The sequence below is a fragment of the Hydra vulgaris genome, chromosome 15, assembly GCF_038396675.1.
Source record: "Hydra vulgaris chromosome 15, alternate assembly HydraT2T_AEP".
NCBI lineage: Eukaryota > Metazoa > Cnidaria > Hydrozoa > Anthoathecata > Hydridae > Hydra > Hydra vulgaris.
The window spans coordinates 19,754,771-19,898,949 of NC_088934.1; the positions used below are offsets into that span (position 1 = coordinate 19,754,771).

The window sequence follows — 144,179 nt, forward strand, 5'->3', positions numbered from 1 at the left end:
ATTTCATCACCCGCACTTTATGGCAAAGTTTGGGTAAACCACATCTTCAATAATCAGGTTTACAGTTCGAGTCAGCAAGCAAACATCAACTTCAATACTAGGGAAAGTTGAATTATCAGTTAAAGCTCCAATAACCTGTTACAAGATATGGTTCCACGTAACTTCTGTTCCTGGAATAAATCTTATTGGCCGATCGGGCATTCGGCTACTTGATCTTTCAGTTGATAAAAAGATTAGGAAATCATCCAAGAGTACTATTGCTAAGGTCTTTGAGCATCTCAAATCTGACACAGATCTCTAACAAAGGTGCAGAGTTCTATGTTGTGAGTTTCCAGAACATAGAACTCTGCACCCCAAGACCTGTACCTTTCGCTATTCAAGAAGATCTAGTTGACGCTTACGAAGCTGGTATCAAGCATTATGTTTGGAAAAGTACTCAATTCAACGACGAAGGTACACCTGTGGTTCCTATTTAAAAGAACGCGCTTCCGGGACAAACAAGACGAAATATTCGATTTTGTGGCGACTATTCAGTCTCCATTAATACTCAGCTAGAACCTCATCGCTACCCAATGCCGTTTCCAGAAGACCTGTTGCGCAAACTGCGTGGCGGTTACGGATACACAAAAATTGACCTGGCTGACGCTTATAATCAAATTCGTTTGGGTCCAATTTCTCAGAGACGACTGGCTCTCAGTACACATACTGGTGTTCTTCTTCAGCTACGTCTTCCATTTGGTATCACTTCAGCACCAGGGTACTTTCAAGAGACAATGGATAAATTAACAAGTGATCTACCTGGTGTTGCTGTCTATCTCGATGATATTCTCGTCAGTGGCAACAACGCAGCCGATCACATTTCCAACTTGCGTGGTCTTCTACAACGACTAAGTAAAAACGGACTACGCTGTCGTCTAGAAAAATGTATTTTCGCTAGTTCTTCGATCGAATATCTTGGCCATATGTTATTTTCAGAAGGTATTGCTAAAGGTAACAAAGTTGATGCTGTTTTGGCTATGCCAGTTCCTAAAGACGTTAACACACTGCGATCTTTTCTTGGTCAAGTACAGTTTTACGGCAAATTTCTTCCTCCAAATTTGTCTATGACATTAGACCCGCTCTATCGCCTAATTAAGAAAGATGTGCCGTGGCAGTGGACATCCGAACAACAGTCAGCTTTTGAAACTGTAAAACAGTTGTTATCATCTGATTCATTTCTGACTCACTTCGATCCTTCGAAACCGTTAGGAATGGCAACAGACGCTTCAGAAGTTGGTATTGGTGCCATATTGTTTCATCGATTGGCAGATGGCTCTGAACGTCCAAATGCAAATGTATCGAAGATTTTGACTGATTGTCAACGTCGCTACAGTCAAATTCACAAAGAAGCTTAGCAATAATTTTTGGTTTAAAAAAGTTTCATCAGTTTCTTTATGGTCGTCGTTTTACCATCGTCACTGATCATAAACCACTACTAGCTCTGTTTGATCCAACAAAGGCTACTCCAGCTATGGCAGCAAATAGACTGGCTCGATGTAATCTAACTTTCAGCCAATGCAATTACGAAATTGAGTTTCCTAAGACAGCTAAACACGGCAACGCTGACGCGCTCTGTCGATTCCCGGTTGACCATGATCGCAATTTTGATGGGGAGGTAAGTAGTGAAGAAAATTTAATGATTTGTGCGGTGAAAATCGTTAGCCGTAAAATCAATATGCATGATCCGAATATCCTGGTCCGCGAGTCGAGCAAAGATCCTGTCATCACTGCAGTTATTTGCAATGTTCGAGATGGTTGGGTCGAATCCGACAATAATGACGAGATACGGGAACTCCAAAAACTTTCCGAAGCTCTCTCAGTTTCAGGCAAATGCTTGTTCTATGGTCTACGTGTTGTCGTCCCCAAAACCCTTCAAGATCAAGTCTTGAAGATACTGCACCTAGGTCATTTCGGCATTCAACGAATGAAACAACTCGCACGATCTGCCGTATATTGGCCAGGGATTAATTCAGCTATCACTAATCTAGCACACCAATGTACTACCTGTACGGAAAATCAGAACCTTCCATCGAAACCGGCAGTCCATCCATGGATGCTACCAGAACGCCCTTGGAGTCGTTTACATCTGGATCATGCAATCAATTTCATGGGTACCAATTGGCTTATCATGATTAATGCTCTATCTAAATATCCATGTATTCATCCTACGTCTTCTATCAGTGCCAAATCTACCATTGATTTACTAGAAGAAGATTTTGCACACTTTGGTTATCCACATGCTCTGGTAACCGATAATTATTCCTCATTCACTTCTCAGGAATTTTGAGAATGGTGTTATAGTCGAGGTATCGTCCTGCTCAAAGGTGCTCCATATCACTCCGCAATAAATGGTGCTGCCGAACGACTAGTTCAAACTTTCAAAAAAGCCATGAAGAATCCAAACCAACCTCCTAGGAATGCTCTTCAAGAATTTCTCATGGTCTACCGCCGAAATCCTTCAGCAAATGGATCGTCCTCTTGTGAACTACTCAATGGCAGACAAATTCGGGCGCATATCGATTTGCTTTTGCCATCCCCTGTTCATTTACAACAATCAAAGCAATCTATGGACTCTTCCAAAGTTGTAAAGTTTTCAGTTGGAGACTTGGTTTATGCCAGATAGTTTAGCTCAAATAATGATTACAACTCAAGATGGATTACGACTGTTGTCACTGGAGTATGCGATCCTCAGTCTGTCATAGTGAAGACAGAGCCTGATGGTCTAATCTGGCATCGTCATATTGAACAACTCAGGCATCACCATGACTCCAAAAAAATAGAAGAATCAATAATAGTGCCGCCCGCTTTATTATCATGCGAACCTACTGATCCAGATAAAAAACAAATCAAAGCAAGACGATCTAGTAGATGCAAATCAAAGATTAATCAAAACGCTTGCTCTCCGTAAACCCAAGCTGGCGAGGAGATGTTATGGTCCATTCTAGAACTTTCTAGATACAGCAGAACATTCAAAAGTCTTCCATAGAACCCTCTAGATATATAATAACTTTCCAGAATATTCTGTATCTTTCTAGGAACTTTCTATTTTACTATAAATATTAAGTTTGTGATATTATTTGCATTGGTATTCTGGAATCGAAAATAAAAGCTTTACTAAAATCAAACTTTTCTTTGGATCTGTCAAGAAATATAACATGTATTATGCAACATTGTGTCAAAAACAAACTTATTACTCCAGCTCAGCATGGCTTTGTCAAACACAGGGGGTGCACAAAAAACCTATATTACTGATATTGTTACTGATGCCATCAATCAGGGTTTTACAGCAGACGTAATTTATACAGACTTTTCAAAAGCAAAAGACTCTATATAAACTGAAGGCATACGGCATTCACAGTCAACTACATAACTGGATAAAAAATTGGTGGACAAATAGAGAACAACGTCTCAAAATTGATAATACATTATTGCCATAGAGAAAAGTGTTTAGTGAAGTTCCTCAGAGTTCGGTTTTAGGACCGCTCCTTTTTGTGCTCTACATTAACGATTTACCGGACTTAATTTTGAGTCATATAAAAATGTATGCAGACGACAGCAAGATCATAGGTATTATCAAGTCTGAAAAAGATGCACTATGTCTTCAAAAATCTTGACACAGCTGTTAAATGGTCAAAAAAATGGCTTATGTCATTTAACATTGAAAAATGCAAAGTTACAATATTTAATACAATATTTACAAATATATCAATAAGAAAAATTACATGCAAAGAAATCGTTAAAAAAAATAAAAATAAAGAGTAAAGATAAAGAACGTGGATACTCAAAGAAGACCATATAGGTCTTGTCACCGAGAACCGCTGTTGAAGAACTTTGAACTTAATTTAGATTTTAGAAGAATAAATAATAAATACAAAATTTAAACTTTTCTTTAGTTATGATCTTTATGGCTTGAATTAAAATACCAATTCTTCTGAACCGCATGACTCAAGCGAAAACAATAATATCATAATATTCTTGATAAACAAATACGTCTCGCATCTTACTCGCATCTATACGATCACTGATTCTTGTTGCTCAAATGTATCTTACAATTACACTAATCTTAATTGTTAATTAATTAATAAATAAACGAAAATAATAAGAATATGATTGCACTAGATACATCCAAATGCACTTTAAGGTTGTCTAAAAGATTGTGTAGAAGAATTTACTAAATGTTGGTGCGTTTACGTTTACGTTTACGCTTCCACCGACAAAAATGCTAAACCACTGTCAAAGGATGGTTAAATTTCAAAAGTCTCATACATACAATATTTGCAGATACATCCATTCACATACATCAACTTTTTTTTTTTTTTCATAATTTTTATTTTTATTTATTTAAAGTTATGCACATGGGCAAAATATAAAATGAGCCAAACCATATATATATATATACTATGGAATCACAAAATGGTCATTGAAAACAACTCAAAACCACAGCAAAAGAATGCAATTTGGGGGTTATAGTATTTAATAATCTTAAAGTGAAGTTGCAAGATGAGCACGCAGCTGGAATTGGAAATAGTGTGTTAGGGAAGTTTAAAAAAGGATTCAGAAGTTGTGGTTTAATTCTTTGGCGTTTCCGATATACTACTTATATCCGACCATTATAAGATTTGCTGTCCCAGCGTGATCTCCTCAATTCTTTGGAGATATAAATACAATAAAAAAGTTTAACATCGAACCACAAAATGGAATAAGTCAATCAGTCACCTGAAGTACAAGATACGTTTTACAGGGCTTAATTTGAAAGCCGCCGCACGCGTATGGACCTTATACAATATTGCAAAATAATTAATGGAATTGATTCAATCAATTTTCTGGCGCCACAAACCACATCAGCGTATTAAAGATCTAAGTATAGTTTAAGAATAAGGAGCCATGCCTTTGAACTTGCCGTCGAAAAAAATTTGAAACATAATGAAAGACGCAATTTTTTCACTAATCAAATAGTTAAAAACTGAATTTCTTTATTAATTACCACAGTAAACACACCATCACTCATGTATATTAGTATATTTTCAATTGAAAAGACATCAAGCCGATGCCGTTTATTTATGGAACATTTGTTAATTTATTTGTTTATTGGTTATTAGGTGAATCGTTGTCGATGTGATGCTGATATAAAAGTTGCGGTTACGAAATCGGCCGACCGACATCCGCCTAATATCTTGGATGTTGTTATAAAAATATATGGAATAAAAAAATTATTAATAACAAACTTTGCTGAAAATTTGAGAGTTCAAGAAGGTAAGAACTGTAATCAATACTTTTTCTCTTACTACGTATTATATTCTAAAAATATATTTAAAAAAGATAAAAGTTTATAGATTACAGATATATATTTAGGATAACTAAAAACAGAAATTTAGAGAGTACAATAAATTTTAAATTGTAGGATAAAGTTGTTTCACTACATTTCATTAAAGCGTACATTTTTTTAATAAGTTTTAGCTCCTAATCAGATGTTTTTTGGATCTCCTTTTTCCCTCTTTTAACCTACCAAGTGCTTTTTGTTTTTTATTTGTTTTCAAAATAAATTCCAATGTTGCTAGAAATCGTATCAGCTATTGAAGCACTTTAAAACGAATTGATCAAAACGTTTGTTGCTACGCGTTACTTTATAATGTTTGTTTGTCGTAGTCGTTAACTACTAGATTTGTTTTAGTTTCAAGAAATGGCTTAATAAGAAAATAAAAATCTGCGGTTTTAAAAAAGTAAATTACATTTCTTCGCAAATGCAACGTAAGATTTAATTTTTAATATACTCCTTTTTTTTAAAAATGAAAATCTTATTTTAAGTGTTTTTTTCTACTAATATATAAGAATTCAACTGTAAAGTTGAATATCAAAAAATAAGTTTTGTTAATTTTATATGATTTAAATAAAAAAAATTTAAAATCTAAAAGGTTTTAGCCACCCAATAATTTAACATCCCGGTGTCATTAGAAATCGTTTTACAAATATTACGACAAAACAAAATCCTGCTCGAGATATCATCTTACGTCAGGTGGATAGTGACTTAAAAGGGCTTACTGGTTTGGATAACTTTTTCTTTAGTTTGCAGAAATCTTTGTACATAAAACTACAACAAGATTGTTTTAAATTTGAAAAACTGTTACAAAAATTAAAAAAAAAGAGTTTTTGACTCAAAATAAAAAATTGAAATTGACCTCTTCGCTTAAAGAAAGATGTTGTTGCGAAACGATATGACATCTTTACCTGTAAAGATGTCAAACCGTTGCATAGGTATGGAATTAGTCTATTAAAAAATAGAAGTTTTAAACAAATTTTTGGTGTTTCATTTACAAAAGTTTCATCTTCTAAAAAATAAAATTTATTTAGTTTGTGCAACCAAGTACTTTCAAGAAGAGCTCCTGTGGGTTTATGTTGAGACCTCTACCCAGTTGGCACAGTACGTTTTTAAAACGTTCTTTGGACGTTTTTATTAGGTTTAAACCTTATAAAAACGTCTAAAAAACGTTTTAAAAACGTTTTAAAAACGTACCGTGCCCACTGGGTAGTCATATTCAACCCTTTTTTTTCTTTAAATAACTACAAACTTAACAACAAAGATTATAGGGGCTTAGAAAACAATTAGTTTAGGATGCCAAAAACACAATCAATTTAGATTACCTAAGTAAATGTTTATTACAGTGTTTATTTACTTTATTTGTTTATCATCATCATTATTATTATTTTTACTATTATTACACTTATTATTGTTACTATATTTGTTTATTAGCTAAATGAATTAAATAAGCATCTTGTTTTATAACAAATTATAAAGAAATAAAGATCTTCTAATTTTTCAGGGAATCCTTGCTAGCTTGGGGTAGTCCAGGGGTTGTTCCTTAAGGTTATTGGAGCTTTAAATATATCTAATATGCACTAAAAATACATCTGTGACTAGTCTTAGATATATTTGTTAGACGTCTTAAGTTCAAATATTTAGTACATGTTTATTATGTAGTTATATATGACGAACTGTTTTACAAAATCTTCAATAATATAAACCATTAATTATATTTTTAAAAATGCGCATACGCATATGCGCATCTTGCGCAAGATGACTGTAGCTCAAGAAAAAATGATTAAAAAATAATTTTAAAATAAAATAACTAAAAAATGATTTTAAAATACAACATAAAACTCTTTTTTTTTCTTTTTTTTTCCTAACAAAAGAGTTTTTTTTATATTGGTTTTAATTCCTGTGTTTTTAAATTTCCTGTACTTTCCATTCCTCGCCTTTCACCCACTTGCTTTATGTTTTTCGTGAATTTCTATTTTTATTTTAAATGAAAAAAATATACTTTTAATGCATCTAACACAATCCAAAAAATATTTTATTATTATTATTATTAACGATTATGTTAAGTAGAAAAATTAGAATTAAAACTGTTGTTGTTTTAAGTATAATAACCAATCATAATTTGTCATAACTGCTTAGACGCTTTACGGACGTTTTAAATATAAACCCTAAAATACAAACACATGAAAAAAGTGAGAGACATATTTTAGGATTTGCAAAAAAATAGTTGTATTAAAAATATACTATTACAATAATAATATCCACTCATATAACATCTATGCGTACTAATACTTAGGTTTTATAATAGATTGATCTTTTTATTTTATTTTTAGTTGTAAAAAAATGTTGAGAAATTAGATGCTTTCAAGATTTGAGATTAAAAAACAGGTAGAGTCAACAAATAAAAATGGGTTCTGTTTGTTCTTCACGAAGAACACCTATAGTAGTGACAGAAATGAAACCAGAACATAATCAGAATGAAAACCAGACACAATCGGAATCCAATGGTCAATTAAAAAAATATACACAAAAACAAGAGCCTCAAAAAAACGTTTCTTTTAAAAAACCCTCAATTGATGAAGCCATAGAAAGCAGCAACTCAATAAAAAGCAGCAACAAAAACCTACTTCAAGATAACGAAGTTCAGGAAAACGAGGAAAAAAAACCTGAACATGTAAAACAACAAGAATCAAAAAAACAATCATTGGCAATTTTTACAAATAATAACGTTGCAGAAAAAGAAGATAGCAAACTTGTTAAAGAACAAATTGAAACGTTTAGTTTAGATACAGTAAATAAAAATGACATAAAAATAAATCAAAGTGCTATTTTACTTAATGACTCTGTAAAAAATCAGTTTCGTATATATTCAAAAAGTTCTGAACTAAAATCGGACAAATTAATTGTACTTCATTTTAACGATGTTTATAACATAGAACCACGCGATATGGAACCTGTTGGCGGTGCAGCACGTTTTGTAACTAAAGTGAAAAGTTTCCAAAACGAACCATTGATTTTATTCAGCGGAGACTGCTTGAACCCATCACTAAGTATTTTTATTGCTATTTATTTTAATTTTACTATTAAAATTTTGTTGCTGTCCGGTTTTGAGAAATTCTGATCTTGAGTATTTCTGGTCTTGACTAAATTGGTGAAAGTAGTAAAATTTTGCAAAAATCAAATAATTTTTTTTATAGAACTATTTGCTTAGAAACTTTTAGACTACAACTAACAAGCTCTTGGTGGTAGTCTAAGTACCAAAGCCATTAACAATGGTTGTTATTACTTGTTATTGTTGCTGATTTTGTTTTTGCTTTTAATGTTACTGTTTGTTGTTATTGTTGTTGTCGTTGCTTTTACTGTTGTTTTTGCCGTAGTTTTGTTGTTGTTGTTGTCTTAACTTTGTTGTTGTTGTTGTTTTTGCAGTTATATTGTTGTAGTTGTTGTTGTTGTTAAGGTTGCTGTTGTTGTTGTCGTTGTTTTTGTTATTGTTGTTTATTTTTTTTTGTTAGCATTACTATTAAGAGCGTAAACTTGTTTTAAAATAAAAGAAGGGGCTTTGATGAGATTTACGGATTTAAAAGTTATCTTAACAATTAATGTAAAAAAAAAAAAAAAAAAAAAATTGTTGATGACTGGTTGTTCAAGACTAAATATCTTGGAATATAACATTAAATCAGTAAAAAAAATAGTTTCCAAAACTAACACAAAGTAAGTAAAATGTATAGCATAGTCTATATAAAACAAATTCAAAAGATCTTTTTATTATAAACATGTTTTAACATACAATAAGTACTAATTCAATGACCGCAGTGAGTTGTACCTAAGTGACCACAATTATAGTCTATACCTAGGGTTTAAGTATAAAATGCACACAAAATCGTCATAACAATGTCTAAACACATTTCAAGCACTATAACTAAAGTTTGCTTTTGGTAATGCACAATACCTCGGTGCCGGTTGCAGATTTTTAGCGTAAAAACCAAACTTAAAATATGATTAAATATCTTTTTATGCCTCACCTTTAAATTATTCAAATCTGATTTATTGCAAAAATAAGATAACTAACTTATTGAGAATATTGTCATATTACAAGTACTAGAATTTTTTTTACTTTTTTTTTCCACAAGATTTGTAAATAAAAAGAGGAAAATGAATCTTCGGCTTGTTTAGTGAGCAGCGTAACTAAAGGCAAACAAATGATTCCTGTAATGAATGCAATCGGTGTAAACGCAGCCTTATACGGAAATCATGATTTTGGTAATTTTTTTTTCTCTTATTGTAAAAATAAATAAACTATTTTAAATATAAATTTAGAAACATTTTATGATATTATTTACTCATAGACAATATTTATAAATTTCTTATTTACAGTATTAATTTATAATTTATAATATTAATCAATTTAATTTTAGATTTTGGAGTAGATCAATTAATTAACTTTAAAAGAAAAACAAACTTTCCTTGGCTTATTAGTAATGTTAAGGATAAAATCACAAAAACACTTTTAGCTGATGGTTTACGAACTGTTGTTGCTGAGTGGCATGGACACAAAGTTAGTATGCTTGTTAATATGTATAAATTGATTTTTAGTTAGCGTAAAATAAGAAGAAGGCTACCTGTATTGTGGCTCCCGTCCATTTCTTCCCCCGCAAAAATTTAGTATTTTAAATTGATATTATATTTTTCTGACTGCATTTAAACTTTTTTGTTTTGGGGTGTCATGCATACCATATATATGTTAGAAATTTTAAATATCTTTATAAAAAGACAACCTTTTTATAAAGATAATTAAACGTGAAAAAAATGTTTTATGCAGGGCTGGAACAACCGCAGGCACATTTATGACCACAGAAATAATAACCACAACGCAAAGTCTTATTAACCGCAACACAAAAGATGTGGTTGAGAGTATCTCAGTTTTTAAACTTCAAACTCACTAGTTTATTGATTGCTGAAAGACATTCAAAACTCTTAGAAAAAAGCAAACTTTTATGTTTTTTTAAAAATGTTAATTCACCTCCCAAGGCCAAGAAGGCCACTACAGTTGAGGAGGCTACTTTAATTGCGGTTACAGGACTCTCTCAACTATATAACTCCGAAACACAAACCTTGACGAACAAGACCGCTGAGAAACAAGTTGAGCGCGGTACTATCAGGGACGTGGTGGGAATCGAAATCGGAACTTCTCGCTTATGAAGCGAACGTTCTACTACTACAGCACACCTGACCTGGTTTAATATGTTTAAGCCTTGTCGGGTAAAGACCAAGTTAACATTATACTTCATTTTTTCTATCAATTTAAATTCATAATAACTATTTTTAGTAATTTCCTTAACAATGTTAATGGCTTTTCTTTCAATATATTGTCTTTGTTTATTATTTGTAATTTTTGCTGTTCTTTTTCATATTGCTTTTACGTTATCATCATTAGTAAAAAAAAGCTGTTGTTTTTTTTACAATTCCTTTCATCATTAGTTATTGTTTTTTTACTCTCGTTATCATTTGTTAACTAGTAGATTTTTTTTTTTTTTTAAGATAACTAATAGCAACTTAATTTAAATTGTCATTTAAATGCCGAAGGAGAAACTTTCTTCAGAAGCGCGGAAAAATACCTTTGTGTCAATTGACGCGTATTTCGTAACATTGTAATAAGGATGTGAAATCTTGTATTTCATCTCAAAAATTAGGCTCTCATGACTTCTGGAGAATCTTTAACAGTATCAATAATAAGTGCAAATCTGTTATTCCACCTCTCTTGTATGGTTTAGATTTTGTCACCTGACCTATAGACAAAGCTGAATTGTTGCTAAGAACTTTTCTCCAATATCGTCTCTTGATTGCACTAGTTGCGTTCTACCTGATATAGCTGACAAACAGGTTGATCTATTACTTAACATTTGTATCACTACAGGTTCTGTATCTAAAGTGATTTCCTGCTTGGACACTTCTATAGCTTGTGGTTTGGACAATGTACCTGTAAAGTCTTACAGAAGTGTTCTCCGGAGCTGTTATCTATACTTTCAAAACTATTTAACAAGTGCTTATCCAGCATGCTGTTATCCCTATTTTAAAAATTCTGGAGAATTATCTGACTTGTCTAACTGTCCCATTAGTCTTCTTCCTATCATAAGCAAGGTTTTTGAATCTTTAATTAACAAACATTTAATCTCTCATCTTGAATCTAATAACTTACTTTCTGATCATCAATATATATTTTGATCCTCATCGTTCTACAGCTGATTTGCTAACTTTAATAACCGATAGGTTTTGTCGTGCATTAGATAGAGATGGAGAGGTTAAGGCTATTACACTTGACATTTCTAAAGCTTTTGATAAAGTTTTGCATGCTGGTCTTCTCCATAAGCTTTTTTCTTATGGTGTATCAGGTAACATCTTTAAGATTATTGAATTTATCCTTTCCAATCGTAGTATAAAATTTGTCCTTGATGGACAGCACTCTTCTTCATATCCTGTAAATTCAGGGGTTCCTCAAAGTTTTATTCTTGGCCCTATACACTTTTTAATTTACATTAACGAACTTTCAGATATTCTCACATCTAAGGTAGCATTTTTCGCTGTTGATACTACCATTTATTCTTGTCCTGATAAGAAGCTAACACTCTTCGATTGGTTGGAGGGGACATTTGAGCTTGAAAAGGATCTCATATGGAAACCATATATCAGATCTATTGCAAAATTAGCACCTGCTAAGGTTGCTTCTTTTTATTTTGTTTGACACTTTCTTTCTCCGGATTCTATTCTTTATATCTATAAATCTCAAATATTTCCTTGTATGGAATACTGTTGCCATTTCAGAGGCAGATGATGCCCAATGATGATTCCAATGATGCCCTTTCTGCCCTTTCTCTTTTAGACAAGGCACAAAAATGCATTGTAAACATAGTCGGACCTGCTCTTGTAGCCAACCTCTAACCATTATTACAATAGACCTGACCCTACATTATTAAAATAACCTGACCTAGTTAAGGAACTTTGTAAAAGTTTAAATCAATTTGATGGAACTTAGATTTATAAAACTTTGTTTTGTGAAAAAAAAATGGCAACTTTGGATACTTAACTACATATTAATCTTGACTTTTTCTTGTTAATAAAAACCCATACAATTAGGCTAATCTAATTTTTTCATATATATAATTTTTATTTAAAACATTGAGTTCTTCAGTTCGAGTGAATGTCACCAAAGGGTTGTTAAAAAATATATACCAAAGGGTGTTTAGGTAATTTCTAGTGAATTGAACTATTTAAACATGCCAAAATTAATGATCAGTTTTTAATATTCTATAATGGCGAACTAAAAAATTATAAAAATGATATTGCATTGTGTAGTCAATATATACTTTCAGTAATCTAGACCTTAAAGAAGCTTTCCTTTACAACCTGAAAATATATGTAAGCATAGTCTTTTCTGAACAAATATTTTCTGTGATAATATCAATTTATCATGATTTTTTGAATATGTTTCAGAAAACATCTTGATGTTTAAATAAAATATTTTTATATTTCATAATTTCACCAACTTCGTAAAAATAAATGATAAACTATAGTGTAATGAGTGTGACAAACTTTGTTACATGTGTGGCAATATGCAAACTTTATTTAATAATTTATTAAATTTAAAACAATTTTTTTTTAATTTATATTATATTAAGAACACATATACAAATAAAGATTGAATGGATTAGTACTTTTTTTTAGTTTTTTTAACCACTTAACGAATTTGCTCGACATATGTCGAGCAAACTTTTTTAGCCAAAAAAAATTTGCTCGAGATATGTCGAGCATTACTAAAAATTGGTATACTTTGAGAGCTATATGTCGAGCAAAGCTTCTGATTGGTTATTATGATATCTGATGCGCTTCCTGTACGATAAACTTTATGATAAAGTTTTTTACGATAAAGTTTATGTAATGTTATATAATTAGAGTTTTTAATAAAATCATAAATTTATAAATTTATTGAAATCAACTTTATATTTTATTGTTTAGAAATAGAGGAAATTAAGTTTGCAACTAGGTTCACTTCAATTTTTCAAGAATTTTGCAAGAATTTTATGCAATATTGCAATGCTCGACATATGTCGAGCAAGTTTTCAAAGGTCAATTAGGAAGGTCATAAATTATTAAAATATAATAAAATTTATTAATTATTATTATTTTCCTTTTTTGCATGGTTAAAACAGTAAAATCAATTAAAAAAAAAAATAGATTTGTTTTTGACACACTTTTGAAAATTAATAGGTTCGTTAAGTGGTTAAAGTTGAAACTTTGTAAGCTGTATTTTACCAGGATACATGGTTTCGTTGTTCTGCAAAAGGCACCAATCGTTAATAGCTTTCTCTGGAGATAAGAGTGTTACTTAGGAAGCTTGTATATCATTAATATATTTTATTTCAAAATCAAATGATATCGAGTCACTTGTTTTGAAAAATGGCAAGCAATTATTGGAAGCATTGACATAGTGAGTTTTTCATATTCCCACTGTTTTTTTTTACTTCTAATCAAGGTTTTTTGTTGTCTATTTTACTACTGAGTTCATCATTGCTAATTTAGAGAATAGTATGTTGCTGTCATTAATAGTTTCAGAACATTGAAAAAATCCATAGAATTTTGTATGCACACTTTCTCATTCTTGCTTATACATTTCATTCAGAAAAAAGATTTGGCATTTCATCATAAACTTATTTTTAAGTTCTAAAGATATATCATTGGTGAAAAGAGTTTCAGTATCATTATTACACTTTTCAGACGTATGTGTGTAATATATCAGTAAGCAGTAAACAATATCTTTGGCTTTGTTTTTCTTACTTTGTTCTTGTATTGTCGAGAGTTGCCAACCCAACTAGATAAATTAAGTCACTGTAACCTGCAGAAATTATCTAACTATCATATAGCGATAGCTGATATTTAATGGTTTAAGTAATAAGCAAAAATTCTCATGTAGTTTGAACTTACACTAGTCTGCAGGTGTTTCTTCTAAAAAAAGTATATTTTTAGGCCTAGCTTACAATATTTAGAGATAGACATCAACCCTCCATAGGTTGATTAAAAAATAGTGTAAACCTCTCTCAAAAACATTGTCAAAAAGTATTTTTTCAGCTTCTTTTTCTTTTCATTTTTCTAAACTCTTTTTTCATTTTTTAGACAAGGCATTAAAAAGACAAAGTCTGTTCAGTAATAAAAATCAATTACTAATTCAGTATTAAAAATCAATTACTTAATATCACTTGATGATGTATAATTGCACATAATATTAGTGCAATTATTAGAACTCAAAGCTATTGATTTTAACTGATCTTTATTTATTTGTATAATTTTTTTTTTTCTAATCGGTTTTTTTATTTATATGAACCCTTTTCTGTGCTGTCAATTTTTAACTTTGATTTTTTAATAAAATTTTAAATCCTCAAATAAATTTTTATCTAGTTTAAGAAATTATAATTAGTTTTTTGAAAAAAGTAATTTCCACTACATTTTGGCAGGTGATGATTAATTTTTAGAATCATTTTTCCCAAACTTTTAGAACAATTTTAGGCAAAACATTTTTTATGACATAAGTATAAACATACAAAGGTTTGAAATTTAAAACTTTAATGAAAGTTACTCAATTAATAATGATAGTAATTACCCCATTATATATATCTACAATATCTTTTAAAATTAACAGATTGGTATTATTGGGTTAGTTGAAGAAGAATGGTTAGTAACTTTATCTACAGTAGACCCTGAGGATGTAGAGTTCATTGACTTTATTGATTGTGCAAAATCTTTAGTCAGGGAGCTAAAAGAAGAAGAAGTAATATTTAACTTATACATATTTTCCAAATTTTTTATATTTATATTTTATTGCACCTTTAACCTAGTTACTAAACTATATACTTATAATTCATTGATTTTGTTTATGTATTATAGAAATTTAATAAGAGCTTTTTATAGAATTGTACATTTATAATTGCATTAACTCACATGCGAGTGCCAAATGACATTAAGCTTTTGGAAAGCGATGTTGGTATTAACTTAGTATTAGGAGGTCATGATCATCATTATGAAACAAAAGAGGTAACGGAAACTTTTAGAAAATTGTTGTAATATTATAATTTAATACTTTTTTGTAATTTATCTTTATCATTAAAACATATCTAACACTATATATCTAACGAGTCTTTAATTAAAATATGTAAAATGTTAAAAAATGGTACACCCACTTTTATTAAATTCAGATATTATCTATTTCATTCCAAAATACTCTTTATGCATATTGTGTTTTATACAAAAGTAACATATTTCTTAGAAAATGATATCAAAACAAGAAACTAACAGAAAAAGAATTTATGAATATATTTTTATTTAGTGCATCAATCTTCTCATCAAGCAACATTGAAAAAATGTTGCACTCGTAAAATATATGAAAACTGAAAAGTTAACGAATTAATACCTGTCTTAAAAAATAAGTAAAAATTTTATAACGAACACATTTTTTAAAATTTGATACTTAAACTAATAAAGGAATTAATATTCTATATAAAAATATTTTTATTTAATTTGTAGCTAAATAACTTAGGGAGTAAAAGCAATTTACAAATTTCACATATTTTTATTAAAGAAAGTATGACCTCTTTTTATTGAACACTCATTATAAAGTTGATTAAAAGTTTATTGTTTTATTCAATTTTATTTTTTAGCATAATGGAAAGGTATTTGTAAAAAGTGGTACAGACTTCCGTGAGTTTACTGAAATTGTTGTAGATTTTTCGCATGGCATTCAAATATCAACTAAAAGACACGAAATAACTTCAGACATTTCTGAAAATGAAGAAGTAAAGGCAGAATGCTTAAAGTTCATGTGTAAAAACTTTTTGTTTCTGTTTACTCCAAAAATATGATATTATTTATAAATTTTGCTTACTTTAATTTATTGAAATACAATTATTGACTAATATTTATAAGATATATATAAATAAAAATGGGAAATATTTATTAAAATTGTGAGTTGTAATTAAATTTAATTTCATAAAAGACACCAAAACTAAAAATAAAACAAGAAATTTTTTTATTTTTAAAAACTAAAAACTCTTCTTTACAGCTGTGCTTGGTCAAAAAATGGAACACGAGCTTGGAGTTGTAAATGTAGAACTTGATGGAAGATTTTCAACAGTTAGAACAAAAGAATCAAATTTAGGTAAAACTGTTTTTTGAAAAAAATTGAAAATTTTTGAAGTATTATATTAAATAATTAACAATAGTATTAGAAAATGTTTGTTTATGCAATTCTTGAAACTACTTAACTTGTTCGACTCAATTACTGCTCTATAAGGATTGCTGCAAGTTTGAACAATTTGGTTTGTATTGAAATTGCTTTTTTAAAGGCCTTTCAAGGATTGTGAGGTCGCTTGCATCCATTGAGAACATTAAGTTGGGAAACAAAAGTCTAATTATTGTTTTGAAACTATATTGCTGCTGCATAATGTTTGCAACTTATGCAGAGCTGAGATTTTTTTGAAAAGGACCCAGAACATTTTCTTGTGCTCAAATGATATTTTGTTAAGTCCTGCATGAATTTTATACAGCTGGGTCATGTTGCCATAAAAACTGTAACTTTTTGTCTAGTAGGGTTTACTGTTTCTAGTCTTTATTTATGTGCAGTATGGTGCCTAAGTTCCAGGTCAGTTCAAATTCCAGTATCATCTTTTTTGCACAATATAGCACTTGTTCAAGAAAAAAATCTTTTTTACATAACACTAGAATTCTAAGTGTAGATTATACAACCTTCAAAATTAGGGTTGCCATTTCGCAATGTCGACCTAACTGCCAACCTAAAATTGTTTGAGGTCAGAAAAAAATTGGTAGACCTTTTCTATGCTTTATGGTAGACCTTTTCTATGTTTTATGGTAGACCTTTTTTATGTTTTATAGTAGACCTTTTCTATGTTTTATGGTAGACCTTTATATCAAATTTTGCCGACCTCTAAAAGATTAAGGTTGGCAAATTATTGCCAACCTCATTTTTCCTAATTCCGAGGGTTGGTCATACAGTCTAACATACACATAGAATAATACTTCTTTTTCGGCTTCTATCTGAGTATTCTTAATATTGTTTTTGATACCCATATTTCTGCTGCGTTTTTTTTTTCTTTTTCTCTTTTTTGTAAGTTGTAGTGCAGAGCACTACAACTTACAAAAAAGTCCATGATGTTGATATCATGGACTTTTTTGTAAGTTGTAGGTTTTTGTGGTTTTCAGACTTTAATCACTGCAATTTTTTCACTAAAAAATTCAAAAAATTAACCAAAAAAGTTACCGCAATCCTTGGATTCAGTACATAGTACCAACTTCAAAATTACATATTGTCTCTTAGAAATTAGCTAGAAAAATTTTTTTTTTTTAAATTTGCTAGAAAAATTTTTTTTTTAAATTTATATACAAATTTATCTGGCTTTTTAAATAAATAATTTTTATAGACATTTTCAAAAATATACTTTTGTCCATTTTCACTTTTGGGTGAGTTGTGCTCCGGTTACTCACAACTTAAACAGTGGTTGCTTACAACATCGTTTGAAGTGAATTAGTTTATATATATATATATATACAAATATATATATATATATATATATATATATATATATATATATATATATATATATATATATATATATATATATGTATATATATATATATATATATATATATATATATATATATATATATATATATATATATATATATATATATATATATATATATATATATATATATTCCTGTCAAATCAGGTTATCTTGCTACTGGCAACATGTAACCCAGTACAACCTGTTTCATGTTCTGCTGCCTTATAGGATACACTTTTTTTAGGCAAAAACTAGGTGATGCCAACTCTGACTTAACACAGAGTCTTACTATCATCGTACCTCTTACCATTACCTTAATACTGACTGGAACTCTTTTCGTAATTTTCTTTGTGATCACCCTTGGGTAAAATTTTTTTGTCTTCTTGCTGACAAATGTGCTTCTTATATAATTTCTTGGATTCAGTCTGGCATGGAATCTTTTATTCCCTCTCAACCATTCCAAGTCAAACCTCACTCTTGTCAAATGCCAAAGCCCTCTATTGTCAGATCATGAAATCTTGTACTTGGTCTAAAAAATTAGGCTCCGGCAACTTCTTGAGAATCTTTAACAGTGCCTATAATAAGGACAGATATGTTATCCTCCTCTTTTGCATGGTTCAGATTTTTTTTTTTTTTTTCTTTTTAAACATCTTTGCTTCCAACAAGGCTGTAAGCAACCACTAAATGGAGTTGGAAGTTACTGGAAGAGAAAAGATAAAGATTGTAGAACAAGATAACGGTTGACGGACAACTTAAAGGATTGCAAATTATATGAATCAGGAAAACAAGATGAAGGAAGCGAATTCCAAAGAACTGATGTTCGAGGAAAATAACTAGATGAATAAGAGTTTTTGGAGCACTTAGGAACAGTCACAGAAAAAGGATGAGACTTAATTGAATGGCGAGTAACACGAGAATGAATTTTAAATGGTACAAGAGACGTTAGCTCTTTAGAGCAGTGCCCATTCTAGAATTTGTAGAAAAGAGAAAGAGAAGCAACATTACGACGATGTGATAATGGTTGGAGGTTGGCTGCAAGAGCAGATCCAACTATGTTTACAATGCATTTTTGCACCTTGTCTAAAATAGAAAGGGCATAATTAGAAGATCCACCCCAGATATGGCAACAGTATTCTATACAAGGCCAGATTTTAGATTTATAGAGATAGAGAATAGAATCTGAAGTAAGAATGTGTTGAGCTCGATAAAGAGATGCAACCTTAGCAGATGCTAATTTTGCAACTCACCTAAATGCAAAGCTAAGTTGTTTACTAAGAACTTTACATAAATCTCATCTCTTGATTTTACTAATCACACCCTAAATACCATCCCATTAGTCTTCTTGCTATGATAAGCAATTTTTTGAGTCTTTAACTAACTAACACTTAATCTCTTATCTTGATTCTAGTAACTTACTTTCTGATCATCAATATGGATTTTGATCTTCTCATTTAACTGCTGATTTGTTAATGGTAAAAATTGATAGGTTTTATTGTGCATTAGATAGATGTAGAGAGGTTAAGGCTACCGCTCTCGACATTTCTAAAGTTTTTGATAAAGCTTGGCATGCTGGTTTTTCCATAAGCTCTCTTCTTACGATGTATCAGATAACATCTTTAAGACTATTGAATTGTTCCTTACCAATCATAGTATAAAGTTGCCCTCAATGGACAGCACTCTTCTTCATATCCTGTAACTTCAGGGGTTCCTCAAGGTTCAATGTTTGGGCCTATACTTTTTTTAATTTACATTAACGATCTCCCCAAAATTCTTACATCAAAATGACATTGTTCATTGATGATACTACCATTTATTCTTTTTTTGATATGAAACCAACACTCTCTGATTGCTTGGAGGGGGCATTTGAGCTTGAAAAAGGATATCATTTCTGCTACAGTATGGGGCATTCAGTGGCTGGTAAATTTTAACTCAGATAAAACTCAATTTCTTTCAGCTGATCGTTATCGCAGTAATTTAAAATTTCCTATAAAGCGTGTATACCAAATAAATGTGAAAGTAGAAAAACTAAAAAAATTACTCTTCTATTTTTATTTCGAATCAAGTAATAACTTAAATACAATAGTATAAGAATCAAGTAATAACTTAAATACAATAGTATAAGAATCAAGTAATAACTTAAATACAATAGTATAAGAATCAAGTAATAACTTAAATACAATAGTATAAGAATCAAGTAATAACTTAAATACAATAGTATAAGAATCAAGTAATAACTTAAATACAATAGTATAAGAATCAAGTAATAACTTAAATACAATAGTATAAGAATCAAGTAATAACTTAAATACAATAGTATAAGAATCAAGTAATAACTTAAATACAATAGTATAAGAATCAAGTAATAACTTAAATACAATAGTATAAGAATCAAGTAATAACTTAAATACAATAGTATAAGAATCAAGTAATAACTTAAATACAATAGTATAAGAATCAAGTAATAACTTAAATACAATAGTATAAGAATCAAGTAATAACTTAAATACAATAGTATAAGAATCAAGTAATAACTTAAATACAATAGTATAAGAAGATCAAACATAAAAAAAAAGTTCAAACTATTCCTGCAGGAATCTAATAAAATTTCGAGCTTTGCATTTTTTTGAAACCACAACACGTTTTACCACAACAACAGGTTTGTTAGCCTTAAACTGCTTATTAAATTAACTCAAAATTTGCAATTATGTTTTTAAATAAGTTTCTGTTAGAATTAAGATTCTTCTCTATTTTTTGGATAATAACAAAAATTAAATGTTTTTGACACTATAGTAAATTATTGTCAATATTAGTATTATTATGGTTTTTTTTTATTTATGTTACATTTGGAAATGATTTTTTTTTTCCTTTTTGACTGTAACACTTTTTTTAACATAAGGGAACTTTATCTGTGATATTATGCGTGCTGCAACACAAGCAGATATTGCTCTTCTAAATAGTGGTAGTCTTCGATCTGATGCCCTTCATCCTGCTGGTCCTTTTAAAATGAAGGTATAGTGTTTTTTAAATGTGACCAATAATAATATAAATTAATTTAATATATATATATATATATACTTATTTATTTGGTTTAATCATTCAGTAAAAAAGTTAAACATATAATTATACAGGATCTATTTGGTATATTACCGATGGTAGACAGCTTGGTGGTCATTAAAATTTCAGGTATCTGCTTAACAGTATCAACAATAGCAACTAATGCAGTTTGGTAGTTTTAAATGTTGAATTTTTTTTTAGGCGAAGTTTTATTAAAAGTTTTAGAGAACAGTGTTTCACAGTATCCAAAATATGAAGGACGTTTTCTGCAAGTATGTTAAAATTTGATCTAGCAATTTTTTTCATGTGGGTTTAATATTTTAAAGCTTATTATTTTGCTTTATAATTTAAATTAAGGCCTAAAAATTATTTGTATTTATTATTAAATTTAAAAAAGTCAGGAAAAATTTATGTTTCTGTTTTGATGTTGATTCAAGTTTCTTTTTTATCTTTTCACAGAAGTTTTAGTAACACTGATTTTTAATTGAATAATGTGTTGTTGAACCATAATTTACTATTTTATGTTTTGTGTCCTTTTTTATTATTAATTTAACAACTTCAGTTTATTTCATTTTTTGCAGTGATTGTGATTCAATCATATGTACATTTTTAATTTAATCTTTCTGTTCCTTCTAGTTTTGGTTTTAAAAAGAACTTTGTTCTTTTTTTTTAAGAGCAGATACAAAAACAAAACTTCCTAGTCTATAAAGTTGTATTTTTGTGGTTTATCAGAACAATTAATTTTAACTAGTTTCTTTAATATTTTTAAGTTGCCTGGGGCTTCAGTATACATATCGACAATCTTATAGCCTTCTGTTGCAAAGGAATGCTGCTACATTGGCTGAGGGTTTGGGATGGGGCAGCAATCTTTTTATTCATTATTCTTTGTTTTATATATATATATATATATATATATATATATATATATATATATATATATATATATATATATATATATATATATATATATATATATATATATATATATATATATATATATATATATATATATATATATATGAATAGTAAAGTATGACAAAACACATTTTTAGGTTTCAGGAATTTCCTTTGTGTTTAATCCAGATATGCCTGCTGGTGAAAGAATCTGCAAAGATACTGTAAAAGTTCATGATACTATTCCATTACAATTGAATCAGGTTGCAATATATTTAGTAGTTTAAATTCTAAGTTGTTTATTTAACAAAGTTATTCAATAAACAATATAATAAATTGTTAATCTCAAATTTTTAAATTTAATTTAATTTTAAATCTTAGTGTTATTAAAAAAATAAACAATAAAGTTTAAATTTAGCTGTAAATCTTAGTGTTAATAAAAAAATAAATGATAAAGTTTAAATTTAATTGTAAATCTTAGTGTTAATAGTTATTAGCCTATGATTTTGAGTCTCTAATAGTCACATGCTTAACCTGGGCACATACTTATATATCAGTTCACTTGTTTGTTGTGAAATCAGGTTTGAATCCTCTATTTTTTGTGCTTTTACTTATAATCTCTTCACTCAATTACCTTTATTCTTTATCACATTTAATTCACTCCTTTCTCTTTATTCTTTATCATTTTCTTTCTTCCCAAGACTGCACTCTTTTCAATTTTGTTTCTGATCAAATTGAACAAGTTTTTTTTTCTTTTTCCATCAGCCAACATTGTTGTTATTCACACTGAATGGTTTTAGTACTACTGAATGGCTTTAGTCACACTGAATTGGTTCTAGTACCACTGGCCTTGCTGACTCTAAAGCTTAAAATTTTAGTTTTTCTTAATCTCTTACTTAGTTAACATTGTGAATTGTTTTCCAGACAATACTGAATTTGTAACTCTGCTTTTTTTGTCTTGCCTTTGACCCTAGCTGGTTCTCAGTTTTTCCTTGTCTTCTTTAGGTGGTTTAGAAATTTTTATTCCTTCTTTTTGGTTTCAAACCTCGTTCTACCCTTTGATTTTTCAAACCCCGTGATTTTCTCCTTGTGCAGCTGCTATTTCTAATCTGCTGGAAAATAACATCTGTGGTTTTAATGTCTGGGATGCTGGTCTTCTCCATGAACTTACTTCATATAGTGCAGGCCTTGTTTTAAATAAAAAGTGCTTAACGCATTAGCTTAATGCGATATTTAACGTCATAAAATTATCTTAATTTTTTTTATAGATGTTAAGTGTTTTAACTACTGCAAACTAGTTCAATTTAACAATTAACTCAAGTAACTAAAACAATATATAAATGTTGTAAATATAAATATATTATGAAAAGTTTGTTATGTTTTCAATTGTTATTTTAATATTAATTTTAGTTAAATATTATTTAGTAAATTATATATATATTTTTCATTATTTCTGAAATAAGTAGTTGTTATTAATTTTATGGAATAAAAAAAATAATGATTTTTAATTTCTAAAATTTTTGCGAGTAAACAAAGAATATTAACATATTGATAAACAAAAACCCTTGTTAATTACTTGAAAAGCGATTTTGTTTTGACTAGCAAAGAATAATTTTGGTTTTTAAGTATATTTTTTAAATTCATGTTGCTAAGCGTTTTTACTTGCATTATATAAAAATATAAAAAAGTTTAATGTCTGTTTTGAGCATATTTTTGATACATAGTTAGAATGTGTTCGCCAGGAATTTAATGAATAAATGTTTTTAACAATTGAAAGAATTGTTTTTAATAATTAAATTCTTAATTTTTTTTTTTTTTTTTTTGAATTTTATTAAACAAAAAAAAATGAAATGAAATATAGAAGTCTGAATTATGCAAACTCTTTTGTTAATCATTCTCAAAACAAAAATTTTAAAAAATACTTATACACAATATTTTATTCGTGTAAACTAAAAAAAATACTCAACTAAAACTATATAAGTATATTTAATAATTGAATTGTATCTGTTTATAATAAACATTTGTTAATAATTGTTTTTGTTTAAAAGTCAAAAGTATTTTCATTCTACGTATTTTCATACTTCATTCTATTTCATTCTACATATAATTACAATTTTCATATATTCTATTTCATTCTACATATAATTACAATTTTCATTCTTCATTCTATTTCATTCTACATATAATTACAAAACTCTTTTCGTTTGCAAGCAATTTAATTTAGAGTAATAAAATAAAAAGAAGAATAAATATGAGATAATTTATTTATTGAACGATGTTTAATTTTATTAATATTCCAACTTAAATATAATATACTAACATGTTAAAATATTTTATAATGACTTGTGCCATTTATAAACCATAGGGCAGCTGCCCCTACACTATTGGTTTTGGATAAAATTTTATTTTGATGAAGATCACACAAATTACGTATGATCTTGATAACATAAATCTTCTCTTTTTCTGTGATTAATTTGAAAAGCATCAGCAAAGTCCCAGGGTTTAAAAGTTTTCAACGTAACTCTTCAAAATTCTCCTTCAAAATACAATCCATATTTGAACTTTAAACAATTTGGAGAGAATAGAAATACACTAGGTTTTTATATAGTAGTTTTATATAGAAAAATACATTATATATCATTAGTAAAGAATAAAGACTGTCATTAAACTAAATTGTGCTTTAGTAATAATTTAACTTTATATTATAACTTGATTTATGAAAGAAAAAGTTATTGAATCGCACGCAGAAAAAATTTAGCAAATTGTCTTCATTCAAAAATTGCGAGTAACATGTAATTTTTTTTTCTTCTGTCCTGGCCTCCCTCCCCCCGTATATTTTAACATTAAAGGTATTTATATACCTTTAACTAATAAGAAAAGCAAAGAATAATGAAGAAGTAATTTTTAGTAGTAGTAATTTTTAGAAAATGAAGAAGTAATTTTTAGTACAATAAAAATAAATTGTTCATATATTGGCACATTTATTTTAATATCTCGAAAAAATGTCTTAATATTTTTGTTATCAGAGATTACAGAGTATAAATGTTTTTTGTAATATAGATTTTTATAGAGTTTTTTACTGATTTTTAATAAAAACATCTGCAAACAATTTGTAGTTGAGGATTGACAAACTTTTTTAATGTTGCTAAATATTTAGATGAAAAGGTTAGCATAAAATTGCGTTGAATATAATCATTATACAAAGATAAGAAATATTATCGCAATAAAAAGTTACAACAATTATTTTTAACTTAACTTCTTTCAAACTTTTGTAACAATTATTTTTACATATTGTCATTCAAAAGTTAATGTGAATTTTTCAAAAATTAATTACTTCTTTTATCTTACTGCTAATTTAAAAGTTAAAAAATGATAAAAAGTAGCTTAACCAAAATCGCTTAAGGCGTATGTAAAAATTAATTAAGGCGTACGTAAACCGCGTGACACTTTAAAACAAGGCCTGTAGTGTATCTCGTAATGTTTTTAAAATTGTTGAATCATTCATTTCTAATTGCAGGATTAAAGTTGTCCTTGATGTACAATTCTTTCTTTTCATTTCAGCAACTTATGGGGTACCACATGGTTCCATCCTTGGCCCTGTGTTGTTTCATTCTTACTCTTAATTTCATTTTTCACCTTAAAAAAAATCTCTTATTCATTGAATACTGTTGCTAATTTAGGACTGGTACTTTTGATGAGTTCTTTTTTTTTAGACAAGGTCCGAAAAAGCATTTTAAATGTTGTTGGACTAGCTGTTAAGCTTGGACCTCTGTCTCATTGTTATAAGTTTACATCAACCATGGTTAGTGCTCAGCCGAGCTATAATCACTTTTTCTCATCAACCAGAACTCAATCGTATATGAATCATTCAACAAAGTTTTATCTTTTTATTGTCATCATTGATTCATTTTCTAATAGATTTATTTAATTTTTTCTGCAAACATTGGTGCTTTGAAGTTTTCTCCCATCTTTATGTATTCATAAAATTTACAGTTTTTTAGATTTTGTGTATATTTTCAAATCATTCTTTTAGTAAGTTCTAAATTAATTATAGCTTGTAAGCTTATTTAACAGTGAGATTTTGAATTTTAAAAATTTTTTTAAAATATATATTGCTTTTTTTATATATTTTAGGATTACACTGTTGTAACAAAAACTTACATTGCTAGCGGAAAAGATGGTTATGACATGTTAGCCAACTGTCAAGTTATTGTAAGTAAAAACAATATAATGCTCAATAGGCATTTTGGTACTGTGATATTTAATCTACCCTAAAACTATTAATATTTCTTGGATTTTAGTTTTACTTGAGGTTTTACTTGATTGATAGGTTGTTTTATTTTATTATTATTATTTGTGTACATGTTTAACTTCCCAATGCTGTATTTTACTTAAAAACAAAGTCAACATTATCTAATTTATTTTTATAACACAACATCTTTATAAGAAAAACACCTTATTTCATAGAACTTTCTTAATGGATAATATTTTATCATAATAAGATTAGTTAAACAAAAATTTAATGCACAAATGTTTCATTATTCAAGAGCGCTTTATTATACACAGGTTCAAAATCAATTGCATTGGTTTATAATTATGCTATATTGATGTTTATAATTATACTAATTATGCTATATTGGTGTCTAAATTAGTAAATTGCTTTTTCTCTTAAAAATTTTTATTCTCATAAATGTAAATTCAAATTGCAAGTTTTAGTATCAGGTTTCATTTTTGGATAAGGTAGAGATTCCACAGTTGTAAACCAATGCTCTTCACTCTTAGTTTGCTGTAAATGAAATATAGTGTTGCCATTTATTAAATACAGCGTTTCTAAGAAATTTATTCCATCAAAAATCTTACAGGTATTAAAAGTTATGTATTATATTGTTCATGAGACTATTAGTATAAATAATACTTAAATGTAAATAATAGTATTGTAATAGAAATGTCTCTAAGCGTCATATATTGACCTTAGAGATTACTTAAGCTAATGAGGCAATTAGCCTGTTTTGTAAATAGATAATTAAAAAAGTTTAAAAGTACCTATAATATTTCTCTGGGGAAATATTATATGGTATATATAGTCATGTAAAATTTATAATAAAGTAGCGTTTTAGTATAATACCGATTAGCATTAAATCTAAATATATAATGCTAAAAATTTCACATAATATTATTGAGCTTTAATATTTTCTCATGAACATTTGGTAGCGTAGGGTAGTTTCAGGCAATTGAATACAACAATGAACAATAGTGAAAGTGAGTTGGATGGCATTCATCATAATCAGATGAATCAGCTTAAACAAGCTAAAGCAAATACAAAAGCGAGGTTTACAAGAACAAGAAGAACGCTGATGGAATAACTTAATTCCGACTTTCCAAGCAGAAATGATGTTTGCGAATGTTGGTAGAAGGTCGACAAAGCACAATTGGCTGCAGTTAAAGCAATGGATGAGCTTTCAATTTAGTACCGGAAAAAGAATGAATTTTAAATAGTGACAAAAGTCACAAAAGAAATTGAAGCAATTGAGTCTGCCTACATGGAAGCAGACAAAACGATGCATGAATATCTTTACTTGTGAAAAGGTGACATATCAAACATTGTCACAATAGGAGATGGCAGTAAATATAAATGAAAACTTGAACTGATCTGTCAAAAAATGAAATTAAAAAATTTGAAGCATGTATTGATAAAGCTCCAGCTACACCTGAATACAAACTGTTCCAACTACGCCAGTATCTATCAGGAGAAGCTTCCAATGTTGTTGAAAGTTTGGGGTGTTCTAAAGCTGCATACAAAGCTGTAAAAGATTGGCTCAAAAGGAAATATGGTGCAAAACAATGACAAACAGCCTTGTATTTGGAGAGAGTGGAAAATTTTATCCCAGTAAAACTTAACAACCTAAGTGATCTTGAAAAATGTCATACTTTCAACAATTTGCTGATATGTTGGACATCGATTTTTGACATGAGAGAGGGGGGATGTCAAGAAGAGTTACTTTTTAAAATAAATTTGATTACTTAAAAAAAGGAAATAAAAGCATTGTTTTTTCCTATTTTAAATTTATTTAAGGAGGGGGGGGGGGATAATCATATGTTGACGCAATTTTATAGAGGTGGTTTCTGAAATTTTGACAGAGACATAATTTATGAACATAATAAATAAATTATAATAATAAATAAAATAAATTAATTATAATAATAAATAGTTACAAAAATCATTATACTTATGTATTGTTTTTATTTTATATTTTTTAGCATTTTTTAAATTACAAAAGGTTTTGCTTTTAACAATTTTTTTTAATGTTCAAATCACTTTATTTTGTTGGTTAAAATAATATTTATGGTCTCAATCTGTTGGTTCTAATATCTTTAGTCTTTTTCTGTTGGCTATAATATTTGTAGTCTTGTTTTGTTGTTTATAATATATGTAGTCTTGTTTTGTTGTTTATAATATATGTAGTTTTGTTTTGTTGTTTATAATAATACAGTAACTTTAGTATAAATATTTCATTCTTAGTCAATTTGTTTTGTTTTATTGTCACAAAACATAAATTTTGTTGTCATCCTAATTTTGTGCAAAAACTTTATTTGAAGGTAGATGAGGAAAATGGTCCTGTCTTAACAACCATTGTGGAAAATCATTTTGATTCTATCAGAGTGTTAAAAGGTGGGAAAAAAAGTATGTCAGGACATCGACAAAGTATTGTAGTGTAAGTATATTTTTTATGTTTACCACAAAATCTAATTGTTTCACCTCTTTTGAACCAATAAATGTATATGTACACATAAAAGAGCATACTTAGGTTGGCACTCTGATATCTTACTGAAATAGGTAACTGCTGGGGGCTTAAGTACATACATCAACTGATATGAAGAGAATATGCTGGGAGTTGCTTCTAAATCTACTGAGGGTTTAGATTGAGGCTGTGATAAGTTTTTTTTATTGATCTTTGTTTTTTTGTCCGAACTGGTTGTCAGAAAGTTTTGTTGACAAAAAGTAAAAATTAAAATGCAAGACTGGAATTTTTTTTTTGTTACTTGATAGACTGCCTGCCCCAACCAAACCCTCCGTCGATGTAGCAGCATTCCCTTGCGAGTCAGGCTATAAGGTAGTCGATGTAGCAACACTCCGTTGCGAGTCAGGCTATTTGTCAGTCGATGTAGCAGCACTCCGTTGCGAGTCAGGCTATTTGTCAGTCGATGTAGCAGCACTTTGTTGCAAGTCAGGCTATAAGATAGTCGATGTAGCAACACTCCGTGCATGATTTACAGTAAAAAAAAATAAAAATAAAAACATTGTTTATATTATTAAAAACACTCAGAATGTTTTTAAAAACATTCTGGTCAATTAAATTTGCGTTTTTGCTATTTTTTTAAAAAACAATGAATTTGTAATTAAATTAATGGTTTTAACTTTCTGACAACACGCAAATGTTGGACGAAAGTCAAAAGTAATTAAAAGTGACGTATGTGTTGGCGTAAGAATCATTTTTTTCCTTCCGTACTTCCCAAATCTATAGAAAATGCAAATCTATAGAACTATATATATATATATATATATATATATATATATATATACTCTTGCTTGGTCGTCTTTAATTTTTATGATAAAATGTAAACTTTATGTTTAAAAAAAAAAAAATAATTTAGAAGATTGAAAAAAGTTTAAAAAGTTAAAAAAAAAACTTTTTAAATGATAGATTGCCTGCCTAAACCAAAACCCTCAGTCAATGTAGTCGCACTCCTCGCATGTTCTACCTATTTGTCAGTCGATGTAGCAGCACTCCTCACATCTTTACCTATTTGTCACTTGATGTGGCAGCACTCCTCACATGATTACCTATTTGTCAGTCAAACTAGCAGGGCTTTACCTATTTGTCAGTTGATATAAATAGTAAAAAAATCAAAATCAAAGTATTCTGAATATTTTAAAAATTATTCCAGTCTATTATTTTTCATTTTTGCAGTTTTTTAAAAAGCGATAAAATTTCGTTAGTGTTCTCAATACAGTTTAATGGTTTTTAATGGTTTAATTATTTTTTTGCATAAAGTGTACTTGATTTTGTCTTTTTTAAACGCAAATAATAATAAAATTGTTAAGAGCTATTTTTTACCACAAATGGTAAATTTAGATTCGAAAATCTAAAATTATATATATATATATATATATATACAGGGCTTGTGATGAAGAAAATCGTTAAGCATGTTATACCGCGCTCGTAAACAGACATAAATAAATAAAGACATAAATAAATAAAGGAACAGCTTTATTATCCCATCACACACTTAGTACGTTTTGGTTGTATATTACAATGTGTTACCATCTACCTTTAAAAAAATTTGTTTGTAAAATTGTTTTGTAATCTCATACTTAGAAAATGTTTAGCTTCAATAAGTCTTTAAATTTTTAACAAAAAAGAGGCAACAGATTTATTATTATTCATGATTGTTTCTGTTTATCAGGCACTTCGATCTTTGATCTAAATATATGGGATGTAGCACATATTAAACTAAATATTTCTAGTTTCCCATATAATTAAATCTTAACTAGGCTTTAACATTTCAATTTCTCTAAGTAAACATGTCTTAAATGAACAAACAGCTAAGAAGTTTGGCTTTGAAACTCTGCAAATTTCAGAAATTTTTCTTGTATCATGTTTACATATAATATTGAATTGTTATGGTTTTTTGTGAGATCGTCTAGTGTTTTTGCCAGAAACTTTTGATTTGCAATGGCCATGTTTCTGTCACATTCTTTAGAGGAGTCATGCCTATACAGAATGTGACAGAGTTCTAATTGGTAATGAAACAGTAATGCTGTCAAGTTTTTCAGTTTCATAAACTAGATAATTCAATCAATCTAAAACTTTTTATTTTATATTTTGTATAGCACATAAGTTGCAAATCAATTTAATATCCTTTACATTTAAGATAATTGATAATTTAAAATCATGCAGCCTAAATTATGCAGCATAGAATATACATCATCAGACCATCTGTCTCAAACAGTTTCATCATAGCAATAAAAATATAATTTTTAAGTTGAAAGTATATTAGTGTTTAGAAAATAAAACAGCTGTTGCCTGGAATAGTATACATATTGGTTTCAAACGTTTAGGCTTTTTTTTTTGGGAAATCCAAACAAATTACTTTACAATTAAAAGCGTGATGAGTTGGAAGACATGAAGCTCTTTCCTTCTAATAAAGCATTTAAGCTTTTCTCTGATGGAGCTGGAGCAATACATCCAAAACATTCTTTTTTTGCTATATTTTGTTAGCAGTATCAAAATCAGAAATCATTGAGTCTTTTTTTTACTTTGTTAGGATACAAAAGGTACACCTTATGAGTTAAAACAAAAGTTGAAATAATTCAAGAGAAAACTTTTGTCATTATAAAAAAAACTTATTTTATATATATAATTTTTTTTTTTTAATGTTTTTCTGTGAATGTAACATTGTTTACTTCATCAGATGTATTTTTCTTAAGGATAAAAGTTAGTTTCGTGATTTGCGCTTTTATTATCATTGGTTAATTTATAAATTACTTGGACAACTGTGTTTTTTACCATGACTTGCAGCGGAGTGCTGCTACATTAACTGAGGGTTTGGCATGAGGCAGGAATCTTTTTATTCATTATTCTTCATTTTTTTCTTCTTTTTCTGAAAAAGCCATATCAATTTAGATAACCAAAAAAAGTGAGCAAAAAAAAAGGTATACTTATGTAAGCAAATATGATGCTTACATAAATATACTATAGTAGATAGTACCTTTAATAATAATATCTTTTTGTTGCAAGGTAATGTCTTATATTTAATATTTTTGTTTTTGGTTGGTTAATGCATAAGAATGATTCACTCATCCATATAGATATGTATTCAAGACAATTTGGTATACCTATGTACATTTTGGTATATATTTGGTATATAATATATATATATATATATATATATATATATATATATATATATATATATATATATATATATGTATATATATATATATGTATATATATATATATATATATATATATATATATATATATATATATATATATATATATATATATATATATATATATATATATATATATATATATATATATATATATATATATATATATATATATATATATATATACAGAGGCTGCCTTTGAACTTTGGAGGTCCTGAGCAAGACCAAAATGTGAGGCCCCCCTGAAATGAAAAATTTTTTTTTTGATTATTTTTATTAAATTATTATTTAATAATTATTACTTGATTTTACGAGCTCTAATATTAGCAAATGTTTCAACTAATGCACTAATATATATGTTCTTTAACTCGTCAATTTCAATTGATATCTCAGCTAAGCCTGTAAGTCTGCACTGTAACATATTTGACCTTAAGTAGGTTTTAATTAATTTAAGTTTTGAGAAACTTCTTTCTGCGGAAGCAACAGTGAGTGACAATGTCAATAAAATTCGCAATAACTAAATTTGGAAAAGATAGTTCGTAGTGATTTTCTAAAATAAACTTGATCAGTGCCTTAGGGAGCATTTTTCCTGGAACCATACTGGATATTGCTTTGATTTCATAAAATAATTGATTTGAAATCACATCTGAATGTCCATCTTCAGTTAAGGCAACCTCTAAATCCTTGCTATGTTTCTTAAGTGCTTCAGTATTTTGGGTGGCTTCTGGAATTTTATATAAGAATCCAAAAAGCTCAGAAAGTTCTTTCAGTTGATTAAATCGACTTGTTAAAGATGATAGCACTTGATCTACCAGTACATTGAAACCTTCCACCACATACTGTGTTTCTGGATTTAAAATTGGTTCATCTGCAGATTCATAGGAAAAAAGAGTTTTTTTTGGGGGGGACGAACTGTGTTTTCAGCTTCAAACTGAGGACTTTCTCAAACTTGAGGAATTCTAATTCTTCTGCAATTTCCATAGCAAAAAGTTTGGCATCCTTAATTCCTTTATCACGAAAGTCATTAAAATACTTGAGTAGTTGTTCGATTTCGGTTTGTGCTGTTGATAGATCATAGTCTGGAGACTGCATTTTTTTGCTGACCAAATTTACTTGAAATAATATGTCATACCATACGCTCAAGCTTACCATGAATGTAAATTTGGACATTTGCTTGGCAAGATTATTTGCCTGAAATTTGGTAGATGTATCATACTCTGAACTGTTAGCAATTTCAACTAGAGCATTATAAACTTTGGAATATTCATATTTTAATGTCTTTAAGCATTCCAATCAAGACTCCCATCAAGTATCAGACAGTGGATTCAAAGTCAAAGTTTGATTTCATTAAAATGGCCCATCTGATATTAGAACCTGAGAAAAAGTTATAAACTTCTTGTACCAAACCAAAAAATGACACTGCTTTTGAAGAAGATTTTGCAGCATCACATACCATCAAATTCAAACTGTGGGCACTACATGGCACAAAAAACGCTCTAGGGTTAATGCCTCTTCTTTTTTGCACTCCAGAATGAATCCCTTTCATGTTTGCTTCATTATCATATGATTGACCTCGACAATTTAATATATCTAGACCTGCTTCTGTCAAATGTTTCAGGAAAGTTTCTGTTAAAACTTCACCGGTTGTCCTATTTACATCAACAAATCCAATAAAATGCTCTTCAACTGCAAATAACTTGCAGTTGTAAAATTTAAAATTATAGATTTCTTTATCTCTGAACCCAAAAGTTGAATAATTTGGTTTTGAATGTTTTTGCCAAGATAGTGATCACTTACTTCATGTGATTTAATTTTTCTTAGATGCTCTTGAAGTATTGGATCAAATTCTGAAATCATTTCAGTCAAGCCCAAAAAATTTCTATTGCCTTTAGAAAATAATTTATCAGTGTGTCCTTGGAATGCTAAATTGTGAGAGGCAAGATATTTTATAACTGAAATTATTCTCTTCAAAATGTTTTGTCGATACTCCACTTATAATTTGATTTTTTTTAAGTTGCATTCATTGACAGTCTCATTTTTCTTCATTCTTGCAGCCAAATCCATCCACTTTATAAAGCATTTATTGTGGTTTACGGACTTCTCATGGTCCTTGAGATCTTATGTTATATGTTTCCAATCAGAATATCCATTTTCAGTTAATTTTGTGCTCTTTTTTCCGATAGAAAATATTTTGCAAGGAAAACAAAATATGCTGTTTGAATGCTTGGAATAAACTAACCATTTTCTTTCATAGGTTTCCCTATTTGGAAAATGCCCTTTATAATACATCACAGAGAATTTTCGTCCATGGTCATCTTTTGGAAAATCTTCCTCCTTCAATTTTATAGGACCTTGTTGAACCAGAGTTTCTCTAAATGAATTCATTAAGATTTTGGGCCAAAGAGCAGGATCCTCAATTCTGAAATGCAACAATTAAGGAAATTAGAATTGGATCTTTCATAAGAAAAGAAAGATTTATACAGTAGAGTCTCGATTATCCAACTAATACGGGACCAAGGGGTGTCGGATAAGAGAAAAAATTGTTGGATAACAAGGATATGGAGAATGAAAAAAAAAAATTATATGTATTAGTAGGTTACAGTTCTTAATGTGATTGTGCATATTTATATTATTTAAGTAATGCAAAACAAGGCAAAAATATACAAAATATCAATAGAAACTATGAAAAGGAAAGGGAAATTAACAAATAAAAAAATGGGAAAAAAAAATTTTTTTTGGATAACCGAGTGCCGGATAACAGGGACTGTACTGTTTTCATACAAAAATAATTTCCTACTTACTGTGATGTTGATGGAAACGTAATATTTTCTTCAACAAGATTATTTTCTGGAACATAGAGGGGCTGTTGATCATCTTCGGTTTGAGGGCCATAAATCCCATTATCTTCTTCAAGCTGTATTGGACCTGGATCGTCTTCTCCATGATGATGAGATAATGTATCTGGATCTTCTTCAAGTTGTATTGGACCTGGATCATCTTCTCAATGATGATAAGGTAGGGTATCTGGATCATCTTCAAGCGCAGGAAGATTGTTAAGATCATCTTAAGGTTGTGGATCTTCAAGATGAGGGATATCATCATGATGAGGACGATGTGCAACTTTAGAAGTAGCGATCTTTTGAGTATTTGGATCATTCAGTGGCTTAAGGTGACTCAAAATTGAATTCTTCTGAGTGGAGAGGTGTTTTTCTTCCTCGAGTTTTCTTCTTCTATTATTATGACCAGATTCAAACTTTCTCCCATTCATAATTACTGTCTGATGAGTTTTGATGTAGCAAGCAATTTCCTTCTACGCCAACAAGGATGGAGAAACAAAACAGAACTGACTGAATGAAAGTAAAAAAGCCAAAGTACTTTGGAAAAACAAGTATATCCATAGTTGTAGTATATTTATTCCGGTTGGTATGCTTTTCTCATTCAAATTGTTCAAATGTTCAAAGTTCGCAAATCCAAAGAAAAAGATTTGACAGACATGTAAAAATATTAATATTTTTATTAAAAAATATATATTTAAATTTTAAAATTATGAGGCCCTAAAAATCCTGAGGCCCCGGCAAAATCTAGAATGGACCCCCCCCCCCCGCCTCCAAAGGCAGCCTCTGTATATATATATATATATACACATATATATATTTTGGTATATGTATATACTTATATGCAGATTGAGCTTGCCTAAATCCTAAGTTGATGTATGCTATGAATCATTAGCAAATACTTATTTCAGAGTGATGTCATTAGTGGTGTTTTATTCAAATTTGAGAGAATAAAACAACTTTAAATGAAATTCTAAATCATAAATCAGAAAATGTGTATTGTGAATGAATCCATAAATCTGAGAAAGTGATAATTAAATTTATTATTTTTCTTCTATTTTGTGAATGAATGAATGAAAATTTTCTAAGTTTGTTTAAGCAATAGTTTTTTTTATCAGGAAGCATGATGAAAACCAATCTTTTATGGAAGAACAGAGAAGCAGATTGTGTCCTAAGGTTGGCTTTTTTTTTTTACTACATCTGCTTTATTTAGTATATAAAATAATACGATATGGACACAAGATCTGTTACCTTGTATTAAATATTAGCAAAACAGTTTTCATAATAATTATATATATAGGTAGAAGGACGTATTCGATTAGTTGGTGAACCAGAAAAAGTAAGGATTTTACTTTATCTTTTTATTATTTTCCCTATTATTTATCTTTTTTTTTTTTGCTTGAAAATATATACTTTGCAATGCAACTTGAACTTTACTTGTTGAAAAGAAGTTATAGTAATCTCACAATTTTTTAATAATTAAATTGAGGTTTCTCCTGAGTACGTGCGTCGTAAATCAAAACTTTGCTGCCAGTACCAAAACAACAATATGCCGTCATTAGTAGTTGAAACGATTGAAGAAACTCCAGAAGAAGAAAGTAGCAAATTGTTCACTGTGAGTGAGAAAACTCTTGGGGATGACTCTGATATTGAGGATATTATGCAAGGGGATCAAATGAGAGTAAGTTATGACATATATATTATTGTGTTACTTGAAAAATCTGCTTTACTTTATAGAAAACACTTTATATTATTCATTTACCATTTTAGGAGGACATTGATGATAAAATCAGACTTGATTTATGGGAAGCAGTTGGTATTGATGACTTACAAAAAGTTAGTTTTTTTCTTCTTCACTTGTTTATTTCATACTCAATACTTATATCATGGCTACTATATCGGGTTATAGCTTTTATGTCATGTTTATACTCAAGTTTTGTGTCATGTTTACAAGAAGGATCCTTTGTGTTATGGTTACATTGTGGTTAGGTAGTAAAAAAAAAATTCTCAGACAGTTAAGCTATTTTTTAAACTATGTTTGTTATGTTAATTATGTTTTCTAGGTTGAAGAAATAGTTGGAAAGAGAACTTTAGATTTTAAATTTTGGACAATGGAGAAGACTCTCCTTCATCATGCAGCACAACACAACTCTGTTAAGGTTTTTAGTTGTTGAATCTTATCATTTCATTTATTATAAAGTACAAATTTTTTAGTGTATTTTTTTTTTACTAAATGTATTTTATTTTCAGTGTCTAGCTTACCTTATAAAAAACTCTAACCTCACAGTTCATGTTCGAGACCAAATATTAAAGGTATTGTTTGAATTTAAACTATTAATTTGCAGCATTTTGCAAAAAATATATTTTTGGTTGTTGGTTAATCACTTAATTTTAAAATTCATTTTAATTGATGTTTAATTGCATTAAATATTTAGAATACAGCTCTATTTTACGCTGCAGAATATGGATGCAAAGAAGCAGCATTGATATTACTTGATAATGGCTCTAAGATCAATGCTAGGAATACTTTATGGGAGACTCCACTGCATTTGGCTTGTGAACACGGTCATGTATGTATATTTGATTTAGACTTAGTCGCATTAGCATCTCCTTTTTTTGTTGTAGGTATTAACTGTGCATACCTAGTTTGCTAATCTGATATATATAATATAAATACATCATTATTGTATTTAACATTTCCTTTTGACAAATTTTTAAAATGTTTCTTTTGATCAACTACCACTTTGTGCGGTCACTTACGGCATACACACCGTAAGGGGTGCTATTTGTAACGCGCAAAATAGGCAATGTGGTTTTTAGGGTCAACATCTTAAAAATTTTGCAGCACATAAAAACTTTGCTTTTAGAGGTTATCTATTAGTTACGTCAACAAAATAGGAGAGAGGTAAAATTTGCCAAAAAATCGTTGACATAATGAACAGCCTCTTATGTGACTTAATAATGTTGCTCATGGAATAAAGTGATTAATAGCCAACTGATATAAATCCGAATTTTTATCATTTTCTATGTTTTAGGGAGAAGTCATTATACTACTTTTGGCACGAGGAGCGGATCGATCACTAAAAAATAAAGGTATTTTTCAGAAAAATTATTATTTTTATATATTTTTATTAAATTAGTACTAACTACTGTTTACAATTTTAGACGGAGAAAAGCCGAAGATATGAAAAAAAGAACAAAAGCTTACTTATTATATTATTTTTAAATAATATTAAATAATTTAATTTAAAAAAAAATTATATATAAATATATATATATATATATATATATATATATATATATATATATATATATATATATATATATATATATATATATATATATATATATATATATATATATATATATAATTACATTTTAATATATATTTGGGAACTTGAACTTTGTAATAAAGTTAGTAGTTTTTTCATAAGAATAATTCAAGACTATTTGTCGCGTAATGTGTGGCATTTTAAATTCTTTACGCGTTAAATATATTGCGAGACGCATTTATTAAGCACTTGTTAATCGATATCTTGCAAGTCGACAATTACAAAATACAATAATACCACGCAAGATTTAATTAAAACAGCAATACCAGATAAGAAATTAAATTACAGAAGCAATACCACAAAATAAATTAAATTGCAGTTCTTTGCGAGTGATTAATTTACAGCGACGATGCTACAGAATTAAATAACTTAGAGTAGGAATGCTTTCGTGTGACAAATAAATTAGTATCATCAGCAAATATAATTGTTATTGACAATATACAAATTAAGCAAGTAACAGTAACCAACTTTCTAGGTGTTTGTATAGATGAAAATCTTACATAGAAAAATCACATAAAAAACTTATCAAGTAAAATTTTAAAAATTATAGGAATATTGTACAAAGCAAGAAATGTTTTAAATAAATACTTTAGTGCAATTATATCACCCATTCACATAAACTATGCAAACATTGCTTGGGGTAGTACAAATAAAAACACATTTAAACCTCTTTATTGTCAGCAGAAGCAATATACTCATGCCAAGCCTCTATTTTTTGAAATTAAAGTTTTTAATATTTATGAGCTTAATATTTTTAATCTTCTTTATTTTATATTTAAATGCAAAAGCAATTCATCCCCGATTTCTTTCCATAATTTGTATAACGAAATAACTTTATTCTGTAATGTATTGCCCATCTTGAGCAATGACCATTTGCAATCTTTCAGGCAACATCATAATTCCACGTTCATAAAACTTCTGGTTATTATCAGCAAAAAACTGAACCAGGTACGATTTAAAACTGAACCAGGTACGATTTGACATCATCATCATTATTGAAATTTTTACCATTCAAGGAGTTTTGCAAAAATCGAAATAAAAAGTAATCAGATGGTACAAGGTCAGTACTATATGGTGGATGTGGCAAAACATCCCAACCAAACTCTAATTATTTTTGCCGAGTGACCAAAGATGTGTGTAGCCTTGCTTCATCATGATGGAATACAACACCTTTTTGATTTGTCAATTTGGGCCGCTTTTCTTTAACTGCATTGTTCAATTTTGTTAGTTGTTCAATGTAGACATCTGAATTGATCGTTCGGTTGGGTGGTAAATGTTCAAAGTAGACAATTCCTTTGTAATCCCATCAAACTGGTAACATAACTTTCTTTTGATGAATATCAGCTTATTATGTTGTTTGAGCTGGCTCGGTCTACAATCTTTTCCGATTGACATTGTTGTAAGCAACCCATTTTTCATCGCCAGTTATCAATCGTTTTAAAAATGGATCATTTTCACTACGTTTTTTTAACAAATCGCAGATGTTAATGCGTTATGTAAAATGATTTTCTTTCAGTTCATGAGGAACCCATATATCAAGTTTTCGTACATAGCAAAGTTGTTTTAAGCAAATTTTAATGCATGTATGTGGCACATGAAGCTTCTTTGCAATCTCACGTGTTGTACTGTGATGATCCGAATCGATTATTGCTTTGATTTGGTCGTCATCAACTTCAACTGGACCACAATGTTTTTCATTTTTTGATTGAAAAATCACCAGAACGAAATTTGGCAAACCAATCTTGACACTGCCGTTCTTTTAAAGCTTCGTGACTATTAACAGCACATAACTTTTTGTGAACTTGCGATGCGTTTTTTCTTTTCCGGAAATAAAAAAGTAAAATATGACGAAAATGTTCGTTTTGATTTTCCATTTTTCAACAGACGCCAAACAAAAACTACACAACCGATCAAAAAAAATTTTTTACTGATTGACAGTTGTACCAATTATCAAATAACAAAATGTGTTTTACATTTCGATTACGTCAGCAAAGCTAAAAATTCAACTTAAGCCATCTATGAGTGAAATCCGCAATTACTTAGTCACCAATCCCATAGTTTTAAAAAATTTTACTGAGGATTTTATTCATCGAAATAACTACTTTTCTTTTAAACGAAAGCTCAAAGAACTCATTTTTACGATCGAAGATTTATCAATACACTTTTGATATTTTTTATTGATCTTATAATTATATTGAGTTTATAAAAATTATATATATATCATTAAGAACTGTAATATGTAACAATGTATCTTGTATTTGTTACGGAATATTTTAAGTTTCTTACTCCGTTAACTTATTTTTTATCTTTTAAATATCTTATAAATTTAAAGACAAACATTTCTTAGCGGTACTCGACGACAAGACCGTTGGTCTTCTACGAGTCTCCGCGTTCTTTTAATATTTAATAACGTTCGTTATATATATATTTTTTATTATTATATATTTGTACTTTAAATATTGTAATGAAATGCTTATTTAAAATGTAATAAAAAGAACCGATATATATATAAACATATATATATATATATATATATATATATATATATATATATATATATATATATATATATATATATACACATATATATACATATATATATATATATATATATATATATATATATATATATATATATATATATATATATATATATATATATATATATACACAATGTAACAAAAAAAAAAAAAATTTCTGTTTATCAAAGTTTTTTGATGTTTCTTAATTAATTTGAGTATGCTGAGTCTGAATATGACATTGGATTTTTTATTGCATCAATCGTTTGGTCGTAAAAAAAAAAAAAAAATCAATTAAACATATAATTAATATAAATCGTTTTGCATTAGATTCTACTTTAGTCAATATAAAACATTTACTAATTCAAAAGTGTTATGTTATGTTACAAAACTTCATGTTACATCATGTTTCTTACATATATTACATAATGTTACATTATATTGTATTGTAACAGTCTCTCACAATCTCAAAAAACACTAAAAGTGAACAGTAGAACGAGGTTTTCTTTTATGAAGTTTCTCGTCATCGCGTATCAAACACCAGATGTAGTCACCCATCATAGCTGCATCCCACCTGCCCTGGTATCTTTTCTCCATTGCAAGAATATCCTGATGGAAACGTTCCCCGTGCTCTTCACTCACATCACCCAAATTTGGTCTGAAAAATTCCAAGTGTGAATGCAGGTAATGCAGCTTTATTGACATTCTGCATTTCATATCTGCGTACCGTACAATTAAGTTTTCCACTATCTCTTTGTAGTTATCACTCTTATTGTTGCCTAAAAAGCTATGAACAACATGTCTAAATGCAGTCCATGCTTCTTTTTCAACAGCAGACATTTTGTCCTCAAGCTCCTTACATGCCAACATAACTTTAATCTGTGGACCAACGAATATACCTGCTGAAATTTTTGCATCTGACACCTTTGGAAACATCTGCCGAATATGCTGGAATGCTGCACTATCTGGGTTTAATGCTTTGACAAATTGTTTGATAAGACCAAGTTTAATGTGAAGGGGTGGTAGTAAGATCTTTTCAACAGGTATCAGAGATTGATTAATAACATTGTGCAAACCAGGCTGTAAATGTTCTCTCACTGGCCACTCACGTCTTGTGAAGTGCTGGTTTGCAGCCCTGCTATCCCATAAACAAAGAAAACACGAGTACTTTGTGTATCCTCCTTGCAGACCGAGAAGAAATGCTAGCATCTTAAAGTCTCCACATACATCCCACTTGTAACTGTCGTAGTTGATTTTCTCAAGCAACAACTTCACGTTCTTATAGTCTTCCTTTAGATGAACGGAATGAGCTACTGGAATCGAAGGAAATCGGTTTCCGTTATGGAGCAAAACTGCCTTTAGACTTCTTGTTGAGCTGTCAATGAATAATCTCCACTCTTCAGGATTGTGAACAATGCCAATGTCATTGAAAAGACCACGAACGTCATGACAATAGCACAGTGATTCTGATACTACATAAAAGTATGCGAATGTTTCATGTCTTTTTCGGTATTTCGAGGTTCTGCAGCTTGGATCTAATAAATTCCATTCTTTCAAACGTGATGTCAGAAGTTCTGCATTTGATTTAGTGAGACCTAAATCTCGTACTAAGTCATCAAGTTCTTGTTGGATAGGGAAATGAGGTGAATCATTCGGTTCCCTGAAATCACAGTCATCATTGAGTTCATCCGGTGAGTCTACTTCAGAATGATATGCAGCTGCTTCTTCGGATTGAGGTGGAGTAGGAACAGGCAATTCATCACTGTGTGGAACTGGTCCAATAGAAGATGGTGTACTTGGATAAACTAGAGTCAGCCTATCTTTCGGTTTTTTATACTTTGAAATGTCAACAATGCAGAAAAAGCAGTCATCATGATGGTTCGTCGGTTCTCTCCATATTCTCGGAATCGCAAAGGGCATTGACTTTCGGATTCCACGCAGCCATCCTTCCAGAGTTGATCTGCAGCTACCACAACTGTAGTGTGGTGCCCACGATTTGTCCTGATCTCCCATAGCCATGCCAAAATAAGCATGATATGCAGTAAAGAATTTTGTACCACTGACAATCTTATGTTTAGCTTGTGTTGGACTAATATAGTAACCACAAACATAACAGAATGAGTCAGGACAAAGCTTGCAGGATCTACTAGACATATTCACCACTTCATGTAACAGTTGTAATTAGTTAAACTGAAAATAAACACACGAATATAGTTAAAATCAGCATATATATATAATGTTTTAATTGCATTACACATATACGAAAACTCCGAAATATACTTTATGCTTTTTCTCAGGAAATCTTGATGATAGAGAAAAACCAATGGTACCACTGAAATCAGCATACAAAAATTATGTAAGAAACATTAAAAAATTAACATAAACAAAAATGTTGTTACATGGTGTATATATATATATATACACATATCTATAGTACGTTGATATTATTGAAAGTTGCATAATATTTATAGTAAATATTTTTAATATTTATATTAAAAATTAATAATATATATAATATAATAATATATAAGTAATATTTTTGATGAAAAAAGAGCTAGTTTGTTGTCCAACACTGGATAGCAACTCTTTTTGCACCACAATATTCCTAAACTTCTTTAAATCCTTACATAATTGACTACTGCAAATAAAATTACATTGTGTTTGTTAAGGTAGTACCCTAAGAAACAAAAGTCAATTAAAAACAAAAAATTAAATAAACTTGGATTATTTTTTGCTTTGTTTACATTTTTGTCGTTGTTTACAAAAACAAACAAACAAGGCTTCTGAAAGAAGATCATAATGATCTTACCATCAGAACCTTTTACAAATTTTTTACATCAATACATATAATTTTTTACATCAATTGAAAATATAAATCAAACCACTGTTACAAATATTTAAAAAAGTTGGATCTTATCGTCAGATCTTATAAAAGCGCGAATATATAAATACCATATATAAATATATATATACAAAGTAAATACAGTAAGATATCTCTTTATAATAGGAAAGAGAAAATACAACAGTCTTTTAAAAACACAAATACATGGTAAAAATTTAAAAAGTTTATTAACAGATAAATTTATTTAAATATATTATAAATATATAGAATAAAATTTTTAAGTTTACTTTTAAATATCGGAAAAATATTGGGTATATCAAAGGTAAAAATAATTTTATTTCAAAGATACAGTGCTCGAAATGTTATGCAAAATTTGTTAAATTTATTTCTGCAAATTGGTTCATATACAAAATTTTTAAGTAAATATTGAATGAGTTTAGAAAAAAAAAGTCTTTAAAAATAGGTAAAGTTAAATATTTTTTCCACATGTAAATAAAGCATAAAATGTTATAAACATTGAGCTCGTAAGTATTAAGTATTTTCATCTCCATAAATAATGGTTTGGAATGAGTTAAACGATCCGCAAAATTAATCAATCGGAATTCATGCTTTTGACGAACTTACTTTTTTCCCCCAAACTATGTTGGCGTAATTTATATTGGTGTAAATAAATGAGTAATAAAGTTAAGGCTTTCTTGTTTAAACGATTACTTTATAAATAATATTGTAAAAGAGCTGAAATTTTGACATTTTGTTCTTTATAGTAATTAAATTCATTTGTGAGAAGATTTTTGTTTAACGCATTTTAGCTTTTGAAATTTTTCATATTAATCTGTTTGACTCGCCTAATTTGTTACAGTTTGTTAGCTTTTTATGCACTATTTCTAAAATATTATTTTATTTTCATTTATTTTCCCTCAAATGAATTCTGGTATTATGTTTATAATATATTACAAATTTCATGTTAAAATGGCTGGTAAATTTTGAGTAATCATTTCACAAAAATTTGTTTATTTGTAGTTTTTAATTGGTTGATCTAGGCCAAAAAAACTTAAAATAAGAAAATATGTATTTTTAAATTTTAATGACATATTTATGTTTAAAAATTTTTTTACTATATATTTATGATTAAAAAAGTTTTACTATAATTCCAATGAATTTTTTAATCATTTCTTGGGGTACCACCTTCAGAATTTTGTGTTTTTTACCTAGGTTTACCTATAGTTCTTCATTGCCCTGTAGGACAACGATTTTTGTACACAGTTAGTGTCACATGTCTTAAAAAAAATAGAAAAATAAATTACGGCATTCCGGCCTAAAATATTGTAATTCCGGCCGGAACCGGAATGACCTAAAAGTCACAAATTAGAGATGTACAAGAACGGAATTCCATCCCTACAGAACGGAAGTAAATCCCTAATTGAAAATAATGTAAAACAGATTATAAATAATACAATATTTTTAACATTAATTTATCTATTTTAATTATAATACAAATAAATTATTTTGAATACTATAACAGTTATAATATATTATAAAATATATTATATAATATATTATAAAAGATTATAAATGTTTAAACTATTATAAAAATTTTAGAAATAACTTGAATTAATTTTTTTGGAGCATTAAACCCGGTTTTGTTGTGGGGCGTCACACATGTCTAAATTTTTATGTAGAACGTCACGAATTCCAAACTGTTTTGTCATTTAGAAATATAATCATCGTAGTTTTGAAATAAAAAAACTGTTTTGTCATTTAGAAATAAACCATCGTAGTTTTGAAATAAAAAAAATTTTAACTTTAAGTTTAAACTCTGAAAATATTTTATTTACAAAAAAATTTTCAAAATAATTTATTACATACATAAAAATAATTAAAAAAATTCTGTTATAGATACAATATTTTACTTGAAACTGTGTCATTTAATGTCAAAAATAAAAAAATAAATTAATATAGTAACAATGGCGTAACTTGGAATCTCGTTGCCACGAACTGGTTAACAATGTTTTCTTTAATACTTTTTAATGACTACTCTAAATGCTACTTTAGGTTAGTTTTTTTTTGCAAGAGTGATGTGATATGAGCTCGATAGGCACGCTGAGAGCCCGAGCAACGCCGATGTAAACAGTAGACTTTTGATGTAAGAATTCGTGTATAAAAAAATTAAAATTGTTTTGTTTCAGGTAACATAAAAATACTGAGACGATTGTTAAAACAAATTCTACGTTACTGTGCTAGAATGATTCGAAGCTTGTTTTTTCTTTACAATTCGAGCACACCTTGGGCAAGTGTTCTTTGAGTAGCATAACCTAAATTAATAATTACACGTAAAAAAGATATATTAAAAAATTAGTTATTTAAATATGAAAACTACCGAAAGTATATATATGTATATATATATATTTTTTTACAAGGAGTATAATTGCAGCAAAAAATGTTAACTTTTTTTTATTGAAAAACCTTATTAAGCAATAAGTTTCTTAAAATAGAGTAAAAGCGAGTCAAACTCACTATTTTTTCGATCATTGATCGAAAAATTTAAATAAAACCTGAACGGATAAGATTATTAAAAAAAATAAAAACACCAAAAGAAAGAGAACACTGGTGGCCAAAGAGACCTCCAGGTTTTATGTTGTGTCATTCAAATGAAACTTTTTTTATTCAAACTATTTGTGCTATAAAAATAGAAGAGAGTGTTGAAAAAATCGAAAAAAAAGGGTCACAAATGGGTAAAAGGGCAAAATTGAGGGGTCTATGCCTATTTAAACATTTTAGATGTCCATTACAAAAAATATGTATAAATTAAATTTCAAATAATTTAAACAAAACTTAAAATAATAAAAACATATAATAATATTTACAATATTGTCGTATATATGGTATAAAATCCGACAAGTTAAAACTAAATTAAACTTTACTTCCATTAAAAATAACTACAGAGTCACTCTCGATGGTAAGTAAACTCTTCTACATGTTTAAATCTGTTTCATGTAGGTTTAAATTTAGAATAAGGTCTGGTCTTTACTTTGTAGAAAATTAAATTTTAATACCGATTACGTTTTTTTCTTTCGTTTTATAGGCAAAAATGAAACAAAAAAAATATGGTAAAGTAGTAATATTAAATTTTTTCTAGTAAAACCGATCATTCATATATATACTTTAAACTCTTTTATTAAGTAGGGGAGAACTTGCCCCTTGATCTGTAAGCACCTTTGATCCTATAGTGTTATCTCCATATTTGCATAACTTATTAAAGAGGGTTGATAGCCAGCGTATTATAAATACTGTATCTTCAAAAGTAATTGTGTTTTGGTTAGAGAATAGACCACTATTAAATTTATTTCTAAAAAGTTAATCTTGACAAGGAAACATCTTTAATATTTTTTGCTTCCAACAGGGGTGGAGATACTGCAGCACTTAGCTTACAAATAATCATTTTTGCGAAGAACATCAAGAAAAGCCACTATTCTTGTTTATCCTTCTTAAAAAAAAAAATCAAAGATGTGCAATAGATAGTAAGTGCGAATGTATTTTGGCTAAGGCAAAAGAGCCATGGATTAAAGCTGGATTTTCTATACTAAACAATCAAAGCCTAGTGAAAAGTCTTTCAAATCTGGACAATTTATATTCAAAACTTAAGAAGCATTCGATTTCGCTGCAGATTTGGCACAGCAAGAATTTAAAGTTTACCTGAACAAAACATTTTTAGCTGGCATTCAAAAAAAGATCTGATTCAGACAAGCTTGAGGATTTGGAGTTTCTGGAGGACCAAGAAGGGGAAAGAAGATTTATGCTTGGAACAAAAGATAAAAAGTGCAGAAAAAAAGTATGCACTTCTTTAAAACCAAAAAAAAAAAAAAAGTTTACAAGGCTTTCTATGCAACTTACTTTCAATTTGCAAGCCACTTAAAAAGATTTAAAATGAAAACAGTTAAACAACAATAACAATGTTCACTCCCTTATTCAATTTTTCATATAACTATATTAAATTATTAATTATTAAATTCTTTTGACATTTTTAGGCAACAGTGAGTAGCAGAATAAGAAAACAGTGTGTGAAACAACAATATAAAGAAAATGTTGAGATTGATACAGATACTAGTGAGGACTCCTCGCGTGATTCTGATTTTAATCCTGGAAAAAGGTTTGAAAAAAAACCTTTTTAACAAAAAGTCACTGCTGAAATTCTCATTGATGTTTTCGCTGGTAATGTTGCTCTTGCGGCTACAATAAGTGATATTTCTCCAAGTGTTTTGCATAAAGTTACAATTCTAACTCAATCAGGAGCTGATCTGACAGATTTCAAATGTAGCCCATCTACAGCAGCTAAGAAAATGAAATATGCCAATCATAATATACGAACAATATCAAAAGAAGATGTTCAACAAGCAATGAATGAATCCCCATACCCATGCATAGTGCATTTTGATAGCAAAACATTAATTAAAACTAAACAAAGAAAAAACAATTAAAACTGATAGACTGGCTGTACTTGTAAATATTGAAGGTGAGACACACCTACTTGGAGTACCTCCTTTAGCATTATCCTCTGGTGAAGATCAGTGCAATGGTGTAATAGACCTTCTTAAGGATTACAAGCCAAAGTAGGAGGAATATATTTTGATACTACTGCAAGTAACACTGGGTTAAAGAAAAGTTCTTTATTAAGAATATCCAACAATATAGGCAAATATCTTTTACTTATAGCATGCAGACATCATGTATGTGAATTAAGAAAGGTTCGTTTTTGTAATTCAGTTTCAGATGAACATTCCACAGAACCAAATAAACCCATGTTTAAAAAATTAAAAACTGTTTTTGAATGTCCTCATTTTAATTAGAATCAAACAGAACTAATAAAGTTTGATTGGAAAGCAGTAAGGTAAGGGGGGAGGGGGACCTTTCTTGAGAAAGATGCACAAGAGTTTTTGAACTTTTGTCAAAAATACATTACAAAGTGAAAATAAAATAAAGATTTTATCAGAGAAGATAGAAAGAAGCTTGCAGAACTTGTTGTGAGTTACCTTTCACCATCTTCAGTAACACTAAGAAAGCCTGGAACAGTTCATCATGCTAGGTTCCTATCCAAAGCACTTTACTACCTAAAGGTACAGCTTCTATCCAGCCAAATTGAGTTCGTAAATCAGAACAATAAGTTCAAGACAGAAACCAGGCTAATAAGCGAATTTACAGTTTGCTTTTATGCCAAATGGTATTTACAGGCTAATGATGCTATTAATGAGCTAATAATGAGCTCCCTTTCTTGATATAAAAGCAATACACCAAATGCAACAGTACTGAAAACTTTGTGCCAAAACAGATGCTGTCAATGCAGTTTAAACTCTCTATACAAATATAGTAGGTATTTAGATTCAACAATGATTCCTCTTGCTCTGTTGGATGATGATTTGTCATTTGAGGAGAAAGCAAACCTTGCAAAGGTAATTCTAACTTCTAAAGTGCAGATTTCAACTTGGTACAATACTAAAAACAAATCAAAAATAGATATGAGATAAAACAAAAATGGGAAACAAAATTATTGAAAATCCTTCTCTCTTGCTCTGTTGGTTGATGAATCTTATGTTTGATAGAATTGGATTAGAGGAACAAAGGATAAAAGATTGGCTTTCGCTTCCCCTGAGTATTAGTCTACTCAATCTGTTTTTAAAAACTTTCAGAATTATGCCAAATCTTTAATTATAGTAAATGATCATTCAGAAAGATCTGTTGGAATGATTCAGTAACTTATTCACTGATACAACAAGGAGGAAAATAAACAAAATACATTGCTAACTGTTGAAAAAGTTTGGTGTGCTTTCAAAACACCTGGAAGACATTCAAACAAACTTTCTAAAAGAAAATTTATTGAAAGCTTATCTTCTCTTGATAAAAGGAAGAAAAGTGATGAAAATGAATATGAACACAACTGAAATTATTTGCTCTTGAAATTTAATACATTAACATGAAACTATCATCAATATTGTAATTTTTTCAATTCAAAAGACAAAAATAAAAATAATAAAAAAAAAAAATATGATAGCATGTATTTTTATTCAAATATATAGGTAAAACAACCTGGAAAAAAAAAAATTTCAAATTTTGCAAAAGACAAAAGAAAAAAACGATAACATGTATTTTTACTCAAATATATAGGTAAATATAAACAAACCAGAAAATTTTTGTTTCTAAAAAAAGTGCTTAGGGGGGGGGGGGTAAGGATAGAGTGATCCTGTTGAGCTCAAACTTTTCACAAGTTGTTTTTTTAACATTTGCCCCAAATCTGGAGTGTATGGTATTTTAGATTTGAAAATTTCCACAATTTGACTACCCCTAATATATACATATATATATATATATATATATATATATATATATATATATATATATATATATATATATATATATATATATATATATATATATATATAGAGCTGGCAAAAAGTCTTGCAACAAGGCACAATTTTACACAAATCAATGTTTGCAATGTGTACACAAATGCAAAATGTCTTACAACATCATAAATACTTTTCATAATTACTTCCAAAAACAATAATACTTCCAAAAAGATTATATTTTCACCAAAAACAAGTTCAATTATTTTTATTACATTGTATAATCATTTTAAACAGAGGTACTATTAATATTTGGTAGGATATCCTTCGTTTTTTAACACAGCACTAATTCGTTTGGGCATGGATTTGGCAAGATTTTCACATAGTCCTGATGTAATTTCTGTACACCATACATGACGAATAGCATTTTTTAAACCATCTAATAAACTGCAGTTCTTAGCAGATACACGCTTCTTGATTAATATCCAAAGATTTTCAATTGGGTTGAGAATTTCCAGGCCAATCAAGCAACTGTATGTTTTTTGATCCAAGCCACTGCTTCACAGACTTCGCAGTGTGGCATGGTGCTGAATCATGTTGAAAAATTGTGCACTGATGAATAATCATGAAATTGATTAGAGATTCATCCAAAACGTTGAGGTACTTTTTGCATTCATAGTTTCTCCTTTGGGTAAAAAGTATAAATCTCCGAAGCCATGAGCAGAAAAACAACCCCACACCATTACAGAAGGTGAATGCTTCACAGTTTTGCATGTGTATTTAGGATTGGTAGGATTAGAACTAGTAGGTTGACGAACAAAATGCTTAACATCAGAGAACTGACGAAACATGGACTCATCACTGAACATCACCTGTGTCCACTGCTCTTCTGTCCAATCTTGATGCTTCTTGCAGAACTCAATGCGCTTTTTTCTCATCTTTTCAGTTACTAATGGCTTCTTAAATGGCCTTCGTGCAGGTAAGTTTAATTCCGCAGAAAGTCTGTGACGGATTGTGTGCTTTGAGACATTAGAAAGTGTTGGTATGCTGTTCTGTAGGTCACCAGAGGTTATTGAAGGATTCATCTTGACCATTGTTACCATCCTGAGGTCAGTACGCTGTGAAGTGACTCAAGGACGTCCAGACCTCTTTTTAAGAGACAGGGGGATAACCTGCTTTTAAACACGCCAAATTGTAGTGCGTTCAACCATGTAAATTGTTGCAATGTCTGCATGAGACATACCGCTTTTAGCAAGGCGTTGAATGCATGCTTTTTCTTCTTTACTAAGCTGCCGAATCTTAGCCATGATTTTCACTGAATTAACTGTTTAAGCTACAAAATTGTCTTTATAAATATATTTATACCTAAAGATAAAAATATAAGATAAAGATAAAAATATAAAATACACTGAGCCTACTGGCGTGGAAACATTGATTTGTGTAAAATTGTGCTTTGTTGCAAAACTTTTTGCCAGCACTGTATATATATATATATATATATATATATATATATATATATATATATATATATATATATATATATATATATATATATATATATATATATATATATATATATATATATCTGTGTGTGTTAATAAAGATCCTTATAAATGAAGATCTTTTCATAATTCATCCAAAAATTAATAATATAGTAAAATTATATAAAGATGTTTCATTTTTTTACAGTTATTCATGGAGTATCATAAAAAAAGAAAAACCGATAGACCTAAGGGTAAAGTTAATGAAAATGAAATGCGAGCAGCTGTCAATGCAGTTCTTAGTGGTGGTACAGTTTATCATGTATCTAAAGAGAGGGGAATAAATTTAATGACACTTAAGAGATGTGTAAGGAAATGTCAATTAAATCCAAATACAGTCTGCAAACCTAACTTCATTGCCATGCAAAACTTTACCAACTAAGAAAAAATATCTTTATCAGACTATCTTTTAAGGGCTTTAAAACTTCACTATGGATTGCCAACCAAAACAATACGAAAACTTGCCTATGAACTTGCAATGACTCTTTCTGAGCGCATTCCTAAGTCATGGAAATATTTACAAACTGCTGGGAAACAGTGACAATGGTTTTATGTTACGTAGAAATGAGTTATCTTTAAGAAATCCAGAAGCTACTAGTATGGCACAAGCAACTGCTTTCAACAATATTGGTGAAAAATTCTTTAACTGTATAACGATTGGCTGAAACAAACATCTTTTAGATTGCATTTTAAAAGATGTTCGTTTCAGCAACAAAAACATATATAATGTTGATGAGACAGGTCTCACAACTGTTCAAAAACCAGTTAAAGTAATTGCTGAAAAAGGAGATAAACAAGTTGGAAGGATAACTTCAACAGAAAGAGGGGCATTGGTAACAGTTTGTTGTGCAATTAATGCAATAGGAAACTCAATCCCTCCGTTTTTTATTTTTGCAAGAGTTTATTTCAAAGGAAGTATGATAAATGGTGGTCTACCTGGATGTGTTGGGGTTGCAAATCCATTTGGTTGGATGAATATTGCAATGTTTTTAGAGTGGATGAAACATTTTATTCAAAGTTTGAAATGTTCACAAGCTAATCCAGTGCTTTTACTTCTTGACAATCATGAGAGCCATGTTTCAATTGTGTGTTTAGATTTAGCTAAAAAAATAGCATAACTATGCTGTCCTTTCCACCACATTGTAGTCACAAGCTGCAGCCATTAGATCGGTCAGTTTTTACGCCACTGAAACGCTATTACAATGCAACCTGTGATGACTGGGTTCTATCTAATCCAAGACCGATGAGCATATATGATATAGCTGCAATTGTAAGGAAAGCTTATGCATAAGCTTTTACTCTATTTAACATTTTTGCAGGATTTGTTGTGGCAGGAATCGAACCCTTTAATCCTAACATATTTTCTGATAATGAGTTTTTGGCTTCATATGAACCTATTACTGCTAACTCATTTTCGGGTGTTATTGATCCAGTTTCGGCTGTTGTTCATGCCCCAGCTTTTAATTAATCATTGACATCAAGTCTGTCATCAGGTTCAGCTTGTAGCATATTGCCTATTTAGCCTATATCTGACCCTGGAAGTCAACTATCTAGTGTTTCTATTAATATCTCTCATCAAGCGATTCTAGAAAAAATTTAGCCATTTCTGAAAGGTGGATCAAGAAAGTCTGTTAAATGACATAAGCATTAGCGCACCCAAATACTCACAGACACTACTGTTCAAAATGAACTAAATAAGCTTCAAGAAATGAAAAAAAAATCTCAGTCAAAAAAGAAAAAACATGAAATGCAAAATAAGATCTTCATGACAAGAAAAAGAAAACTTGATCTTAAAAGTAATGGAAAAAAAAATTTAAACAACAGTAAGAGTGAAAATACATTAGTATCGCAACACTTTAAAGAGATGTCTTGTGGTTCTACTTTAGGAAATAGTAAAGAAGTAATAATAATAGTAAATTTCATACTTAAATAACTGGGGAAACATCGAACCTCAGTAAAAAATAACATTTTTTTCATTGATTTTTTCTTCTAATAATAAAGATAAATTTGTAGTAAAATTAATAACTTTATTATTTTTTTATTATGGAGTTGTGATGACTTAAAAATAATTCTTATACATTCATGGTATAAATTTGAACTCGGATCAAGTATACATGCATAGGATCAAGGGTGCATAGAGGTAGAATCAAGGGAGCATACTGGTGTACACCCTTGATCCCAATTGAGCATTTTTAGTTTTTATAATTTAAAATCTGCTTAAGATATTCTGGTAAAAAAATGATTATTAAATTATAAGGTATAAAGTTTGCTATCATGTACTGTAACTTTAGATATCAAAATGAAAACATATATTCAGAAAATTGGCCTGACATATTTTAAGGATCATGGGTGCATACTCTCCCCTACCCATGTGAATTTTTAAATTAGATACCTATGTGAATTAAATGAACATCTAGTGTGTTAGTTCCGGTTTCTTTCTATATAAAGCTGTTAATCAAAAATGACTCAATAATATTCATTAATCATTTCAGGGTTAATACAGGTTCTCAATGAAAGATTTCCCTGACTCAACTCAAAAATAGAAGTAGTTTTCCCAACTTTTTTTCTTGAAAAACATCATTCCCCCCCCCTCCCCTAACTTTTTTCAAAAAAACTATCATTTTTTCTCTGATTCGTTAACTTGATATAGAAATAATGATAAATTTCCAGAAGAAAATAAACTCACATTGAGATGCATTGACACTTGCATATAGAAAATAATACTCAAATTGGCATGCATTGACACTCGCATATATAATAAAAGAGCATATATGACTGATCATACATGTTCTTTAATTACATGATTTGTTTTTTAATTGACTGACCATACATGTTCTTTAATTACATTTAACAACTACTAGAGTTTTCTTAAAGTTTTACATACAAAAGTACTTAATAATCTTTTTTAAAATCTTTTTTCTATAGTGATTCTATAATAATTCCCACCACCTCTCTGGTAGTACCGCGCTCAACTTGTTTTTCCGCGCAGCAGCCTTGTTTGTCAAGGTTCGTGTTTCGGAGTTATAGAGTTGAGAGAAGGTTAAAACCACCTTTAAGAAGCCTCCTCCTCTGTAGTGGCCTCCTCCGCCTTAAGGAAGTGAATTAAAAAAATAAAAATAAAAAATAATGAAAAAATAAGTCAAATAAATAAAAAATAAAAAAACAACTTCATCTTGAAAATCAATTATTTTATAAAGAAAAAGAATAGTCATAGTAAAGCAATATAAAAAAATTAACATTAATTTCTTCTTTTCCTCTTCAAAAATTTGAACTGCTTTTTCTAAATTTTTAATTTCAAGACATTTTTCTTCACTCTTCTTTTTCAAATCGTTTCCTTTGATAACTAACCCTAAATCTTTTTTTCACATATATATTTCTTCAAATACTAACCCCAAATCTTTTTTTTGCATACATATTTCTTTGATTACTAACCCAAATCATTTTTTTCTTCTGCTTCTTATATGATATTAATATACACAATATCAAGAATCTAGTGAAAATATTTTATTTATTTTTAAATCACTGATTTCTCTGGTTAAAATGATTGCGTTGATTTTTCTTAGCATTCTTTTTCTCTTAATCAAGGTCTAGCTGATATCTTTGGCATGCACCTTTCACAAACTTTATAAACTTATTTATTAGCTTTTTTGTTGAAGGTATCAGGTTGTTTTTTTACATATGGACTACTTTCATCTTTAAATTATTGATCTTTTTCTTAAATTAACTTTGGCTACAATCTAACATTAACATTAGGTCCTCTCTCTACCCTTGCTTGATCATGACTTGTAAATAAAACCAATGTTAGAACAGATTTTAACTCTTTAGTATAAGGATAGTGGATATATGAAAAAAGAAATCATCTAGTATGGTGCTCTCACAACTTAAAGATTTTACTATTTTGGGATCTTGAGGTAACACTACCAACAGATCTGAATATTGAGGCAAAACTTTCTCTGCTAAAGTCACATTAATATTCTTTAATGAGTCAAAAGTTGTTTCATCTTGCTTCGTAACTTGATCGGCCATATACAGAATTTGAATCTATTGATTGGATTGGTTGTATATAGGAACTTGGATCAATCACATTTGCAATTCTTACCATGTGATGATGTATGTGTGATGTGATGTTTTCCTTTGCTTAAAACAGAAATCGAACTTAATTATTAACTCTTAACTATTAAGTACCATTTAGCTCATCCAAAGCCTCTTTTATTTGGAATGAATATATATATATATATATATATATATATATATATATATCTATATATATATATATATATGTATGTATGTATGTATGTATGTATGTATGTATGTATGTATGTATGTATGTATGTATGTATGTATGTATGTATGTATGTATGTATGTATTACCATATTTGCAGCTTCCTTCTAAAACTTTTTTACATCTGCAGTTCATTCTTCAATTGAAAATCTAAAATATCTTTTATCTTTAGATAAAAACCTTTTTCAGTAAGATCAAGCTCTAATAAATCAACAACAAAATTGGATTTAAGGAGAATATCAGTTTTAACAAACAACTGCATTAGGAATCTATGGAATATTTTCAGGTCCTTGCCCAGAAAACACAACATTAGATCATCTGTTTGATATTTTCTAAGATACGGATGTTTGATATTTTCTAAGATATAACCAAATAGCAATTTGATGTTTTTTAAAAGATGATGTTCTGCCAGAAATTAATTATGTTTATTATTTTGGCCATATTTCTTTGATGCCAATATTTACAAGTTTCCTCAAACCAGCTACTTCTCTTTCCAATTTCATTTTCCTAAGAACCTTCCACTTCACATTAGGACCATCCATTGATAGTTGTACTTGTTTACATTATTTTTAATGATGCTCTTTCTCATCTAGACAAGATCTAAAAACGCTTTGTAAATGTAGTTAAACTTGTTCTATGTGCTAAGCTTAAGCCTCTTTCTCATCGTTGTAAAGTTAATTCTCTTACTCTTTTCTACAAATTCTATCATGATCACTGCTCAAAGTAGCCATCATAACTAGTTCCATCAACTAAAACTCATTCTTGTTTGACTCAAAGTTTCATTTGTTTATTGTATCTGTCACTAAGTGCTCTAAAACTTTTTTTTCCCCGCACTTCAACCCTTTGAAACTCTATTCCATTTTCATGTTTTCCTGACTCATACAACCTACAACTTTTCAAGTCTTCTGTCAACTGTTTCCTTGCTCTATAACTCTTTTTTTTTTTTTTAAATAACTCCCAGCTTAATAGTGATTGCTTGCAGCTTTGTTGGGAGTGAGCCAAAATTAAATTAAAAAAAAAAATCCTAACCACATAAACCATAATTTACTCTCTTAAGTCTGTTACAGAGTCAAAGAAACAGAATCCCAATATCATACTTTAACTTTGTTACTAAGATTGTACCAAAATCTCACTATTAAATCCGTCTCAGATTCTTGAATGACTTTGTTCAAGCTTTCATAATAATAAACAGCCAGCCATTCTGATTAAAATATTCATTTTTTTAGAACAAATATACTTTGGTGAGAACATTTTTGACATTTTTTTTTACAAAAGCAACAATATTTTTGATACTGTCTAAATATTTGTACAAGCTTTTCAGCCATTTCACTTTTTATCTAATTTATTTCTAACTTTTGACCAGAAAAAACGAAACAAAGAAAATATTCTTTCTATTGATCCTGAGCTAGCAGAGCATTTTTAAAGTTTAGAAATAAATCACAAAATCCTTTAATTTAAGCAAAATCAACCCAGGTACAAAATCAGGATAATGATTATAAAGCCATTCTTCTGCTTCAACTTCATTTTCAGGATTCTTCATTGTCAGGATTTTACCAATGAAAAATTATTTTTATTACCATTTAATTCTATTTTTAATCATTATTTTTCTTTTACGCCTATGAAGCCTTAATTTGTAATAAAAAAAATTAAACTTTAATTAAAAAAATTAAATACTTGATCTAAAACAACGCAACATTTTTTGAGTTGGGTTTGAAGACTGTTTGCTTCTCTAAATATTGCTTGATACACAATATCAATTCCATGATATTGAGTTGATATCAATATATAACTATATATCAATATCAGCTATATATCCATATCAATAATATAAAACTAGCAGATGTCAGCGAACTTGTTCCAATTTGAGAGGATGATCCAGCTACCAGAGCAGATGTTCTAATACTTAATTTTTTGGAAATACACTATCACAATTTTTATTCAAATTTTTTGACAGATTGAGATTACTTTCTGTATGCTTGTGTAAAAACTCAAATTTATTTTGGCTATGTTTTAAATATGGCTCTACTAATTTTCTTTCTTGTTGCTGTGTACTGTCTTCAACTTTATTTTTTTTTTTTAATTATATAATTATAATAATATAAATATAGATAAAATTTATAGAATAAAAATAATCATATCATTTTTTTGATCACTGATCATAACATTAAAATAAAATAAAATGAATATTTGAATAGAAAAAACAACATGAAGATTAGGAATTTGATTCCTTTATTTGAATATGTTGAAATAATTGTTATGTTAATTTCTGGCCCATTTTTTAAATAGAAGTTTTGAAGAGAGTCAAAAATATTTTTTTTTAGCTTGCTAACTTTGACCAAAAATCAAGTGAAAATAATTTTAAAACTATATATTGTTGATTCTAATAGCGTAAATATTTTTTAATTAAAGATAGAATATGAAATAAAATATTAGAAAATTTTTTATCCATAACCAGTGTATGTGTAAATTAATATGAGAAATGAGACACTGACATAAATGCAAACTTGATGCAAAAACTTGCTTTGTTTGCCAAACAAATTTAAAAGCACTGGCAAAAGTGTGTATCTGCAAAAGTACAAACTACTAACTTTTATAAAAAGGTACATAAATAAACATAGTAACTCACAGCCAAACTTTTCATATGCCTAACAATAGGTTTTAATTCAGAAAAATGTTAAGCATAATTCAAAGATAAATTAAAATTTTAGCACATCTATTTTGCGGCGCTTTTTTAAAAAAATCGTACAAATTTAGGCTGTTAAATAATTTATTTTATGTCAATTGAATAATTCATCTGGAAATAGTAAATAAATATTTTATTAATTTTATTTGATGTAAAACATTAAATATAATTAAAAGATATATAATACACTAGCAACTTATTGTCTATAACACCCTAGCAACATATAATTTACATTATAGTATTTATAACAAATATTTATAAAAAAAGTCACAGGTAAATAAAATATTTATTATAAATATTTATAAAAAAGAAAAATTGATTTTAAGCTCAATTAAAACAAAGAATTTGTTTACAAAACATTTTTCAGTCATAAATTTTTTTGGAATACTTCTATGTACTTCAGGGTATTTTTAAGCATATGAATCCTGGGATAAAATGATTTTTTATAATTCCCAAATTGAGCTTTTAATACCAGGTTTATTTTATGTTAGATTTATTGTTTGATTTATCTAATCTTACCATGAAAACTTGCTTACATTTTTAAAGCTTGAAGCTCTTAATTTCTTATCTTATAACTTTGTTTAGTCATTTTTAAAGCTTGAAACTCTTGATTTGCCTGTAACAGACAGGGCTGTCCCAGGGGTAAAGCCATTTTTTTTTTAAAGATTTTAGTTAGCAAATTTTTTTTGCCCCCCATCCCCAAAATTAGTTCTTTAAGATCTTTTCGGGACAGCCCTAATTAGGGGTCATCCACAAATTACATTTTTTAAAACTGTTTTTGAAATTAATTGTTAATTTTTAATAATTAATTTCAAAAAAAGAGTCTACAGACTCTATAAAGACTATATAGAATTCTCTTTTCTTGGAAGTATCATAGTTTAACTAAATTTTAATAATAAAATAAGATCTGTGATTGAATTATGAGGAGATGATATAATTGTATCATTAAATAATAATACAATTATATCATTTAAATATATTAGAAAACCTATTTTTAATTTTTAGGGTAATAAATTCCATTTGATATTTTAATAATAGCTTAAAAGGATTATTTTATTTTAGAACAAACATTTGTTAATCATTGCTAACCATAACATACAAAAACATCTATTTAAAAAAAAAAAAACATTAAAAAAAACCCTTTAAAAAAGAGGAAATTACCGATGAAATGTTCCTTTACAAGAACACACTGTAACATGGTTGTCAAAAGGATAAATGATTTCATTAACGCGACAGTATTCACAAATGAAGCCTTTACCTTGACAAAGCTAAAAAAACAATTTAAAAAAAATAATACTATTGATTGCCTGAAAGTTTTGAAAGAATAAAATAAAATTAACTGAAAGAATGAAAAAAGTATTTTGTTTGTTTTTAACATATAATAAATAAAGACACTGAAAGAATGACAGAAAATTATTTTGTTTTTAACATCTTACCATAAAATGGGGCAAATCCAATTAAACTTAGTTTAAAAACTTATACTATGTTACTAACTTGAACTGCATGTACAACTTATTTTATTGTAAGATATGTTAATGGTATAGTTGCAAATTGCTTTGCAAGCAAGAAATGTGGAGCTAAACTTATGAATTGATGAACATGGTTTATATCAATTTAATTTATCATATAAAGCATGTTTGAACATCTTTTAAAATCTTTCAAGTTTGCAACTTTTTTACAACTTACTGAAAATGCTTGTACAATGTTGCTTCCTTCTAACTAACCATACTAACAGTTCATATTAAAATAAAACTTTGAAAGAATTTACTTTGTAGTTTGTTCACTATAGTAACTAAAAAGAACACACACTTGATATTTTTGGGGAGAACTTGGATCTGACAAAGTGCAAAAAAACCAACAAATACATAAAATTTCAAATTTTTCTTTTTTAATTAATAAATCTAATGTCTTAGTGAATGTCTTTATTTCTGCTTTCTTCTGTTCTTCTATTCCAGCAAACTTGTGGTTCTCTAGCACTTGCGTGCATATGTACACATAAACATATAAATTTTTCCAGCATCAAAATCAAAAGATGCATCTGAATAAGTGAAATCATTTATTGCTTACGTTGCTATATTATGTTACTTACGTTGCTCTATTATGTTGCTTATGTTGTTCTAGTATATTGCTTATGTTGCTCTAGTATGTTGCTAATGTTGCTCTATTATGTAGCTTAGATTGCTCTAGTCATTTCTAACATTTTTAAAATAATCTTTTATCTCAAAGACTCTTTCAATAAAAAAAAAGCTCTTTTAACAAAACAAAGACTCTTTTAATAAAAAAAAAGCTTTACTTATATTACACTTAAGAAAAGTTAATTTTACACAAATTGGAATAATTATTGTACATCAAATGGCACAAAAAAAAGGTTGTAATCTATCTCATGATGAGAAAATGCACATTGTTTTCAAGTTTAAAGAGGGCATTAGTATGAGAAAAATTTCAGTTGATTTCAAAGTAGCCGGAAACACTGTGAGTAATGTTTTGAAAAAGTGGAAGGAGACACACGTGTCTCAGAGAGTTAACCAAGGCCATCCAAAAAAACAACAGTAAGAGATGGGAGGGCTCTAGTGAGAAAATCACTTGGCAACAGTAGGTTAATTTCTTCTCAACTTGCACAACTAGCATGTGACAATGTTACATGTAGCACTAGGAAAGTACGACACATCTTGTTAAAAAATGGACTTACAAAATGTATTGCCGCTAAAAAACCACTTTTGTCATCAAAAATCATTGAACTAGATTTGCATGGGCAAAGGGTTTTAGAAAGTAGTCAGCTGATAGTTGCCAGTCTGTTTTATTTAGTGGTGAGAGTTCTTTTGAGCATTTCTCCTCAAAGTATTGCATTAATATTCACAAAAGAGTTGGTGAAAAATATTCAGATTCATGCTACTGTAAATCATGGTGGAGGTTCAATTATGGTTTGGGTATGCACCATCTCCTGATATATCCCCATTGAGACATGTTGGAATGACATCAATAAAAAGTTGAGAAATGCAAGACAATCTAACAAGAGAGCTCTTCTTAAAATTGTGCAGAAAACCTGGGAAGGAATGGGAAATGACTATTTGAGGAAACTTATTGACACTATGCCACAACGTGTAAATGATCTATATAAAGTTGGTGATGGATACACAAAATGGTAGAATAGAGTGTCATTGTATTATTATTTGTTTTAAATACAAACTTACTTTATACATAGAATATATTTATCTTTTAATTTAATTTAATTTTATTTTCAATTTTGGCAGTGGCTCATTTAATTTTGGCCAGCACTATATGTGAGTCACTTTTTAGTTCCAACCATCTGTAAATCTCTATTCTTTCTAATTTGGGGGCTTCCATTAAATATTTACACGGGTATGGCAGTCTTCTCCATTTGACAAGCGCTTTCAAGCTCTTGCTCTTTTGCGCTCGCCCACACGCCCACCATTACTACGGCTGGCGCTTTTTAAAAAATTTCGCCAAAAAATTTCAAGTGTGTTTTTAAATTGCAAGAAATCTTTTTTCTTAATCAAATTCTAATTAAAGAGGTACAAAAAACAAATATTTTTTAAAATTGCGCATGCCAGACAAATAAATACTGTCCAGCCAGCGTTTTTTCATGTGCTCGCTGTGTATTTCAAACGGAGAAGACTGGTATGGGGAAATGGAGGTTACCCAAAAATGTGCGAATGCATACAAGGGGAAGAGGGTGTTAAAGACAAAGTGTAGATATGCAATTTGACTCTCATGCAATTTGATTTTCCTCTTTAAAAAATCAATATTATGTTATGTAATAGAGAAATGTCAAATTAACTAAAAGATTTTTGTCTTTATTGTTTTGAAATATTTATGAGTAGGAGAATGCGAGGGGTTGATTTTGTAATAAATAATGCATATATACCCAGTAAAAGAAAGGGGGGGGGGGAGGGGTTGGGTTGAAAGCATCAGGTGCGTACTATGGAGAAGGGATCCTAAATTAGTAGTTTTACTGGGTACATACTTTATGGATGGCCCCTTAGCTGTTTAAATTTTTTTGTTAAATGAATGCTTTTTTTTACTCTGTTTCTTCGCAACAAAAATTATGCATAAAAATGTTGAAAAAAAGTTTATCAATAAAAGCAATAACTCTTTTCTTAGTCCTGCTAGGTGAAAGTTTTTTCTGCTTTATTTTTGTTTGAGTTACTTTAATCAGCAATATTTTTCGACAGCTTTAATTTAGAATTAAAAAGGAATTTTAACATATAAATACAATACAATACTATAATGTGCAATACAATACTATAACTATGACAAAAAATGACAAAAAAGAACTTACAGGACAATCAAATTTGATATGTTTTGCAAGAGTAGCACACTTCTTAGTAAGCTCTTCTAGCAAAATATTGTTTTCCACATCGATTAAATCTTGAATTGAATATGTCAGGGGGTTGTCCATGAAATGTTGACGATTTTGAAACTAATTTAAAAAGTTATATTAAGTCATAAAAGTTTTGAATTCTGAAAAAAAATTTTAATAATGATAAATATTTGAAAACATTTTTATCACATATAATTTGTAAAAGCATCTTGCGATACTTGCAATACTTTTTTAATTTTTGGAAATTGTTAATAAAAAACTTTTGGACCATTGAAAATAACAGAACTCAATGGCTAAAAATTGCCTAGAATTGATAAAACCTCCATTTGAGTTTTCAAAAAAACTTGCAGGTCAAAGTTGACAAGCTTATTTTAATTGAAAAAAAAAAATCTAATTTTTAAATCCAATAGTAATATTAATAGAAAAGACAAAAGAAAAAAAAAATGATGAAGAACAAGAGAAGAAATTAATAATAAAAGAATTCTATTTAAAAAGAATTAAAAACAAAGATAAAAGATTACTAATAAAAGAGTTTCTGAAACTTTTTTTTTTTTTTAAATTTTCTTAGTTGCAATTTAGGCTTGGGTAAGCTATGCATGAAAGAAATTTATTACTGTTTTGAAAATTTGCATTATTTTATACTCTTTTTTGAATTTAAAAAAGATAAGATAAAAGATTACTAATAAAAGAGTTTCTGAAACTTTTTTTTTTAAAAACTTACTTAGTTGCAATTTAGGCTTGGGTAAGCTATTATGAAAGACATTTACTACAGTTTTGAAAATTTTGCATTATTTTTATACTCTTTTTTGAATTTAAAGTTAAAAAATAAAAAATATGAAAGATCATTTGTTCATTCTAAATATAAAAAAATCTCAAAAAGCATTGATGTTTGAGAAAAAGTTTTTTGAGCATTAATGAACAGCAACAGTAAAAACTTCAGAGGAACTTTATACCGTTTAAACTATCAGCAAGGTCATTAATATATATGAGGAATAATAAAATACTATGGTGGAACTTTGTGAAACCTGGAAGTTACTGGTAATGAAGGAGAGTGTTATCCATTAAAGACAAATTTAAAATTAAAAATAGGAAGGAATGACTCAAAATTTTAAAAACTTTTACGCCTATGATGCAAAGCTATGGAGAAATATAGCATGCCAGACTTTATCAAAAATTTTTGATATGTCAAGAGGTATAGCCCTTGCCTGACCGCTTTCACCTAACACACAACCTTGAAAAATATATATATATATATATATATATATATGCACACATACATATATATATATATATTTTTTTCAATAATAAAAGCTTTATATTTGTACAGACATGGTGCAATGGTTATAGTTATGGCTCAGAACCCAGGGGTTCAAGATTAGACATTTATGGTTAAAAAAAAGGCTCTTAACAACTCTTTGTCTTTAAAAATGAAACTAATTCCTCTTTTAAAAAACAACAAAAACACAACTTAATAGACTGGAATGTTTTTTTTTATGAAAATGAAAACATTTTTAACGTTTTTATTTTTTTACTGTTTACATATATTGAGTGACAATTAGGTAGAACATGCAAGTAGTGCTGCTACATTGACTGACAAATAGGTAGAACTTGTGAGGAGTGTTGCTACATTGACTGAAAAATAGATAGAACATGCAAGGAATGCTGCTATATTGACTGAAAAATAAGTAGAACATGCAAGGAGTGCTGCTACATTGATGAATGTTTAGTTTGAGCAGGCAATTTGTAAATTAAATTTTTATTATTTGAAAACTTTTTTCTAAATAATTTTTTTTTAAAAAAACATAAAGTTTATGTTTTATGATAAAAATTAAAGACAACCAAGAGCGTATATATATATATATATATATATATATATATATATATATATATATATATATATATATATATATATATATATATATATATATATATATATATATATATATATATATATATATATATATATATATATATATATATCTGTTTGTGTGTGTGAGTGTGTGTGTGTGTGTGTGTGTGTGTGTACACAAATATATTAAATTTTTAATATATAGTATATATAGTAAAAGTTTAGTATATAGTATTTATTAATGAAAGCCACTGAAATTAAATACTATTTTACTTCTTTGTTTAAAAAAATATTTAATATTAATAAAAATAAAGTTAATTTCACTGACTTCTGATGCTTGAAACATTCAAAAGTAAAAAACTTAAATATGTTTTACCAACATTTTAAAATAAAAACATTTTTTTTGTGAAAAAGCATTTTGTTGTGAGATAAAAACATTTGCTTTCGGCAAATACTAAAGTTTATATAAATATGTAAAGATATTGTATGCCAGCATCTAAATAAATAGCAAACATATGTTTATATATATTTTATATATGCATAAACGCACCTCTTACCTAACCTCCTGGATCCAAGCAGGTATGGAAGCTTTTATTCCTTCTTGTTGGTTTTAAATCAAGCACTATTCTTTTCCACGTTTTTCACCTTCTTGTGCAGTTGCTATATTAAACCATAATTGTTTTTTTCATCTTTTTTAAAGGAACATCTCTTTTGAAAACAAATGTCTTTTTATTATTGCAAGAAGTTAATGTAAAAAGGTCGTGCCTGATGCTAAGCTCTGTTATTCTAAGTTTACAAATTCTTGTCTTTTATCTAAGATGTTAGGTTCCAGAGACTTTCGGAAAATCTTCAACAATGTCATTAACTAAAGTCTAACATTTCATCTCTAATTCATGGGTCTGACTTTAATACTTCTCCCTAAAATAATGTAGAGTTATTTGTAAAGAACTTTTCCTATGATTTGACTATTGAATCTAACAACCATATTCTTCCTGCTTTTCTTTTTAAAAAGATTAACCCATTGCTAGGCATCCAAGTCACTTCTGCTTTCGATGTCAATTGAGAAGTCAATTCTCAATTAAACTCTTCTACAGCTTGTGGTTCAAACAACATTTCCATCAGTCTAACAAAAAATTTCTCCAGAACTTTAATTCTCGCTAGACTACTATCAAGTGCTAAATTAGAGGTTCCAGTTTTTACCTCCACTCATCTTTATTTACAGTAGTTCCAGACCTCAACTCATCTTTATTTACAGTAACTTTAAGGATTCCTGGAAATGAAAATGGTTACAATTGTTCTTTGCTCCTGTATTGTTTCTTATCTACAATAATGATCTTTCTGATAATCTTACTTCTAAAGTTTTTCTATCTGCTGACAACTCAACTTTATACTCTAGACAAAAATTTTATACTCTTGACAAAAAGTATTCACTTTTTAAATGCTTAGAACAAGCATCTGATCTTTATTCTGATCACTTTTCTATAACAGCTCAGGGCATGCAGTAACTCGTAAATTAACTAAAAAAAAAACTCAGTTATTTACAGCAAACATCGATCACAATATTGCTGACATTCCTATATTGACAAATAACAACCCTCTCACACTTTTTTTTCTACAGATATCATGTCTGCTGCTCAAACAAGCCAATGTTCAATCAACCAAAATTCATTCTCGTTTGGATTGTTTTCAGCAAAGTCGCATTTTTTACTGCATCTGTCTCTTCACGCTGTAAAAATTTCTATCTAGTTTTTTTTTGTCCTTACTCATACAAACTATAACTTTTTAAGTCTTCAGTTAACTGTTTCCATGTTTTTTACGCTATCCTTTATTTTCTAGTGACTCATAATTTAATATTAGTTGCTTGCAACCTTGTTGGAAGTGAATTAGTTTTAATATACATACATACATATATATATATATATATATATATATATATATATATATATATATATATATATATAAATATATATATATATATATATAAATATATATATATATGTATGTATTAGGGTGCATCAAACGCCCCATACTTTTAAAAATTGATCTGTCCCTATTCTTAAAACTTTCTATTGGTTCTCACAAGATACTCTGTTAAATTTTTTCAAAATTGAATCAGATTTAGGGGGGCCACCTTAAGTCTTAAACTTGCAACGAGATCCTAAACAGAAGAAAAAAAAGTTTTTTAAATGTATATCATGTTGGGTCTCAAAAAAAGCGAAACTTTATAAAAATTTCAAAAATAATTATCGTTATTTGTTGAAAATTTCTTGAAAAAAAATTTCAATAAAAACCATGAAAAAATGGTTTTTTTTAATTTTTTGTTAAAAAATAATAATTTTTATGCAATAAAACTTAAAATAATAATTATTGTGTAAAATTTTTATAAAATTTTGCTTCTTTTGAGACTTAACATTATATACATTTGAAAAACTTTTTTTTCTTCTGCTTAGGGTCTCATTGCAAGTTTCAGACTTGAGGTGGTCCCCCTAAATCTCATTCAATTTTGAAAAAATTTAACAGAGTGTTTTGTGAGAACCAATAGAAAGTTTTAAGAATAGGAACAGGTCAACTTTTAAAAGTATGGGGTGTTTGATGCACCCTAATATAAATAAATAAATATATATATATATATATATATATATATATATATATATATATATATATATATATATATGTATATATATATATATATATATATATATATATATATATATATATATGGTATGCAAACCACTTTAAATCTTTTAATGCAATTAGATATAAGAATGGTACAGAATTATCAAAAGAAGTATGGAAATTGAAAGAAAAAAACTTTACACCTTTTGTCAGATGGAAGATTGTTAAACAATGCAAACCATACATCCCAGCATTAAGAGTTTGCAGCCTCTGTTTGAACAAGAAGTTTCAAATTTTGATGTATAAAGGAGATAATCTACTTAATACAAAGAATGAAATAATCTCAAAGTGTAGGCACAAAAATAAGTTCCTTATTTCCTCATTTGATACCAAAGATTAATCCTGGTTGGTTATGTCACATACTTTCAAAACCTTTAAAATTTTGTTTCCATGGAGTCATTAGAACTCACGCCACCATAATTTTAATTGTAATTTTAACGTTTAATTTTTAATTTTGTAATATATGGCTGATGATTGCTGTTAGACATGAAAGTTAAAGTTCCATAACAAAAGTTTTTTCTTTTTCGTTTTTAATTATAAACCGCTCTGTTTTGAAATTTATATATAATCAAAATAAATTTCCTAAATTTTAAGCACTTTTCAACAAACAAGAGTTTTGTATTATTTTAATACAACACTACATCAAACGATATATATATATATATATATATATATATATATATATATATATATATATATATATATATATATATATATATATATATATATATATATATACACACACACATTAGAGTGCCCCATAAAAAAATTTTTTTGCACCATGTTTTTCCCATTCCCTTATATCTACTGGGTTCATATGTATGACTAAAGGTTTTTTCTGAGGTCTATTTCAACAATATGTAAAATCTGTATTTCTTCATTTTTGATGCAAACAAAACAATTTTATTTTTTTAATGCCCCTTACCCTAGAGGGTTTGGAAAGCCAATATTTTTAGACTATATAAGAATCAGTCCACCTGGCCTATTTGGTATAGAAGGTTCATTGAAGCCTGATTCACATCATGATTTGTTTTAACTAGATTTTGTCTATTATTTTGATTGTAACCACTTATAGTAATAATTAGAAATTGTTTTTTAATGGTAAACTAGTTTTTTCACTTATAATTGTGTAATAGTTATGTATTTCTTCAATATACAATATACAATGTATATCTTCAATATACAATATACAATGTATATCTTCAATATACAATATACAATGTATTTCTTCAATATACAATATACAATGTATATCTTCAATATACAATATACAATGTATATCTTCAATATACAATATACAATGTATTTCTTCAATATACAATATACAATGTATATCTTCAATATACAATATACAATGTATATCTTCAATATACAATATACAATGTATATCTTCAATATACAATATACAATGTATATCTTCAATATACAATATACAATGTATTTCTTCAATATACAATATACAATGTATATCTTCAATATACAATATACAATGTATATCTTCAATATACAATATACAATGTATATCTTCAATATACAATATACAATGTATATCTTCAATATACAATATACAATGTATATCTTCAATATACAATATACAATGTATTTCTTCAATATACAATATACAATGTATATCTTCAATATACAATATACAATGTATTTCTTCAATATACAATATACAATGTATATCTTCAATATACAATATACAATGTATATCTTCAATATACAATATACAATGTATATCTTCAATATACAATATACAATGTATATCTTCAATATACAATATACAATGTATATCTTCAATATACAATATACAATGTATATCTTCAATATACAATATACAATGTATATCTTCAATATACAATATACAATGTATATCTTCAATATACAATATACAATGTATATCTTCAATATATTTGTTTGAAAATTGTATAAAAAAATGTAGTTTTTTATGGGCACACTAGAATTAACTTTTTTTAATTTTTAATGTTAGCATTTAAATTTTTAGCATTAGCATTTTAGCATTGTTTTAGCATTAACTTATAATAAAAGTATTAACTGAATGGGTTGTAAAAAAAACAAAGAAAAAAACAAAGGAAAAGAAGGTTGAGAAGAGAAAGTACAGCGTGTCAATGAATACAAGGAGGCTGCTATTTTTCCTAAAGTACACAATCAATAAGCTTTCAATAAACCAGCCAGAAACCATCGGAAATATTCAATTATATTAATAAAATACATCCAATTTTTAAAATCTCTCAGTTAGAACAAATAATTATTATTTTTTATATAAATATACTATAAAACATTGTTAAAATTTAAAAAAGATCTATTTTATGTAATACCTACTTAATTTAATATCCCCCCCCTAACTGTTAAAATAAGACACAATGAGGCAAAAATTTATGCAAGAAAAAAAAACCCATAATGATAAATACTTGCCTAATTTTATTTTAGATCAATAAGATCTCAATCTACATTGATATCTAAATTGATAGTATTGAATTTTTAGTATTGAATTTAGTATTTTAGTATTGAATTAAATTGATAGTGAATCTAAATTGATAGTAGCCTGCCCTCAGAAGCATGAGAACAAGGATCTGATCTGCAAAGATAGTTTTTGCAAGAATTTTGAACAAAGATGTGTTGCCTCTGCTGTAATAGATGCTTGGAAGAAAGCAGGGTTTAAGATTTTAACATTAGTGGATCTAGTGTCAGGGATAAAATACTGAAGCTCCATAATAACTACATAAATCTGCATCATCTCAAATCATTGAACTGGAACTCAAGCAATGGCAACTTCTCTAAGATACAAAATGAGTTTTTAGAAGGAAGTAATACACTCTTTGATATTTCGCTAGCGAATTTTGAAAAAAAAGTAAATCAGGATCATTTTCGTTCTAAGAGTGCCAAAAAAGAGGATATTCAGTTGTATCTAGATCAAAAAGAAGAGCAAAATGTGTATGTTACAGAAGAACTGGATGAATTACAAATTGTATTATAAACTTAAAATATTTGACTCAAGAGGATACAGGAACCAAGAGGTAAAAGTAGGATCACAATGAATGCAGTAAAACCCAATGAACTTGAGGTTTATTATTGTTTATCTGGAAATGATTTTGAATCAGAACTTAGTTTAGATTCTTCAGATAATGACGATTCTACTAAATCTAAGATAATTATAAGTATAAGTGCTGAAGATCTGGTTGTTTGTATTGCTGCAGTTTCTGACTAATACAGAGTAGGTATACGCCCACAAACTTTATTAGTAGTTGATATTTGCTATGAAGCAGGTGTAAATCTAGAAGATATTAATCGATCAAGAAGTACAGTCTATAGAAAGAGATTCAAGAAGGTTGAGATATTAGGAGATAATCTCAGGCAAGAAATTATAACTACTCTGAAGAGAAAAATGCTATGTGCTCATTTTGATGGAAAGAGGATAAAGCAGATCGAAGAATATCTAAAAATAACTGTTTCTGTAGAAGGAAGAGCGTTCAGTTTTACATACCCTGAAACATGACATACTGCTAGGTGTTGTTCAAACACCAAGATCCAAAGATGATCAGGCTGAAACAATTTTGAATCTACTAGAACCTTTTGACATTGATGATAGTTAGGTTTGATTGGAGTCAGCTGGGTCAGCCCTTTATAAAATTGCTAAGAAAGCTCTGGATTTTAGAAAAGAGGTCCTTGCCTTAAAAACTTTTGTGAAGAGTGATTACCGGAAACTATAAGAGCTTTTTGTTTTCTATTTGGGAGGTGAAGTACCTGGATTTTGTTTTCATCAACCTGGAGTCTGCCATGAAGCTAGGTACAATATATTGAAAAAATAAAAATGTAAATATATTAAATAACATATAAATAAAAAAAATATAACAAATAAATATCGATGTTGACAAAATTTTAGTCTTTAGGTTTATGGTCGATGCTTTATACATTCTGACTCTGAGAACAACAGATAAAATCAACATGACTATGAGCGAAGTGGAAAAAAAAAAGATAGAGACAGCAACCTTCTTCACATCTGTCTGGTATGCACCTTGGTTTCTAAAGCCGTACTTGGTTGCAAATTCACACTCAAATGATCTTTTCACTCTCAAGAACCATTTTTGTATCAAGGATAAATATCCCAATCTTGGTTTGGCATTGGTTGCTAGTATGCAAAGACATAACTGATACTTGACTGAGCAGATGAAGTTGCTATCTCTGGCTGATGAAGATGTGAATGGTGGAGTAGTGTTGTGGAAGAAGGAAAATGCCTGAAGTCATTAGATTTATTCAAAAATTTTGTTAAAAATTTGATTTGTGTCAATGATTGTGCAGAGAGAAATAAACACCTTATTCAGGACTTTGTAGGTGGATACAAATCTGACAATATGCAACAAAATTTAATGCTAATGGCTAGGGACAATAGAAAGAAGTTTCAAAAAGATCTTTCCAAGTCCTAGTTCAAAAATATATAATTTATTTTTCCTGAAATACATATTTCTGGACACACTTTTGATTTTTTATTAGGAAAATGTGTAAATTTTGGTTTTTAACAAAAAATGGAATTTTACATATTGCTGAAACTATGGTTTGAAAACTTTTTTTTTATATAACTGCAGGGGAAACTAGAGAGAGGTAAAAAATTTAATTTCTACGTGCGTGCACATAGAAATTTTAAAAAAGTGTAAATTTGGGACACCCTAATATATACATATGGTTTTTTAATTATTCACCACCCCAAGGCTGTGCGGCCACTATAGTCAAGGAGGCTACTTTTTTTTTGTGTGATTACAACCATCTTTAAACTTTATAACTCTAAAACACGAACCTCAATGAACAAGGCCACTGTGCGGAGAAACAATTTGAGTGTGGTACTACCAGCGACGTGGTGGCAATCAAACTCGGAACTTCTCGCTTATGAGGCTTATTTATATATACGTATTATTCATAAATATCTAATAAATAGTAAATATATGCATTAAATTTAAATATATAAAGTATTATAAATATTTTCCTAGTCCCGGCTATCAACCCCTGCTAAACCTTATAATTAAGCCGCGGACAGGTTTGTAAATTTCATTTTTAGTTGGGGCCGAGACCCCGGTCACTTATTACCCGTGGCATCTAAAGTATAGTAGATAGGGGAGGCTATTAACCACATTCTGTAGTAGATATGCATTACTTACTTAAAAAACATTTTCATGGAAAAAACTTGACATTTATTTATTTAATGATAATGCATGTCTGTGCAAACCACAAAAAACACTCACATTGAGAAGTAGACTTAAATTAATACCAATACGACATGTTGCAATATATTCTTTCATTAAGAGAACTTTGTGACGCAAAGTCTAAATGAAATTATAAAGACTAATAAAATGTTCCTAAAATATGTCTAAAAAAGAATCAATCCTAACATTATTCAATACCTTACTTACATGAACGTCTTGAAGTTCCTCAATAAAATCAATTAATGAGGGGTTCACATTTTCTATTTTTATAATAGCTTTTCTCAACATACTGAGTAATATAAACTTTGACTTTCGAGAAACCTATTAGAACAAGTAGTTCACAATTAAAATACAAAAATGTAAGCTTTACAAAACCAGGTATGAAAATACATTAAAAAGATTAACAATTAAATGAAAAAATGCATATATTAAAAAATGTTATCAGCCCCTTTTAAATTTCATATAAATTATCAAAATCTTTAAAGTAAAACCTAAATAATTAACTTTTTTTTATTTTTATTTCAAATTAATTTCAAATTACTAATTATCTACTCTTTTTGACATTTGACCAATTTAAACAACAGTGTCAAACATGAACATGGTTTAAACATGTGAACATGGTTTAAACATGTGAACACGGTTTAAACAACAGTGTCAAATGTGAACATGGTTTAAATATTATTTTTAAAGCTATTTTTATGAGGAAAAATAATTTTTTTAAATAAAAGTTACAAATTTAATTTGTCATAAGTTGTGGCACCAACCATCAAACTAACGATTTAAAGTTAATTAAGCTGTTCAAATTCAAATAAGTAATTTTATGTTTATCACAAAAGTTTTAACTCCAAATAAGTGATATTAACTTATATAGGCTGTAAGTTTAAACAAGTGATTTTTTATTGGTTAAAAGTGAAACTAAGTAATGGTTTGAAGTTAATAACACATACTTCATTGTGAAAATTAGTTGAACGAAAGATTTTAAGTTCAACAAATAAGAAAACTTTGGAATATTTTTTCATCAGTAAAGAACCTTTATACAGTTTTGTTAAGAAGTATTTTTAATTGACACATGTTGTTAACAACATGTTGAGAAGTATTTTCAATTGCCGGGTGTTTTTAACAACATTTGTTAACAACATCTGGCAACAAATGTTGTTAACAACATTTGACAACAAATGTTGTTAACAACATTAACCTGACAATCACATGTGCTATTTTATATACATTTAACCTATGCTATATATATGCTATTTTATATTAGTTTAACTTGACAATCATATATGCTATTTTAAGTTATTAACCTTGGCTAGAAAAATTCAGAAAAAATGAAATACTTGTTTAGGTGTGAAATCCCAGTTATGCAAAATTCGAGCTGGTATGGGCAAAAGATCATTCCAATGACATCTATGACAATAATGTAAACCAGTATAATCGCAGATTCGAGATAAGAATAAACCATCTTCTAAAGTAAAATTTTTTTTGAATAAATACAATACAAACAAAAAATACAATAATTATAAGCAAACACATAAGCATAAAAACTTTTGAATATTTAGCTATTAGATATAAATAGAGTTAATCAATACAACTGCATAAAAACATTAAGCAATTTGGTTATAAGACAGATATAATTAACCATTACATTAACGTCAAAGCAACTGTAAAAACTTCAGGTATAGAGAAAAAACTTTTAAAGATTTGGTTTCAAGAAATGAGGGGGGAGGGGAAGGGTACAGTTAATCAGTAAATATAGTAATATGGTTGTAAGCTATAGACATAATTAGTCAGCACATAAACATTAGAGTTTCAAGTGATTTGGTTATAAGAATTAATAATTAAGTATAAAAGCATAAGAACTTTTAGTGATTTTGTTTTGCATCTCTTCACTAGATTATTTTTTCATTCTTTATCACTCTCCTTCTTCCTAATACTATATTCATATCTGTACTATTTCTGATCAAACTGACCAAACCTATTTTTTTCATTTTTCATCCAGTATTATTGTTATTGATGGCTTTTATTTACAACATATGGCCAGGCTCTGGTACTCCTGACCCTGCTGGTACCACTGACCCTGCTGGCATTAAAGCTTAAAATTTTTGTCATTCTCAGAAAACAAATTTGAGCTTTAAAAGATATGAAATCGTCTTGTGAGTTTCAAATCAAGTCTCACTCTACTCTATGATTCTTTTGCAGCTGGTATTTCTAACTGTAATTCATCTTTTTGACAAAAATAACTCTCTGAAAAACAAATGTCTTTTTGTCATTGCAAGTAATTGATGCAAAATGATATTACCTGATAATAAGGATCATTTTTCAAAATTAACAAATCTCGTATTTCTTCTTAGAAATAAGATTTCAAGACATTTTGAAAATTCTTTAATAGTGTCTTATATATTATTAACCTTTTTTTGTTTATTTGTTCAAGAAACTCTACTGAAGATATATTACATTCAACATTTGAATGTGATTGGAGTTCATAAACTTCCACATACGAATCACCATCTGAACCGGTATATTTTGATTCACTTGAACAAGATAACTCATCTTCTGCCTAAAACATTCATTGTCACTTTTTATCAATAAAAGAAAGGGCTTCTTCAGCAGTAAACATGTTTTTTGAAAGCTTATAGTTGGAAATTGATTGTTGTTTTATTTGCGCCATTTTTTAGTTGAATTTTTACTTTGAATGGAAAATGAGTGCATTGTGAGAAAAAAATAAATTCACACAAAATACAAACTATGAAGTTGAACTTCTTCTTCTTACTGAAAAAACTGAAAAAATAAATTAAGTTTTGCCTTTGATACAAATCTTTAAAATGAAGTTTGTTTAACAACAGTTGTATCTGTCATTAACATAAAAGTATTCTGGAAAAATACTTCTGGATATTGCTTTGACGCTAATAATTGCTCTATAAGTCTTCTTACTATATATTCTTACTAGCGAGCTCTTTAAATCTTTTGTTAACAAACTTCAAATTCAAACTTACTCCCCAACAATTAATACGGATTTCTATCATTTGCAATTCTACTGCTGACTTGTTAACCAATAGAACGGTTTTAACATGCATTAGATGGAAGTGGTTAAGCAAGGGCTATTGCTCTGCAACAAGATTGTCAACAACAATATGTCCAACGTGATCCTAATTCCTCAAAATATGATCCAAGATACACCATCAAGACAGTCAAACATTCTCCAGGTGTCATGGTTTGGGCTTGCTTTGCATACAAGGGTGCAGGAAGTATAGAGTTCATTGAAACGAACAAAAAAATGAACAGTGCCCGATATATTGACATCTTGTCACAAAACGCAAAATATTCTTTGAAAAAGCTTCACTGTTCAATATTTTAACAAGATAATGCCACTTGTCACACCTCTAAAATATCAAAGGCTTAGTTTGTAGACAACAAAATTGAAGTTCTTCCTTGGCCTGGAAATAGTCCGGATCTTAATCCGATTGAAAATTTGTGGAAATACATCAAAGATAATCTTGATAGAACCAAATATACATCTACAGAATCCTTAAAGGATGAAATCAGACGAGTTTGGTGTCTGGAAGCTAATAAAGATCAGTGTTCAAAGTTGGTTGAAAGTATGCCTAGAAGACTTCATCTGGTGATTAAAAACAAAGGATATCCATGTTAATACTGATATAAATATTTACATTGCTTTGTTTAAATGTATTTATTAAAAAGTTTAAATGTTTAAAATGTATTTATTTTTATTTGAATTCAATACATTTGTGTGTGTTTGTTTATTGATCGCTTAATGTGTATGCAATTGAATGCTGTGTAAATTCCTTTAGGTTTTTTATTAAAGCATGTCATATATATATAATTTGTCATCAAAGTTCAATATTAGTTTCATACATTGAAAAAATAATGAAATTACGCAAAATTGTCAAGTGGTTCTAAACTTTTTTCGGTACCTGTATATATATATATATATATATATATATATATATATATATATATATATATATATATATATATATATATATATATATATATATATATATATGCATATGTAAATATATAAATATGCATATGTATGTATATATATATATATATATGCATATGTATATGTAAATATATATATATATATGCATATGTATATGTATGTATGTATATATATATATATATATATATATATATATATATATATATATATATATGCATATGTATATGTAAATATATATATATATGCATATGTATATGTATGTATATATATATATATATATATATATATATATATATATATATATATATATATATATATATATATATATATATATATATATATATTATATATGAGTGTGTGAGTGTATATACATTACTTAAATTTAATTTTCTTGAGTTAAAACTTACAGTTAGTAACATTACAAAAGAACTTTCTCTAGTTAATTATGTTATTAGCAATAATAACTTTTGTAATGCTCATAATAAAATATTTAATAAATCACTTTAATTAAATACAAATATTTGAGTATTTATAATTTTAACTCTTTTTTAACTCTTTTAAACCTTTAAATACATTGATGTATTTTATAATACTTTTAAGGATTACATTCAATGTCAGTCATATATATAGTATACTTGCTGAGCAGGCTTTGTCAAATTAAACCTAAAATTTGTCTGAGTGGTAAAACTCCTGATTATAATTATAATTTGCTTACTTTAGATCAGTTATTAAATTATGTCCCAGAAAATGACAACAAAGATGTTCAAGACTGTATTAGAATTGAAACAACTGCATGGACAGGAATAGTTGCAACTCTTTATTTATTTAATTTTCAACATTGGAAAAAAACACATATACAGTAGCGCCTAAAAGTAATTGGACAAATTTTTTGTTATACTTTCTCATTAAGTTATTAAGAATGTCAAATTATACTACAATTATGAAAAACAAAAAAACAAAAAATCATATTCGGAAGTAATTACTCAAAGTTTTAATAAATGAAAATTTTTAAAATTCCAACAACTTTTAAACAAATTTTTATTTTAAAACTTTGAAGAATTTTATGAAAAAGTTCAATAATCAATAATTCACAGGGCAATAAATATTTGATCAAGAAAAAGTTGATTGCGCAAGCAGCTAATAACAACAAAACTGACAATTTTCAATGGAAATAAACATTCCACGATCAATAGATGATCCATGATTCCATGATCAATAGCTAGCTACACATTGAAAGTTTTTCAACAACAGAATCATTTCAAAATAACTGCGAAGTCAGAACGACTGAAATCAACAATTTTTCACCAAGATAATATTGTAATGAGATCGTCAAAGATTTGCATAAGAGTGCCAAAGAAATTTATAGAGAATTTACCCAGTCACTTCAAATTTCCTTTTCTTATGCATCACATCCTATTCTTATGCAACAGTAAAACCCCACTTAAAACAAAACAATTTTTTTTTGTTGTTTTTGCCCCATCAAAAAACTGTTTGTTTCTGCAAAAATCATAGAATACAGCTGAAATTTACTATTGCACATTTATTTGGACAGCACAGCAATGGTCAAAAATACTGGAGTAGGTTCAATCTATCAAGTTCAAGGCATTATGGATAAAAACATGTATAAAGGAATAATCAAGGACGAAATACTGTCACATGCAAAGGGCAAAATGTCGCATTGTTGGACATTCCAATATGACAACAACCCAAAGCAGACCTTTTGCTTAAAAATAGTTTGAGTCATGGAATGGCCATCACATTTTCAAATTTAAACTTAATTGAACAACTTTGGGAGCATATTGAGAGAAAAATTAGCAATTACAAGCCAACTAATCAACAGGATTGATTAAATGCATTTGGGAGGAAGTACTAAATAATATTTCAATTAATTTAATTGATTCAAAAGCATACAGATGCAATTGTGGCAAAAGGTTTTTAACCAAGTAATAAAATTATGCCCAGATTATATACATTATGTAACATGTATCATTATTTCACAGAAATCATCATAAAAAATGATGAGAAATGTTGAGAAAATTTTATTTTTACGTATGTAGCTTGTCCTATTACTTTTGAGCCAATAATTTTCGTTCTTTTAATAAAAATTATTCACAAATGATAATTTTTTTTTTTGTTATATAAATTGACATATAAAAAATTTCATTAAAAAAATTTAACTGAATGAGAAAATATAACAAAAAAGTTATTTGTCCAATTACTTTTGAACGCTTATTTACATAGATACTGTTCATAAATACTAAGGAATGAGAAATAAGATTGGTCACAATATAAATGTAAAACACTGACACCAACAAAATTATTTATAAAATATCTTTCATACATTTTTATCTATTTTTGATTTAGTCAAGTTTTCAACTCAGTCTTATACAATTTGATCATAAACCTGTATGAAAATGTGACATTAAATTTGAAAAAAAAAGGGATATATTTATCATTTATCAACAACAACAAAAAAGACAAAATTACTTAAAGCTATTCGGTGCAAACAATCAGCACATCGATATCTTTGAGATGAAAGTCCTTTTTCAGGACATATTTCCATTTGGTACGTTGTTTCAGAAAGCTAAAAATAAAAACACTCCTATCATTTGCAGTACCCTCTAAAAAAAAAAGAATATAGTAAAAACAATGTAAAAACAGCAAACCTTTAAGTTACTTATACATGGCTTGTCTATATTTCGTAAACATGTTTTATGACTGTGAAATCCACAATCTGAAGACAAAATGGAGGTAAATATAAAATTAAACTTGTTACCAGTTTGTAAAAGAAAGTCCCCATAAAAAAATTATTATTTGAATTTATTGGGTTGGCCAAAAAGAAACGATTGATTTTTTTTAAAATTCTATTAACCTCTGGAAGCTTCAAGAAGTTTCCAAAATGTGAGTATATATAGAACAAGCAACAAACAAATTAAAATTTCTGCATTTTAACTTTTGTAAATCATGAAACATGAGCAACATTTAAGACCATGTACACTGTTTTATAAGTTTTACTTAAGCTACTCAGCAGGCAAAGCCACCTAAAAAATATGCAATCGGATAGGTCAAGGTAGGGACTGAATAAGGTAAAATCAAGGACTGAATAAGTGTAAATTTCATAACAGTAAATATGTATAAGTGTAAGACTGAATGAACAAACTGGTGTAGAGAACTTGCATAAGTGCGAATTGACATATGTGCAAAGCTGTTGCAAAAACTGGCATAAGTGCGAGTTTGCATAAGTGCAGCAAAAGAATTTACAAACATTGGCGTAAGTGCAAAGCAGTTGCAAAAACTGGCATAAGTGTGAAAGCAGTTGCAAAAATTGCCATAAATGCAAATTGGCATAAGTTAAAAAGTATAAAAAAAATTAGCAAAAATTAGCATATGTATGAACTATCATAAGTGTAAATTGCCATAAGTGCGCTGAAAGAATTTGCAAAGATTGGCATAAGCACAAATCCTAAGCCAATGTTTTCAAATTCTTATGGTGTACTTATGTCAATTTCTACAAATTTTTTAGGCACACATATGCCAATATATGCTTCCCACTTATGCCAGTTAGCACTTATGCCAATAATTGTAAATTTTTTTGGCGCACTTATGCTAGTTTTTGAAAATGTTTTGCACTTATTCCAGTTCACACTTATGCCAATGTGTGCTAACTCTCTTAAAGGCACTTTTGCTAATTCGCACTTATGTCAATTTTTGCAATTGCATTGTAATTATCCCAGCTTGCACTTATGCCAGTTCGCACTTATTCAACTTCTCTGTTAAGGTTTGTTGTCTAAGGGGACAGCAAATGGTTAGTTAAAATACTTTCTTAGTGGTGACTTAAAAAAACACAATCAACCCAGATTCAACAGACCAATAGAGTTGGACATCAAGCATTAAAAGCAGTTACTTAAAAGCAATCTGCTATTAACTACGCACTGCTTAGCAAACAAACTTGGATGTATTCATGGTACTATAGAATATCACTTGCGCTAAATGGGAATTACCTGAAGGCTCGGTTGCTAGGATACCACAAAAGCTGAATTCTAGTCAGCTAGGTTAGCAAGCAAACACCTGCATGAACCTCTAATCTTTGCACTACATGTAAAACTGGCACAACCACTGGCTGACCAAATCACACCAAGAAGCACCAGTGATTCAAATCACACCAGTGACCAAATCACACCAAGAAGCACCAGTGAGTCCAAAAATTGCCAAAACCAGCCCTCAGAATTAGGAAAAACGAGGTTGGCAATAAGATGCCAACCTAAAACTGTTAGAGATTGGCATTAGGTTGACAAAAAAATTTGACACAAAGAGGATAACATAAAAAATAGAAATGAGGTCAGCAATTTTTTGCCAACCTCAAACACTTTAAGGTTGGCAGTTAAGTAGGCATAGCCAAATGCCAACCTTTATTTCGAGGGCTGCAAAACTAAATTTAAAAAAAAACTAACTGAAAGTCAATCTGTTCGGTGAGACATGGCTGGTAACATATACTGGTAACTTCATTTACAAGAAACATTGAAGCAACCTACTGTGCTTAATTCAACAAGCTTTAAATAGAATTCATAAAAAAATGCCTAGGTACAACAAAGTTCATTTTTTCCATAACAATGGCAAAAATTATCTGAGTTGGCTTGGAAATGTTGCCTCATGCTCCATTCACCTAAATTAGCATCAACGGATTATTATTTGTTCTGATCACTAAACATCAACTTGCACAATCAAAAATTTAAAAAGAAGACACACTGGCAGCACCTCAATCACTTCTTTGATTCAAAATTAAAAGAGTTCACTCTTTGCCTAAGTATTGGCAAAAGGTCTAGACAACGATGGTGCATATATTGTTGGAGAATTAAAAAAAAAAATTTTTTTTTTTTTTTTGAAAAACATTACTTTTTAGCCAAACCAATAGCTCTTTACAAGAAATTAATGTCTAAAGACTAATACCATGTTTATCTAAATCCACAGTAGTAATTGTATTATACATATAGATATTTTTATGTATGTTCGGTATGTCTATCCACTTATTATTAGTTATATTATTCTGGTCAGAAAATTAAACTGATCCTATATTAGGGTAGCTACATTTTTAGCAGTTGTAAAAGCAACTTACATAGAAAATATAAAACCCCTAACCTAATTGTGTGTAAGAGTAGGAGAAGCTTGTAAACCTTAGTTGGTAATTATTATTACTCTTGTGTTTAATACTCTTGTTTCTTCTTCTTATTACTAATTATTAATTATTTGTTATAATTCTTTGTTATTAATTATTACTGCTATTGTAACTAGTAACTAATGTTTTGTGTATGGTGGTGTTATTAGGGTGTGGTGGTTTTCCCTTCTTTTTTTTGTTTGAAATTGCAAAATGAGTAATTTTTTATTTGTGGGAAACAGTATTTAAAGCTTGGAAAAAATAATAAGTTTGAGAAAAAAAATTTATCTTGGTAATTTTGTCTTTAAAAAATTAATTGCTCCCTTATATAAACAAAAAATTTTTTTTCAAAAATAGTATTAATAGAGGAGTATCAAAAGAAGCGTAACTAAATATTTATTTTAAAATGATATTTATTTTTTAAAAAATTAAGAATTTAAATTTTTTTAAAGGAAAACTATCAAGGGTATTTTTTTATGAAGATGCATTCCCTGAAAACAAAAAACTCAAAAATCCTAACCTTTTAAAAGCAAATATTATTTTTAAAATCCTTTTTTAATTACGCTTCTTTTAATACTCAGGTTAATCTAATTAAAAATATATATACAAAAATATAAAGTTTTGATAAGATTAGTGGGCAATTAACTTTTCCAAGGCAAAATTACCAACTTTAAAATTTTGTTTTCCTAAGTTATTTTAAATAATATTTCTCGTAAAGTTTTTATGAGAAATAGTATTTAATTTTTATGAGAATAGTATTTTCTTTTTTCCATATTTTGTAAGTTTTATAAAACATGAAAAAAGTCTGAGAACGAAACATGAAAAAAGTTTGAGACAGGTTCTTCCTAATATTTTCGGTTTTGAGTGTAGAAAATGTATTATGAAGAACTTAGACTTAAATAAGAGTAAACACAGAGAAGCAGACTAAGAAAAACTTGGACTTGAAATAAGCAGAAATAAGATTGAAATAAACAGTGGTAAAAATTAAAATGTATTAAAAAGTTTTCATAATTCAAAGATACAATTAGTGAGATAAAACTATCGAATTCAAAGAAGCGCATCATAAAACTTTAAAAGAAAGTTTATATAACATAGTAAAGTATAAATATATATAAACTTTCTTTATATATATATATATATATATATACATATATATATATATATATATATATATATATATATATATATACATACATATATATATATATATATATATATATATATATATATATATATATATATATATATATATATATATATATATATATATTTATATAAACAATAAAACATATTAATTTTTTCTTATACTAAAGTAAAAGAAAAAATTAATATATATGCTTTATTGTTTATATATATATATTTTATAGCCAAAATTTTATAAACTTAAACAAGCATTAATTTGACTGCAGGATAAATAATATGGTTGGTTTTAAAAGTGAAAGTGAAAGTGAAAACTTTTATTTTTGCTTTTAAATATGTTATTTATCAAGATATATTTTAACAACAAAAATATATCCTCTACCATTACAAATGTATGCTGTCTGCAACAGTAACCAAATAATGGAAGCACAAACATCGCACTCAACTTTTAAGGATAAATGAGGTTGTTTTTGTAACTGGTGACCAAGTATCTTTTTTGTGTGTGGTAAAACCTCAATGCTTGCTTGCTCCTAAAAAAAGTTGCTTTCTAAAAAAAAAACAATCAGAGCAAAAAATTAAAATTTATACAACTAATCATACCTTTCTTATACATACCTCTAGCTCTTGCTTCTTTAATCTGAGTTGTATTAACTGAGTCACTAGTACCTTTCTTTTTTCAGAATGCTCAGGAGTACTTTTTATAAACATTTTGCATTCAGTGATTGCATTTTGAAGTTCTTCTTGCGAAGAGAAGCCCATAAAATCCTTTAAAATAATTAAAATAAGTTTTTTTAATATTGACTATATTTTAAATACACAAAAATTAAGCAAAATTATTTGTTTATTATTGTTTATATAAAGCTTAACTTGTTTAAAATTTTGCTTAAAAGTTATTTGCTTATTGTTGTAAAACTCAACTTTTTCAAAATTGTTTCCATTAAATAAATAATTATATGCTTTTCAATCAAATATTATAAGACATTAATTTTAAAAGGTAAAAAGTTTTTTAAAGATTTTAACATTTTTTATGGAAGGATAAGAACTCGGATTGTTTACAACAAATGTTAAAGCTATACAAATTTTTATTAAAAGCAATTGACAAATATAAATCATTAAAAGTCCTCAGTATATCAGGCCTTGTGATAAAATGTTACGCGATGCGCATTTAACATTTACACATGCATTGTGCATTTCACAATGATGTTTTAAGAGAATGATTTATTTTATTATTTGACAAAATATTATGAGCACACTGAAGTGAAGTTACCGATAAAACCAATTTTGTAAAAACTTTTAGTAGCTTTTACATAAAATCGCTAAAAAAAATTTTTATCCTTGCAATATTTAAAACTTTTATTTTATTTCTTGCTGACTAAAAATACAAAATAACTGTTATTTTTAAAACCATAAATACATATTTAAGAAATAAAACAAAATTAAATATTAGCATACTTTTATTTATTTCCTTACAAAACATGATTATGTCAAATATGGAAAAATTAATGATATTTTTACATAATAACTAGATCGTTTTTCAATTACTCTAGTTTTGCGGTAATTTAATAAATTGTGGTAGTCCAAAAAGATGATGACAATAAATATAAAAAGCAAATAAAAAGAACTTTATGTCAAAAATCCCATATATTATAAATTTTTTATTCATCGCATGGTATGTATATAATAGTATAATATATAAAAGAAAATCTTTAGTTTTTTGCAAATACAAATAAAATGTGAACCACTGATATTCAAAAATTAGTAGCTACATAGTTTCACTAGCCATTATGTAATTTATTATAACTTAGTATTTATATTAATCTATAGTAATATGATACATTTACATTATATACACCATCTATATTTAATTTATTTTAACTTAGCATTTATATTAATCTATAGTAATATGATAAATTTGCATTATATTACTGATTTGTTAGAAAATGTGAAAGTGGATGAGAAAAAAAACACAATAAAAAAACATTGTTTTAGTGTGTCTTTGATGCCAAAATTGGAATGACACCAAAAAATTTGGTTTTAAAGAACTTTTCTTTTTAAAAAAATCCAGATAATAAATATTTAACTAGACTTAACTCTACATTTGTACCACTTAAACTATCAAACAAGTTGATTTAAATGATCATCTACCTGTTCTTAACTTCTAATTGCAAATTAAGACTTGGTTTTTTAAACAAATAATTATAAAATCTTGTACTTATGTTTTGATTTTATTTCTGAAATAAATTTTTATTCTAATTATGAATTTTTTTTTTAATAGTGGCATTTTTGATGTATTAATAATGAATGAATGAAATGTTGAACTGAATGTTCAATTGAAAACTTTACAATTTTTTTCCAGCAAAGACATTCTCAAATTATTTGATCAGAAGATAAAAATTATCAATCAATTCTGAACAGAAATTTTGGTGATCAAGTAAACACTGGCGTTTTAAATACAAATATTTACAAATATATTTACATTTATAGGCATATTTATTTATAAACAACGTTTACACAAATGATTTAATCAAATAAATTACAATTTAATAAATATTCAAATAAGAATATGTAGCTTTACCTCTGGAGGAGTGAAGTAGTCTTCTTTTAATCCAATAAAACTATCAATGATACCAAGCTCAGCAAGTATGCTAAAACTTTTATCACTCCAACTGCATGTCTCACTTTCTGAATCAGTGATTAAATTTTTTTGTTCAAATGATTTTGATATTGCTTTAGCATACCTAGATACAAAGTTTTCTGAAGTTTTTTTAGATGATGGTTCAATTGAAGAACAAGATGACACCCGAGATAATTTTTCTGACTTTGTTTCAACTGATGGCACCTCTGATAATTTTTCTGACTTGATTTCATTAGGACTTCCAATATCATTTTCATTTATATGAATTCCTGGAACATAATAATTTTCAAGAGATGGTTTATTACGTTCTAAACTATTTGCTCTCATATGAGAAGAATGGATTGTTATTACAGGATTGTCTTCATTTATACTACTATTAGAATTTTCAAATCCTATTTCTGAATCTAATATATCTTCTTGCTTTAATAAATTACTTAGCAAGCTATTTTCAATGCATATTTCAGTGCAAAACCCTTCACTTGGTAAACTAAAATCATTAATATCAAGACTTGATTTTTTCAGTTTGGTTACTGGACAGAAAGCAGATCCTTCAGATGGTATTAAAGTAGATGTAGGTACAATACACTGGTTTACCTGATATGGTGTAAGCTCAGACATAATGGTTTCACCTAATTTTTCATTTGATAAAGCAAGAACAGATACTTCATTCTTTTTTGTGATTTCGGAATTTTGATCGGTACAATAATCTACATCATTACTTTTTTCATTCAACTTTTTAGTAGTTTGATTGAGTTTTTCTGAAATAGCTTGAGAACTGTTGTCATGTACTTCATTAATTAGCAAATTACTAGTGTTATCAGTTATTATGCTGTTTGATTCAGTTTCAATACTCATGTTTGTTAACTTTTCATCCAAACATATTATCTCATTAAAAAAAGTAGAGTGTTGTTTATCATCTATATTGTTTTCTATTTGATTAGTATCAATATTTGAATCAGAATGCGAATCTGGTTCTGTAAATGTAATAATAGTTGGTGCATGTCCACGAGGTTTACGACGAATTTGATCTCCTTTTGTTCTTGCAACTAGAAAATAAAAAAATATAAACCTTAATTTCTAATAATTGTGATGTATATGCTTTCTTAGTCTTTTAAAACATTTTGCTATAGAATTGTTATATAAATATATCTTTTTAATTTTCTAAAACAATTGAAAATGAAAAATGAAATTGTTGATAAAAAAATTCTTCCCAATGAAAAAAAGTTCAAAAGAAATGAAGTAAAATTTTTTCAAAATTTTTTTTAATTTAAATTTTTTCTTTATGTCAATTTATATTCCTAGTTATACAATAAAACAAACCAAAATGATGTGTTAAATACTTTAGAAGTACAGTGGTGGCCAAAAGTCTTGGAACAAAACATTTAACGAACAAAAAAAATTATTTTTGATCTAAAGTATAAATTTTGAAAGTTTGATGCTTTTGTTTTTACATAGCAATATGTTTATAGTTACATATTTGTATATTGCGCAATTTATTATCGTTTTTTATTATTCATAAGCAATTTATCAGCTATATTATGCCAGAACTTTCACCTAAAAAAAGAGGAATTATTGCTGCATTATATGAACAAGGTTTAGTTCAAAGAGAAATATCTGAAAAGCTTGGTTGTTCATTATCAACTGTAAGTAGAACTTTAAAAAGGCATAAAGAAGAGCCCCAATTAAATTTTACTTCAAAGATGAGATCAGGCAGGCCCAGAGCAACCACCTCAAGAACTGACAAACTTATTGGGCGGATCAGCCATGCAAATCCACGGCTATCTGCACACGAGATTTCAAAAGAAATTTTTATTGAGAAAAAAGTTAGTGACCGAACAGTTAGAAGAAGGCTTTTGGTTGATTTCAAAATGAAGGCATGCAAGCCAGCAAAAAAACCTTTTTTATCATTAAAAACCTAAAAGATCGAAAAACATTTTGTCAGCGCTACAAAAATTGGACTGGAGAAAATTGGTCTAAAGTTCTTTTTTCTGATGAAACATGTATTAAACAATTTAATGTTACAAACAACTTTGTAAGAAGACCAAAAAACTGTAGATATATGCCAAAATATACAGTTAGCAGTGTCAAGGCTCCTGTGTCTTGTATGGTTTGGGGTGCTATTTCTGCCAAAGGACGTGGGCCATTATGGATAATGCCCAAGAATACCACAATAAACAGCAAAGTCTATTTGGATGTTATGAAGGAGAAGTTGCCACCTTTCATGCAGATCTTGAACTGCACTTATTTCCAACAGGATGGTGCACCATGCCACACAGCCAAAATTGTAAAGAAGTGGTTTGCTGATGAAGGAATTCAAACCCTTGAAAATTGGCCTGGGTCATCACCAGATCTTAATGTTATTGAAAATTGTTGGCATATTATGAAAGTAAAAGTTGCTGCCAAAAAGCCTAGATCCTATAATGATTTAGTTGAAGCAATCAAATCAGTGTGGATCCATGAAATTACACCAGACTATTGTACAAAACTTGTTAACAGCATGCCAAAACTTATACAAATGGTAATTGACAATAACTATGCTTCCATTAAATATTGAACTTTTATCATGTATGTGCATGTACCTATCATCTTTAAAATTGTTATAAACAATTTTATTGAAAAAAATTACTAATAAATTGTTTTTCACACAAATATATTGATTTCATAACATAAAATATGATGTTCCAGGACTTTTGACCACCACTGTACATTAACTCATAACAACTCCAAGAAAATAATTACTTTTGAAAAATTTGTAAGAGATTTTTGTATAATATAGGTGAACCAAAATAAATTTTTCCCTAAAATATATTTTGGTTCACCCATTATTTTTACAAAAAAAAAAAGTAAAATCTATTTTGATGTTTTTAACTTAAGCTTACGATAGCAAAAGACCTGCAAAAGTTGAAGCAAACATTTCATAAAACAATAAAACACTGATTTATCAAATATGACAATCTACAATTGATATTTTAACATAATTGTTTTGAGTTATTTAATTAAACTAGTTTTGCAGTAATTTAATAAATCGTGGTAGTTCAAAAAAAATATATGACAATCTATTTTATTTCGAAAATCATATATATTATACATTTTTTATTCATCACATGGCCTGCATATAATAGTATAATATATAAAACAATATCTTAAGTTTTTATCAAAATAATTTTTATTTTATTAGAATATATATGCAATAAAAATGATATGTATTATATGATTCGCAAATTACACAAGATCCCAATGTTCAAAAGAATCAAAGAGCTTTGATGACAGATGCACAAACAAAAATAAGGTCCATCGCTTCCCTAGTAGTACCTTCTGTGAAGCAATCAATCAAGTTTGCTTCACAGAAGGTAAAATAAAAAAAGTTTAAAAAATAGCCATCCATATAAAGTAAACTTATAACAAAAATAGCATCTCATAATTGAAACAATTTTTCAAACAATATCCCAAATAAAGGAGTAAAATGATATAATTAAAATTAATAAAATCTTATGTGTAGGGATGTCCGGGATAGCATTTTAAAATATCTGGCCAGATACCGGATAAATAAAAATTATCAGGCTAGATATTTTTTCAGATATTTGTATTTACGGATATTTTCATTACAAAACCTAAAGTTTTCATCAAAAAGTTATGGGATATTAATAATGAAAAATCAAAACAAATACATAAAAAAATAGCTATGATCAACTAACCAATTAGTATTAGTAAATAAGGTAAGTATTATTACTAAATGGTTGGTTATCATACACTCATAATAGAACTGGTCCTTAAATTATTAGCACTACCAACATCTTCTGCATTTTTAGAGAGATTATTTTCTGAATATGAAAATATAATTTTAAATACTAAATTTAAATATTTATGAGAAAAAGCATTCAAGGCTGTTACCTCAACACAGAGAAATGATATTGCTTATACATAATTGTTTCTCTGCGCAGCGGCTTTTTTCTTCTTCAGGTACACCAAATAAAGATATATTTATTACAATGAAAAAAAGAAAATATATATACAAAACTATTATGTATCAAATTGATAAATATACATTAACAAAATATTAATACAAACTTTAATATAAATTTTGGTAGAATAATTATTACATATATTTATTTTTCCAAATTACAAGATATGTGTATAATACCAAAAAAGGAAATCAAAGAAGATTCAGCATTTTTGGGTATAAAACTCGAAAAAAATCTTTTTGCAGATTCCCTAAACAGCGCCATTTGGCATATATGTCTATGTAAAAAGTTAATTTAAATAAATTTAGTAATAATTTTTTTGTAATTAGCTTTGTAATTACTATTTCTTCTGTTATTAAGGTACTTTTTTTTTTTTTTAATGTTATTATTAATTTTTATTTTATTATTGCAATCATTTTTACAATATCATTTTTACAATACAATACATATCGTATATCTTTATATGATAAATTTACCTAGCTTCAAATTTTTTTTTTGAATATACTAACATTAGATTATTTTAAAAGCTTAACACTTTAGAATTTGTGTTCTAGGTTCTCTCATTCTGTTAATTACCATATGGTTTGATCAAGTCTAAACTGTGTATCTTTAAGACTCCAGTAAAAGTTAAAACAAGCTTTTTTCTTATTATTTACTAACATGAATTATTTTGGCATAATCAAATAGATTATTTTATTATCCGACCGATATCAGATAAAATTACAAGTCTAGCCCAGATATCTGGCCAGATATTCTATCCGGGACACCCTTAATTATGTGTCAAAAATTTTATAAAATAAAACCATTTTAAGCAAATATTAAAAAAAAAACTAACAAACCATCAAAAGATGTATCTAAAGCCAATAAATCATCTTTGCACAAAATTTTTTCAATGTTTCTAAAAAAACAAAAAACAGAGTGAAGCACATTCTTGAGTTTTTCAATTGCAATGTTATAGTTTTTAAGTTCTATAATTTTAATTATACAGTTTTACTTCAGTTTCAGCAAGAAATGGCCAAAATGGTTTTTCTTTCAAACTTTTACATCAATATTTTTTGATTTTGAAGAAGTAGTTTTGAAGTTTTTTAATTTTGACCAGTGCTACAATATAATATGAAAAACTTTTCAAACTACAAATGACATACTTTGAAAAAAAATATTTCCAAAAAAGACAGAACATTATAGCAAAGTGAACAGAAAAATTGCAATAAAAAATATATTCTGTTCAAAAAATTGAAATCTCTGGAAACAAGACCATGAAAAACTACACAATGAAGCATAGATAAGCTAGATTTGCTACAAAAAAAGAAATGTAATATGAAAAACACCTTTAAAAAAACATCAGATTATATGTTAAATTCATATTTTATTCAACCTTCAAAAATACAGTTATTAAAGAAAAAAAAAGGAATGATTTTGCATTGCTAATAATTATCATTAAAAATGGAAGATCATTTAAAACAGCTTCTGGATTTGTCATATGTTTGGTGCTTACTCAAGTTCCACATCATCAATCACAAAAAAAAGTTTGAAAATGCAGTTTACTATCTAACATTCTTACTTCTACATTATATTTCATTTCGTGGGTTTTGAGTAAGAAGGCATAATATTGGGTCCTACAACAACTTTTCCAAGCATTATTACTTTGAAATACTCTTCACTCAATTAATAAATAAGTGATAAGAATATTTGTTGATGCTTTTCATATTTGTTACTCATTTTTGTTGTTGATGTTCTTCATTTGTTGGAAGTCTTGTTAAAAGCTAAAGGCTTAATTTGGAAAATAACCAACAAAAAGAATTAGTTTAAATAATATTTATACTGTGTATTACAAAATGAACACTAAGGATTTTAAGAAAATGCAAATTTCCTTAAATTAATGTTTTGCTTTGTGATTCAATTTGATTTGTGAATCAACCAATGCTTTAATTGTTTAAACATATGAAAAGAAATGACAATAATGCAGAAAATTATTACAAACTAAACATTTATGCTAATTAATATAATAATATAAATAAATTTATAAATAATACTATTGAAAAAATTAATAAATTAAAAAATAAAAATAACTCACATGATGAATTGAATTGAAGAAATAGCAAAATTAAGTAAGTTTTGAGCAGACTCCATTTTAGGTTTATCTCGCACAAATGCAGAAGATTTGTAAAATTTTCTAAAATCAAAATTAATTTATTTAAAAGTTTAACTATATCATGATGTCTTAGAAGTTGATGTCTTAGATGTTGAAGTTTTAGAAGTTGAAGTCTTAGATGTGATATCTTAGACAACCAAATTTAGAACAATAAGCAGACATCACTTCAGTATGGGAACTTATTTTCTCATATTAAAAATATTGTAAAGTTATTCAGCTAGATGTCAATATAAGTGAAAAATCAAAAAAAAATTGGAAATTGTAATAATGAAATTTTCATGAGTTCTTTATAATATATAAAAAAAGAAATATATATAAATGCATAACATACTTTAAAATACCTGATTCCTCTTCAATTAACAAACTAAAATAACTTCCCATGCTTCCTTCATTTAGAGAATGATAGATCCAAGCTTCACTTCTTGTTTTATCACTCTGCTTAAAGTTCAATCTGCACAACAACAAGAAGAAGCAAATTTCATTATTAACTTTTCCATTTTTATTGTTTGAATTTGATTTTTTAAAACATTAATATTTAGATCATTACAATATTCAAATCAAAATTCGTAATAAAATTTTTTTTACAATTTTTTAAAATATAATTTTGAATTTTATTCAAAGGATTTATAATCTCTCTCTCTCTCTCTCTCTCTCTCTCTCTCTCTCTCTCTCTCTCTCTCTCTCTCTCTCTCTCCCTCTCTCTCTCTCTCTCTCTCTCTCTCTCTCTCTCTCTCTCTCTCTCTCTCTCACTCTATATATATCTATCTATATATATATATATATATATATATATAAATATACATATATATATATATTAGGGTTGGCCACAGGATCACACAGATTTTTCAAATTCTATTGTACTAAATGCTGCATTAAATATTGTTCTTTTTATTAAAAGAAAAATTTTTCATTTTGAAAGTATTCACGTAGCACATCACGAAGTTCTGCCGAATTTCATTTTTTATGTGAATATAAAATCTAAAGCAAAATCACAAAACTTCTATTACATCTGTTCAGTTTTATAATTTATTCAGCCATACTCTAAATAATTCAAAATATGTATTATTTAGAGTAAGGCTTATAATGCTTACTTATTTAACAAAATCTGAACCTAGATTTGCTTAAAAGCATTATGCTTATAATAAAAACTTGTCTATATGCATATAATAATGTAAACAAAATTCTATATGCATATAACAATGCCATAATGCACTATATGCATATAATGTAAACAACAATGCAATAATGCACTATATGCATATAATGTAAACAAAAACAATGTACTAACTTTTTTAATCACCATTATTCAATTCAATGTAATAAATCATTATTAAAATCTAACAATTTAATTAAAATATTCAGTACACTGCTGTCATTTATGTTATTTTATGCTTATGATAACAATGCAAAATAATTCATTGATAAATACAATATGTTCACTTTGTTTTGAATTCCACTCTATACAATTTAAATATAAAAACAACAAAGAGAATGCCACCTCTTAAAGAGAATAAAAAAGGAATTGAATTGGAAAAATTAAGAAAGTTTTTGTAATTAAAAAATAATTACGAAAAAGTATAAAAGTCAGCTAACAGAATATGGTTGGTCAGATATCCTTTAGAAGAGTTAAAAACAAACTCTCTACCCACTACCAGAAATGTTTATAGACTTTTAGGTTATTTTTTTCACCATATTAAACTTGATTAACGCTATTTCAAGTTTTTAAAAGTTTATCTAAAATATCAATTTAAATTTTGGCCTGCATTTTAAGGTATCAGTTCTAATGAAGAGTTTAGTAAAGCAAGGAAGGCATTGCATACTCAAAACAACATTTTGAAAACTAAGTTAGCTGCAATATTTACTATCAACTCCCCTTCTGGGATAAGACTGTTATTCACTATAAGCAAGACAAGTATATTATTAAAAATATTTTTAAGCTACAGAAATGAGAAATGGAGGTTACTTGTTAAATCTAAAAGTATGCTTTTCAATAAAAGGAATTTACTTGAGCATAGCTTTACCCAAACATTATATGGCATTTTCGATATTTCTTCTCCCAGTTGGAAAGATGACATTAGAAAAACCAGACAAGCTTAAGATGCAGATCAAGATGGTTTACAGCTCTTAAAAATAGAATAAAAACTGGAGGAATCAGTGCAAAATATAGCATACTAGATTCCTGTTTCAGGAGAAAAAAAGCAAGGTTGGAAAAAAAAACAGATGGCGATTGATAAAGAAAATAAAATTGAATGATAAAGAAACTACTCAGTTAGTTGGTTATAGCAGTCATTCAGCTGAAGAATGCCTTGTCAATGAATCTAGTCATTCTTTGTGTTCTGCATTTAAAAATGCTTCTTTTTTGCTTAAAAATGCTCTTTTGTGCTGATGCTAATATTAAATTGTCCAAACATTTTTGTTTTGATAAGTTATAATAATATTTTTGTTTTGATCCTTAGTCATAACCATGAGCAAGATCTCGTCTCGTTCTCGTTTCTCGTGAGAAATGGAACTTCTCGTGAGAAAGGAGAAATAGAAAATTCTCGCGAGAAGTAGAACGAGACTTAAATATTATATTATTTTCCAAATTAAAAATTATTATAATTTACAAAATGTTTAATAATTTGTTTTTTTAATTAGTTAATATTTTGACTCCGTGATTTTAATAAATCTAATTAAAAGTTTAATTTGTTTATGACAAAAACAAATTAAATTTTTAATTAGATTTTTAATTAGATTTTTTAATTAGATTTAAAAAAAAAATCTAATTAAAAATTTTAATTAGATTTTAAATATTTTTAATTAGATTTTAAATACAAAAACTTTTTGTATAAAATGATGCACTTTCGACTTAATATCATTAGTTTACCAGTGGAATTCAACTTGACACATTGTTCATATTGAAAAGAAATATTCTTGCCTCATTTCAACGATCAAAAATGTCACCAAGAAAAAACAAAATCTGGAGATATTTTCAAAAAACAAGTGACGGTGCTGAATGCAAGGCGTGCAAAAAGTCTTTGAAAACAAAAGATGGAAACACAAGCGGACTTCATCGCCACCTCGAAAAAAAATACAGCCAAGATTACGTTGAGTATTCTGAAAAAACTGACGACTCTCTTCTTCCTCCTCTTAAGAAACAACGAACCATGGTCGAAATGCTTGAAACAAAGTCCAAATATGACAAAGACAATTCCATTCAAAAACAGTTTGACTCTGCAATGCTGGATTACTTTTGCACTGATCTGGCATCCTTTTCAGCAGTCGAAGGAAGAGGTTTCAAGAAATTGTTTGACATTGCAAACTCTAAACTGAGCCTTCATCACAGAACAACATATTCAAGAAAGCTTTCAATTTGGTCAAGAGAAGATCGTGCTGGAATGAAGAGCATAATAACGGAGATTACGCCAAATCTAAAAAGTGCTGCATTTACTTCTGACCTTTGGACTTCTAAAGCTCAGGACAGCTACATCTCTTGGACTTTTCATGCTATTGACGAAAATTGGAGACTACATCACTGGACACCCCATGTCCAACAGTTTCCAGGCAGACACACAGGTATCTTAATTGAAGGAAAGCTGGATTCTTTCTTAGAAAAACTAAATTTGCCTGCTGATTTGCCAATGTACTGCGTGAACGACTAGGCAAGAAACATGAAACTTGCAGTCAAATTGTCAAAGCGCCTTGACCAATACTTGTGCAACAATCATATTTTGCAATGTGCAGTTCGAGACTCATTTGGAATGACTGCTGGAATAGATGATGTGTTGCAAACATGCAAAGATTTGGCTTCTTTAACTCATCAGTCAACAGTTGCAGCTGCGTTGCTTGAATCAGAATCAGACGCTCAAGGAATCAATTTTAGACAGTTACGCCAATCTGTTGACACAAGATGGAATAGTGAACTGGATTGCATGGCTTCTGTCCTACATCTAAAGAGTGCAATTATCAGCTTATGTGCAAATGAAAATATTTTTTCTTCAAAGACCATCAGTGCATCACAGTGGAAATCAATCGAGGGAGCAGGTAGAACTTTTGGCACCACTTAAAGAAGCTACAGAAACGTGGTCGGTTGAGTCTATTCTAACAATTAACACTGTCGCCGATTCTTTTTATTTAACCCATAACAAAATTGATCAATTTATTGAAACGGATGGAAAAAATGGCTACGGTGTCTTGTATGCAAAAAACTTCAAAAGCTGCATTGAGAAAAGATTTCTTCTTTGTCACACTGGAAACTTATTGAGTGCTGCAGCAAACTACTTAAATCCTGCTTTAAAGGGACTTCACTTGAAGCTCTTCAAAAAATTTCAAACAACAAAAGAATGGTTAGCCTCACAGGTTAAGGATAGTGTTGAGTGCCAACCTGTTGCCAGAGTTCTTTCAGATTTGTCCCCTAATTCAAAACTGAAGCGCAAGTTAAACGTCAGACTTGAAACACAAGAGCCAACATCTGAACTGAATCCTATTTTGAGCGAAATGTGCCAGTATGAATATCTCCCTGATGCCAAAAAAGACTTTCCGATTCTTGATTGGTGGAAATTGCATTCAAATACATTGCCAGAACTCTCTTCATTAGCTAGACAAATTTTAGCTATTCCAGCAAGTTCAACTAAATCAGAGAGAGTTTTTAGCTCAGGTGGAAATGTCGTCCGATCATCCAGACATAATTTACACCCAGAAAAAGTAGAACAAATCATCTTAATCAGAAAAAACATTGTCTTGTTGGAAAAGTTTGGCAAAAAATTCTGAATTAATATTTGAAAAAGTTGTTTACATTTGACAAATGTCATTTGTATCTATTTGTCAAAACCATGTTTACATTTTTTTTTTTACTTGGATTTTAATAAATTTGTTTTCAAAAATTGTTAAATTTCTCGTCTCGTTCTCAGTCTCACGAGAAGTACTAACTTCACGTCTCGGTCTCGTCTCGCTCATGGTTACTTAGTCAATTTTTTTGGTTTAAATCAACCTCTTCCAATAAAATTTAATTTCCATTGCAAACCAAAAAATTTTTTTTTGAATTCAACCACTAATATTTTTTATTTAATATAATATTTTTGCGCCAGAGTCAGGCAATCGCCATTTCGCTCACCACATTCAGCAACTCTTCCTCTGTCATTTGGTGAAAATAAAACATAATGTTTTCTTTCAACTTGTTTGGTTGTATGTATTTCCTGCTAATAAAGTAGACAAGTTGGATAGGGTTGTCCCAGAGGTGGATGTAAGCTAACTTGGTGAAATAAATGCAAATACAGATTTAATTTAATTGCAGACTGTTGGGTCATAGTGTATTGAAAAATAACACAACAATCTTTTTATTCCATTATTATTGCTGATGCATAAAATTCTTAATTTGATATTAACTAATTCAAATTAATGTTTCAGAAAACCTTTTATGATGACCTATAAGTTTACATTGTGATTTTGCAATTACAAATTATGTATTCTCATTTACATAACACAATTTCTTAATTACAATTTATATATTCTTACTTACATATCTTGATTTCTTATTTAAATGTTGTGTTTCTCAATTACATATTTTGAAAAAGCATCTTGAAGAAAAAATTGATACTGGATCAGATACTATCACTCTAGTTTTATCAAAGAACTTTATTTCTCACCCAATGATTACAGCAACTGCAGACAAAACTAAGTTATCGAATCTTCAGCTAATGATGAATACTTCTGCGATTCTAGTTCTAGATTGGCTTTTTATTATTAAAAAAATTATTACAACCAATCATTAAATTTTATTTTTAATTTATGCAGGCAGTGTTAAACCCGAGAATGTTAACATTTCAATAAATACCATAAGATCAAAAAAGCTAAATAGGCAAACAATGACAAAGAAAATCGTAACTGAATTAAAAAAAAAACTTAGATTATTTGACATTTCACTGAGATTTTGATTTGAAAACTTTTGAAACAAATTTCTGGCCAAAAGTTTGAGTATTTAACTGTTTTAGTGTCCTAATTGTGTTGAAGACAAAATATTGTCAATAAAATTTATATAGTCCAGTACATGACTTGCTATCTGCAAGGGAGTCTTAGAAGACTTGGAAGAATGGGATCTCAAAACAAACATTTTTGCCCAGGGTTTTGACACGACTGCTTGTAACACAGGAATAAAGAATTGAGAAGCAACATGTCTAGAGAAATGCAAACTAATAAAAACTCTACTTTGGCTGGCTTGTCGCCATCATATTTTTGAATTGATCCTGGGAGTATTTTTGAACTCCTTGTTTAAAAAAGATACAAAAGCTGATGTTAATACATATTTCAAAGATTTTCAAAAGGTAAAATAAAATAAATTTGTTTAGAGAAGGGGAGGGGGCCACTCAAAAATCTAAATAGGTTTCTAGATCTTGAAAATGCTTTCATTAAAATGAAAGGAGAAGAAACTTGTGTGTTCTTAGAAAAACAAGTAAAATGTAATTATCAATGAGATGATTATAAGGAAGCAGTAGAAATAGCCCTTTTTTTCTTGGGCGGACAAAAACCAAAAAAAAATTAAAAACTTGCGAAGCAAATCATAAGGAAAAATGTCCCATTTATTGTATGCACCAAAGATGTTTATCTTTAAAAAATTACTTGACTCCAATATAGTAAAATTAATTTTTTTTTTTTGATTTTCAGCTCAGTTTTGTATATTAAAGCTAGGCTAGAAACAACAAAAGGTTCTAATGCACCAGGTAATGATATTCAGTTATACAAAGATCTTGGAGTTCTGGGAAAAATATCAGGCTTCAGTGCAACTGCTCAAAAAGCTTGAGAAGTTCTTACTAGGCACTCTTGTTATTTAACTGAGGAGGTGTCTGTCTTCAGTCTCTTTTCTAATAAACTTTCTGCAAATATAAAAACTAATATTGCATTAAAGTTGATAAATATGGGAAATCTACCTCCTATCAATTCTGAAAAACATTCTCTTCCATCTTTTCAAGAAAATTCGCAGCATTTGTCATATATAGGGAAACGATCTTGGTTGCTCTTTCATAGCTTAAACGATAATGGTAAATGACTTTCTCCTTCAGAAAAGACAGAAACTATTTAAGTATTTAATCTGATGTTAAAACAGTTAAAATTATCAACGATGTTGCTGAACGAGTAATCAAGTTATGTTTGGATTATTTTCAGATGCTTACAAAGGTAAAACAATTTAAATATTTTAATATGTTTTGTTACATGCAAAACATAAGTATTATAAATCTCTTATTTATCATGCAGAAAAAAAACAGTCTGGTCAGGAACGGTCAGGATTACTAAATTTCTGTCAAAAAATCCACATACATTTACATCTTTTAACGCATTACAAATTTTAAATACACCTGATATAATCAAAATTGAAAACTGTTTATTTATTAACAGCAGCCTAAACAAAAAGCTACTTCCTATATTTAATAAATGGTTTACTCTACACAGTGCAATTAGCTGTTAACTTACAAGAAATTCTTGTAGAGGTGCACTTAGTGTGCAAACATATAATACAAAATCCTTCCGTAAACTTTCTTTTAAATACTCTGCATTAATGGACTGGAATCAACTTCAAAATAAATTAAAAACAATCACTTTTTACAATATTAAAAAATATATCCTCAAAACTAAATTAAAATACTTCTTGTTACATCAAGATAAATAAAAACACCAATTGTATAATTGGTGATTAAAGATTTATAACTATATATAAGATATAAATATGAATGCTGACAGATAGCAAGCTTCTGTGTGTGTATTACTTTTTTTGTTTCGTTCATGGTTGCTTTCCTTGATTTATCTTGGTTATATGAAAGTAAACCATCCAGAATATAGACTGTTCATATATTTTTTGTAATTAATAAGATGCTTATGTAAAGCATTTATATTTCTGGTAAATATATTGCTTTTTGTTGCTGTTGTTGTTACATATACAAAATGTTTAGGTAATTTTAGGATGAAACAGTTCAAAACGAAATTTTAGAAGTGGTTGAAAACCATAGAAAACTTGTTGATAATCTTATAAAAACTTTTTTTTAGCTCAATTCAAAAGCTAATTTTTAAAAGTAAAATTTTTGATGATTCAAAACATTTACCACCTCCGTCTTACTTATATTCAATTTTTACTTTAGCACAAAAACGCGAATCTTTATATCAAATTCAGCAGTACTCAGAATCATCCTACTACGCTTTTTTTCTTTAAATAATACCTTTATTATGTTAAGGTACAACATTTCATGCAGCCAGGTGTAATTTTCTAATTTTGGCCAACCCTAATATATATACATATATATATATATATATATATATATATATATATATATATATATATATATATATATATATATATATATATATATATAATAATTACATTAAATCCCCCTTTTTAATAAATATTTTTATAAAAAAGCAGAAGTAATCAATTCTAAAGAATCCTTTTTATATTAGTGTCAGCATATTCCACAAATGTGTGGAAATTTACAGTAGTTAAGACATTTACAACTTCCTGTAAATTGATTTTTGGTATAAATTGAGGTTTTACTAATTTGATCATTTTTTCTGATGAGTCTTTATTGATGAAACACAGTGTTAAATGAAACATTTTTGTTAAGTGATTTTCTAATAATTTATTTTTGCTCTGTTCTTTTAAAAACATTGAGAACTCTGTTTAGTAGAATACACAACCAACCGAAGTATTATTAATTTTAATTGTACGATCAATCAAACAACGAACTACAAATTTGTTGCAAGTGGGAATAAAACTAAAAATTTTTGTAAAAGACATGTATACATTTTTTTGTGATAAACTGAAGTCTTTTGAGATTAACTTATTCTTTTGAGATTTTGGATAATGCCCCAACCAAACACAAATTAAAGATAAAAGGAGCCCTCCACATTAAATAGGAAAGTCCCTCACTTAATAAACAAACTTTACATTATGCTATAAACTTATCTATTTAATTTTACTGTCAATTTATTTTTTGACAGTTGGTTATTTACCGAGTTATTTTGTAACAAATATATTGATTTATTATGTATAATTTTGTCAGTTAATATTTCTCTGTAAAGGCTTCTATTTTTTAATATTTATTTCAAAGCTTTTTTATTGTAAAATAATCTTTTGAAATTGTAAATAAATTTTACAAAACATGTCAAGAATAAAAAACATTGTGTTATTTTTAAATATATATATATTTTAAATATATATATATATATTTTTAAATATATATATATATATACATATATATATATATATATATATATATATATATATATATATATATATATATATATACATATATATATATATATATATATATATATATATATATATATATATACACACATATATATATATATATATATATATATATATATATATATATATATATACACACACAAAAGTGTTAAAATGTTTAACTTGTTTTATATTTTTATTGGCAACCATAAATATAAAAATATACCTGTATGTATATATATATATATATATATATATATATATATATATATATATATATATATATATATAAATATATATATATATATATATATATATATATATATATATATATATATATATATATAAATATATATATATATATATATATATATATATATATATATATACATATATATATATATATATATATATATACATATATATATATATATATATATATATATATATATATATATATATATATATATATATATATATATATATATATATATACACACACAAAAGTGTTAAAATGTTTAACTTGTTTTATATTTTTATTGGCAACCATAAATATAAAAATATACCTGTAAATCATTTGAACAGTTTCTTTAGGAGACAATAACTCAGCTATGTTCCAAAATGAGCTAATAAAAATACCAATAAAAACAAAATAATAAAATTTTGAACAAACAAAGGTTTAAAATAGTGGTATATATATATATATATATATATATATATATATATATATATATATATAAATATGTATTTATATATGTATAATATATATGTATATATATATGTATATATATATGTATATATATATATATATATTTACATATATCTACATATATATACGTACACACACATGTGTGTTTATGTGTGTGTTGTGTTATACAAATTTTGAAGCAATAAATGCCCTTCATACATAAAATCAAGTCATTAAGCCAATTCAATTAACTTAATAAAAAAATAAAAACTGTTGTATGTGAATAGTGAATGAGCATACTGATAATGAGCAGGCAATGAGCTGATATAACATAATTAAGAAGTTTAAATGAAGTCTTTATTTTAGTAAAAAAAAAAAAAAATTCTTATCTCAATGTTCAAATTTAATCAAAATAAATTTTCTTAAGTAGACAATTTATGACAATTAAAAGAAAAGGGTAGGTGGTGAACTGTTCCAAATAATTCATACAATTCTAAATAATATCATATAGAATATAAAAATATATAAATCATTTATAATATAAAAATCCTAAAAAACGACACAAAAATCCTAAAAACAAACAACATATATATCTAAAAGAACAACATATAAAAATCAAATACAATTTAAATATTCTAAAAAAAAAATATCGATAAAACAACATATTATAAACCAAATATAACACAAAATTCTTTTAAAAATAAAATAAAAAATTATTAAGAAAGATTCTTTTAAAAACAAAAATACTACAGCTCACAATTTCTCCTTTAATTCGTGATCAAGAATTGCATATAAGCAATAACAAAAATCTTCAGACACTTTTCCATCTTTTACAACTTTTCCTTGCATTTTTTGAGAATTAAAATCTGCCTCTTCTATAGCCTACATTGGGTAAGCAAGCAAAATATAGATAAAAGAAAAATAGTTAAGTGGACTAACAACTAATAAAGGTATTTATCTAAATTATCTCTTGCAATCTTTAATCTTCATGCACACTTTACTCCATACACTTTTTTCAAAAAATAAAAATAAAAAAATATTAACTCTGTTTGCTGTAATAAATGTCTTTCATATTTATATTCTGCTTGCTCTAAACCAAACATATTTGGTGTATGAACTAAAGCCCTCACTACTCTCTCATTCCATTTTCATTAAAAAAAAGAATCTTATGAAAAATTAAGCCACACAAGTGTGGCACTTTGAAAGTCAAAATTTAACCTAAACTAGCTGTTCGAACCCGTAAAATACAAGTCTTGGTACATCTATTCTACACAGACCATTTCTATACTTATTTCTTGCTTCAATATTTTTTAGTAAGCTAAAAAATATTGAAGCAAATACTTTCAGTATTACACCTTACTTTAATATTTTTTAATAAGCGGTAGAAAAACTATACATATTGTCTACCTTTTAAAGTTATGAATAAAAATTGTGACATATGCGCAAAAAAATATCTACCGCTGTTTGTGCAAGTGACAGGATTTGAATCCTTGCATTGTACTTTGAAAGCGCATTAATCTGCCAATTTTTAATACTGTTTAATAAATAAAAGATGGAAAACAGCAAATAAATGCTCTAGACCAAAATTAAAGAGATTCTGCTGCAATGCAATTTTCAAATAAAAGTAAAACTTTATAAAAGTAAAAATATCTATAGATACTTTATATTGTATCTAAAAAAAACGAAAAAAAATTAATTAAAAATAAAATAAAATGGAAGCACAAGGATTCAAACCACTGCATTTCACAGCAAAAAGCTGCAAGCTAACCACTTTAGCTATTTAGACATATTGTTCAAAGTAAGTTTTAACACTATTTGATAAACAAAAGACTTTACAAAACGATAAATAAATACTACAAATTAAAATTAAGGAGATATTGACACAATGCAATTTTAAAGTAAAAGTAAAACTGTAAAACTTTATGTAATTTTTAACACTACATAATTTGAAGTTTACATAAGTTAGATATTTGCATACACTTTCATTCACATTTTCTTATAAAAGTGCTGCAACTCCTTCTTTTTATTAACTTAGCTATAAAGGCAACTGTGAGTTCCGTGATTTGTATGCATGAAACATCGATTCGTATGCATAAAACATGCATGCAACATGGCCATTCTTTTTCTGCGCTTAACTATTTGTTTAACTATTTGAAAAATAAATTTTAGTGTGTGTATATATACATATATATACATATATATAAATATATATATATGTATATATAAATATATATATATATATTTATATATATGTATATATATTATATATGTATATATATAAATATATATACATATATATATATATACATATATATATATATATACATATATATATATATATATATATATATATATATATATATATATATATATATAATATATATATATATATATATATATATATATGTATGTATATATATGTATATATATAAGTGTATGTATATATGTATATATACATACATATATATATATATATATATATATATATATATATATATATATATATATATATATATATATATATATATATATGTATATATATATATATATATACATATATATATATATAAATATATATATATATATATATATGTATATATGTATATATATATATATATATATATATATATATATATATATATATATATATATATATATATATATATATATATATATATATATATATATATATACAACCCTCGGAATTAGGAAAAATGAAGTCGGCAATTTGCCGACCTCAATCTTTTAGAGGTCGGCATCAGGTTGGCAAAAATTATTTGATACAAAGGTCTTACCATAAAACATAGAAACGAGGTCGGCAATTTTTTGCCGACCTCAAACATATTCGGGTCGGCAGCTAGGTTGGCATTGCCGAATGCCGACCCTAATTTAGAGGCTTGTATATATATATATATATATATATATATATATATATATATATATATATATATATATATATATATATATATATATATATATATATATATATATATATATATATATATGTATATATATATATATATATATATATGTATATATATATATATATATACTATAGCACATATAGTTAGTATACTTTTGGAAGAGAGTTTCACAAATACGCTGTTCTATTATAAAAGAAATTTTCTAGATACTTATGCCTTGTTATTTCCTTGTAATATTTAAAACAGTGACCACTCAACTAATCTAAAATGTATGTAAAATGGTGCCATTAACAGTATAAGACAACTGGGTAAAGATTACACAAATGATACTTTAGATCTCATAATAAATTCTCATATATTTTTGAATAGTCTTAAATCACAATATACGTTCGACATTTATAAATATGATTGAGCACTTAGGCGAACAGATTGAGCACGTTTAAAAAAAGTTTAATTTTTAACAAATGAAATAGAAATAAAAATACCTTTTCAACAGATATTGCAAAATTATCAAGGAGAGAAACTCTCTGATTGTCTTCCATGGTTGAAACCACGTACGCTAAAAACAAACATTTTACCCATTTTGAAAAAAATTCAAAATTAAACCTAAACAAGTTATTTGATTTTTATCCATCTAATTTTAATTCAACGTCTTGTATTGCTTTCAATATTGAAATAGCAAGTGAAGAATGCTGATCAGCTTAAGTGAAAAGATGAGTGTCTAACTCTTTTTTATGCACAACAATTTTTTACCTAAATTTCTAAAATGCTTTATTTTTATTTGTAATATTTTTATTTATTTATATTACTATGGCTCATTTGTATAAAGCTGATAATAAAGGATAACTTTTAAAAGTAATTAATAAAAAATAGAGCTTTATAAAAAAGCTAGACAATAATCCATTTTAAAAACTTTTATTTCACTGTTTTGAATAATTAATTGTCTTTTTTACTTTTGATTGGAATCAAGTAAATAATTAATATTGACTGAAAATAATGAAAAACAAAATTTTACTTTAAAAAGTAAAAACTTCACAACTGTGTTGTCAAAATAAAATCTCAAACAGTGTTGTCACACCTCCAATATAAAAGTAGCATTTTAAGATTGGCATGGGATTAGCAATATCAGCAACCATGTGTTGCAAAAAGTTGGAAAAAATCTTTTTATTACAACTCTAGAAATGAGAAATCAAAGAACTGTATATGAGAAATCAAAGAACTGTATATGAGAAATCAAAGAACTGTATATGAGAAATCAAAGAACTGTATATGAGAAATCAAAGAACTGTATATGAGAAATCAAAGAACTGTATATGAGAAATCAAAGAACTGTATATGAGAAATCAAAGAACTGTATATGAGAAATCAAAGAACTGTATATGAGAAATCAAAGAACTGTATATGAGAAATCAACGAACTGTATATGAGAAATCAAAGAACTGTATATGAGAAATCAAAGTATATTTTCCAAATTAATAGAAAGTCAATTAAAATTGAACAATGTGTTTTACAAATACAAAATATAACTAAGATATATTTTGATAATACGAATAAAATATATACAAAATATAACTTATAAAGATATAACATATATTTTGATTACTGTAATTATATTAAAGAATAACTAATTGATTAACATGAACAACAATCATTCTTCAAATATATTTATACTAATGGAAAATCTATTTAGGTCCAGTCAGTGGCCACACTTACTTTATATATAGTTTTGAAAACACTAATTATTTTTAAATGTTCATGTAAATTATGTATTGTGTAAACTGAATGTATAAACGAAATGACCAAAACAATGCAACAGCTAAAAAAAAAATAGACTTGTATATCGCTTGTGTATCGTATATATTATTGACTTTATTAGGTTTTTCTTATTACTATTCATTACTTTATTTTTTATTATCATTATTTTTTTTTTTGCATTTAAAGTATGATATATTTAAATTTACCTTCAAACTTGTCTTTCAAGATATTCATTTTTTTAATTCATTAATGATGGTTTAAAGTGTGAAAACATTCATACTTTCACATAACTCGTTGTCTTGTTATTTTTCACATATAGGTTAAACACATTATTGTCTTTATACTTAAGATCTAAAAAAAATATATCTAAAAAAAAATATATCTAAAAAAAAATATTTCATACATACATTTAAAGAAAATAATAATTTTTAATCAATTTCAACATTATAAAAAAAATCATATAATATAAAAGCTTTTACTATAAAATTATTTAAAAAAATAAATGACATTTAAAAAATAAATGAACTGCATCACACTTCAATAAACTTATTGTACAAATTCAATAGTTTATGATAATGTAAAAACAATAAATCAAAACATTCAAGTAGCAACTTTTTTTGCAAATAACTGAAGAAAGGATTTAAAAAAGCAGTTTCATAAAAACCAAACAACAAATTAACAATTTAGGTAATTTATTCAAACAAATATACTTTTATATTTAAAAAAGAAATGTTTGTTAACATGTATGTTAGATATTTTTTTAAAGCTTTGACTTATTTTTAGATCTAATCAGTCCTTCTAATAGATCCCATTGATCTTCGGGTATTTTATTTAAATCATTAAACATTCCAGAATAACTTCTTCTTTCCCCACCATCAAAACACACAATCTAGGAAATAAGTATATTTAAAAAGACAACTAAAACTAACAGGAATGCATACTAAATATAATTAAAAAAATAATACCTCCCCATTCATGAAACTAGCATAGTCTGAAACAATATAAGAAACTAAATTAGCAAGCTCCTCAATCTCTCCAAATCTTTTTACAATAATTTTTTCTTTTGCAGCTTCCATAAACTTTCCTGTTGGATCAAGTCTAGAAAAAGCTCCCTACAAAAAAAAAATTTTTAAATCTAAAAATTTCATACTGCATTTTTGTTTACATAAAAACAGTTTTTTGAATGTTTTGAAATGAAATAAGTATTTAATATTAAAAACTAAATACAATTTTTTATTATTCTTTATTAGTTTATTTTTTTATATTTTTATGTCTATATATGAGCCGGTGAAAATCAGAATGGCATAAGTCAATGTTCCCTCAATTAGGATTTTAAATGTTTTATTAGATTTACTGTAGAGAAAAATCTACAAACTGAACTTACACTATACACAAGTCTCAAATTTAACAGAATGAAACTTTGTACTCACCAGATCATATGTACTTACAATTTTATAATTACCTCTGTTTGAAATGACCCAGGTGCAATTGCATTTAAACGTATTCCGTATTTGCCCCACTCAGATGATAAAGACCTAAAAAAAAAATTTTGCTATCACAAATTTGTTCAATTTTTAAAACTTCTAAATTTTTTTTTTTTTATTTGATAAAATTTTTATTTTTCTAATGTTTCATGCCTATTTAATGAAAATATTTTATGTTTTTATTTATTACTTTACATTTATACTATATTATAAATTTTAACTAATTTATTTTGCGCATAATTAATGTATTAAAAATACACACTTTCATCAAGACATTTTTTCAGAAAAAGAAGAAAAATAATGAAAAAAAAAATTGAATTTTTTTGCTATTATAAACAATATTAAAATTATTTTATTATGGATATCCTTCATCTGTAGATAAATGTAAAGGGAAATGAAGAATATTAAAAGTAAACGAAGCCAGATTACAATTATGACATAAATTATGACATAATTATGTCAATGCAACATTACTCAAACTCAAAAGAAAGACACTTTTTTTTTTTACATTTTACAAAGAAGGAATTTTAAAGTGAAAAACACAAAACAAATTTAAAAAAATTTGCGGTTGACTAACTTATTGCACAATGATTATACCAATTGAAGAAATTAAACGAAAGCTTAATGGAATGACTGTATAAGACATCATTTGAAACCACATTATTTGTATAATACTTTTTAAATCAAGTTGAATGTATTATAAATTTTTTAGGATAATTTTTCATTTGTCTATTGTATATTTTTAAAATATTTTATCTCATACAGTTGCAATACACAGCTGTAACATAATGGCAAATTATGTTTTTGATGACACAACATTAGTGAGATTTTTTTTGATGAAACAACATTAGTGACATTTTTTTGATGCACAATGTAAGTGACATTTTTTGATGACAAATTATTAGTTACATTTTTTGATGACACAGTATTAGTGACATTTTTTTAATGACACAACATAAGTGATATTTTTTTTATGACACAAAATGAGTCATACAGCAAATTTGCTTCAAGTTTAATGACAAAAGATGACTTCTTGCTTTTTTTACTCTTTCAAAGTATAATTTAAAACTTTCAAACTAAAAGTTAAAAAATAAATATTTTCATATTATTAAACAACAAAAAAAACACACTTCACCATGGCATCAACACCTGCTTTAGCACATGCAGAAGGCACAACGTATCCAGAACCCAAATCTGCATACCAAGTTGTTATAGAAAGAAAGACCCCACCTAAAATACATAAATTTAAGTTAAAATTAAGATAAAAATCTTAATTTTAAACTAATTTTTTGAAAATTTAAAAAATTAAGGTAAGAATAGGTTCACAAAAGTTTATAAGCCAGACTTTTTCATTAGAGATAAAAAAAAATCAAAAGTACTATTAATTTCATGTACTATGAAACTGAATAAGTAAATATAGAAAAAGAAACCTTTCTGAGCTTTGATTAACCTTTTTCCAACATCCAAAGTGACATTAGCAGTTCCATTCAAAACTATGTCAACAATATTTCGAAAAGCATTTGCAGAAAGTCGCTCAAAAGGAGATATAAAGTTACCAGCAGCATTATTTATAACTATGGTGGGAAGACCTAGTTCTTTCTCTATTGTATCAACAACCAATTTGACACTTTCAGGTTTACGTACATCCAACTCCAATGGTAAAACCTAAAATAATTATAATAAATTATAATTATTAATTAAAATTATTTTCTTAAATAATATTGGTAAAAATAATAAATAAAATAGTAATAACAAATTTTAAAAATAAAAAAAATCTAAAAGAATCTAAAAGTTCATTTAGCTGTTAGTAAATAATCAGAAAAACACACACACACACACACACAAAAAAAAAAATTTACATGTCATCAATCATCCAAAAAAGATGTACAGATTCACTCCAAACTGTCATTCACTCCTTAAAAACATTCACTCATTCATTCATTCACTCCTAAAAACATACTTTATCAACATGATTTATCCTTAAAAGTATTCAGTATCATTAAAAATATTTATAAATGTATATACAAATTAGGTATCATTAAAAACATTTATAAATGAATATACAAATAAAATTCAGGTTTTGTATTAAGAGTAACAAAATAACAGATCAGCGATGAAAGGATTTATGGTACAGAAATACTTTAAGGGATGTCATCTCACATGGCTCATGATATCTTTTACATACAGCCATAACAAGTACACTAAAGCAATTAATATTCTCAACCTTGTAATTACAGATACACCTAGTAATTAATAAAAGAAAAAAGAAATTAAATATCTGCACTTTATTTAATTAAGTGATTGTGTTTGATGTCGTTATATGATAGATGTTGTTGGGTCTTCAAAATTTTCTTCACTTAATGCAACCATAGCAGCTGCGCAGAGCAAAGTTGGGGAAGGAGAGGGGAATAAAGTATTATATAGACTGTATCGCTTAAAGTATCTATCAAGTGTATGGGTATGGTCCTACACTTTTTTTTATCAAAAAATGTAATCAAGCATGGTCACTAAATTTGGAATCAAACATTCACAAACAAAACCAAAATAATTCAAAGCAATATCTACAATAAAGCATCTACCATACAAATAGTATTTACAAATAAATGAATTAATAATATTGGAACCTTGTAAAGTTATAAAAAGTGTCACAAATTTTAAAAAAGATAAACTTTTACGTTCTTCAAAATCAACCAATGAGCCAAATAGCTAACAACATTATTTTTTTGCAATTCAAAGTTTACTTAAGTTTTCAAGTGACAATTGGAAAACTCTTTTCAATTTCACTAAAGTAGTGCACTTATTTGAAAAATTTAAGATACATAAATATTATTAATATTCATCAACAAAAAATCAAAATTTAAATATTAAAAATTTAAAAAATTAAAAATTAATTTAAAAAAATATATATATTAAAAAATAAAAAAATAAATATTATTTATCAAAAAAACCAAAATTGGAATTTTTTGGCTTGATTCAAATTTCAAAAAAAAACTGCAGCATTAATTAAATAATAGATTACAACATTGATTACAATATATTACCAGTTGAAAATTTAAAGTTTTCCTAATAAAAAAATTGAAGTTAAATTCTTAAAATAAATCCTCAGACATAATTAAATCTGTATTGATTAATAAAAAAGGTGAGCAAAATGAAAAAGATATTTTTCCAAAATTAGTTTGTAAAAACAGCTGTCAAATTAAACTAGTATTCCTTTCAATAGACTTATTTTTAGCTTTTGAAAGAGCAAATTATGAAAAGAAACAGCAATAAGTTAGTTTTATATTAATATGCAAAACAAAGAGTTTTAAAAACATTTAGTATGCATATATTGAGGGATTTCATTTTATATATAAAATGACCAAATCTGTACTTTAAATTTATAAGCCATACAATATGCTTCAGTAGAAAGATTCAAACTTACTTTTATTAGTACTACCCTAAACAATGTTTGGATAGCTAATAAAACAATGAATAAAAGAAGAAAATTGAAGTAATGTTTATTTAGATGCTTCTTGTTTTGTATAAAATATCTATACTTTTTAAAATTTGATTGAATAAGTTAGTAATGTGGCTTTTTCAATTTTTTTTTTGTCAATGATTATCTGCTCAGTTATAGAGATTCAACAAATCTGACACAAAAGATTTACATATACAAGTCATGAGAATAAAGTCAGCAGCTTCAAATCTGACACTTAAACTTAATTTTAAAGCACCATCAAGAATGAAAACAAACCAGCTCTGAAAGTAAAACTGCAATTGCAATCTGTCATCATAAAAGTTAATTTTAAAAATCACTATAATAATTTAGTCAAAAATGATGTACTCTAAAAATAAAATAAAAGACAACACAGAAAAGAGATTTCACTCCAGATGAGATTAACTAGGGATGTTAACTCCAGAACAAAATGGAAGTCTACTGTGGGTGACTCATTAGTTCCTCAAGGATAAAGATCCAATTAAAAAAGTATAAAAACATTTCTCTTCACAAATGATTTGCAGTGATTATACTTTATTTTGATTTGCTTCTTAGGGGTCGTCCACAAACTACGCCTTGCAATTTTTGACTGTTTTTGACCACCTCCCACTCCCACCCCACCCCTACCCATCATCACAACATCGTAACTCTTTAGTAACAAGTTCCACATGAGTCATCATAAAACCACTAACTCCTACCTCCCCTCCCCCCCTCCCTAAGCGTCACATAATTTATGAACAACCTCCTATGAACCTATTTAATTAGCATTAAATGATTTAACCACAAAAAAATGCAACTCGTTTTGATGACAGAATTTATAAGTTTTTTGTAAGCAGACTGAAACAACAAGATTCAACTCTTTACATTCTGATAAAAAGTGCACTTTTGAGGCACATTAGAAGATTTTAAGACACATTGAAACACATTTGAAAAAGACAAGAAAAAATAATCTTGTAATCTTGTGAAGATATCTTTCCAATCCAGATGATTTGTAAAACTGTAAATTATATGCATATAATGATTTATACAGATTTTAAAATTATATATAAAGATATATAAGCTATATAAAGAGATATATAAACTATATATTATATATAGATATATATACTATATATATATATATATATATATATATATATATATATATATATATATATATATATATATATATATATATATATATATATATGTATATATATATATATATATATATATATATATATATATATATATATATATATATACATATATATATACATATATATATACATATATATATACATATATATATAAACTATATATAGTGATTATAAAATTATAAATATAGATTATACAGATGTGAAATTTAGCTATACATTTCTTTTAACTGATTTATTGGAAAATTGAAATGTTTAATAATCTTTTAATTTTCTTACCTTGTTCCCAGTCAATGAAGATATTTCTTCAGCAGCATTTTGACAAATAAGGAGTTTTCTAAGAAATTAATTCCATATTTAGTCTTTATTTATTTTTTGTGTTTTACACTGACAAAAACAAAATATTCTTCTTTCTAAATTTCCCATCACCTTCAAAAAATATAAAGCAATATAAATTGATAAAGACTTTTTGTTGTTGTTGCTGCAACTTCTAATAGTTAGAACTAATCGACAGTCAACAGTATTGAATATAACTTTTATGATAGCAGTGGCTTTATCTGCAGGATTTCAATGCGTGCTTTCCTTTTACAGTAGAAACATTCTAAGGAAAAGACTAGGAATAAAAAGGTGTTGCATATTTCCCTTAAAAGAAATTAATTGGCAGACAATTGGTCCAGTTGGTAAATCTAAGTTATTTGTGATGGTTAAGTCTAGTTCTCCTTTAATTGATATTGAATGATTAATTTTCATGTTATACACAGGAATGCAGCTATGCTTTTTTGATTTTATTATTTTTTTGATAATTTCATTTATAACTTTTTTTTCGACAATATTAGGGACTTTACCTTAAATACTAAAGGTTTGAACCCAAATATCTTTACAACTTGACGTGATGGTGAAAAATGGTTTGCATATTTGAAATCAGTATATTTAATTTGTTTTAAAAAACCACCTAGTTAACAAGATATGCACAATAAAATTTTATTTGTTTATCAGTGTAATTGAGCTTTTTGTTGCAGTTTTCAATACATCTCAAAAAGTGGTAAGATGGCACTAGTAAACCCATATATTTTTAAACTCCTATAACAAAGAGGAGTAAGATGCTTTTTAACTAAATTGTGCCAACTTAGCACTTTTAAACAAATGTAAAAGAATGACCTTAACTCTTTAGTTTAAATTTTCGTAAACTATATTAAAAAATTGCATTAATGCAAATAGGTTTACATTATTTTGTACATATTTTTATGAGACGAAGATGTGTTCAGTAATAGTGCATGTCTAGAAATTAAAAAAATGATTGAGACCAATTTTTGACCAACACCTCCACTCCACCTCCCCCTTCCAAGCCATTTTTTTTATTAACTTTTTTTTTTGACCAAATTTAATCTAGTTAGTACAACCATTAATAAAAAAAAATATTACATCATTATCTGTTTTAAAATGAAAGAATTGCAAGAGTTAAAATCAAAACTGAGGGCTTTGTGGTTTATATAGTAATAATACAATATTTTTACTTATCATGTAAACTTGTTTATATTTTGATTTATATTATTTTAAGCTTAAATCATTTTGTTTAAAAAGTTATTACATAATGAATCAACAAAAATATTCATACCTTTAGTTTAATAACAATGAAGCGTACTGAAATTGACTTATTTGAAATTTTTATTGCTGAGGAAAATAAACAACCAAAAACTATTTTTGCAAATATAACAGGTTGTATATTTCTAATTTGGCTCTAATTTGGTATTTTGGCACTTGGTTCCGATGAATTGGCATTTGCACAAAAAACAATAGTTCAGAATAGCTGGGAAGGATCTGCATCTGAAGAAAAACAAACTTAAAAAAATGGGCTATGCTGGCATACAATTCAAGGCTGGTAAAGAAACCTTGCTTGAAGAGTATGTTGAAAAATAACTCTTTCGATAAGTTTCCAATAGAAACAATGTCAATTTAAACAGTTTGCGCTCTTGGTAGACATTCATATACAAACCAAAAACAAAACTTTTTCTGGTTTTAATATATTGCCTAGTTGGAAACATGTCAGAAGAAAACAATCTGAAGTAACACCAATTGTTATAAATTATCTTGAACTTTATTCTGGTGTTTACTTCAGTTTAATTCAGACTATTAAACTGACAATGCAAAGAATATTGGAGAACATTTTTTTAGATATAAACATTAAAAATATACTAATGAAAATAAAGTTTGGATTTGATGGTAATGGAAGCCCTGCAATATTTAATTAAATAGATAATGTTAACACTAGCATTATCATACTGATAATGTTTTGTCCATTTTTATATGAAACAGATGCAGGTTTCTTAATATGGTTGCAAAAGTCACAAAATGCCCCACTGAGTCACAAAGCACTGAGTCTTTAAATGGGAAAAGAATCAAGAGAAACTCTTCAATCATTGTCTGTCTTTAATTCTGACATAGAAGAGTTAAAAAGTTTCCTTATGTATAAAGAGAGAAAACAATTTAATGTAAAGGTGATAGTGCAGTCAAATATGATGGGTATGAAGGCAGCAAGTCTTTTTTTCAGGAGTTAGAGGTGCATATTGTGATCATGTGCACATGTTAAAAAAATCAATGTTTGAATATTGAAATAATTGAAAATGGTTTTGTAATCAATCGAGACACTTTAACTATGAATTAAATATTTAACCAACTTGAACAAGAAGATGTTGCTTTACTTAAAAAAACCCAACTATATCACAAGGGCCACACAAGTCTTTAAACCAATACTAACCTGTGATGTAAAGCCAATACAAGTAAGTTAGTATCTTGTAATAGTGTTCATATTATTCTATATTTTTGTGAACATACTTGATATTAAAAATTATTACATTTAAAAATGTATATTTGATCATTTTATTAAAACTGTTGTATATGTGAAAGCTGGTGTTTTTGATTGGTATGAATCCCCTTTCAGTGCTTCAAATCGCTTTCAAAAGCAAGCAGAGACTTCAATACAAACGGAGATATTAAAAAAAAACAGGTATAAAATGGGTTTACCCTGATATAATTGGATAAAGAGGAACAACAATAACAACAACAGGTTATATAGCTTGAGATCTATAGCACAAAAAATCAAACAGGGATTTAATTATTGCACAATTGCCTGTTTAATAAAAATTATGGTGACCAATATAATTATATTTGTATATTTCTATTGTACAGATCTTTATTTATTCCTATTTAATTAGTTTCCACCTGTTACAAAAATAAATTTACCTGGACCATGGATCAGTATAACACCATCACTTCACAAAAAACTCCTAAATTGTCAATTTAACAAACATCATTAACTGAATGTGGATATTATCTAATCAAAATTTTTTTGACAAGAGATACAAGTTGAAACCATTCTGTAATTTTTGGTATGAATGAGGACATTATGATAAATATTCTCATAAACAAAATGTCTTGAATAACATTTTATCTGAAGATGACACATATTTTAAAATGTTAACATGAATAAATTATGTATTTTAGTACTTCTTTTGATAATTTTTATTACTTTTGCCATTGATGTACCTATGTTATCTTTGTATTACAAAATGTACATACATATTTATAAACATTTATACATATTTTTGTTATAACCTATAAAAAATCAAATTTTATCAAATTTTCAATACTTTGTTCTTTTGAATTATGACCTAAATATCCTGCAGCAAAATTATTTTTTAGTTTTTCCAAATTTTACACATAAAAACCTTTCCAAAAAGTCTTTAATCAACCCCATAGTGTTTTCCTTTAAAAAGTTATGAACCAATGTCTGTGAAAACAGCTGTTTTCACAGACATTGGTTCATAACTTTTTAAAATCTTGTATTTCTTTTTAAAAAATAGGCTCTCGTGACTTCTGGAGAATCTTTAACAGTATCTATAACAAAGGTAAATCTGTGATTCTACCTCTCTTATATGGTTCAGATTTTGCCGCAACACCTAAAGACAAAAGGTTAAATTGTTTGCTAAGAACTTTTCATCAATACTTGATTCCACTAGTTGCATTCTACCTGATATAGCCGTCAAAGAGGGTAATCCATTGCTTGACAATTGTATTACTTCTGTATCTAAAGTGATCTTAGCTTCTGTATCTAAAGTGATTTCCTGCTTAGACTCTTCTACAGCTTGTGGTCAAGACCACATACCTGTTATAGCCTTGCAGAAGTGTTCTCCAGAACTGTCGTCTGTACTTTCAAAACTATTTGACAAATGCTTATCAGAGTTTTGTTTTCCAGCATGATGGAAAGCAACATCTGTTATCCCTATTTTCAAAAATTCTGGAGACTGATCAAGACTAGTCTAACTACCGTACTATTAGTCTTCTTCCTATCATAAGCAAGATTTTTTAGTCTTTAATTAACAAACATTTAATCTCTCATCTTGAATCTAATAACTTACTTTCTGATCATCAATATGAATTTCAATTTTCTTGTTCTACAGCTGATTTGCTAACAGTAATAACCGATAGGTTTTATTGCACATTGGATAGATGGGGAGGGGTTAAGGCTATCACTCTCAACATTTCTAAAGCTTTTGATAAAATTTGGCATGATGATCTTCTCAAAAAGCTCTTTTCTTACAGGTATCAGGTAACATCTTTAGGATTATTGAATCCTTCTTTACCAATCAAAGTATAAAAGTTGTCCTTGATGGATAACACACTTCTTCATATCCTGTAACTTCAGGGGTTCCTCAAGGTTCTATCCTTGGCCCTATACTCTTTTAAATTTACATTAACAATCCGCTAGAAATTTTCACATCTAAGTGAAATTGTTTTCACATAGATGTGAAAATTCATATCTAAGGTGGCATTGTTAGCTGATGATACTACCATTTATTCTTGTCTTGATAAGAAGCCAACACTCTCTGATTGGTTGGAGGGGGCATTTAAGCTTGAAAATGATCTCACTTCTGCTACAACATTGGGTTTTCAGTAGCTGGTGAACTTTAACTCAAATAAAACTCAATTTTTTACAGCTAATCGTTATCGCAATAATTTAGATCTTCCTATATTTATGAACAGTAATGTACTTGATGAGTCATCTACCCATCATCTTCTAAGTTTAACTCTTACTTCTGATCTTTCTTGGAAACCATATATCAAATCGATTGCAGAATTAGTATTTGCTAAGGTTGCACCTCTTTATCGTACTCGCCACTTTTTTACTTCCGATTCTATTCTTTATCTCTATAAATCTTAAATCCCTCCTTGTATGGAATTAATCCCTCCTTGTATGGAATACTGTTGCCATATCTCGGGCAGATCTTCCAATGATGCCCTTTCTCTTTTAGACAAGGTGCAAAAACGCATTGTAAACATAGTTGGACCTGCTCTTACTATAATGGGTACTGCTCTAAAGAACTAGTGTCTTTTGTTCCATCTACAAAAATTCATTCTTGCCTTACTCATCATTCAATTAAATCTCATCCTTTACTGTGACTGTTCCTACATACTTCAAAAAATTTTATTTGTCTAATTTTTTTCCTCGGACATCAGTTCTTTGGAATTCACTTCCTTCATCTTGTTCTCCTGATTCATATAATTTGCATTCTATTAAACAATCTGTTAATTGTTATTTTGTTCTATAAATCTTTTCTCTTTTATTAACTTCCAACTCTAATAGTGGTTGCTTGCAGCTTTGTTGGAAGTGAAGAACTTGAAAAAAACAAAAACAAAATCATATATAATTTTTGCTGGGAGCGGGTGAATAAAAAAACCAATGACCAGGGCCTCAGTTTAATATTGAATAAAAAGACCATGAGGCCTCAGTTTAATATTAAATGAAAATGAAATTTTCATTTAATATTAAACCGAGGCCTCATTAATATGAAATGAAAATTTTACTAAACTGAGACCTCATTAATATGAAATTAATAAGCCATATTAATATTAACATGAAACTTTCATTTAATATTAAATTAATAATAGAAAATAAAAAAAAGTAAAAGCGACTTAGGTTCTTGTTTATAAAAGTCTTATTATAACAATAAGAACCAAACAATAAGAACCAAACAATAAGAGTCAAAAATCAACAGGTTATATACACCATGGGCAGGGGCTATTCTAAAAAAATAATATCGGCAGCAGTACCCCCATATTACAAACCTGCTTTGACAATAGTGGGCATACTGTGGTAAAACCCTAAAGCAATGCAAAACAGGACTACATATTGTATCATAACAGAAAGCACACAACAACAGAAATTTTCTTTATCTATTATTAGGACCAAGAGTCTATTATTAAATCTTATATTTAAATAGGTGATAGATTTCTGTATATAAAATTTGGAAATGAAATAAATTCAAAATTTTTATTTTTGCGACATAGCACTTTTTATATACCTTCATACAACCACTACAACTATATATAGATTATATACATATTTAGATTATATACATTGGAAGCAAATCAAAGATTATTTTGCAAATTTAAATAAACAAATTACAATATTTGTTGTATAAAATCCTCACCTTCTGAATGTGGGCAGCCCCTTAAACTCACCCAAATACAGGCAATGCTGTCAAAAAAAGTCTAGAATAGCCTCTGGTCAACTACCCTATATAATATAGACTGTCGGAAAAAATAAACATATTAAAATAAAAGTTCTATTTTTTTTATACTTTACAATAAGATGCAATAGTTAGCAATTAGAATAATTGTAAACAGGTACTAAATTTCAAAAAGATGTTTTGCTTTTTGACTTCTACCACTAACTTTTACAAGAAAATTTTTTTTCATTTGTTTGAAAACCATTAAATTGCTTATTTACATTTATATTTACAATAAAAAACTATATGGAAAAAAAGTTTTGCTTTGCTTAAAATCTTACCTACTTGCAATCACAACAGTAGCACCAAGCTGAGACAAAACTTTAGCCATTCCTTTGCCTAACCCAGTACCACCACCTGTTATAAAAGCAACCTTTCCATTGAAAGTACCATTGGGTAACATTGTTTTCAACAAAGCTGGAAATTTACTACTCATTTTTGTCAATTTTATTATTTTTTCTTTAAAGTTATTGAATTACAAAGTTTAAATACAAACTACTTTCTTATATTAAACAAATACTCAACATGAAAATTAAAGTCTAAGCATTGGAACAATCAATTCAAGATGCTTTATATAATACGAAAAGTAATAATATGAAAAGAAGGAAATATTTTGCTAATATAATGGCTTCACTAAAAAAAACATTTTTTTTGAACATAAACTGAAAAACAAATAAAAGAATATATATATATATATATATATATATATATATATATATATATATATATATATATATATATATACATATATATATATATATATATATATATAGCCATTAGATAGTTATAAAGCAAATGGATTACACTAAACTATCAGTGATATAAATAAGGATTATAAATACTATGCTTTAGTTAAAATAGTAACAAATATTTAAAGAAATAACATCACAAAGATAGATACTGTTAATTTTATTTTTTCGTTTTGTAATCTTAGGTTCTAAACTTTAGTCATAAATATTTAAATATAATAGTTATATTGTAGTTAATAGTTATATTGTAGTATGTTATTGTAAAAATAACTTTTTAACTACTTGCATTTTGCTTTCACAAAAGACTTTTGAAAATACTACTTTTGAAAAGTAAATACTAGTAAAAGAAAAAACTAAAAAAGTAAAAGAAAAATTCTACTTTTGAAATGTAGTATTTAATAGTATATGTAATTGTAAAACTGTGTGAGATACGATTAACTTTTTGATTGATCTTGAATCAAAGCAAGAATTATTTTATTAGCTCAAAAAGAAATATTTTATGAGAACTTTATAAGAAAAATTTTGTATTTATTAGCTAAATAAGAAATATTTTATGAGATAAAAAAGAAAAATGTTATTAGCATATGAGCTGAGGTCACGTATTTAAACCTCTGCTACTATCGCTTTTGAAATTTTATCTTAATGTCATTTATTTTAAACCTAATTGTATTAGTTTTGTTTTGTATTAATAACACAAAACTAAAGACTTTTTGAAAATTGGAAACTTATTAGACTAATTACACTTATTTTAATCATTTTTATAGAAAATTTAAAAATTTTGTAAACTGTGTCGTTGATGCTAAATTTTAACTTTCAAATTCACAATTAAAGTGTTTTAAATATTCGAACTTTGTACTTGTAAACGCTGATAAAACAGTCAAAGAAGAAAGTTGGATAAGATTATAAAAAAATATTTGCGCTCTTGTCTTTAACAAATTTATTTCCTGCATAAATTTATTTACAAAAATGTGATTGGTTAAAAATTCGAGTTATTAAAATTATGTGAAAGTTATGTCATAAATGTCAACACAAAAACAATCACCCAGCAGATCTGATGGTTGATTGTTTTCATTTTGACATTTATTCGGGAGGCCGAATAATCGCGAACTTCTTAAGTGCGAACTGGTATAAGTGCGAAGCGTTGCAAAAACTGACATTAATGCGAACTGGTCTGAGTGAGAATTGGCATAAGTACGCCAAAAGAGTTAGCAAACATTGGCATAAGTGCACTTATGCCAATTCGTACTTCTGCTTGTTTAAACAGGCACAAGTGCGAATTGGCATAAGTGAGCCGAATAAAATTGCAAATATTAACATAAGTGCGAATAGGCATTTTGCACTTATGCCAATTCGCACTAACACCAACGTTAACAAATTTTTTGGCGCACTTATGCCAGTTTGCATTTATGCCTATACGAGTTTTTGCAACTGCTTCGCACTTATTCCAGTTTGCACCTATGCCACTTCGCACTTATCAAATTTAAAATTAACTTAAATTAGTTACATCGTTTTTTGTTTTTAAATTAACTACATCGTTGATGTAATGTTTTAGGTGATTTTATTTTATTGATTTATTTTAAAAGAAACATTTAAAACAAGATAAACCAAAATCTGTGTGTAATAAACACCGCTTTGATTTAATTTTAAACTAATTAAGTGATAAATTCTTCTCGGCAACAATGTTTGGAAAACCTTTCCACAAAGAAGACCCACAATTTTGAACTGAATAAGAACTCAGTTTTGAATAAGATTTTGGTGCAACAAAGCTGTTAATGGAAAACCTTGTAGAATACTTATGGTGTATTTTTTCAAAATAAGTTTTTGATAACGGGTGATGCGGAAGTTATCGGACAAATCCTAATTTCATTATTTGAGCGTAATAATTAGTTTTTGTGTTTTTATGCGTAGGCATAAACGTTCTATAAAATATAAACTTTATTATTTGAAACACAATTATTTAAAAAGAGGTTAAATGCAGCTGAACGAGAATCTTTTCGAAAGCGACTAAAAATGTTTTTTGTAAATAAACCTAATATAAAAAAAAAAAAAATCGTAAAACATTTTGAAAAGGATGGATTTGCTCGAAGTAGAATGTATGATAGCCTAAAATGACTTGAAACTGTTCAATCGTTTTCTGATAGAAAGCACCCTGGTCATCCGACATCCATGACTAGAGAAAAGAAAGCCGAATTAACGAGACTTGTCAACAATCGAAAAGGGGTCAGTCAGAGAAAAATAAGTATTAAATTCGGTGTAAATCAATCGACAATTGGTCGACAGTTAAAAAACAGGAATGTTAAATATAGAAAACGTGAAAAGACTCCAAAATACACTATAGAACAACAAATAAAGGCAAAGAAAAGAAGCAGGAAACTAGTTAACCAACTCTATAACACAAAATCGCTTCTAGTCATCGATGGCGAAAAATACTTTTGTTTTGCAGGGGACAACATGCCTGGAAATTCTGGATACTACACAAATAACAAAAAGACATGCCCAGAAAGTGTTCGTTTTAAAGGAAAAGAGAAATTTCCAAAAAAATGATTAATGTGGATAGCCATATGTGACCGTGGTATGTCCGAGCCATTGTTTCGCACTTCCAAGGCTGTAGCGATTAATTCATCAATCTATATTAATGAATGTTTAGAAAAACGACTTCTTCCATTTATTCACAAGTATCATGGAGACTTTACCTATTTCTTTTGGCCAGATTTAGCAAGTTCTCATTATTCTAAAGATTCTCTAAATTGGATGGACCAATAAGTCTATTACGTTGATAAAGAATCCAATCCCCCAAATGTACCTCAAGCACAACCAATTGAAAATTTTTGGGGACATTTGGCACAGAAGGTTTACGAGGGAGATTGGCAAGCTTCAACAGAGCAAGTTTTCATTGATGGCATTAAACTAAAATTACAAGAAATTGATTTGAACTTTTTACAGTCGTATATAAAATGCGTCAGAGCAAAATTGAGATCAATTGTAGATGCTGGTGTTTTTTCATATAAAAAATAATTTACTTTTATTAAAAGATATATGCTTTATTTTAAAAAACATAATAGTAGTTTGTTTTTTTATTTATAAATAAGTTATTGACATTTTTATTTTGTCCGATAACTTCCGCATCACCCGTTAAAAATGGACTGTCTCCAAAGAATAAATTTTTTGGAGACAGTCTACATTTTAAACATGAACTGTAAAACTAAATGGATGTTAAGTTTGAAAATAAGGCACCAAGTCTACGTAAAAGAGGTTCACAAGGAATAGCTTTAACAACTCCAAATACAATTCTAACAGCATGTTTTTGCTTGTTGTACAATTTTCTTAACTCATTGTGATTAATACTTTTCCATACAATATTGCCGAAAAATAGAAATTTTTTAAGAACCTAAAATTTAGGAATATCTTTGCTCTGTAGATCATGCCAATGTTTTTTGAGATTTTTTTTTTCAATACATTAAAAAAAAAACTCTATAGAGTTAATATATTGTTTCTATGATTGATTTTCATCGAAATTATAAATTTTGATGAAAATCAATCATATTAACTCTATAGAGTTAATATATTGTTTCCATAATTGATTCCCAAAAAATTAACGCAAGTTTGCCTTTTAATGTCAGTTATATTAATTTGGTCAGAATAAGAGGTATTTCTTTTGATTTGCTTGGTTGATTTTGTGGAAAAGGTAAAATATTTGAACATTCAAAGACATTTTTTGCATATAAACCAATCATTTATTTTATTTAGATCTTCATTGACTACTTTAAAAAAGTGTCAATATTTTTATGAGAATAAAAAAAATTAGAGTCATCTGCAATAAAATAAAACTTAATAAATTTGATGTTGAGGATAAATCATTAATGTATAGTAAGAAAACTAATAGTTCTAATATAGATTCCTGTGCAACTTCACAAGTTAGAGTATTTTTGGTTGTTTCTATATTATCATATTGTACGTATTGTTTTCTGATCGACAAGCAGTTTTCAAACCAGTGTAAGTTTGAATCTTTTATTCCGTAATATTCCACTTTTTTAATTAGAATGGAATAATTTACAGTGTCAAAAGCTTTGGACAGATTAATAAAAACTCCTAATGTGAAATATTCTTCTTTAAACGCTTTAGATAAATGGTTAACTAATTCTACTAATGTGTGATTGGTCGAATGTTTTTTTTTTGAAACCAAGTTGCTTACTGTACAACCTATCATTTTCAATTAAATAATTATACAGTCTATTTTACATTAAATGTTCAAGCAATTTGGAAAAACATGATAAAACAGAAATAGACCTGAAATTTGAGGGGTCAGACCCCACAAATTACAGGTCTATTTTGATTGGTCATCTCCAACCCTAAAAATTGGAATAACTCATGCAATTTTTAAATTATCCGGAACTATAACTGATTTAAAAAATAGTTTGAAAATATGAAATAAGGATGGTTCAATGATATTTTAGATTAAGTTAATAATGTCAGAACGGAATAAGGGCAAGGGTGGGAATTTTGCACCTTTGCTTTTTATTTTAAGTACCAACCGGGAAACTAAAAATATTTTTGCTGATATTTACTTTTCTTGTAAGATATTCTACGATGTAAAACAGCGTCAATCGGGAACTGATAGATAGAGAAAATTTAAGGTCAGGTAAAATCTTTAATCTATAAATCTTTTTTTAAATTGAGTAGCACTACAAATAAAGAATTATACAATTTTATTTAATGCTAAATATTAATCTCAAACTAGATAAGTATGCAAATTAAAAAGCATATAGTAGTTTATTTATGCATTAAAAAAGCACCAGAGCTTCCAATATTGCGAGGGATGTATTGGTCACTAACATCACCATGAAAAATACAGAGATGTTTTTAAACAAAGGATTGTTGATAGATAGTAGTGGTGGCGGTATTTAAAGCAAATGGTAATCTGTTTTGGTTTTTACTTTTTGAGCGAGCTAATTTCGTGATTATCGCATCGCAATTGTCAGCTATGATCTTTTCAAGTTTATAAATGCAGATTCTTTCTCGCAGTTTTATAATGTCAAAGCATATATTGAAGTAACTTGATTTAGTTACATCAACTCTGATGATGTGAAAAGTTTTTAATATGGAAAAATTGAATTTCTTTTTTTGACGCAAGACTAAACGAAGTAATGATTGGAGCACCTTCACCTTGTAGAAGTTTACGCTGAGAGTGTCTGATTTAATTAAAGCTCTAGAATAAAAATAGAATTGATTTAATAGTGCTGCGCATTTTTATTCATTGTTCATCACATCATTATTCTCATTAAGCAGAATACCAAGATATTTGTATTTGTTGACAATTTCGAGCTCAAAATAATTGAGTATGGGAGATGGTAAAGTATAACTATTGAAGTACCTGGCATTAATTCTAATGACTTTACACTTTGAGCAGTTTCATAATGCTATGAAACTCAACAACTCAAAAAGACCACAGACCAAAGAGCGACACTATAAACAATCAGTTGAGGCAAGTTGGCTAAAACTTTATTGTAGAAATAAAAGTCCGCTTGTCATTAACAAATTTTTTGAGAATAGTTCCAGATAGTAAATCGTATGTAGGAAACAAAGAGAATAAGCAAGATTGAACTTAAAATACTCCTATTAGTTACTCCAGCTTGGATATTTTTCCAATTAGTGGTGTGATCACGTGAGCCAGCCAGAAAGAACATTCATTAACTTTAGCAGTAATTTGTGTTATTCAATATGATTAAATGCTTCGCAAAACCAAAGATTGTTGCAAAATCAATTTATTATTCTCACTTTTTCATGACTCCAGTCCTACGTAACTTGAATAATAGCATCCATTGTACTATGTAACTTGAATAATAGCATCCATTGTGCTATGGTCTGAGAGGAAACCAAAATGTTTATTAGTCACCCAGATGTACTTTGTGTGATGGAGGATACGTTTGGTAATAATACGTTGAAAACATTGCATAACAGGTTTGTTGTTTAAAAGAATTGGTGTTTTGTTCGCCGACTTACATGGATCAGGGAAGTAACTGTTTTCTATGCGGCGGTTATTTAGGATAAATAGCAAAAGAGCCATTTCTACGTATTAATACAACTGTATCAGCAATTCTATCTAATTTATAAGCTGGAAAGGATATTGTTTATGCAGCATTATGGAGCATTACTTAAGATGATGTCAAAAATAGCTTGCTTTCCGGCTATAGCCGGAAAGCTAGCTATTTCAATACGCAACCTATAAGTTGTATATTGAAATGAATGAGTTGGTGAAAACGGCAAATAAAAAAGCAACAAAGGCAAAAAAAAATAAAGTAACCATTGAGATTTTCTGCCAAAATAATGAGCAGTTTGTTGCCGATTATGCAGCTAGTTATTGCTGAATTAATGAGTTGTGTAAGTCGAAAAGATGTGTTGCAATTGCACTTTTCAACCAAAACGGGGTGTAAAAACATATTATTAAACAGAAGGAGTATCCTCGGGGCAGGTGTTTTGGGTATACACAAACTGTTCAATTTCTTGTTTATGTACTGAGTTATAGTACCTAAAAAAGAAATTGTACCATTTCCTAAGCAATCTTGATGTTCAGAGCTTACGTAAGTGTATATACTATTAAAATGAGAAAGAATAATTTGCTTACCATTTGGGCTCAGTCACGTTTCAGTTATATGCAATATCCATGTTGTTATCTGTAAGAAATCAATTAAAGATTTTGATATTGTTACATAGCAAACACATGTTAGTGGTGCAGATTTTTGGTAAGTGTTGGTGTTTGCGGTTAAGCAAACACCAACACTTACCAATTGGTTGGTGTGGAATGAGGAGTAAAAGCACCACGGATCTTAACAACTGCTTCATCTTGGATACTCTAGTGAAATAGCCCATCAAAAGTTATAACTCCTGAAAACTTAAATCATCATTAGTGAGGCCTAGTGTTTATAGGACCACTGTGATGCAGCGTAACGCTGCTGGCGGTGCTTGGGTACATTTGTTGCATAGGCTGGTTTAGAGACGCAAAAAATTGTTGTTTTTTTATTTTATTTATTAAAATCAATATTACATCAAATATTACAAAGGCTTCGCCAATTTGTGGCAATGAGTTTGGCTTATTGCTGACAAAGCAATTCTAGGGTGGCTCATTTAAATTGTTTGAGTGGCTGATTGTGAGTAGAAATTATTTTCTATAACTACTACTTTTTGTTTGAATTTTTTATTTGATTGGTTTGCAAACTAATAGTTGCTTTCTTTTTCGAAATGATGTTCACGAGCTCCATCATCCAGATAATAAGGTAGGCAATATATGGGGCTAAATTTTTGACCGCCAAGTACCATTGGCATCAGTTTTGTTAACCATATTGTTTTGTTATATATTAATTACGGAATTGGTGTATTTTTACACTAATTCCGTAGTTAATTAAAAAATTATATTGGAAAATGATAACAACGGAAATGACAAAGTTTATGTTTATATTATTTTGTTATTTAATATACTACTTTTAATGATTTGACATGATATCTGGTTTTTCTAAAATGTAATGATCTGACATGGTATCTGGTTTCTCTAAAAGATTAATTACTTCAGTTGACAATAAGTACTTTTGTTTCTCAGCTAATAATCTTATACTTGGTGTTACAGGACCTGAAGATATGAAAAAAAATTTTACGAGATCTTTGTTTTAATCTTTCCTGGTCATTTTTCAGATGTTCTGCGCTTTTATATCTTTGTGGCGACTTTTTTATGCGCCATCTTTCAGCATACCTAACCGTACGAAAACCTTTGTCATGTATAAGAACTTTATGATATATATATATATATATATATATATATATATATATATATATATATATATATATATATATATATATATCATAAAGTTATCCTATAGGATATATTTATATTACTTAGATACCACTTGTATAGCTTAATATAATGTGCAGCAGTGTCTTTAGTAAATTCGTCAAGTTCGATTATGTTATTTTTGAGGGTAACATAGTGTTTTTAAAATGATGTTAAACCTCTTTAGCGTCATTTTAAAAATATGGGCTTTGTCTATTAGTGTTTCTGTCATTAGTATCACCAAAACCAGGTTTCGGAATATCGACCAATAATTCAAGTTTGTCTCTAAATTGAATCTTTTTTTTTTTTTGTTCTTTATTACAATGTTTAAGATACAAATACAAATATACAAGAGAAAAACTACCAGTGAAGATATCGTAAAAATAAATTATTAAAAAACGCGGATACTCAAGGAAGACCATTAGGTCTTGTCACAGAGAACCGCTGATGAATTTTAAAAATCTCATAAAAATCAAATACATACATACATAGTCAAGTGTATAAGCAAAAGAAAAATTTAAGTGCATTCATATACATAATATGTATATGAATGCACTTAAATTTTTCTTCTTTCTGAATATTGTTCAGTTACATCACTGCATAAAAAATAAAAATGTAAATTATTCAATGTTTAAAAATACAAAAATATATCATCAATAGACTTGATGATATATTTTTGAATGAGAGATCCTTTCCAAAGAAAAATCAAAATGTTTTAAAACTATTTTATTCCAAAGAGAAGCTCCACGAAATGAAATGATTTTAAAAGTTAGTTTGAAAAAATCGTTGACGAATTAAATTATCATTTCTTAAGTTGTATCTATTTTTATCTTTTAAGGTATATAAATTATGGAAAGAAACTGGGTTGGAGTTTGTTTTACATTTGTACATAAAACAAAGAATTTTAAAAACATTTAGCTGATATATATAAAGAATTTTCATTTTAAATAAGAGAGGCTTGGCATGAGTAAATCTATCTTTAAAATTAATAAGACGAGCAACATGCTTTTGTTGACGATAAAGAGGCATAAGTTTGGATTTATTAGCACTACACTAAGTAATATTTGCATAGTTTAAATGACAATGGATAAAGGAGTAATACAATTGAGTTAAATTACGTTTATTTAAAGCACTTCTAGCTTTATACAATGTTCCTATACTTTTAGCAACTTTATTACACAAGAATTCTCTGTGATATTTCCAATTAAGGTTTTCAATGATATAGATACCCAAAAAGTTTGGATTAACTACACTTTTTATTTGAATTTTGTTAATAAAAAGAAATAGTAAATTGTAAGGCAGAAGTTTTTTTTTAAAAGCTGGATGAAAAAGCATCCAATTAGTTTTTTCAACATTAAGTGAAAGCTTGTTTATTTTAAACCATTCAGAAATTTTTGTTAATTCGATATTCATATTTTAAAATAATGTTGTAATGTTGTTATCAGATAAAAAAAAGTTAGTGTCATCTGCAAACATGACAGCGATCAAGTTCGAAGCTTCATGTAAATCATTGATGTAAATGAGAAAGAGAAGGGACTAAGAATGAAACCCTGGGGAACACCACAAGTTATACTTAATAGATTGGATGGGTCAGTTAAATTACTATGAACAAACTGTTTACGGTTGCTTAAACAGCTATTAAGTAACAGTTAAACATTTCCTTTAATTCCATAATAATCAAGTTTTTTTAGGAGATTTTTATGATCAATTGTATCAAAAGCTTTTGATAAATCTATGAAAACTCCCAACATGAATCGAAAATTTTCAAGAGATTCAGAAATATTGCGAATAATTTGGATTATTGCATGTTCTGTTGAGTTTTTTTTTTGAATCCGTATTGATTAACATATAGTATATTATTTGAAGAAAGGTGATTATAAATTACGTTATATAAAATTCTCTCTGAAACTTTAGAAAAAACAGACAAAACAGAATTTGGTCGATAATTAGAAACATTGGTTGCATTAACAACTTTGAAAACTGGAGTCACTTTAGCTATTTTTAGAAAATCAGGAAAAACGCCCTGTTTTATTGAACAATGTAAAACTTTAAATAGCCCATCTTTTAGGGGTTCATAAGGTTTGATGACAACATTACCATTTATATTATCATGGCAAGCTGATTTATTTCACTTAAGCATCTTAAAAGATTGCTCAAAATCTTCTTAAGATAATTCATAAGATGTTAAAACCGAAGTATTTGAAAAATCATACTCATCTATTTTATTAGTCACAAGAGGAATTTTATTACCTAGATTAGAGCCAACAGAAACAAAAAATTTATTTAATTCACTACTTATTACAGTTGGATCAGAGGAAAATTCATCATTAATTTTATAGTTTTGGGCAGTGAGCACGGTTTTACTTTTTGCATGCCAGTAAGTTCTCTAAGAATTTCCCATGTGTGTTTATAATTATGTTTGTTTATCTATGGTAAATTTGAGTAGTACAATTTTTTTAAATTTTTCCTTAGTCTTTCAAATTTTTTGGCATAATTTCTATAAAGAAAATTACTTTGTTTGTTTTGGTTTTTAAGTATTTGATATATAATTTTTGCTTAACTTTAGAGGATCTTCTAAAATATTTTGTGATCCATAGTGACATTAAACTCTTGGTTTTTTTATTCTAATGCACATTTCGGAATGTTTATGTTATATATTTCATAAAATATTTTAAAGAAAGCGTCATAAATTTTATCAGCGTCTGTAGATACTTAAATTTAATTCCAATGAAGCAGAGAAAACTGCTCTTTAAAAGATTTTAAATTTGCTGCGGTAAAAAAGCGTTTTGAAAAACTTGTTTTATGTTGAGATATTTTTCTGCGGCAATATTAGACCTACATGACTATACTGACTTTACATTAGTTTTAGTGAAAAAACGTCCCTTGTGCACAAGTATTGTTTTTATAATCAACAAAAATCGATTTTGGGATGTGCTGTTGTAGTTTTATTTCCTTCATATATTTAAGATTATGATTTTACTACTAACTGTGCAGAAATAAAATTTTCATGCATTTTATATTCAAGTTTTGTGCATTTAGTGAAATAGTTACTTTAATTTTATCTTTTGAACAAAGCAGACACAGCTTGTTTTAATGAAAATGATGACTTTTACCCATGATGGCATACTGACGAGTTGGGGGTGTTGAAATATTGACGAGTTGGGAAAACCTTTTTTTTTATAAGAAAAACTTAATATTAAGTAAAGTTAAAAGAAAGCAATGCTCCAAAATTTTTTTTTGGTCCAAAAAATACGTAAAACGCAATATATCCTATGCGCATGCGCAAAATTTTACAATGCTGGTATGTTGCATGAAATGGTAAATTAGGATGGTTTCGAGTAATTTCTGGCTTTTCTGAGGGAAGACTCTAAGGTTAAATGAAATCATTAAGTTACCCTTGATTCTAACTAGCCCCATCCTCCCCTATGCCATCATAGGAGCAGTGTTTGCCTATGATGGCATACTTGTGCTTTTTTTTGCAATAAGAATAACTTATAAAAAAAATAAAACTGATGAAAACTCCCAGAGTAATTATTGTTCTAGATGTAACAAGGAATGTATCGATATCAAAACTTTTATAATTGGTCTTCAGGATACTGAATAATGAAGCTTCAAAGTTAAGTATGCCATCATAGGCGCCTTTCCCCTATATTAAAAATATCGTTTGTTATGATATTGTCAATTAAAGTAGCTGAAGTTGAAGTTATTCTTGTTGGCTTATTAATTAAAGGAATTGCCCCATGTTCAAATACATCATTATAAAATTTATTTATTCCGCAGTTTGTTTGGTATTGAAAACTATCCAAATTAATATCACCTATTAAATAGTATTATTTTTTTTTCTTGACTGCTTGTTCTTAAAATATCATCAATAAATTTATTAAAATTTCCAATTTGACCTGAAGGTGGGCGATAGCAACAACTTAAAATTAAATTTTTGTTTTTTGCGGTTATGATTTCAATTGTTGTACACAAAGTTTTTGTATTTGTGATGCTTCAAACCTCTTCGTCGTCATAAGAATTACACACGTCATATGTACCTCAAACATTCATAGCCTCATTACCTCAAACACTCTTTAATATAAATTATTAAACCACAGCCTCGCTTTTTATTTTTACGGTCTAAAGAAATTCTTTTAAAACCCTGGTAAACAGTTATTTTCGTTAGGAATTACGTCAACAGAGCTACACCAAGTTTCTGACATGCAAATTAAGCTAAAAAACTAAGAGATTCTTTCATATTTATACAAAAGTTTTCAAAATTTTTCGATATGCATCTTATATTAATATGCAAAATGTTTAAATTTTTGAGATTAAGAAATTCTTTTATTTCATTGGAATAATAATAAGAGAAGTTGCTTAATAAAGAACCGGCTCCGATAAAATAATTTAAATACGGATCCGATTCATGGTTTTGTAAAAAGTCATCGTTTGAAAGACATCAAAAGAGCTTAATTCAAAAAATTTAATTCTCTTTCATGCACAACCTAAAGGTGTATACAGGCATATAATAACGATGACTCAAGGTTTAAACTCTCTGGATTATGAGATCTAAATTGTAGTATTTCAATTATGTTGAAGAATTACTTATAATGTCCACGTCATTAAACTCGGAAGATGAAGCATCGAAAACTTTGTGTACAACAAAAAGTTTCTTGTAAAAATAAAAATTTATTTATTAAAACCTATATTTTTTTAAAGGAACACAAAGTATATATCTTCTTAGCAATAAATAAAGGTTATTTCCTCCATAAGAACGCTTACGTAACGTCAATATTTTGGTGCTAAGTAAACAACTTAACTTCATGTTAAATTATCATGTAACTTCCAAAAAGTTCAGAAAAAATACTTTCGTCCCTTAAATACTAAAAATTGATGTGCGGCGTTAAAATGAAATAATTTGCAGTGACTATCTGCAATACGCGTCTATTTGTAACACTGTTAATACGCTAAATGTTGCTTCATACTACTTGTATGCTAAGAGAATATTAATTTGTATAAAACAGTTATTAAATACAGTAAATAAATCGTTGTCTTTATTTATTATTATTTTTTTTTAAGTTTGTTTGTTTCTTTTCAACATATATAATAAGATACTAAGATAAAAGGTACAAAAAGAGAAAAGCAAAAGTAATACAAATATACGTACAAATATAGGGGAGAGTGGGGTAATGGCGAACGCGGGGTAACTCCGAACATGGTCAAAACAGCATTGTAAAAAAATAAATTCGACAATTTTTTTTTACCTGCTGAGAAGGGATCCTATGCTCAGTTCCAGACGTGCAGTAGTGTAATGAAGCTGCGGATGTTGTTCACTATAATTTGATTTTAAATTTTTCTGATAATTTTATGCAACTTTTTTCTTGAGTAACACTCTGTTGTAGCTTCTATGGAAATAAAGTCACTCCTTTTTTTTGTTTTTGTTGCATAATATAGTTTTTAGACTTAGTTATTACAATTAGCTTTTTATTCGCTATTACACAACAGTGCTTGTGATTGCCCCCCAATGTGTTCGGAATTACCCCACGTAGGCAGGGTAATTCCGAACACCAATGGTTTTATTTCTGGCATAAATTTTTATTTTATAATAAGATTTTTAAAAATTCCTTTTGAGGGTTTGTGACTGAGTTGTTAAACTAATTGATAAGCAATAAATATGATCAATTTTGTATAACTGGTGTCTTTAATTCGCATTCCCGCTTAGGTGTTCGCCAATACCCCACTCTCCCCTAAGTATTTTTATAAAACAAATCAAAAAAAGAAACGCGGAGACTTGCAGCAGACCTACAGGTCTTTTCATCAAGAACCACTGCGTGAAATAACTATATATTATAATTAATTTGTTTATTTAACTATAATTTAAACTTAGTTATCTTTGGTTGGGTGTTAGAAGTGGCGGTAAGAGCTTGTGGTAGCATATAGCAATCAAATAGTTAAATGAGATCTTAGTTACTGAGTTCTTGGTTTCTAAATATTGCGCATTTTTAAAATAAATTTCTATTATATTGTATATTATGTGTTATAAGTCTAATTAAAATTTTCAATCGTACCTAGAGTCAGAAATCTTTTATTATCTAGTTTAATGATTGACTTTGTTCACCGTTTTGTTTTATTTTATTTGTCATCTCTACTTTTATATTCGATTCTTTTTCCTTCTTTTATATTCACCTCTTCTCCCTTCTTAAAAAAAACTATAATTTAGTCTCATCATGATATAGTTAATTTTATAAAAATCATCCAGAACAAAATTAATACTCGTCAATCCCAAATCTATAACAATGAACAATTGCTACTTTTGGTTGAATAATCGAATCGGTGATACATTAGTAATCAATTTTTGTTTGCATTGTTTTTATTTATATAAAATATACACACTATACTAATACACATAAACATACAAACATACACAGACATACACACAAACATAACCCTCTTCCTCCCACGCACACCCACCCACATATATATACACACACACACAGATATATATATATATATATATATATATATATATATATATATATATATATATATATATATATATATATATATATATATATATATATATATATATATATATATGTATATATATATATATATATATATATATATATATATATATATATATATATATATATATATATATATATATATATATATATATATATATATATGCAGGGCCGGTTTAACCACAAGGCGAACTAGGCGGCAAGTTTTCTAGGGCGGCACTAAAACCTGCTACATAAAAAATAAATATATTGAAAACATTACCAAAATCTTTTTCGAATCTCTTTTGAATTAAATTTAAGAGATTTGAAAAAGTACTCTTTAAAATCGCGTCAAATAAAACAAAATAATCGACTTTAATACTTTTGTTTTATTGCGATTTCTTTTTCCTTTTTATACTTTTTATGCAGAATAAAACTTTGTAGTAGTTAATACAATGCAAACTTTTCATTACTCATTTATAGAAAATTTTATCACGTTTGCAAGGTGTACATTGCAACTAGATTTACTAAATTTTATATTAAAAAATAATCTAACAGATTGTGCCCCTAACACTGTTATAGCTTTAAGAATCCTCTTGACATTTCCAGTTTCTGTGGCTAGCGGTTAGCGAAGCTTCTCAAACTGATAAAAACATTTTTGAGAACGTCTATGCAGCAAGAAAGCCTTGCTGAATTAGTTTCTCTTTCAAGTGAACATGATATTGCTAGAAACATTGAACTGACGGAACTCGTTTCTACATTTACAAAAACAAAAGCGCGAAAAGTGAAGTTTTGGAATTATTTATTAATATATTATAAAGCTAGACGAATATACATTTATTTAAGATTATGCATGTAATATTCTTCCGAATGTAAATACAAAATTTAATAACATAACTTAAGCATTTCTTTGTGAAAGTAAATTGGGGAGGGGGGCGCAATTTGTCAGATTCGCCTAGGGTGCAAAATACTTTAGCGCCGGCCCTGTATATATGTATGTATATATATATATATATATATATATATATATATATATATATATATATATATATATATATATATATATATATATATATATATATATATATGTATATATATATATATATATATATATATATATATATATATATATATATATATATATATATATATATATATATATATATATATATATATATATTCAGTACTGTGAATAAGTTTTAGACCACTTGTATAATTAGACGTATTCACAATTTGTTTCCAATGTAATTTTTTTAAAGCGTACTTAAGTTTAATAATATATAAGAAAAGTTGAAAGAACATATTATTTTGAATAAATAAACAAAATCGATAACATGAGGGATTTTTTTCTTTATTTATTAAAACGATGTGTCATAACCACTACATCCAAAACAGGATATTCGAAGAATGCTGTAACAGAAATCATTAAAAAGTTTAGAGAAACTGGCTCCCTTAAAGATAGAAAGAAAAGTGATAGACCTCCTAAGCTAACAAAAGATGAGAATAAATATTTGAAAACCCTATCTTTAAGAAATACAAAAAAAGTATCAACCGAGCTGGCAAAAGACATTAACACAGCAACTGGGGAAAATGTCAGCTCTTCTTTTATTCGACGGTACCTACTTAAATCGGGATTAAAAGGGTGTGTTGCAATTTGAAAACCACTATTACGGTGTGGCAATAAAGAAAAACGACTTAAATATGCAAAAAAAACACAAAGATTGAGCCCAGGAAATGTTTAATCGGGTTCTGTACACCGATTAGTCTAAATTTGAAATTTTTGGAACGAAAGGACAACAATATGTTTGAAGAAGAATATGTTTGAAGAGGAGACTCTTTACAAGTTTGTGGCTGTTTATCTTCATTTGGAGTAGGTGATTTGATCAAAATAGGGGGCGACTCACCGGGGAACGTGATGTGGATAACCTAAGGCACCATGCTGTATCATCCGGAATGAGACTAATAGGTCATAATTTTATTCTGCAGCAGAACAATGACCCAAAACATTGTTCCCAAGCGGCAAAGAATTATTTAAATGAAATTACAAAAGAAGGAGTACTGGAATTGATGACCTGGCCTCCCCAGAGTCCAGTTTTGAATTGATTAATTGAGCAGATTTAGGATTACCTGGACAGAAAGAAGGTCGAACATGCTCCCCGAAATGCTAAAGAATGTTTTGAAGTACTTCAAAGAGAATGGCATAACATACCCTAGAATTTTATAACTAACTTGTATGAATTGATTCCCCGGCGAATATTGGCTTAGATCGAGGCAAAAGGAGGACATAGTAAATATTTAGAGTTTTTTATGAAGTTTGACATTAAAAAGTTTGTAATTGTTCCATATCTTGTGTGAAATACATGTATTTTAATAATTTTATAATTTAGAACTACAAACTTAAATATAAGAGAAGAATTCTCCGGGATTTTTTGAAAAAATGTAATATATATATATATATATATATATATATATATATATATATATATATATATATATATATATATATATATATATATATATATATAAACACACACAAATACATACATAAATATATATACATACAAAATACATACATAAAATAGAGTAAACTGGGGTAAGAGTAAACGAAGTAAAAAAGTGAACAGTTTAGCAATTTTGTTTCTTTTGCATTTACTGAAAGCTAAAACAAAAATTTAAAAAAATGTGAGGTACCGTTTTGTAGAGAATTTTGTGCTCAAAAAGAATTTTGTGCTGACCAAAAGGCGTAAAAATTATTTAAAAAAAATATAATTTTGCCTCAGCAAACCTCAAAATTCTCACCCTCGTAAAAAAAAAAGTTTTTTTTTCTAAAAAATCAATTTCAAAACTCCCAACTCCCACTAAAATTAAATTTTACTAAACAAAAAAGCCTGTTTTGTAAAAAATTTTATGACGATCAAGATTCTCTTTACAAAATTAAATTTGCTAGTTCCGGAAAAAAGTTATGAGCAAAAAACCAATATAAATGTTTTTCGGGGGAAGTAACATGCTAATTGCTCACACTTATGCATTAAGATACTTAATACATAAGCCTTATTTATCTAAAAAATTTTAAAACAAAATGACTCGTACTTACATTTGTAAAATGCAAACAACTTACAATGAAGAGCAATTGCAACTTGCAGTAGAACAAATCAAAAAAGGCGAAATATCACTCAGTAAAGCTTCAGAGGAATACAATATACCAAAGGCAACTCTTCACAAGCGTGTGCACAACAAAGCCCAATCACATACAGTACTGGTCATAAGTTTAGAGCCACCCCATTTTTTTTAGTTTTTTGCAGATTATAAAGCCATAACCCCAGTGCAGCAAAATAATATATTACTGAAACATGCAAAATATATTGTTATAACATTTTAGTACCAAAATGAGTATTAAAATATTAATAATGAGTAGGTCCACCTTTATTTTTGATTACTTGAGCCAACCGGGCTGGCATAGTGTCAACAAGCTTCTTGCAATCAACAGCAGTAATAATAGTCCAAGCGGCAGAAATAAATTCCCAAAATTCATGTTTATTACTTGCACGTTTGCCTGCACAGCGGCAATCAATTTCATCCCACAAATTTTCTATGGGGTTCAAATCCGGTGACTGGGGTTGCCAGTGCAAGACTTGAACACCATTAGCAGCTAGAAAATCTTTAGCCACTTTGGATGTGTGCTTAGGATCATTGTCTTGCTGAAAGTTTCATGGAAAAGTTGCAGGAAACAATGCTGTTGCTGAAGGTAGCAAATACTTTCGCAAAATATCTCTATACATGGCACCATTCATGATTCCTTCCACCTGATGCAACTGGCCCGGCCCAAAAGATGACATACAACCCCACACCATGATGCTACCACCACCATTCTTTACAGTTCCCTGCAAACATTCTGGTTTATATGATTCATTTTGACAACGCCAAACGAAAATACGTCGAGAATCATTACCAGCTAAATTAAATTTGGACTCATCAGACCACAACACCGTTCGCTAATCAGTAACACTAAAATGCATAAATTCATGTGCAAATTTGAGTCGCTTCTGCTGATTAATTTTGGAGATAAAAGGCTTTTTAATAGCAACACGACCATTCAAACCTTGTTTATTCAAACGACGACGAACAGATTTTGGAGTTATTAAGGGGCTATCCCCCCTTAAAATTTCAATATTTTCAACAACAAAAAAAGTCGTTTTTAACTTCTTTTACCTGTGTATGATTATAAAAATTGTTTTAAAAGTAGCAAATTAACCTATAACAAAATAATCTTAATTTGTCTATTTAAATAAACTGTCTTATCGTGATATCCTTAGCAACGCCATAGCAACGCACTTGTTTAACTGTATACATCCTACATTTTGCCTTTACTCAACCTTAATGTGTGTTATAACTGCTATGTACAAGCTTGAACAGCTTCTTTATGAATTTTTCTAGAATTTTTGTAAAGGCTGCTACATCAAGTACGACAATTTAAATCAGTTATAGCGTTATTTTATCAGCTTAATTTTATTAAGGAAAATGGGAAAAGATTGTCGAGTGAAGCAACGTACACAAACTCACCGTAAAAGGAAAGGATTTATTGGAAATCTTAATAAATCTGTGAACATTGATAGTGTTTCTGATAATGTTAGTATTGAGTTACCAATAATTTAATTTAAATGCTGCTAACAGCACTTGTGTTTTGGAAAAAAATAATGAAAACTCACTTAATTTGTCAGCTTCGTCTCGAAAAGTTGAAGACTTTGAAAATACACTTGTTTTGAAACCTTGTATATCTGGTTATCATTGATGTTGCTATTTTGGTCTCTGTTTTTATTTCTTTTCTGTGTCCAGAATGCGGTAGTCCCACACTCTCATTAGGTGAGAGATACAATAAACGACATGGTTTATCTTCCTTGTTATATCTTAAGTGTCAAAAAAAAGATTGCAACTATCTTCATCAGTTCTACTCCTCTATCAATGATAATAATAAAAAAGGATTTGATATTAATAAGCGAATAATTTGTTGCATGTGACTATTGGGCCATGGATATGCAGGCATAAAAAAGTTTTGCACTTTTATGAATTTACCTCAGCCTATGACCAAAAACAACTTTCAAAAACTACTGAAAATAATTGCAACAGCGGTTAAAACTGAAGCAGAACAAACAATAATAAATGCTGCAAATAAATTGCAAAAAACATCTTTGGCACCAACTGATATTTGTGTATCTTGCGATGGTACATGGCACAAACAAGGATATTCATCGCTGAATAGAGCCTTTTCTGTTATCTCTACTGTTAGTGGCAAAGTGTTAGATGTTGAAGTCATGTCTAGATATTGTAAAGGTTGTAGTATTAATCAAGACCTTCAAAAGTCTAATCCAAATGCTTATGCACAATGGAGAAATTCCCATGTTTGTAAGTATAATTACCAAGGTTCTGCTGATGGTATGGAGCTAGAAGGAGCAAAACCTGTTTTTCAGCGTTCTATTGATAATCACCAGTTAAGATATATTCAATATTTAGGTGATGGAGACAGTAAAAGTTACGTGAATATTAAAAATACATACCCTGATATAGAAGTTGAAAAGCTGGAATGCGTTGGAAATTATCAAAAGAGAGTTGGAACACGGCTGCAGAATTTAAAGAAAACAGAAAAAAGCCTTGGTGGTAAAGGGCGTCTTACAGATGCGACAATCGATCGCTTACAAAATTTTGTTGGAGTTGCAATTAGACAAAATGTAGGTAACCTAAAGGAAATGAAGGCATCGCTATTTCATGTGGCTTCATCGAAAAATAATAGTTTACATTTTCCACACTGCCCTACTGGTTCAGACAGCTGGTGCAAATACGATGCTGATAAAATAAATAAAACAACAACATATAAGCCAGGACCGGGTTTACCAATGGACGGTATTATGAAAGTGAGATATATATTTGAAGAGTTAAGTAAAGACAGTGAGTTACAAAATTCATTAGCATTTTGTGTTTGCACGGCAAAACACAAAATGCTAATGAATCGTTTAATAGAATGATTTGGGATCGTATACCAAAACAAACATTTGTCTCGCTTACCCAATTAGAAATTGCTGTAAATGATGCTGTTGCTTACTTTATTATTGGAGCAAAAGCATCATTTGATATTTTTAAAGAACTGAACATGGAACAAGGCTTTCATATGATTGCAGGATGCAAAGTATTAAATAATGAAAGAAAAAGAAATGCTGAATATCGAATAAACCCTGATAATAAGTCAAGACGGCAATTTTTGTATGTTCCTGGTAGATTTTGATAATTTGGATTATTATTTTTACCTATTTTATGAATAAAATATTACTGTATTTAATGTTTTTACTTTAATCAAGTTTTTCTCAGAATAGCAATTTGTGGACGCCGGCCAATATATTTGGAGAACGGTATGATATTTTTTAATGAAATTTTCATGAAGTGTTGTCCATATTATACTCTATGATATGAATGGAATGGATTTTATTTAAATTTAAAAAAAAAAAGTTTTTGGTCAATAAAATGATGAAAAATTTGACCTTAAACTTCGGTCGTCCTGTTGTGGTGATGAGAAAAAGTTATGAAAAATCTGTTCCACTCATATCATAGACCTGCCTTTTAACAATACTATGGTTCAGTATGGAAAGGTGGAAATGACTCAATTTCTTTGTATTTTGGCCGGCGTAAAGTCATTTTTTGGTCATTTTAGGGGTATTTTGTGGTTACCATGGCAACAATATGGATTTAAAAAAAAAGTTAGTCCATTATTCTAAATTTAATATAAGCATGTTACCAATAATCATTTTTTGTAAAAATGCTTAGATTTAAAATCAGAGGATGGTACCCCCTTAAAGGTCAGATTTTGGAGATATTAAAGGAGATATTAAAGGTTTTTTTTTTTTTTTTTTTTTAAACCAACCGCGATCGTAAACGGACGTATTTTTTTATCGAAGGAAAAAAAAAAAATAATGGCGAAATTTTCAGCAACCAATATAAAGAATTTACTGGAGATACATGAAAACACATTAATAAAACTTTTTAATGATAAATTTGATAAAATGGAAATTAAATTTAATAATATACAAGAAGAAAATAAAAATCTTAAAAATGAAATGAAGGAATTAAGAAAGGCAGTCGACTTTGTAAGTGAGAAGTATGAAACTACTCTAGCTGAATTGAAAGAACTGAAAAAAAACGGAATTCCAAATGTCGAACTAACAGATAACATAAAGTTTAATGACAAAAACAATGATGTGAAAGACAAGCTTGCCGAACTTGAAGATCGAAGTCGTAGGAATAATCTTAGGTTTAATGGAGTCGAAGAAAGCGAGAACGAATAATGGGAAGACAGCGAGAGAAAAATTCAAGAAGTCTTAAAATCTAAGGTTGGTTTTACTAATGATTTAGAAATTGAAAGGGCGCATCGAATAGGAAGAAATGAAAAAGGAGTTAAAAAGAACAGAACAATAATAATCAAATTTCTTAATTACAAAGAAAGAAACGCAGTTTTTGAAAAATTTATCAAACTAAAACTTTGGAATGAAAAACTATATGTTAATGAAGATTTTAGCGAAAGAACAACGGAAATTAGGAAAAAGTTGTTTAAAGAAGCAAAGGAATTAAGAGCCAAATGTAAATTTGCTAAAGTTATTTACAACAAACTTATTACGCGCGATTTTTAAATGAATTCTTTTATTTCTAGTTATTTAAAATTTTAAAAATGGATTCTAATTATCAAAACAATTTTGAATCGCTACCATTTAACTTTTTTCAATTTAACGACTTGGTGCTTGACACTAATTCAGATTAGGATCTAAACTATTTTAGTGATGTAGGAGCTTTGCGAAACAATTGTTCCTATTTCTATAACAATGAAATAAAAGAATTTCTTTCTCGGGATCATTTAAATGTTATTCATTTTAACCTTAGAAGTCTTAAAAAAAACTTTGAAAATTTGTGTAATTTAATAGAGGAAACTTCAAATACATTTAGTATAATTTGCTTAACTGAAACGTGGTGTGAATTTGATGACGCTAAATCTAATTTAAATCTCCATATTCGAGGTTTTAATATGATCTTACTCGCGCGTAAAGCAAATAAACGCGGAGATGGTGTACTTTTTATATAACGGAAAATTTGAGGTTTTTTATTAGGCCTGAGATTGGTATTTCTGATGACAATAAAGAAATTTTAACAATTGAACTTTTAACCAATAGTTCTAAAAACATACTTATAAGCTGCTGTTTCGCCCACCATCTGGCCATATTGAAAGTTTTAATGCATTTTTGTGTATTGATATTTTAAAAAATAGTTTTAAGGAAAAAAAAACTAAATTATATAATTGGTGACGTAATTTTAAATTGTTTTGAATATCACGTTAATAACAACATTAAAAAATTTTACAATGACTTATTCGAACATGGAGCAATTCCACTAATTAACAAACCTACTAGAGTAACCTCAACTTCAGCTACCTTAATTGATAACATTATAACAACCGATATCTTTAACGAAACTCTTAAAAAAGGTGTAATAAAAAGTGACGTTTCTGACCACTTCCCCATTTTTTTCTCTATTAATATTGACAACAAATTAATACAACAACATAAAAAAGTCATTATCAAACGTTTTTTCACCGATGCAAATCTAGCATCGTTTAAGGATCAATTATCTTTAATAAATTGGAACCATATTAACAGTTCGTTTGAAGCTAATGAAGTATACGATACATTCTTTCAAACTTTCTATGAAATATATGATGCAAATTTTCCAAAACGTGAATTTATTATAACCAATAAAAGTTTAAAGTCACCATGGGTCAATAAAGATCTTAGGAAATCCTCAAAAATAAAGCAAAAACTGTACATAAAGTACTTAAAAAAACCAACACCAGAAAATAAAGTTATTTATAAAGATTACACTAAAATGTTTAAAAGTCAAAGAAAAAAATTTAAAAAAATATATTACTATGATTTACTAGAAAAATATAAAAATAATTCAAAATGCACATGGCAAATTATAAGTCAAATTACTGGAAATAGTAAATTAAAATTATGCTCTGTGCCTAACACTATAAAAGTTGATGGCATATTTTTATATGAACCCAAACAAATTGCAAGAGAATTAAATAAATATTCTGTGTCTGTTGGCCCTAATCTAGCCAAAAATATTCCAAATATGATTAATCCAATAAATGATTACGTGTTTCCATTAATCTCTAGTTTAGATAAATTTGAAGTATCTTCTTCAGAATTTGAAAGTGCTTTTAAAATGCTTAAAACTAATAAAGCAGTTGGTCCTGATGATATTAATTGTAATATAGTCATAGATTCACGCGATACCATAAAATGTATTCTTTTTAAAGTTTTTAAATGTTCTATAAATCAAGGAATTTTCCCCGATCAATTGAAAATAGCCAAAATAAAGCCTATATTTAAAGGAGGTGAACCATCAAATGTCAGTAATTATCGACCAATATCTATCCTCTCTGTTTTTTCAAAAATTTTAGAAAGAATTCTGTTCAACCAAATATCTAATCATCTTGCTGTTAATAATATACTTTACAAAAATCAATACGGTTTTAAAAGAAGTAACTCTACTGAACATGCAATAATTCATCTTACTCGTAGTATAACTGATTCATTCGAAAAGTCAGAGTTTACTTTAGGCATCTTTATAGACCTATATTAGGCTTTCGACACAATTGACCATGAAATTCTGTTTAAAAAACTTGAACATTATGGTATCACCGGTAATGCTTTAAAACTACTAAAAAGCTATTTAAAACATCGCAAACAATTTGTCTATGTCAACGGATCTTCTTCACAAGATTATCTAAATATAACCTGTGGTGTTCCACAGGGATCTATATTAGGGCCCTTGTTATTTCTGATTTATGTTAACGATCTCCATGAAGTCTCAAAATTAACAACTATAATGTTTGCTGATGATACAAACTTATTCCTATCTAATAATAACATCAATAAACTTTTTTATGATATGAACATTGAACTAACAAAAATATCAGACTGGTTCAAGTCAAATAAACTTTCACTCAACATTGATAAAACTAAATGGATTTTCTTTCATCTACAATTAAAAAAACATTTACTTCCAAGTAATATGCCTCTTCTTCATATTGATAATATTCAAATAAAAAGAGTAATTTTCACAAATTTCTTAGGTATCATTGTAGATGAAAATCTATCATGGAAGAATTACGTCGGAAATTTATGCAACAAAATTGCAAAAAGCATTGGAGTTTTATATAAAGCAAGAAGTGTTTTAAACAAACATTCATTAACTCAACTATATTACTCTTTTATACACTGTATTTTTTTCAATTTTTTGGCTATATCATTTAGGCTTAAGCCACTAATATCCTTCAAAGCCACCACCGGGGCCCGAACAGTTGAATCAAGGATTTTAGCTTTGCCCATTTCAGAAAATATTTTCACTTAAACTCTAAAATAAAAACGAAAATAACATTAAATACATTATCTAACTAGTGTACACATTCCAAAAAGTAGCATAAAAAACAACTGAATTAACCAAAACATTGATACCA

The 144,179-nt window shown here is 28.0% G+C and overlaps 3 protein-coding genes across 5 annotated transcripts; 1 reads left to right on the forward strand and 2 right to left on the reverse strand.

The window, feature by feature from the left end:
* The first annotated feature begins 5,049 nt into the window (after window positions 1–5,049).
* LOC136071989 (5'-nucleotidase-like) lies at window positions 5,050–37,915 on the forward strand. Of its 2 annotated transcripts, none has more exons than XM_065818991.1 (23): window positions 5,050–5,292; window positions 7,687–8,403; window positions 9,527–9,613; window positions 9,769–9,908; window positions 15,042–15,170; window positions 15,311–15,433; window positions 16,057–16,219; window positions 16,458–16,553; window positions 20,873–20,985; window positions 21,105–21,159; window positions 21,232–21,302; window positions 22,083–22,187; window positions 26,059–26,136; window positions 28,522–28,637; window positions 35,832–35,889; window positions 36,014–36,052; window positions 36,203–36,394; window positions 36,484–36,549; window positions 36,777–36,872; window positions 36,964–37,026; window positions 37,149–37,283; window positions 37,749–37,806; window positions 37,879–37,915. In XM_065818991.1, the coding sequence occupies exons 2-23, from the start codon at window positions 7,761–7,763 to the stop codon at window positions 37,899–37,901; spliced, it is 2,649 nt and encodes an 882-aa protein (XP_065675063.1). In that variant the 5' UTR covers window positions 5,050–5,292; window positions 7,687–7,760; the 3' UTR covers window positions 37,902–37,915. The 2 variants fall into 2 exon arrangements, with proteins under 2 accessions (XP_065675063.1, XP_065675062.1); XM_065818990.1 differs by lacking the exon at window positions 5,050–5,292 and adding an exon at window positions 5,615–5,787.
* Window positions 37,916–45,214: 7,299 nt separating this feature from the next.
* Window positions 45,215–106,278, reverse strand: LOC136071990 (putative leucine-rich repeat-containing protein DDB_G0290503). 2 transcript variants are annotated; one of them, XM_065818992.1, is made up of 18 exons: window positions 106,117–106,278; window positions 104,641–104,714; window positions 101,989–102,113; window positions 101,110–101,169; window positions 91,664–91,783; window positions 91,255–91,353; window positions 90,020–90,078; window positions 85,159–86,264; window positions 83,199–83,348; window positions 82,966–83,113; window positions 78,958–79,025; window positions 78,779–78,875; window positions 73,665–73,792; window positions 72,538–72,651; window positions 72,370–72,450; window positions 62,548–62,688; window positions 59,409–59,515; window positions 45,215–45,718 (listed from the first exon to the last, which is right to left on the reverse strand). In XM_065818992.1, exons 1-18 carry the CDS (start codon window positions 106,142–106,144, stop codon window positions 45,631–45,633), a joined length of 2,793 nt encoding a protein of 930 aa, XP_065675064.1. In that variant the 5' UTR covers window positions 106,145–106,278; the 3' UTR covers window positions 45,215–45,630. The 2 variants fall into 2 exon arrangements, with proteins under 2 accessions (XP_065675064.1, XP_065675065.1); XM_065818993.1 differs by lacking the exon at window positions 101,989–102,113 and having other exon boundaries at window positions 106,117–106,263.
* Window positions 106,279–106,585: 307 nt separating this feature from the next.
* Window positions 106,586–119,037, reverse strand: LOC136071991 (2,4-dienoyl-CoA reductase [(3E)-enoyl-CoA-producing], mitochondrial-like). The gene is made up of 7 exons (XM_065818994.1): window positions 118,853–119,037; window positions 112,285–112,342; window positions 108,825–109,059; window positions 108,525–108,624; window positions 107,373–107,445; window positions 106,876–107,022; window positions 106,586–106,799 (listed from the first exon to the last, which is right to left on the reverse strand). Exons 1-7 carry the CDS (start codon window positions 119,005–119,007, stop codon window positions 106,671–106,673), a joined length of 897 nt encoding a protein of 298 aa, XP_065675066.1. The 5' UTR covers window positions 119,008–119,037; the 3' UTR covers window positions 106,586–106,670.
* Between the last annotated feature and the right edge of the window lie 25,142 nt (window positions 119,038–144,179).

Excerpts from the sequence above, each read along its gene's own strand:
- LOC136071989 (XM_065818991.1), top strand. The coding sequence starts at position 7,761 with ATGGGTTCTGTTTGTTCTTCACGAAGAACACCTATAGTAGTGACAGAA. Across the intron at positions 20,986-21,104 it reads CTGGTCCTTTTAAAATGAAG|GATCTATTTGGTATATTACC; the intron begins GTATAGTGTTTT and ends ATAATTATACAG. Across the intron at positions 36,395-36,483 it reads TGCAAGGGGATCAAATGAGA|GAGGACATTGATGATAAAAT; the intron begins GTAAGTTATGAC and ends TTACCATTTTAG.
- LOC136071990 (XM_065818992.1), bottom strand. The coding sequence starts at position 106,144 with ATGAATATCTTGAAAGACAAGTTTGAAG. Across the intron at positions 91,784-101,109 it reads ACTGTTCAAATGATTTACAG|ATTGAACTTTAAGCAGAGTG; the intron begins GTATATTTTTAT and ends GTTGTTGTGCAG. Across the intron at positions 86,265-90,019 it reads TTTAGATACATCTTTTGATG|TTGCAAGAACAAAAGGAGAT; the intron begins GTTTGTTAGTTT and ends TTTATTTTCTAG.
- LOC136071991 (XM_065818994.1), bottom strand. The coding sequence starts at position 119,007 with ATGAGTAGTAAATTTCCAGCTTTGTTGAAAACAATGTTACCCAATGGT. Across the intron at positions 112,343-118,852 it reads ACTGTTGTGATTGCAAGTAG|AAAACTCCTTATTTGTCAAA; the intron begins GTAAGATTTTAA and ends TTAATTTCTTAG. Across the intron at positions 107,023-107,372 it reads CTGGGTCATTTCAAACAGAG|GGAGCTTTTTCTAGACTTGA; the intron begins GTAATTATAAAA and ends TTTTTTTTGTAG.